At 37.5% G+C, this 121,896-nt stretch overlaps 3 protein-coding genes and 1 long non-coding RNA gene across 6 annotated transcripts; 1 reads left to right on the top strand and 3 right to left on the bottom strand.

Moving 5' to 3' along the window:
* Positions 1-8,096: 8,096 nt before the first annotated feature.
* On the bottom strand, positions 8,097-19,608 carry NANP (N-acetylneuraminic acid phosphatase). 3 transcript variants are annotated; one of them, XM_001382046.5, is made up of 2 exons: positions 19,360-19,608; positions 8,097-8,939 (listed from the first exon to the last, which is right to left on the bottom strand). In XM_001382046.5, the coding sequence occupies exons 1-2, from the start codon at positions 19,447-19,449 to the stop codon at positions 8,280-8,282; spliced, it is 750 nt and encodes a 249-aa protein (XP_001382083.1). In that variant the 5' UTR covers positions 19,450-19,608; the 3' UTR covers positions 8,097-8,279. The 3 variants fall into 3 exon arrangements, with proteins under 3 accessions (XP_001382083.1, XP_007476654.1, XP_056669767.1); XM_007476592.3 differs by having other exon boundaries at positions 19,384-19,583; XM_056813789.1 differs by lacking the exon at positions 19,360-19,608 and adding an exon at positions 18,996-19,348.
* Positions 19,609-23,989: 4,381 nt separating this feature from the next.
* On the top strand, positions 23,990-26,451 carry LOC130456552 (uncharacterized). The gene is made up of 2 exons (XR_008915596.1): positions 23,990-24,097; positions 25,900-26,451. It is a non-coding gene; the product is annotated as an uncharacterized LOC130456552 (long non-coding RNA).
* A 2,113-nt stretch (positions 26,452-28,564) lies between these two features.
* POLR1B (RNA polymerase I subunit B) lies at positions 28,565-50,190 on the bottom strand. Its single transcript, XM_001373856.3, has 15 exons — positions 49,915-50,190; positions 47,352-47,519; positions 46,941-47,087; positions 45,769-45,901; positions 44,382-44,518; positions 44,050-44,273; positions 43,210-43,381; positions 39,246-39,417; positions 37,816-38,097; positions 35,861-35,994; positions 34,627-34,797; positions 34,028-34,184; positions 31,978-32,174; positions 30,513-30,766; positions 28,565-29,614 (listed from the first exon to the last, which is right to left on the bottom strand). Exons 1-15 carry the CDS (start codon positions 50,089-50,091, stop codon positions 28,732-28,734), a joined length of 3,408 nt encoding a protein of 1,135 aa, XP_001373893.1. The 5' UTR covers positions 50,092-50,190; the 3' UTR covers positions 28,565-28,731.
* Positions 50,191-65,590: 15,400 nt separating this feature from the next.
* TTL (tubulin tyrosine ligase) lies at positions 65,591-114,825 on the bottom strand. Its single transcript, XM_001373839.4, has 7 exons — positions 114,041-114,825; positions 98,260-98,338; positions 93,645-93,886; positions 87,950-88,085; positions 85,404-85,673; positions 69,559-69,702; positions 65,591-67,445 (listed from the first exon to the last, which is right to left on the bottom strand). The coding sequence occupies exons 1-7, from the start codon at positions 114,195-114,197 to the stop codon at positions 67,331-67,333; spliced, it is 1,143 nt and encodes a 380-aa protein (XP_001373876.1). The 5' UTR covers positions 114,198-114,825; the 3' UTR covers positions 65,591-67,330.
* Positions 114,826-121,896: the final 7,071 nt, after the last annotated feature.

Here is a 121,896-nt window from a genome sequence, read left to right as displayed (position 1 = left end):
GCAGAAAATCGAAACATCAAAGTAGTGAGACAGAATGGAAAGGAAGAACCCAAGGTAGAGTGTCACCTGGTGGCTGACAGAAATATAAATCAATGAGTATTTATTTTAGGCAATGTACTGGGTGTTTGGAATATAAACATGAAAGTGAAATATTCTCTGCCCTCAAGCGCCTTACATTTTAGTAGGGAGAGAAAACATAAATAAATATGGAATACAAACACACGTATACATGTATATAAACTTTTAAAAATGCACAATAATTGTAAGAGCCTACCCCAACAACAGGAGAAATCAAGAAAGGGCTCTTGGAGATATTATTTGAGTTGAGCCTTTAAAAATAGTTTATTTGATCACCCTAGTGAGAATATCAGTAATATAGAAATAGGTCTTGATCAATGACACAGCTAAAATCCAGTGGAATTGTACATTGGCTATGGGAGGGGGGTGGGAGGAGGGGAAGGAAAGAACATGAATCATGAAACCATGGAAAAATTCTCTTAATTAAATCAAAATTTTAAAATAGTTTATTAAATATTTTTTAAATTAATCTGTCCTTAGTAACACTCCTTAAATCTCTGCCAGCCTCCCAAATAAAAAAAAACTAAAAAAAAATCCCTCAATATGTAGCTGCATAGAGTGGCAATACAAATTTCATATTAACCATATCTGAAAATGTATGTCTTTTTTCTACATTTTAAGGTCATTACCTCTCTAACAGAAGGCAAGTAGCATGTTTCATTTTTGATCCTTAGGAGGTATTGATTAGATTTCTACTGTGTTAGAAAGTTGTTTTTCCCTGCAATGTTATCATTATGCAAATTATTCTCCTACTGCTATTCTCACTTCACTGTGCATTTGCTCAGAAGGGTCTTCCCAGTTTGCTTTGATTTAATCATTTAATCATTTGTCATGATACAATAATATTCTGTTATTCATATACCACAATTTGTTTAGCCATTTGCCAAAAGGACACCTCTTTGGTTTTCACTGTTGGGCAACCATAAAAATTCTCTTGTAAATTTATTTGTATATATGTTTTTCTTCTTTCATTGATTTCTTTGTGGGTAGAGGCCTACTAGTGGTAGAGACAGGTTAAAAGGGCATGATAGTTTGGTAGCTTTCTGGGCAGTTCCAGATTGCTTTACAGAATGGCAAGACCAATTTATAACCCCACAATAATGTATCAGTATTCCTATATTCCCATAGTTCCTCTAATATTTTCTTCTTGTCATCTTTGCCAGTCTGATAGGTGTTAAATGGCTCAAAGTTGCTTTAATTTACATTTTGAAAATTATTAGTGATTCAGAGAATCTTTTTTATTTGGTATCAATAATTTGGATTATCTTCCGTTGAAAACTGCTTATTCATATTTTTTGACTATTTACTGACAACGAATTAATCTTATGAACTAAAACCAGTTGCCAATATAGTTTAGATATTAGGCTTTTATCAGAGGAAATTGCAGATGAAATTTTTTCCCCCAAATACCTGATTCCTTTCCAATTTTTACATTAGATTTGTTTTGGCAAAAGCTTTTAAATTTTATATAATTAAAACTGTTCTTTTATCTTGTTTGATCCAATTTATGACATCTTTAGACATGAACTCTTCCCTGATCAACAGATCAAAAGGTAATTTCTCTCTTATTTCTGTAATTTATGTGAACTTTCATATCTAGATCAATATCCATTTGGAGCTCATTTTTGTGGATAGTATGTGAAGTGTTGATCTGAACTAGTGCTCTTGGCAGCTTTTGTCAAATATTGAGTCCTTCTCCCAATAACTAGGATCTTTGGATTTATTAAACATCGCTACTGTGTTTGTTTACTGCTGTATGTTATATTCCTGATGTTATAATGATAAATCTCTTTTAAGAAATCTTTAATGATTGCTGCATTGTAATAGTTTGAAATCACTTACTGATACTCTCTTCTTTGACCCTGCTCACTTTTTTCATTATTATCCCTGAGATTCTTGACCTTTTGTTCCTCCATTTTAAGTCTGGTATTTTTTCCAAATCTATATTCTTCTAGGAGTCTAATTGGCACAAGTTGGAAGAAGTTAATTTGATAGAATTATCAGCTTTATTCTATTAGTGCAAAGTGCCCATGAAGAATTAATGTTTCTCTAATTATTTGTTTCTATTGCTGCGGTGTTTTATAGATTCATATAGTTCTTAAGTCAATGTCAGTAGTTAACAATTGTAAATATTTTATCACTTCTGTTGAATGGAATATCTCTTTGTAATTAAACTGGTTCTTAAAGGGAATTTGAAGGATTATGAGAAGTAGAAGCTGGCCAGTTTGACTCTCAAAAATACAAATATTGATGAAAAACCTCTTTGGTTGGTCCATCCAACTGCATTGTCTAATATATCATTGTCTGGACAATATGCACTCATCCATTTGGTGTTTCCTGTGTTAGACCAAACTGATTAGGCATCAAAAGAATTGGTCTGAATCTCTAGATCTGTTATTTGCTATTTGTTTAACCCTAGAAAACATCAAAAATACCCCTCCCCCAAAAATACCCTTTCACCTAAGTTAAAGCAATATTTTAAACTATCGCTAATATTTTAAATATACAGGTAGGTATTCAAAGTTATTGTATAAAAAGTTCAGAACAAAATGGCACCATAATTAAATAGAAATGACTCCTAAATATGTGACATAACCAGTCTACCACAGAAGATTTCTTTTTTTCATCCAAAGTAATAGCCACATTAGAAAAGCAGGGCTATTGTGGATTATTTCTTAGCATGAAATAATTTTGTTGTTCAGAACTAGATGTTATAATGGAATTAGGTTATGCTGTACACTTTTATATTCAAAAATTTTACTTAAAACTTTTATTTCCCAATATATCCCTTCCTACTCCTTCATCCAGATTTATTCCTTAGAACAAAAAAAAAAGGGAAAAAGCAGTATGGCATCTAACATACTAGCTTTGGGGCTCTGGAAAAGTCACTTCACTTCTCAGTACTCTGGGCAATTTTCAGATTCGAAGTCAGAATTGCTGATGTGCATCAAGATCACAAATCTAGGCTACAACCAACCCATTGTCCCCTAACCGAAAATGTGGAAGGCATTGTGCTAGGTTCTGGAAACACAAAGGTAAGATAATACTTTTGGCAGGGTAGAGGTCAAGGACAGGGAAAGGTTTCACTGGGGTAAGGTAGTTCAGTCTTGAATTTATTAATGACTTCCTTTGATTCTCATCTAAATTTATTAACAAGAATCATGTAAATTTACCATGTGATCATGTACATTTTTAGAAATATAAGTCAAAACAAATGACTTAGGTTTTCTGGACCAATTTTTTCCTTATTGAACTAGATTTCCAAGTTTCCTTCTAGTTCTAAAACTGCAAAAGTCTGTGGTAAATCCTCTATTTCTGTTAAGTAACACCACTAATACAATTCATGATGCTTACTTCCTAGCATAACAGACTTACAGAGGTAAAAGGGACCTTAAATTACTTCTAGTTGAACTCATTCATTTTACAGATAGGAGAAACTGAAGAGGTAAAAATATAATCATTTAGTTGCCTCCATCTGCACAATTAACAGGTGTAGAAGGGGGGTATGGAGAATGAATTGGGTCCTTATCTTAAATTCATTTTAAGGATAAGATGAGTTATCTGGAAAGTAGTAGCTGCACAGCAGCAGCTTCATCTTTCCAAAAGTTGCTACAAGGGAATAAAAGAGAAATAGCTTTGGTTGAGTTATAGCATGTACTTGTCTTGATTGTGAGTGTCCCTTCAATCCAAATTAAGTAAGATGCTTTTTCCAGTGAAGTTTAGATTTCCTGAAGTTGCAAGTTCACTCTGAATAGTTATGGGAAAAGGAGTGACTGTGTAAAAAATAGACTCGAATACAGGACTACAATCCCCACGAGCCTTTGCTCCACTTCCCCAGAATGCCTTGTAATCTCACCTGGGCCGAGATCGAGAAGATATTTAAGCAAAGGCTTTTGAAGGGTCTTGGCTCTTTTTGGACTTCCGTTTTGGAGCAGAGGCGTCTCTTCCATGATGTGAGGTTATTTTGTCTAGGCCTCTGGCCTAGGCACATGTTTCTTACTTGTATATTCTTAATCTTTAACCTTTAATAAACCTCTAAAAAATATAATACTCCTTGCAGAGAGAAACTAATTTCTACCTGCCTCAGTCTCCCCATTTCCCCTAAATTTTAATCTTGACAGTTGGCGACCTAATGGAAAAAAGAACTTTCAGTCTTCTGATTTCTTTTCTGATCTTAAATTCAGTTTTAATAGCTAGTACCTAGAAATTTTTTTTTGAGCCATATCTCTCTGGCCAAGGTTTTCTACCCTCGCAAAGCTGCTACAGACTCCGGACCTGCTGCCCACCCCACCTGGCTTGGCCCCGCCGCTTCCTGCCTCAGCCTGCAGCCCTGATTGTCCTCACCTGGTACCTGGTCCCGGCCTTGCCCACCCCCGCAGCCGCTCCAGCTCCTGGCCTCTCACCGGCCCGCTGCCTGCCTATTTCTGCGCCCCAGACCCAAGAGCGTGACCCCAGCCGGCTCATCACCCAGATCCTTGGAGCAGATCGCTGAGGACTCATTGCGACCAGCTGGTAACAGTGTTGGCCACGTGGGCGGAGGGGAGAGAAGAGAGGGAAAGGAGACCGGGAAATTTTCCCTTAGGCTAAGCCTCCACGTGGCTGGGGGTATTGGCCACAGGGGTATCAGAGGGGAAAGAGAGAAAAGACTAGAGAGAAGAAACAGATCTTTTCAAACAGAAACTTAATAGCAATGGGCTGTTTAAAAGGATTTTTGACTCTTCTGGCAATTTCATTGATTTTGCCTGCCTGTCAGGGAGCAGACTCAGCTCAAAGATTCAACTTTAACTTTGGGGAGGAAAATGGGTGGCCCAGCGAACTGGAAGCCAGGCCCAGAGACCGGAGGTCTCTAGTTAAAATCTGGCCTCCGATGCTTCCCAGCTATGGGGCCCTGGACGGATCCCTTGAACCCCATAGCCTAGCCTTTACTACTCTACCTTCGGACAATAGACATTTAAATGGATAATTAAAAACAAACAAAAAAAAAACCCCAAGGAACTTTGAAGAGACTAAAGGCTATATTCTAAGGCATTTCAGACTCCAATGGTTTATAAAAATCTCTGTATTCTATTGCATTGTTTGTTTAAAATATAACTTTGTGATTTTAAGTTCATATATTACTGGATTGAATATTATTCTGTGAACTGAAGGTTGATTGAATTTATTTTGAATGTACTGAGTTTTAAAATTCTGTTGTTTTTCCCCTATAACTGTGTTGAACAAATATTATTGTGAATAAGCCCATATATGAAAAAAAAACAGCTTTTTTCTATTTTGCTGAGGATAGATGGACTTCAGAACTGGTTATAATTGTATTAACAACCTTTGGAATTTTAATGTGCTAAATACCTCAAATGATTTGATTTTAAGGGTTTTTTAAATATGATTGTTGGAATTTTTTTTAACAATCTGGTTATTTTGCCTGCCCCTACCATGAGGTAAGGCCCATTCTAGTAGCTGAAGTGAAATGTATTTTATAAACCCCAACCTTCCCACATGTGAATGGAAGTTGGGCAGTTAATTTCAGGGCATTTGTACCCTTAAAAAGCCTCCAAAAGGAGCACCCCTTTATTTATACTCTTCAGCTCACTACTTTACTTGCACCAGAATGATATATAGATTCTTGATTATGTTCTAAACCCAAGATGAGTTTTACTTTGTTTAAAAAAATATATATGTTTATTACCAAGGTTGAAAGATTGCTGTGTTTGTAAAAATTGTGACAAATGTCCATCAATTCATAGTGTCATACAGCAACTTATGTGAAATATGAAAGTGTGTTTGTTTGCTATTGTAATTAATTGGGATATTGAGAATTTTGGGGATTTTGATATCTACATATTTGTACTACTGTATTTTTAAAGATGAAAAAATTGTTAACCTTGTTCAATTCATTTGCCTTCTACTCACAGTGATCATGGCCAGATACAAAGAGGAAATGGATCTCATTTTTTGGTGAGAAAGCCTTGCATTTTATTTTTCTTAACTGACACAGAGTGTCAATGGCTATAAGCTATATTTTTGAATTTTTAAAGCTCTTTTATTATTATATTTTTCTTGCATGTGCAATATACTTTTTCAGTTTTTTTATTATTTTTTCTCTCCTTTTTATATTTGAAGCACATGTCACCAGCATTAAGATTTTCTTTAACCTTTTGATTTTTCAGTACTACAAATATAAGATACATTTGTCAGAGCATGCCCTAAAAAGCTTGTGACTATAAAAATGACTCCACTAATTATTTAAATAAATTATGGGACTTTGCTTAATGATTCTGTCTGATTCCAGGACAAGAGCTACACACAAGAGCCATTTCATAGGGCCAAAGAAAGGCTAATCTAGGATGGATTGATGCACTTCTAGGCCAATACAAAAGTCTTGAACCTAGTGTGAAGACTCGAGGTTACTATGTTTAACATGTGTTAAGACATAGGCTTTCCTTGTATCTACACTCACCCTGAAGATACTCACAGACGAGTATCCCCGAAACCTTGGCTCCTATAATCTGGTCCCTATCTTTTCTGCCTCTCATAGTGTGGTGACTTTCTGTAGTCCTGGCAATGATTGGGTAAATGCATCATTACTTAGATCATTTTGATTGGGCCCTGATTGAAGGACCTGTTATAGATTTATTTTTCTTCTACTTGGAATTTTTACACATAAGACTTTGATAGTCTATATTTTCATCCAGAAATTTTTCTTTTGGATTTTCTGATGTCTTTTTAATATCTCTTGCCAATTGATTCATATACCTCATACCTCAGCCATGTATCCCTAACTGATTCTGAATCTTTCAATCACCCACAACACGGGGGAATGTAAAAAAAATCATTATTTAAATTGCAAAGTTTAAATTCCTTTTGAGAAGAATTTTAGGTAAAGAAGATGCTACTTCCCTGAATCCAGAAACTGAACTGTTGGAGAAGCCATCATGAAGAAGCCTCCAGACCAAGAACTGCACAAAATGAACTTTGGGTGTGGTTAATGAACATTTATTTGCATGCATACTTTCATGCCAAAGGGGACTGCCCCCTAACTGGCTTTCTGTCAACGCGTCCAGTAATTATTGGTTTTATTCTTTTCTTTCTCTTATCCTCAATTATTGTAATCTTTAAATTGATTATGTTTTCATGATCCTTTGAAAAAAAATTAATTTTTTTGCAAATGATCAAAGGGGGAATGTAAAAAATAGACTCGAATACAGGACTACAATCCCCACGAGCCTTTGCTCCACTTCCCCAGAATGCCTTGTAATCTCACCTGGGCCGAGATCGAGAAGATATTTAAGCAAAGGCTTTTGAAGGGTCTTGGCTCTTTTTGGACTTCCGTTTTGGAGCAGAGGCGTCTCTTCCATGATGTGAGGTTATTTTGTCTAGGCCTCTGGCCTAGGCACATGTTTCTTACTTGTATATTCTTAATCTTTAACCTTTAATAAACCTCTAAAAAATATAATACTCCTTGCAGAGAGAAACTAATTTCTACCTGCCTCAGTCTCCCCATTTCCCCTAAATTTTAATCTTTACAACTGGTGTTAAAAAGCTCTCTAACTGCAGAAATTAATGACAATATTTCATGATGTTTGTGAAAAACAAGGTTTTAGGGAAAGGACTAAAATGAGGAAGCTTTTTGTCAGCAGATTAACTTGAGAGGGGTTTAAAAATATTCATGTTAGAGAAATAAAAAGACAATGAGGAAAAACTAATAAGCACTTGAGCAAAACATAAATTTATTATTGGGCAAATGCCTTGATTTGTATAAGGCAAAGTACTTATGTAATTTGAACTAAAATTGCCTTGAAGAATGCTAGCTTATAGATACTATTCAGATCATTATTTCCTGACAAATATTTTCCCCAAATCAACATTTCAGTATCAATACCTATTTTTAAATCTACAGAGAAAGATCCCAGAAGAAAACTTTGGAGGGGAAAAAATGCTTTTGTGTAAAGAAGTTTTTCAAGTCACATACCCACCAAAAGTTTCCCCAAACCCGTAATAAGTTTCAAGCTTTTGGGTCCAAATTAAGAAAAAATAACTTTTATTTTTCTCAAAGAAAAAGTGATAATTGACTTTCTTATAAATTATTGAATTATATATGTTCCTGATTTGGAACTTACAAGACTAAAAGAAGATATGTACCTCTAACTCATTCCCAGCAGAAACTTAAGGCCTGACCATGAAATTCTTAATGAGTCTTATACTTATTAAGCTGACATAGTGGGAAGGTAATCTATTTTCTTTAAGATTCCATGTAACTCTAGCACAGAAGAAATAACATAGTGAGGTACTGGGGATTGCTTTGGGGGCACAATCCCATTTTTATTTATCCAAACTGTTGCTTTCAAGCCAGCATTAAGGCCTCCTTGGATATCTGTTTCTAGAGTATCCCCAACCATCACACAGTCTCCTGGCTGTACCTCAAGGAGATCACAGCAGTGATAAAATATAGATGGTGCTGGTTTCTCTTCCTCTTGCTCTCCACCTACAACAATAGCATCAAAATATGGCTCACAGCCACAAGCTTCAATCTTCTCCCTTTGTGTCTGTGTATCACCATTAGTCAACAGAAGGAGGCGGACCTCCTTTCGAAGTTCAGTCAGCATGCTTTTTATGTCTTCTGATAAAGTCATATGTTGAAGACGTGTAGATTTCCATAGGAGATAACATTCTTTAGCTAGTTCCCGGATGGGCTCATTCCCTCTTGTTTCTTGAATAGCCTTTTCCCAATGTGAAATCCTTAGATCAGTAATGGACAATTTCGACTTTCTGTAGCACTCCTGGCTGAACCTAACTTGGACTTTTTCACTGATGATACAGGCTTCTGATTCTTCATACTGGTATTTTGACATTAATAGTTTGGACACCTAATAAAAAGATACACATTTAAGACATCAATGAAATAATCCTACCATGTGTATCAGGCAAGTACTGGGGAACGACAGTCTGCCTCAAGGAGCTTACAATCCAAGGAGAGACAATATGCAAACAATTATAAAAAAGCAAACTGTACAGGATAAAAAGGAAACAATTAACAGAGGGAAGGCATCAGAATTAGGACTCATGGAAGGCTTACTGTAAAAGAAGGGAGAGAGTTCTAGGAGTCAGGAACAGCTAAGAAAATGCCCAGATCCCAGAGATGGAGTGTTTCTCCATGGATCAGTCAGGAGGCCAGCATCTCTGGACTGAAGAGTCTATGTCAGGGAGTAAGGTATAATATGACTGGAAAGGTAAGAGGCAGCTAGATTATGAAGGGCTTTGAATGCCAAACAGAATTTTGTATTTGATCCTAACATATATATAGGGAGCCACTGAAGTTTACTGAGTTGGAGAATGATATGGTCAGACCTGGATTTCAGGAAAATCAACTTGATGGCCAAATAGAGGATGGAGTGGGAAGAGCCTTGGGACTGGCAAACCCATCAATAGAGTATTGAAATAATCAAAGTGAAAGGTGATAATGGCCTGCACTAGGGTAGTGGCAGTGTTAGAGGGCAGAAGGGGAGATATCTGAGAGATATTGCAGAGGTTAAATTGACAGGCCTCCGAAACAGCTTAGATATCAGGGGTAAAAGACAGTGATGAATTGAAGATAACTCCTAAGTTGCAACTCTGAGTAACTGCGGGGATAAGGTTGCTCTCAGCAGTAACAGAAAAGATAGGAGGATGATAAAGTTTGGGGGAGAGACAATCAGTTCTGTTCTGGACCTATTTAAGATGTGTACTAGACATTTAGGTTGAGATGTCTGAAATGGATGTGAGACTGGAGGTTAGCAAGGAGGTTAAGGCAAAATAGGCAGATTTGAAAATTGTTAGCACAGAGATGCTAATGAAATCCAAAGTTGCTGATGAGATCACCAAGGGAAGTAGTGCAGTAGAAGAAAAGAAAACTCTGGATAGAACTCTAGGGGATGCCTATGATTAGAAAGTGTGATCTGGAAAGGATTCAGTAAAGGAGACTGATGAGTGGTCAGATAGGTAGGAGGAAAACCTAGAGAGTGGTGTCCTGAAAACCTTAAGAGAAGAGAGCATCAGAGAGGAGATGATTAACAGTTTCAAAAGCCTCATAAAGGTCATGAAAAACAAAGATTGAGAAAAGGCCATTGGATTTGACAGCAAAGAGATCAATGATAACTTTGGACATCATTTGTGTGACTTCCCATAAAAAAAATCTTTTTCATTCACTGCTCAGGTGATAACAGAATTTTAGCATCAAAAGGATGTTGAGAAATCATTTATTTTATACTTCTGCTTTCATACTATCCAGCCTTTCTGGGTAGTTTAACTAATATTCCAAAAATTCATTTTAAATCAATTGTTTGAAATGTTCAATGTATTTTCCTATAGACACAATAGTTCATTCTATATTGGGAAGTTATGCCTGACAAGCCCACAAAAACAAATTTATCCTAAAATGTTTTGGAAGCCAGAGCTGCTTTCCTCACATGTAGGGTAAAGGAACTAAGGATGTTCCTAGTTCCAAGTTCCTATAGCAATAAGTGATTCCTGCAGTTGGTTCAGTACTGAAGGGACATGAAGAGTGAGGGCTGCAGACTCCAGGAAGCCAAAGGAAAAGGAATTGTGACAAGTTAGGGTCTCCTGCTAGTATAAATCTTCAGGGATACTTTTTTTTTTTTTGGCGGGGGGGCTAGGGTGTGCTAAATAGCTCCATCTTATTTTTACTTTTCTTCCATAGGCACCAGAGATTATCTAGACATATTTTTTCTGTCTAGGATTTCATTCTTTCTCTATATAATTGTGGAAGGGTTGTATGGGTATTCAAGGAGGACAAGCACGTCTGAGGTGAGGGCTTGCCAAGACCTTTTTAGGGCTACTCATTCACCTTTGGTGTCCACTTTCACCCAAACCTCACTTGTGGCTCCAAAGAAGCTGTAGCATGTGTAGCAGCTACACCCCAAGAAAATCATATCAGTAGACAGGTTAAGCCAGGTTGAAGATAACCAAGAGGCCACAACTACTTCTTTGAGTTAGTGGGCTGTTTCCCTAGTGGAATGGGCAGATGAGAACAATGTTCTAAAAGTCATGAAGGCAGCTGAAGCAGGCACTATGGAATGCTTAGAGTCTAGTCAAACATCAAGATGCCATGGTCATCTGCTGCATCCTGGGACATCACCAGTTGTCCTGACTTTCTGACTTGCCACTGGGCATTGATGATTCTAGAAGAGAAAACGAGGCTGACCAATTTGTGTAACTCTGACTCATTTAAATCTAATTCATGTACAAGTCAAGATATTACCCTGTGATGTCACTGGTCCTCTTTGAAAATGAAGAACAACAGCAACAATATAATTGTGGAAGAAATTGAAACTTTACATATAGCTCTTCTGAGGTTTCCTAAAGTTTTTTTTTTTTTGCTAATAACAAATGGGAAATAGAATATAACCTACATAGGGCAACAAGGTAGCACAATGGATAGAATGTTTAGACTGGAGTCAGATAATTACTAGCTGTGTGACCCTGAGCAAGTCACTGAATCTTGTTTGCCTCAGCCTCATCTGTAAAGTGAGCTGAAGAAGGAAATGGCAAATCACTCTAGAAACTTTACCAAGAAAACTCCAGGGGGCAGCTGGGTGACTCAGTGGATTGGGAGCCAAGCCCAGAGATGGTCCTGGGTTCAAATATGCCTCAGACACTCCCTAGTTGTGTGACCCTGGGCAAGTCACTTGACCCCCATTGCCTAGCCCTTACCACTCTTCTGCCATGGAACCAATACCTAGTATTGATTCTAAGATGGAAGGTAAGGGTTTAAAAAAAAAAAAGAAAACTCCAAAGGGGTCACGAAGAATGGACATGACTGAAATGACTAAACAATACTCTTCTTTCTCAGAGATCTATAAAGAAAATAAGTTACCAATAGGGGCTGGTACAAAAAAAAAAGGCAAGAAAAAAATCTTGATGAAATAAAAGCTCTGAAGGAAAGCACTGAAAGGAGAATAACTAATTTGGAAGAGAAAATGGTAAACTGTATCTAAGAAATGGACACCTTGAAAACTAGAATAGAAAAAACAGAACTTAATGATTCCATGAAGTAGTAAGAACTATTAGAACAAAATAAAAAGACCGAAAAAGGGGAAAGAAAATGTAAGATGTCTAAAATAAAAAATAACTGGCCTGGAAAATAAGACAAAGAGGAATACTTAAAGAATCATTAGACTCCTTAAAATCATAATTTTATTTATTTTTTAAAAAATTTTTATTAAGAAAATTTTTCCATGGTTACACGATTCATGTTCTTTCTCTCCCCTCCTCCCAGGCCCCTCCCAAAGACAAATCGAAATTTCACTGGGTTTTATATGTGTCATTGATCAAGACCTATTTCCATATTATTGTACTAGGGTGATCGGAAAAACATTATTTAAAAAAAAAAGTTGAATACTACATTTTAAGAAATCATGAATGAAAATTCCAAGGCTATATTAGAATCAAAGGGCAAATGCTCTCTTTGTAGTGGCAAAAATTGGAAGATGAGGGAATGGCTGAACAAACTGGTATTTGTTGTGCTAAAAGGAATTCCATGTGAACTGGAACAACCTCAAGGAATTGAAGCAGAGTGAGAGGAGCAGAAACAGGAGAACATTAATACAAAGAGACAGATACACTGTGGCACAACAGAACATAATGGACTTCTCTATTAGCAGCAATGCAATGAACCCAGGACAATTCTGAGAGAATTATGAGAAAAAAACACTATCTACATTCAGAAAAAGAACTGTGGGAGTAGAAACACAGAAGAAAAACATTTCCTTGATCAGATGGTTTGATGGGGATATGATCAGGGATATAGATTCTAAGTGGTCACTCTAATGCAAATATTGATAATATGGAAATAGGTCTTGATCAATGATACATGTAAAACCCAGTTAAATTGCTCTTTGGCTATGGGAGCAGGGAGGAGGGGAGGGAAAGAATATGACTCATGTAACCATGGAAAAATATTCTAAATTAATTAATTTTTAAAAGCACAACAACAAAAAGGATCAAAGAGCAAGGCAAACCCAAAAAAGAAAATCCATCAATTAATACCTGAAAAAAATACCAAAAGAAAAAGTCCCAGGAATATAATAGCCAAAATCCAGAATTTTCACATTAAAGAAAAAATACTACAAGTATTGTTAGAAAGTTCAAATACCAAGGAATTATTGTCAGGATCACAAAAGATCTTGCAGCTTCTACTATAAAAAAGAGACTTTGTAATACAACATTCCAAAAACCAAAAAATGATAGGTTTACAAATGGGAGAAACACTTTGTAAAGTTGAATATAATCACACAAAGGAAAAAAATGGATCTTTAATGGGAAGAGAAAATTTTTAGTCACTTCTGGGGGAACGACAAAAGCCAAATATAAACTTTTAAATACGAATACAAGAGCCTAGAGATATCTAGAAAGAAATTTATTTGAGCATTAGAGAGCTCTAAGATTTTTTCATAATTGGGGTGTATGAGAAAGAATATACAAACACAGAGGAAAGGGTGGGGGAAGTGAGCATCAGGTAGGTAAACCTCACTTTTTTCTAAAATAGACAAAGGAGAGTGGAACACATATACAATTTGGTATAGAAATAGAACTTAACAAGGAAACAAGTTGGGATGGATGTGGTGGTGGTGGTGGGAGTGATTAAAGGGAGGATGACATCCAGGAAAGAATAGTTACTAACATAAAAAACTTCCTGACCTTCAGAAGGGGATATAAAGTGAGAGGAAAAAGAAAAGCAAAGTACTCTACTAGAATTTAAGAGGGTAACCTCAGATTGCCTCTTATTGGGGAGTAGCTGAATCGATTGTGGTACAAGAATTAAATGGATTATATTAAAGTATAAGAAAATGACAAAATATACAATTTCAAAGAATCTTGGGCAGTATGACTGATGCAGACTTGTAGAAAGGGAAGGTGCAAAGTGAACAGAACCAAGAAAACTATTTATACAAAGACAACAATACTGTAAAGAAAAATTTTGAAAGACTCAATAACTCTAATAATAGTACTGAACCAACATGCTTTCAGAAGCTCTATGATAAAGAATATGATCTATCTCCTGACAGTGACAGAGAGGTGATGAATGTTAGGTGTAGTGACAAACATTTCTGGACATGACCAGTGTCTAGATTCCTTTTGCTTGACTTTGCTTTTTTTTTCTCTTTCTTTTTTTTCAGTTGTTTGGGGAGAGAAGGGGTGTTGGGGAGGGGAAGTCTGCACAGTGATTAAAAAAAAAAGTCACTGTAGCTTTTTTAATGCACAAAAAGGAAAAATGTTCAGAAGGAGGCAGATGACTATAACAGTTTTGAAAACAATGGGTAAAATTTAACATATACATTTTGAAAAAGCAAGCAGTATGAAAGAGACTCAGGGTTTTATTTGGAATTATTTTTGTGTTTTCTGTGTATGGGAATGCTTTTATTTGAGTATTTAAATTCTGGGTAATTTTTTTCCCTAAAAAGAGATCCAAATTAAGTTATCATTTCACTGGCACTTATTAGTTAACTAATAAGTATTAATGAAGTGCCCATATACCAGGCATACTGCTAGGCACTGAGAATAGAGAAACAAAATTTAGACAGTCCCTGTTTATAAGGACCTTCTGATCTACTAAGGAGATAAGTATTCATTAAATATAAGATTTGTACAAAATAAATGGTTTGAGTGAGGGGAAGAACTTGTGAATGGAGGGAAAGAAATCAAGGCCTTATATGGAAGAGAGCACTTGGGCTGAGTTTTTGAAGAAAGTGAAAAGGAAGTTTTTTCTAGGCATGAGGGTTGGCCAGTGCAAAGCCATGGGGAAAGAAGGAATACACACTTTATTTATTTATTTATTCATTCATTTATTTGTTTGTTTATTTGTTCATTTATTTATTTATTTATTTTTAAACCCTTACCATCTGTCTTAGAATCAATACTAGGTATTGGTTCTAAGGCAGAAGAGTGGTAAGGGCTAGGCAATGGGGGTCAAGTGACTTGCCCAGGGTCACACAGCTAGGAAGTGTCTGAGGTCACATTTGAACCCAGGACCTCCCATTTCTGGGCCTGACTCTCAATCCACTCAGCCACCCAGCTGCCCCCAGAATACACACTTTAAAAGGAAAAGCTACAACACAAAGTACAAGAAGGAGAGTAATTTAACAATAGATCTAAAAAGGTAAGCCAAAGCAAGCTGGTCAAAGGCTTTAAGATGCCAGATTGGTTTCTATTTGATGCTTTGGGCAACGGGAAGCCTTTGGAGCTTTTAATGCAGGTAGACTTGAGCATTAGGAATATCACCATCACAGCTGTGGAAAGGCTAGGAGACCAAGGAGAATCCTACCATAGTCCAGGTAAAATGGAGGGGTTGGACTAGATGGCCTCTAAAATCTCTCACATTCTAACTTTAAGATCCTGAGGGGTTAAATATGAGAGACTTAATGATGTAGAATTGACAAGACTTGGTAAATGATTGGAAATGAGAGCCAGAGCTGGGGTAAGGAAGCCTGCTGAGTGGAGGAGGGCTCCAAGTTGTAAAACTTGGGAACTTAACAGAAGTAGGGAAATTAGGAAGAAGGGTGGAGAGAAGATCAGTTCTAGTTTATATACATAAACTCTGAGATGCTTGCAGAATCATACAATTTAAAATAGCCATTAAGCAGCTGGTTTGTCAGAGTGGAACTGAGGAGAGACCAGGACTGGATAGATATAGATCAGGAAACTATCTTCATAGAGATAATCTACAAGAGCTGATGAGACACCTCAGAGATGGTATATAAAGAAAAGAGGGCCCAGGTCAGAGCTTTGGGATGCACCACAATTAAGGGGCTAGACATATATGGTGATCCAGAAAAGAAATCCTGAGGAGTAGCCAGACTGCAGGAGAATCAAGAAAAATTACATGAAACAGTAGAAAGGAGAAAATATCCAGCAGGTGGTCAACAGTGTCAAAGGGCATAGAGATCGGGAAGGATGAGGGCTGGGCAATAAGATATCACTGATAACTTTGAAGAGAACAGTTTCAGATGATTTATGGATGGAATGAGAAAGATACAAAAAAATGGAAAATGTCTGTACAGATTTTTATAAAAGTTATCATCATCAATTGCAGTGGAACCACCACATTTGGCCCCTAGCATTAAATGGCATGAAAGGGGCACCCCTATCCCCCACCTCCCAAGATATGTCCTGTGTTGGACCTGGCAATTCTGAGTGAACTGACAGTTCAATTTCAATGTACCCGACAGTGGAGAGGAGAGCAAAAGCTTGGAAAAAATTTTGGCCTTTGCTACCCCTCCCCCCACCAAATGTCTGTGAAGGAATATTAGTGACTACAGACACACCTGCCTACCTTCCTCAACTCTATAAAATTTTTATAAGAATATACTTCACATACACCTAAGGTATCCTTGAGGAAGGTAGATGGGAACAGGTAGGCTTTCATATTTTACTACAGCTTTATAATCACATAATTTTATTGAAGGGTATCCAAGATGATACAATTCCATTATGCTTACTGTTTGTTAACTCTAAAAAGGCCATTGGTAGCTAAACCACCACTTTAAAGTTTCTTGTCAAATAAGATTATCTACCATGTATATGCTAAAATCTTTAAGAGTTCTTCAGACATAACTGTGCTCAGTACCTGGCACAGGAATTATGCTTAATACATACTTGCTGACTGTCATTTTATTGATGCATTTTCTTAAGCATTTAAATTTGGTCGAATTGAACTGATTTTGGAGATAGTCTTTCAAGAGTTGCTTTGACTGAAAGTCTTCACATTCAATGTTTGACTTGGAGATAAGTCCCTGGGCACAAGCTAGTCCATAATTAAGTCTATACTCCAAGTCTCCCAATCAGCATAAAAGAACCCTGGGTTACTGCCACAAAATGCTCTGTCAAGAATCATTTTTAGTTCTACCTTAATTCATTTTAATGCAGAAAACATTTATCAAGTAATGGGCTGATGGAAAAATATAATCTGATTTATGTCAGTATTTTTAGAACCTTGGTATAGGAAAAAAAAAAGTGAGATTCTCTTCTGCTGAGTCACCTCAAAGATTCATTCATTCAGCAAAGGTTTATTGGGGCTTACTATATATAAGGCACCATGCTAGACACTCAAAATACAACCTAAACCTTTATTAAGGGAGTTTACAATCTAGCAAGAGAAAAGGTAACATATATATAAAATAAAGACAAACACCAGTGTCAGAGGTACAACACAAACCTAGGCAAGGTTTTAGAGAAGTATGAGGAAGCAGAGATCACTTTCACTTGGGAATAAACTGGAAGAAGCAGGGAGAAGTCAATTTTATGTACTGACAAGGTGAGCAGGAAAAAATGATCAAATTTGGCTGACAAACAGAATGTGAAGAGCAGCAGTATGAAAGGTTTAAAGGTGGACTTGAGCCAGATTATGGAGGACCTTATAATAAATACGAGAACAAGGAATTTATACTTTATTTAGTAAGCAAAGGGTCTTCTTCCTAAGAAAATTCTTTGGTTCAAATTATAAGAACCCAGGTACAGAGAAAAGACTCAGTTTTCAGAACTTTGTTCTGGGATTCTGGTTGTGCAGGCTTTCACCACCCCCCCCACCCCCCAGGGTGTGGTATGACCTTTTGCCAGGTTGGCAGTTTTCAATTGAGGTCGTTTCCTGACCAGGAAATGGTGCAGCACACTCTAACAAGGCAGTTGTGTACTAAACAGATACTTTAAATCTAGTTTTTGCAGTCACAGAATCACAAAGCTGAAAGGGGAGTCAGAGGCCCATTCTAGATCTCTTTTATAATATATTCAGTGAACTCTGCTTGAAGATTCAATGATAGGGAAGTGAAAGAGAGACAACCAATGGTGCAGCAAGGTGTAGTGGACAGTGCTAGACCTGGATGAATTCAAAGACTTACTAGCTATGTGACCCTGAGCAAGTCATTTAACCTGTTTGCCTCAGTTTTCTCATCTATAAAATGAGGAAAGAAAGGAAATAAGCTTATTTATTATAGTCCCTACTATGTGCCAGACACTGAGCCAAGCACTTCACAAATATCATCTCTTTTGATCCTCACAGCCACCTTGGGAATTAAGTGCTTTTATTATCACTCCCATTTTACATTTGAGAAAAGGTCACACATCTAGTAAGTGTTGGGGATAAATTTGAATTCAGATCATCCTGACTCTAGGCCTACTGAGTGCTCTATCCACTGTGTCATCTAGCTACCCCCCCCCACACCCCCACACCCCTATAATTTAGCAAGTGGTCCTAGCACTGGGTTTGGAGTTGGAGGACTTGGGTTTTTAATCTCAGTTCTGCCACTTAGGAGAGGAACTTCTTTGAGGCTGTTCCTTCATCTGTAAAAGAAGAGTTGGCTTAGGTTCTTGCCAGCCCTATTCCTATGACCTTAGACACTTATATAAGTGAAAGGAGTAAGAATGCCATACAGATAGACTAGACGATAGGAACAAACTCTAGGCCAATACAAAGGAAACTGGAAGGGGACACAGTGCAAATTACCACACTACTGCTGCTGCTAGTAATTTTATTAAAAATTTTAAAATTAATTTCGCATTTGCCTAGAATCCTCTCTCTCTACATAGAGATTTCGCATTTATAAAATAGAGGCCCTTCACCATCTTGGTTCCCCCTCTTCCAGGCAGTATTCAGGGGAAGTTAAGTGGAGCAACAGGCCAGTCTTGGGAGTCAGGATGACCCGAGTTCAAACTCTGCCTTAGAATCTCTGTGACAAACTCTTTGCCTTGGTTTCCCCATGTGTAAACGGGGATAACAATAGCACCACGGCATTGTTGTGGGGATCAAATGCGAGCACACCTAGCAAACCTTAAAGCTTTTTCAAAATGCTCGGTAATATTTTTCAGTTCATCACAGTCCTGTCTTCCTTCCTCGACTGTGGTGCTGCAAGTGTGTCCTGACCTGGGTACGGTACCTGAGGACGGTCACATCCCCCAGTCCCCCGACTGTCTGAATGCGGCAGAGACTGTATCAGCTTTTCCCGGACAAGCCAGCCTCGTGGACTGCTCCTCCCTGGCCCATGTGCATGGTTGGGAGTCTTGGAGAGAAAGGAGTAAGTCTTTTCGGATGATGTGAGGTGGGGCCGCTGAGGAGAGGTCAGAAAGGTCCAAAGTGGTCTCGGTGCGAGGGGTAGAGCGCCAGGGTCGGGGTTGGGGTTGGGGGTCGGGGTGAGGATGGAATGACGGTTAAGGACCAGGCTTGAGACTGGGGGTGTGGGGAATAGGGGAGGTAGTGGTCAGCCGGTGGGGGCTGAGAGGCGTGGACGCCGTGACCGTTACCTCCAGCATGGCTCTCCTACTCGCCTCTGCCGTGTCGATCAGCGTGTTGTCCAGGTCCAGGAACACCGCCCTCACCCGGCCCAGAACCATCCTGCGCCCTTAGCAGCTCAACCTCCCAGTAGACTTCTGCTGTCCCCAAAGAGCTAGGAAGCTAAAGCAGAAGCCGTCCTCACGCGTGCGCAGAAAAGCCGGCGCGCGCACGAGGCTGCTGGAAGCTGGGGAGGCAGGGGGGAGGGGGAGGCGGAGAGAAGAGAAAAGGTCACCTGACCTGTGCGCCCCACCCTGCTCTGGAGAGATACTAACCAAACCAATTCTCTTCTTTCCCCACCACACCCCACCTCCCAGCCAAGTTTGAATTCCCTCGAGATTTCCGAGATCTCGTGAGAAATTGCAATTGTTGCCTTGAAAATACCGACGCTACCTAAATCTTTAAAAATTCTTAAGTCCCAAGTGGATGAAGTTAGAATTTCTTATGGTACCTGCGCAAGGATAGAACACTGAAATATAAAGCAGGGTGCTGTTTGTTGTTGGTTTTGTTAAATACAATACCAGTTATTTCTGTGCCAAGCAGTACTACTGGGCATAGTACCAGGGAAGAAAACAAAGGTGTGCGGTATTTTGTCTAGGGTTTAGCTATTTAGGTGTTAGGGCAGCAAGCACTCTATTTTTATTTTTAGGAAGTACTGTTATGTTTAGGGGAACTCAAAGGGAATAAGAACCTTTCTTGAATTCAACAAACTTCAGAGCATAGGTTCTTATCTCATTAATTTGTCTGTATCTTAACTTACTTTAGCCTTTGGTGACGCCTATGGACTTCCCAGAATAAGCAATATATGTTGCCTACATTCATAATTTTAAAAAAATGTAAGATTTCAGTCAGAGGTTAGTTCATGGACTCCCTGAAGTCAGCAGCTAGTTTGCCCAGTGGATGAAGCCCTAGACCTGAAGTACTTAAAGAAAATGTAACAATTACAATTCCACCTAGTAAATACTCTTCTGACTAAATTATGCTTTTCAGACTTTGAAGAATTCAAGAGAAAGTTAAGATCTGAATAGAACATTTGAAAAACTTATAATGGATTTTGGGTGATTATTGACTCTTAATTCAGCCTTTTTTCAGTTGTATTATCTAAGAGAATGACACATTCACCTTCTTCTGAATCCCCCCCCCCCCCCAAAGCCACAAACTATTTTTAAAAAACCTTCCATACAGAAGCTAGTTTATAGTAATTGGTAGAGACCCAATTTTAATTAATAATCCCACAACTACATTACACTTCCATTATCTTTACTGGCAGAAAAATGATGCTGCAAAAACCTCAGAAAGGTCTTTCTTCACTACTCTTGCTTAGTATGTGGACGATAAATCCTTTGCCTTTGAAGAAGGCTGTTCTAACTTCCAGTGAAACTAACCAGAAAGCAGATGAGCTTGACTAGCTACCATATCTAGTTTTCACAGCCCAATATGCTTCCAGCAATTAAATTTTTTGGTAATCTAAAAATTTCATTTACTCTTTCAACTCATTCTGTACAGGGGGCAGGTCATTCTTGCTGTTGCAATGGGAATTTGGAAAACAATACTAGTCTTAAGATGAAAAAAAATTTTTAATTTTTTTCAGTGGATGAAAATCTACCTTTTCTCTTTCCATCTTTCCTTCCCTTTTTTCATTAATTCATTTGATATTCTTGATCTTTTCTTCTATCAAATGAATTTTGTTAATATTTTTCTTGCTTAATATTTTTTTGATAATTTAGTTGGGGGGCATTTAATAAGTAGATTAGTTTATATAGGATTGTAATTTTTATTATATTGGTTCTGCTCACTCAGGAATGAATATTTCTCCAATTCTAAAAATCTGACATTACTTGTAAAAAAGTGTTTTATAATTATGTTCATATTGTTTCTGAGTTTGTTTTGTCAGGTATAATCCCCAGGTATTTTATTCTTCCTGTGGTTATTATAAATGGAGTATCTCTTTTTATCTCATCTTGAAGGTCCTTGTTAGGGCTATATAAAATGCTAATGATTTTTGTGAATTTACTATATATTCTGTTACTTTGCTAAAATTACTGATAGTTTCATCTAACTTTTTAATTTAATATATAGGGTTTTCCATATATATACCATTAAATTGTCTGCAAAAAGAGTTAGTTTCATTACTTCCTTGCTCATTCTGATTCCTTCAATTTCTTTTTCTTTCATTGCTATTGTTAGCATTTCTAATATTATATTAAATAATATTGGTAATAATGGGAACCCTTGATCTTATTGGAAAGGCTGCTAGCTTATCCTCATTACAAATAATATTTTCTGATGTTTTTAGATAGATGCTTTGTGTAATTTTAAGAAAAAATATGCTTATACTTTCCAGTATTTTTAGTAGGAATGAGTGTTTTCTCAGGAGCTTTTACTACATCTATTGATTTAAATTATTTGATTTCTCAGCTTTTCTTTTTAATATAATTAATTATGCTGTAGTTTTTCCTATATTAAATATCCCCTCCTTTCCTGGTATAAATCCTGTTTGGTCACAATGTATAATTTAAATGAAATTTTGTTGTAGTCTTCTAGATAGGATTTTATTTAGAATTTTTGCACCCATAATCATTAATGAAATGGTCTATAATTTTCTTTCTCTGTTTTTGCCCTTCCTGATTTAAGCACCAGCACCATATTTGTTTCATAAAAGGAGTTTGGTAAAATTATTTATTTACCTATTATTTCAAATAATACAAAACTGGTATTTTAATTGGCAAAATGAGAAATGGTAAACTTTCAAATTTCAGGAGAAAGCAGTTTTACAAATAATTTGAGATGTACTGTAAAATGTACCAATTTGCAAAAAAGATTGAATACAATAAAATGACTCTAGTTATGACAACAATTTGAAACTTGATTTAGGATCAGAGGTGTATGTGGTTAAGAAATAAACAATTCAACCATTTTGGAGAACAATTTGAAAGTATGCCCAAATAGCTATCAAACTATGCATAGCCTTTCACTCAGCAATACCACTGTATTCCAAAGAGACCAAAGAAAAAGGATAAGGATCTATATGTACAAAAATATTAATAGCAGCTCTTTTTTTGTGGTGGCTAAGAACTGGAATTTGAGGGGATGCCCAATAGTTGGGTAATTAATGGCTGAACAAGTTGTGGTATGTAATTGTGACAGATTATTGCGCAATAAGAAATGAGGAGGAGGATGCTTTAAGATTTATATAAACTATGTTTTGCATGATAATATATGTATAACCCATATTGAATTGCCTGACAGTGCCAGGAAGGGGAAGGGGAGAGAGACAAATTAGATCATATAACTTTGGGAAACTTATGTGGAAATTTGTTATTACATGTAATTGTTAAAAAATAAAACAAAATAAAAAAGACTTGCACAAACTGATACAAAGTGACAAGATTGGAACCAAGACATTGCACACAGTAACAGTAATATTATGATAATCAATTATGAAATATTTAGCTACTCTAATAAAGAACATTTCAGAGGACATATGATGAAAAAACACTATCTTCTTCCAGAAAGAGAACTGATGAACTTCAAGTGCAAACTTAAGTGTAATTTTTTCACTTTATTTATTTATTTTTATGGCAACATCGCTAACATGGGAATATTTGCATTACTTCACATGTATAATTGATATCATATTGCTTACCTTCTCAACAGATGGAAAAAAAAATTTGGAGCTGAAAATTGTAAAATGCATGTTAAAAAGAAAGAAAAAAAGTCACTTATGGCTTATTCAGTTTTTTCTAAGAGTTTAAGTACTCTATCTTCTGTTAATCTGGGCAATTTGTAATTTTGTAAATGTTTATCCATTTTACTTATTGTCAAATATTTGCGTAGAATAGTTTGTTTTAATTTCATCTTCATTGGTGATACACATACATTTTTCATTTTTAAAATGGGTAATTTGAGTTTTTCTTTAATTAAATTGGCCAATGATGTGCTTAATTGTTTTTAAATAAAATCAGATTCTAGTTTTATTAATTAGTTCAATGGATTTTCTACTTTCAATTTTATTCATTTCTACTTTGACATTTAGAATTTTTATTATCAATTAAAATTTTTTTTCCTAATTTTAAAAATTGCATGTTCAATTTGTTGATCTCCTAGTTCTTTTTTATTGATGTGTTTAGAGAGATAGAATTTTCCCCTAGTATGTCTTTGCCTGCATCTCATAAACTTTGGTGGGGAACCTCTTGGTTACCTGTCAGGATCCAAAAAGATCAAGTTAGAAACTTAAGCCAAGCCTTTTACAAGTTAAGCTAAGGTAAAAGTTTAATATAGCAGTCAGAAAAGCTAATGTGATTTTAAGCTTCATGTAGAGATGCAGCACCCAGAGCAAGGGAAATAATGCTTCCACTGTATTCTGCCCTGTTTAAACCACAGCTGGAGTGGCACCATTCTTCCCCTGATTATTCTGACTTCTTTATTGAACTGTTGTCATCTGTGTCCCTCCCCCTATTAGGATTAATTAAGCTATAGGGCTAATGAGAACCATTTGGAGTAATTGAGATCTTAGCAGATAAGCACAGGGTAACAAATAGTGGGTAAGGTTTCTTTAAGGCCAAACAGAATCTTGGGAAGGGTGCCTGTTGGAATTCTGGGTAGCTTGAGTCAATTGGATTTTCCAACTGCCAACTGTCTCCTGGAGGTTTTTTCCCTTGTAGGAGGCTGGTGTTTCTGTTCCCTGGACACTGAAAAATCCAGTGGCAGGTGAAGGAGGAGAATAGATTAGAGTTTCTGGAATAAGTTTGTGGAATAAGTTTCAATAGAAAAGAGAAAGAGAGACTGTTTTTCCTCTGTGTGACTGCTGAGAGAGCGAACCCATTTTGCAGCCTGCTTAGGCCAAAAAAACCTACCTAGGGCCAGAAGGGCTGCAAGTGGGCAGAGAGTGAAAAACTGAAATGATTTAAAGCTGAAAGAGATGTAAGGAGACAGCAAACTTACTTATATAACTGAGAGGATTAGTAATTAGCATCGCTTATTTAGTAAAGACCCTGGGTTAAAGGAGGCTCAAGTTCCTCCAGCAGAAAGCAAGCCTTTGCAGGCTAGTGGTGTGGGAAAAAGCTAGATAACTTTAAGACTAGGGAATCAATCCTAATCTTCAACCTTCGTTACCTTTCCTTATCTTTCCTCAAACTTTTTCCAATATTTATTAAATAGAGGGGTTTTTTTACATATGTCTCCAACAGTTGTCCTTGTATAGGCCTAACAGTTACATGGAGCTTCAGTAGCCACAAACTATTAGGCACCTGTCCAATCTACTTCCCCAGCCCCCCAGCCCCCCAATATTCCTATATTAACAGTCTTGTCTGTTCCTATTTGCAACATTCTTACTGGTGACATTCTTGGCGAGCTAAAGAGAGACAGAGCCCAAAGAATTGATACTAGTATCTATAACAGATAGTTGGGAATTTTAAAAGGGCATGTTTTTCTTCACTATCATCCTAGAGGGCGCTAAAGAGCCAACTAGCCACAGCCACAGCCACAGCTGCAGCCTAGAAGCCTGCATTTACAAGCTTCAGTGAGCAAGGTGTTTTCACACCATGTACCTGGGAGCTGTACCCAAATTCTTTTACTTGATTATTCCTTCTTATATTAAGGGAATAGCATGCTCTAACTGCATGATGGGACAGCTTACCATTACATTATTGGATTTTTTTTTTGAGCTATATACCATTAGTAGTGGGAGTAATACTGTTGTTACTGGTGAAGATGGTGCTCTCCTACATCTTCAACCAATTTAAAGAATTGAAACTACGGCAAACAAGATTTAACGAATTAATCCTAAAAGTGAATTACCTGGAGCCTATAATACAGAAATATGAGACAGAGAAAAATGGTACTGATAAACAAGAGGGTATGACTAAATTAGAGAAAGAAAGCAGAACTAGAGAAAAGTGTGGGCATTTTTTTCCCTTTGAGAGATTCCAATGATGACCTCTGACCACGAATTAGTTAATGTTAAACAGCATAAGGGCTTTACCCAAAGTGACATAGATAAGTTTTAAAAGGGAAATTCCATCTTTTGAAGAACAGTTATAAAGAAGTTCCCCAAAACAAACAATTTAATCCTGACTACAATGATTGACATTCTTTTAGATGAATTGCTTACTAAACAGGAAAAACAGAAAATTACTGCCAAGACCAATGAAAATGATAGCATCCCTGATTGGCCTTTAAGCCAAATTGGAATATTAATTCGGATTACAGATATCAACAATTGGTCAGGGTAAGACAGGCAGCAATCCAAATGATGAAAGACTGTTCCCAAAGACCAGGTACATGGACAAAATTTGAGAGAGTGAAGCAAGAAGTTGGGGAAACACCCTCTACTTTCCTAGATAGACAGATAGACCTGGGGGAACATTGGATTGGATTGGACATATGCAAGGAAAGGGATATAAATCATGAAGAGTGGATTTAGCTATCTCCTGATTATAACAATGAAGGTACTTAGCTCTTCCTTTATTGTGAAGATTGAACTGTAATCCAGTCTATTTTTTCCCCAAAAGGTAGTAACTCAGTATTTGAAGCATATCTACCCATTTTAACTACAAAAAGGTGTTAACTATAAAAGGTGATCTAACCAAAGAAGATGTGAACTAAAGAGTGGGCAGTCCTGGAGAGGAGTGTCTGATGTGATTGGTAGATGTGAAATTTAGGGGAGGTGTGACACAAGAGAAAAAGATCTTTAAAAAGAGGACCAGAGGCCAGAAGAAGAGGTATTCAAGATTCAATTGGAGTTAGATGGAAGAACTCTCACTCGGAGGAGAGACTGGAAGATGGACACTTCGACTTGGCTGTGGAACTGGACCCCTGGAGAAGCTCATGCAGGAGACCTCAGACTGCTTTTCTTTTAGACAGTCACCGTTGGTGAGTGAAAGGCTGACTCAGTAACCCCGTCTTTCTCGGAGGTGTAAAGCTCTAAGAAAGGCCCATTGTCTTGAGACTTTTTTCCCTGATTAGGGTCTTAGAATTTCTACCTGGCTCAAAGGAAGACGGAGTTTTCTCTCTCATTCCTTAATATCTTCCCTCTATTGTAAATAAAACTACTATAAATTACATTTTACTTTAGTAATTCATTTTGGGATTTAGAAATTAAATCCCTGGCAACCACCTAATTAATATATTTCAGTCTCAACCACAAATAAATTTAACAAAGTCAATTAAGGAAGCCATTTGTTAGAAACACCTGCCCTGTAGTACGTAGATATTTTAGAAGTCAATATCCAGATTGGGATCAAATGAAACTGGACAAATTGAGGAGAGTAGCTTCTTATGTGTTCCAAGCTGATAAAGACAAAACAGAAAGGACAAACAAAAAAAATTGAAGATTTAAGAAGGGAAATTAAAGATCTTAAACTAAAATTAAATAAGTCAGATCAACAAGAAAAAACAGTGGGAGAAGTATGGGAATATAGGGGCAGCTGGGTGGCTCAGTGGATTGAGAGCCAGGCCTAGGGATGGGAGGTCCTAGGTTCAAATCTGGCCTCAGACACTTCCTAGCTGTGTGACCCTGGGCAAGTCACTTAACCCCCATTGCCTAGCCCTTACCACTCTTCTGTCTTAGAACCAATACACAGTATTGACAGTATTGACTCCAAGACGGAAGGTAAGGTTTTAAAAAAAAAGTATGGGGAATATAGACCACCAAGACAGGTCTATTATCCACAAAGATAGTTTCACAATCAAACCTCGAGATGTTACATGTGTGGGAGACCAGGCCATTTAATATGTGATTGTCAATCATGGGGACAAATATTTAGGCAAAATGGCAAATATGATAATAATTACAGACAAAAATGGAAGAAATAACTTCAAGGGAAACCAAGGCAGGAATTACAGTGGATTAAGATAATGGTTTTAGAGGATACGGTTTTGACAATGATAATGGATATGGTTATCAAAACAGGACACTTAGCTATTCCAATGCATATAATGATAGATACTATCAAGGGATTGTCCAGGCTCCAGATATGGAGATAATACAAACCTATATAAAGAATGATGCAAGACCAAAATACTCCCAAGTGGCTAGTGGCAGTACCCAAAAACATGATTCTCAGAAGGGAGCACAGGGTGGAAATGCTTCATTAACAACCCTTGTCCTCAGATGCTGTCAGCTTTTTATCCTCTACACCTTCTACCTTCTCTCTTGGTGATGCCATTAGTTCCTGTGGGTTCAATGATCATCTCTCTCAGATGTGACCTTGCTTGGCAGGTTTTCTTTTTTATCTATTTGCCTGATTTCTCTACATGACAAAAAAGTATGAACCATGTGGGCAAACTTGCCTAGCCCATTTAACGAAAACAGATGTATCAGGTCACAGTCAGAGGAGACAATTAAAAAAAATAAAGGCCATATATGCTTTCTAGGAATGAGGGCAACAACATGAAGGGCAAACTGGGAATGGTCAGTTTAATTGGATTGGAAACCAGAGCTGAGATTTTAGACTTAAGAGCAATAGTTTGCTTTGGAGTTTTAAAAGCAGACATTTAAAATTTAATTTTCACTGTAAGAGTCTGAAAGAATTGATTGCAGACCCTACACAGGAGTAGCCTCACTAAATCTATTTATACATGTGCATGTTGTTCACCCCTTCGGAATGTAAACTCTGAGAGCAGAGTCTATTTCATCTGTTCCTCATTTTAGTATTGTGGCTTTATACAGACAGTTCTTGCTTTACATAAATTTACATTATACAAATTTGACTCCCCAAGTGGGAGGACCCCACAGGCCCAGGCTTCAGCTTTAGGATGTTGCAGGGATGGGGAGGTCTTCTGAACAGTCCACTTATGTTAAGTGAAAACTAGCTGTACTGCCTTTCTCTCAACTGTTCTGATATGGTGGAATAGGATGTAAACTTATCATGAAATAATGACTTAACAGCAAAACATTAAGGTTTTTGCATCAATTTGTTTAAAAGTAATAATTAGAAAATAAAAAATTTACCATAGGGATAATTGGATGTTGTGTAAGGAATGTGGTTCTGATAACAAAAACATAGATTGCTTTAGTTGTGATCTTGAGGTCTCAGACTAATCTACCCTGGAATAGTCACCCAAGGGTCTTCTCTAAGCCTTCCTCATCTGTACACAGAAATACCTCTCTGATACCAAGCCCAGTTCAGATATACAAAAATTCCAGGGAAATCCTTCAGAATAGAGAACACTGCATTTAGTCTATGTGCAAAATAGTATTTAATAACACACAAAATAACAGATTTGAATCATAATTCCCCTATCTTCCCCCAAAACTTATTTTTTATCAAAAATAATTTTAAGTGGAAAAAGTCCATCTGAAATAAAAATCTTAAGAGAGCACGCCGAGAGAAAGAGAATACTTAAACAACATCGAGTTTGACTTTGATGTTCATAGCTGCCAATTCAGCTACAAAGTAGCGGAAAACGTAAGGCACGGACACCGTGTCGATGGTGTCGCTCTGGTTGCACACGGTGCAGTTGTACTTCCTGTTGCGCATGGCAGACCAGGACGGCGGGGGCTTCTCCAGCAACGGTGAAAGCAGGCTGCCGCACTTCACGCACACATGGGCAACTGAGCGGTCCGAGCAGTTGAAGAGGCGGTCGTGAAGCAGGAAGGAGGTGCCGTGCGCCAGTAGGGCGTCCCGTTCCATCTCCCCAAACCGGATCCCACCCTGGACATTCCGGCCCCCGATGGGCTGGTTCGTGACTTTGTCTCGGGCGCCCGTCGTCCTCACCTGGAACTTGTCCGAGACCATGTGGCGCAAGCGCTGGTAGTAGACGACCCCGATGAAGATGTCCGCTTCCAGTTCCACCCCGCTGATGCCGCTGTACAGTCTCTCCGTGCCATAGAAGTTGTAGCCGGCCGCCTTCAGCATCTCCCCAAAGTAGCCCAATGCGGAGTTCTCCTCCGAAAAGGTGAAGGGGGTGGCATCGTGGCAGAGCCCATGCAGGGCCGCCGACTTCCCCGCCATGCTCTCGATCAGCATGCCGATGGTCATCCGGGACGGAAAGCCGTGCGGATTGAACAGAATGTCCGGGACCATCCCGCTCTCCGTAAAGGGCATGTCCTCGGCGGGCCACAGCCGACTCAGAATCCCCTTCTGGCCGTGACGACTGGCAAATTTGTCCCCGATCGTTGGGTTCCGGGGGATCCTCATGGTGATGCAGATGCTTTTGAATTTCCCATTCCCGGAGTCATTACTACAGACTTTGATGTTATCCACAAGACAGTTTTCTTTATTTCTTAAAAAAAAGAAGAGTTTATCCTTAATATTAGCTTTTTAAACCATCTTAATTTCTTCAAAATAATGTATCTAGGCTTTCCTCCAGGGAACATTAGATCAGAAATTCTCACTAGAACTATTAAATATATAGATGTGCATGGGTGCGTCTATATACAGGTTGACCAATGTATGCCAAGTACCCCAACGTAATACATATAACTATATCTACACATTTATTGCATTATAGAGAGAGTAGGGCCCCCTTATCTGCAGTTTTACTTTCTGCAGTCAAGCCAAAGTGCTGGAAGTGCCAGATGCCTGCCTGAAAGCACCGGAAATTCACATGCAGCATTGGTCTGCCCCTGACAGCCAGCCAGTACTTTTCTGCTTCCACTTTCACATAAAAAAAAATTATACATATATATATATTGGGAGGGAGGGTTGTAGGGGAAGGGTGTCGGGCACACAGAGCACCAAGCTGGGGGACAGATGTGAGAGAGAGCACATCTATATGGGGCTCAGCAGCTCTATCTACAGTTTCCTCCCCACCCCCTCACCAAAAGAGTTTAAGCTTTTGCTACTTCCAACTCAGCTTTCCCGAAGATTCTGAGGAAAGAGAACCAGTACACAAAAGCCTAAAAACCCTTCCCTACAGTAGCAGTTTGTTCACTTAAATCTTGCGTCTCCTAATTAAGGAAGTAGGCGCTAGACCAAATGATACCTGGGAGTGATCTTGGCTAAAGAAGTCAGCACTGACTGGCTGACCAAAGACCACACTGAGACTAGCTCAGATGTGCTCCTCACAATGATAGGTCTAACAATCACTTTATAACATGTGATTTTGGTGGAAGACAATACATTTCTCAGGAGTCTCTATAAAATGAATAATAAAAAAAAAAGGAGAGATCTAAACTCACTTATAGTATGTCACAAAACTTTCTCCCGTGTTGATATTTAGGTAACTATAAAAAGGGTCTCCATATTTCAGAAGAGATCCAATATGTGGCAAGCCATCACTGTCTAATTTCTGTAGAACACGTAGATCTCCAGGTTTGACTCCAAACACCAGACTGTCATCTCCTTGTTTGATTTTTTCAGAAAGATCTATGAGCTCTGTCTTATAGACACTTCCATGAGCAAAGCCTCTTTCCCAGGAAGCTTTATTCACAATCTATGAAAACAGAAAAATCATTAAATTAATTTGAAGCCTGCTTTTAGATCACTGTCAGATTAGTACATTAAAAAGTAATTCTACTTGGCTTTAAAATATTCCTTATTAGGATTAAATCTCTGAATATTATATCATTGTCATTTTCAATTAGAATTTCTAAATTGAAGAAACCTGTTTTTACTGGATGAATTTTGAGTGGGAGAAAATGACTCCCCCAAAACAAAGACATACTACTGTATCATTTCTTTAAAAAGGAAACACATATAGTTCTCCCAGCCTAGACAGGCTTGGAGTATGGGCCTGGTGATAGACTGTATTTTTTTATAGTCCAAGGAACAGGTTAGATGAATTTGGAGAAGTTCAGGTTGACTAGGGGAGGGGGAGAAATAAATGTTTTTGGTTATGATAATCCTTGGAATATCTTATAGGTTGTGGACAGATGGAGTATATATTGGAGGAGAGTGCTTACACTGCAAAAGTGAACAGATCCTTAAAACAATATCTGTTCTCACATTCATTCTCTAAGATACTGAAGAGAGTTCACTTAATTAGAATATTAACATATATGTAAAATGTATTTTAAATATGTCTTTCTGCTAAATATAATAAAATATATCTGCTTTTTATTAATAAAACATCTTTCTGCTACATATAAAAAATCCATTGTTCTGCTTACATATAGATTTCCTACTATGTATATGTAATAAATAAATATCTTTCTGCTATACACACACAAACAGATAAAATATTAAAAAATAATCAGAAAGATATTAGGTCCTTGTATATTTAAGGAACAAAGAATATATGTATGGTCTGTGTTCAAAGCCAGAAAACTGTCTATTTAAAAGCAAGACCATGAGCTAGACCCACATCAAAGATTCTTAGCTGGAAAAAACATACTGAAAAGTGTCCTACCCCAAAGAAGAGAATGAGAAAACCCTACTTCTGCATTATTATAAAGGCGGTAGTGGTGGGGTCTATGGATACAAAAAGCTATATATAATGCTAGACTTTTTCAATTTGTTAGTTTTGCCAGCGGCTGGTGTGTTTTCCTTCTTCTTATTCTTTTTTACTAGGACTTGCTCCAGAAATTGGGGAGGAGGAGGGGCAGAAATGCAGTGAACATAAAAACAAATGATCAATAAAAATGAATTTAAAAAAAAAGTGCTGTATTGCTCTCAGTTTTTTAAATTCGTTTTCCAATTACATACCATGGCATCTTCCATATCATAGCCTGTATAAGAAATGACAGCAACAATAGCATTTGTCCCAATGGGATAGTTATCCATATCATAGTAATCGTACATGTAAGGTCTGACTAATGGGCTTTGTGGTGTCTGAAGACGATATAGTTTATTATCTGACCGGTCCTGGTAAGTAAGAAGTGGAAATCCCATGGTTTGTTTACCTAGAGAAAAAAAAAAAACCCATCCAAATTGTGAATTCTCAAAATATTTTTAAAGGCTTATCATTTCACTAATCACTATATTTTTTCATACACTGGAAAAATACCATATGCAAAAGATAATGACTAACAACAGAAAATGTTGAGAAAAAAGAAATAACAAGAGATCTAGATTAATAACCTATTCAATGTTATTGTATTTTTTACATAACTGACATTTTCACAGCATTTTAAAGTTTGCAAAATGTTTTATATCCATGAACTTCTATAGGTAAGCAATGTAAGACTAAATATATGATCACTATTTTACAGATGAGGAAAAGGAGGCAAATAGAGCTTAAATGATTTGTCTAGGATCATACAATTAGCTCTCAGATAGAATTTGATCCCAGATTTTCCTTAGTCCAAGTTCAGAGCTTTATCTAGTACTCCATGCTGTTTCTTGGTGTGGAGGACATTTTTTTTTTAATCCTTACATTCCATCTTGGAATCAATACTGTGTATTGGTTCCAAGGCAGAAGAGTGGTAAGGGTTAGGCAATGGGGGTTAAGTGACTTGCCCAGGGTCACACAGCTAGGAAGTGTCTGAGGCCAGATTTGAACCTAGGACCTCCTGTCTTTAGGCTGGGTTCTCAATCCACTGAGCTACCCAGCTGCCCCTGTGGAGGACATTCTTAAAAAAATTATCAATTTTTTAATACAAGTTTCAGAAATCTGAAAGTTCTTAGGGGTGATTCTTGTTCTGGTGTATTTTCACTGATAAAACTCAAATGGCAGAAGAGTTTTTATAATTTTGCTGACACCAAATAAAGGGACTTAACTAGAAATATACTAGGGTAATTAAACAAAACTTGAATTCTATTTTCCAAATTTAAAAAAGATGTATAATTATTGTTGGAACAAGATGAAATTAAAGAGTTTAATCTCAAAACTACAAAAAAACAGGAGGAATGGTATAATTATGATTTAAAAATAATCAAATACATCCTTTTCAAATGAAATATAGATTTATAGTTTTCAAATTAAATACACATATTTGACACAATAATAAACTTCAAAAATTATTTTAAAATAAACTTTTTTTTGAAGTAAGATTTATGGAAACATTCCCATATGCTTTGAAAATAACTTGGTAGAAATCTTCAATATACACACACACTCACTCTCTCTCTTTCTCTCTGAAATAATTATCTTCAAAAAATGAGGGTGGCTAGGAAATACAGTCGCAAGTTCAAAGTACAGTCTTCTTTATCCTACACTAAATTTCCTGAGCCTTTTAAGGCTAATTCCCAAAGAAAGTTCTACATAGTCTCTATATTCCTATTAGGCTGTCATCTCCTGACTGCTCATTCATTTATTTTTGAAACTAGGTTTCCCTACTGTGACCAGGCTGGTTACCAACTGGCACAGGAACTCTGAGCTGCTCTATTTCCAACCTGGTTTGGTTTGCCCCTTGTTAGGAAGCCTGGAGGGCCTCTGCTTCTGGAGACTTATTATATTGCCAGACTTGGGGTGGACACCCCATCAGCTCAGTCCATTGTAGCTCAGAATTCCCAAACTCAAGCAATCTACCAGTCCTGGTTTCTCCCGATATCAGGCATTAGGTGTGCTCTACCACTCCTGCCATCTACTTTTACTTCTCAAGCCAACAAGTGAATGAGGAGCTAACGGCAACTAATGAAGCTGAAGAAAACAGACTGCTCTCTATCACCCAGTAACAAATTCGCTCCTAATTAAAGATTAGTTTCTGGAAATGTACACTTGACTTTGGATTATGGTTTGAAGGACCCACATTTCTTAATGAACATCTTATTTTAATTTTTAAAGCAACGCATAATGAATTAAGACAATAGTTACCCATCTGGCACTGATACATGTTTCGGGGACTCTGATTATGGTCAGAAAAAGGAATGAAATTGGCTACCACACTGAGCAGACTGTGAGGAAAGAGCTCCTGATGTGTGGTTATTCCAGGAACAATCTCATTCTCAAAGATAGCAATGTTCATAAAGATCTGAAACCAAAAAGAAAAAATTAAGTACAGATTTTAAGGAAATGAATGGCAGTCAATGGTGGATACTATAATATTTAGAGGCATGAGAAAAACAGGAGAAAATTTTAGTTAATTCAGTTGAAATTAGAGGAAAATGTGCACTGCGTAGACTACGGGAAATGAAGTTAAGTTACCAGTACCCTGTATCTCCCACTAGGATCTAAAGAAAGGCCTAACAATAGAAAGAGTTGGGTTTTTAAAAAATTATCATAATGAACTCCTTCTATATATTGATGTATTAAGATTAAGATGAGAAAAATTATTGAAAAAGTATCAACGTATAACTCTGTAGCGGCCAAGATTTGGTTTAAGTGACTCCAACTAATTTTATCAAATATATTTAACAGATGGCACAAATGGACTGAGCCCACACGAACAGTAACACAAGAAAGCACATCCTTACCTGTTCCAGAGTGCCAATCAGTTCTTCTTTACCCAGTTCCAAGTTTTGCACAGGTCGTATCATTCTACAAGGAGTAGTGAAAAGAAACAGTCCAGGGTACAAACTTGGTTTTCCAGTCTTTGGGATAAGGACTATTTCCGTCCAAGGAGGGATTTGTTTTTTTCCCAATACCTATTCGCAAGAGAATCAGAAAATATTACTTTCTTCCTTAATTCCATAAATGATAGCTCTATTTTTTGGCAGAAAGCAAACCACTATGTAGTCGGTGGCAAGTGACAAATCATCCTTGACAAGATACAGCTGAATAAAGCAAAACAAACAAACAAACAAAAAAAAAACCACTGAAATCACAACAGAAGAAATTTAATTCTAAATTCTTGTACCCTACCCAACTCTTCCCACTACAGAGATGTCAGGCCAAGGGGCAGACTAAAGCAGGAGTTAGACCACTGACTACCTCTCTATTCTCTGTTCCTCCAGAAATTTATTTCTGATAACTCAGTCTCTTGTTCCAGAACTAACTGAGGAACCAATTCTAAAATGCATGGTTAAGTTAAACATATGTAACAACTTACATCTCTCACACAAGCTTTGTAGAAAGTTAAAAAATTTCTTTAGTCTTACATAAATGTATGAATACTATGAGCAAAGAATAGGAAATTTTAGGGACTGCTACCATGCTAACTTATTCCCTAAATAGAGAGCCTTATAATCAAAGGGATACAATTCCTGGAATTAAATGAAGAGTAACAGGAAAATATAAAGGTGGCCCCCAAAGACCTGTTTTATTTCTCTTTTCAAGTCCCCGAGAGCAGCAAGTTGACCTGTTTGCATTGCATACAACCTACCATCTATTATGTGGCCAAATGAACTGATCTGGGTACTACTCACTTTTCAGAACCCAGTTACAGTCATTAATATTTAGTTTAACTTCTCAGCCAAACTTTTAAAGTTTGCCAACTACTTCCTCAGATTAGAGACCTAAAGAAGCACTGAACATAATGATCAGATAACATTCTCTAACTCAAACCAGAAAAGCTGGTGGTAGCCAGCCAGCCAATTACTTGTCTGAAAACATTTTTTCAACTTGATTCCAGAAGAAACTCTCTTCTGGCCATTCCTATGCCCTCATAGTTCTTCTAACTGACTACTTTCTCAGAATGAATAAAGAAAATAATAAAGAAAAACTCAAAAAGATCAAAGGAGAAGCCAATTCACAATTATCTAAGATCACCTTAAAATTCCGGAGAGAATCTGTAATGGCAGGAGCAAGGTCCTTTTCCACCCAGCCAACCATGATACCATTCAACATAACAGGGTAGCATTCACTATAAGGTTGACTTGGTGTTCCATCAAATGGGGTAACCCCTGGGGGACAGAAAGGAAAATAATATAGTAAAACCAACAATAACAAAACCCTTCTAGTCATTAAAACTACCTGTACAAGGGCTTCCAACAGTCTCTATTATCTCTGCAACACTTTTGATATTTTATATGAATACCCTTGCACTAATTTGAAGCTATAAGTTTTCCTTATTAATCAGAGTATCGTTACTTTGTGTGTGGCAAACTGAGTCACAGGAATGAAACTGTAGCTTTTTATTCATTTTCCTCACTGGCCAAGAGGCCCCATAAGCTAAATAGAGATGAAAAAGATCAGATGATATAAAAAGCAGGATGCTTATAGGTGTATAAAATTATATAGCCTATTTAAATGAAACATTCAACAAATGAACATAGAAAGAAGGGTCAGAGTCTAAGACCTCAGGGGATATCTGCTCCCAAATCTAGCCTTAGCTTGGAGACTCAAAAGAGAGGGAACCAACTACCATCCCACAGACAGCCCATTCTTTAGGGCCGCTATCATCATTAAAAAGTTTTCTTGGGGGCAGCTGGGTAGCTCAGTGGATTGAGAGCCAGGCCTAGAGATGGGAGGTCCTAGGTTCAAATCCGGCCTCAGCCACTTCCTAGCTGTGTGACCCTAGGCAAGTCACTTAACCCCCATTGCCTAGCCCTTACCACTCTTCTGCCTTGGAGCCAATATACAGTATTGACTCCAAGATGGAAGGTAAGGGTTTATAAAAAAAAAAAGTTTTCTCTTACTAAATGAACATCCTAGCGCAAATACCAACAACATGGAAATGGGTTCAGAACAAGGACACATGTGATACCCACTGGAATTGCGCTCGGCTATGGGAGGGGTGGCGGGAGGGGAGGGAGGAAAAGAAAATGATTTTTGTATTCAATGAATAATGTTTGAAACTGACCAAATAAAATAATGTTTAAATTAAAAAGTTTTCTCTTAGGCAAAGCAGATTTTAGAGTATATCAGATGTTACTGAAGGGTCCCTGAGCTCTTCACTGTTATTATGCACTATTCAAGGATCTATTATCTATTTTTTAAAAACTTCTGTACCCACTTCAGGATTCCTAAAAATTATTTCAGGTCTGAGGGCTCTGCAGAAATGAAATGTTACTCTGCAAACATTATAGATCAAGCTTTGGAACACGTAGATCTGGGCAACCTAGGCATGGCCCATGGACTACGCTTTGACATCACATCATTAGATGGAGTCAGAACAGGAGGTGATCTAACTGCCTTTATGAAGGAGGGAAGATGGGTAAAAAGACCATTAGGCATGAGAAGCTCTCACAAGGAAAAACAACCAAAAAAAGGCAACATGGTCAGGGAAAAGGGGGCCAGGAGTTGAATGAGAGTTGGTCGAGATGGTTGAATGTCAGGGATCCCAGGGGCAGAAGAGTGTAAAAGCCAATTCCACGAAAAATGGACTGTGATATAGTCTCGGCAGTCTATAGCATGAAATAAATACCAAGTGGGGTCACTAGGGAGACATAAAACGGGCCCTCGCTATTCTCATGACCCGTGTGCACGTATGTTTTGCATGATAATTCATGTATAACCCGGACCCCAAATCAGAAAGGCACCCACCCACTAGACATCGAATGCATGGGCTTTGAGCACTAAGGACGGCTGCTTTTAGATTTTCACGTTCGAAGGAGCCTTTCAGCATCTGTTGCTTTTGACTTTGGCAGAATAATTTTCAAAGTGTTTTCAACAGCTTTAAGTGAAAATGACTAAAAAGCAGTTCCTCCAAGGAAGCAGCATTCTCAATAACCTCCCGGAAATGGAATGACTGCGTGTCAGAGAAAAACTTTCACAAAACGCACCTAAGGAGCAAAGCAAAGGGGCGATGGAGGACGTGTAGACGGCCTGCGTGACCACCTCGCAGATGGCTGTCATGTGGTTCATCAGGCCGCAGGGCTCCCCGTCCGGCGTGTGCACGGGACAGAGGAAGCCCCAGGACTCCGGGAGCAGCTTGCGGACCGTGGTGGTCCTCATCTTGGCAAAGGCGGCCCCTCGATGCACGCAGCGGAAGTGGGACAGGTAACGGATGAAATTCAGCTTGTCGGCCACCACGCACAGCCCAGAGTCTTGAAGCATGCCGAGGCCTGAACGAACCGAAAATCAAAGTGGTTTAAAAAGGCCCAGATATAGGTTACTATGATAAAATTAATCCTATATTTGCTAATGGTTTATACATATTCACTACCCGCAACATGTTTCTGTCAACAGTTTTGATCTCTAGCACAATAAAATCTTGCACAAATCTTTCTAATTTCTATCAAGTAGCCAAACCTTGTTCTATCTAGATCTAGAGTTCTGCACCTTTTTGGGGGGGTAATCCCCAACACCTCTCCCTTCAGCTGCTTAGTGAAGCCTATGGTCCCTCAAATGATGGTTTTTGTTTTAAAAACTTACTTATGTCTTAGAATTGATATTAAGTATCAGTTCTAAGGCAGAAGAGCGGTAAGAGTCAGGCAATGGGGGTTAAGTGACATGCCCAGGGTCACATAGGTAGGAAGTGTCTGAGGCAGATTGGAACCCAAGACCTCCATCTCTAGCCTGAGCCACTTAGCTGCTCCTTAAATTAGGTTTTTAATAATGTCTCAGAATAGTGTTCCTAAATGCATAAAGTATATAGGAACACAAAGGAAACCAACTGTTTTGTTGGTTACCAAAACATCAAAAATCAAAATTCACTGGACTTTAAATGAAAATACTTGTTCTAGATAAAGAAATCATGGAATTTTCACTCCTTACCAAAACCCTTGGGGGAAATGCTAATACAATGGACAAAAGAAAAGGCAATTCCGGTGCCTGGATAACACAGAATTACATTAATTCATCCCTAAATAAGCAAGAATTTGTTGCGGTCACCCTCTCTGATTTTCATACATTTGGTTTTTTTTTTATTTGTTATGCCATAAGAAATGATATGAAGAAAACAAAAAGGAAAGCTTTATGAAGTGCTGTTGGATGAAAAAAGTAGAATAAGAATAGTCTAAATATACTATGTAAAAAAATGTTGTTTAGATAGTGATGCAGAAGCAAATAAGATAAAAAACCGTATCTTATTAAAGGTCACATGGCACTTAATTAAACTATAATGGACCTTAGTTTCATGTATGGAAAATTTTTATGTTATTTTAATATTTAATATTACTAAACATTTACACAAAAGTCTAGGATAGTTTTTAATTTAAAAAATTATAATTAAAATTTAGATTAAAAAAAAAAAAGGAAGTAATAATTTTACCTGTTTTTGATCGTAAGTTTCCAGTAGCAAGAAAATATTCAAATGGTCTTGTAAGGTCTAATCCCATACTAAATATCTTCATCAGATTTTCAGTGTTCATAGAGACATTGGTCTTTTGAGCCCTTTTATCCAAGGCTATTTTAACAGACACCAACCACGCTTCCATCTTTTCCTGAAATGAAAAAAAAAGGGGGAAAAAAAGGCAGCGGAGAGATTAGTGTTTTTAAAAAATTAACAATTGCTTTGTAGTGAATACCATGACCATGCCAGTACTGAATATTGAATTTGGGGGCTGGAAGGGATTTCAGAGAACATTTATTCTAACCCCCTCATTCTATGACTTATATCACTGAAAAATGAGCAGCAGAACTTAAGAACCTAGGTTCTAGGTCTTGTAAACCTTAAAATTTCTTAGACTTATAAATGTTGGAAATTTCACCATTGAGAAATTTCATACTTGGAAAATTTCTTACTGATAGTCTATTGGAATGTGAACCCCCTTGGCATGGGAGGTTCCTTCTCCTACCTTCTTAAGATTACCTTAGGACAGAAACCTTTTGCTGAACAATGGAAAGGGCTTTGACCTATGCTTAAGCACAGAACAGGAATTTCTTTGAGTCATGATTGATTTTAGAATTGATACAATAGAGATACTTGGAATGACAGAATCAGGTCTTGGAAAATACAATTTCCACCCCACTCAGTCCTAACAGGATTTAGGAAGGGCTGTAGCATAGATCAAAATTTAATTATTTGAGAATATGACCTCCAACAGACATGTGCAAAGCCACAGACCTCTGGGCGGTCCTGGGTTAAGCTAGAGCCACCATTGGCACAGGGAAATTGATGGACAGGGATTGGTAGATGTGAGAACTGAGGGGAGGCAACTTGGATGGTTTCCTTAAAGATAGGGGGGTTGAGGAGTTTGTCGGGGTGGTTGGAGAGTTTTGGCTCTGAGTGGTTGGAGTGTGCTCTGAGAAGCTTGCTCTGAAGGAAGCTGAAGGTGGGGGCTCTGAGACTGTTTCTCCATTTTGGTCACGTGAGTAATAGGGACTGATCTCCTTTCTTTGCCCCAGCTATCTAAGGGCTTGGGCCTTTTGGCCCAGCCGAAACAGAAGGGGTATTTAAGCCCTATTCCCTTCTCTCCCCTTTCTCTCTCTATCTCTAATTCCTTTCTTCCTCCTGTCTGTAATTAAACTCTACAAAAGGCTGACTGCTGACTTGAGTTTTCATTTAGGAATTACATAGCTGAATTCCTTGGTGACCTTAAATTAATATATATCAGTCTTTTAAAAGTGATTTCCTTGTCACAGTCTCCTGATTCTCAGTGCAGCGCTCTTTAATACTGAATCATGCTTGAAGAACTATATAAATTCTTTCAAATGCCACTTCCTCAGGGATAGCTAGGTAGCACAATGGCTAGAGCACCAGGCCTAGAGTGGAGAGAACCTGGGTTCAAAACTAACTGCAGACACGTCCTGGCTGTGTGACCCTGGGCAAGTCACTTATCCCCAATTGCCCAGCTCTTATTGCTCTTCTGTCTTAGAAAACTGATATAAGGGGACAACTAGGTGGTTTGGTGTATTGAGAGCTGAGCCTGGAGACAGGAGGTCCTGCACTCAATTATGACCTCAGACATTTCCTAGCTATGCGACCTGGGAAAGTCACTTAACTCTGTTTGCCCTTCTGCCTTGTAACTGATAGCCACTTCTTCCTTAAAACCTTGATCTCCTACCAGGAATAACCTCTTTCTGCAGATCACACATAGCAGTTTATTCAGTGACTTTCTAATGCATGTAACATTGAAGTAGTATTTATTTGCAATGCCATATCCCTATAGCACAATGTCGGGTCCATAAAGGGAGAAACTTTCTTTTATCTAACACTTGGTTTCTCCCTCAGGACGGTGTTTTATACGTAGAAGGGGCTTAATAAACGTTGTATGAATAAATCAATATTTTGGTTGTTTCCAAAGATACTTGTGGGCTAGTATGTTTCAGTGAAGAAAAACAATCATTTCTAGATTATGGATGTCACTGGGGGAAGAGGAAAGGCGAGAGCAGAGATGTGGCTAATAAAGGAGAATGCAGCTGGCCTTTGTTTCTACACTAAAAAGAAGGGCCTATAAACCTTTTGGATAATGAGAGACCAGCCCTCTCTGCACCCAGACACGCTTCTGTACTTCCCTGAACACGTATGAAATGCCAATCAAGGAAAAGAGCCACAAAAAAAGCGGCTTCCTGCACTCCAGGGCTCAGAGTGCTGCGATAGGCCTGGAAAGGGCCTGCCTCTCCCTCTAAACACTCTGCATACGCTTAGTCATGGTATAGCAGCTGGGGGAGCAGAGAAGGAAGGGGTCCTATAGGAATCAAGGAAAAATCCAACAGCTCCCACAGAACCACAGAATCAGAGTGAAGCAGTCTTTTCTTTTTGCAAAAAAGTCAGCTCTAGAACTCATTCCTTCCCATCTGGCGGCCTTGGTTACCCTTTCAAACCTTCCCGTCCCCTTTTCAATCTCATTCCTTACTCACTGGCCCTAATTCTAGTGCTTAGGGGCATGCTCAGAGCTCCTCACCCATAAAAATAAAACAACTTTCACTAAATCCTACCCTCCACACACTGCCACTCCTATCTTCTTCTACACTGCCAAACTCCTAGAAAAAACTAAAAAGCTACTTAAAGGGATTGCCCCAACTTGCTTACCTCCCACTCATTCTTCAACCCTTCATGGATTTCAAGCTTATCTTTTAACTCAAACTAGGGGTAACTAGATGGTTTGGTGCATAGAGTTCTTGGCTGGGAGCCAACCAAACCCCAGTATTACTGGTGTGACCTTGGGCAAGTCACTTAACCCCTGACTGCCTTAATCCACTGGAGAAGGGATCACAAGGGAAGAGTGGGCCACAACTGAACCACCATCTCTGCAGGTGCTGAGTCTGGCCATCTAGCCTTACCCTGCCTTCTTAGGTCTTTATAAAGACTGTTCTCTTGGGTAATTCTTTCTCAGTCCCCAGTCTCTATGCCCTGGGCTCTCTCCTTTCTTGTGGTAATCCCATTAGGTGCTGTGGGTTCACTGGAAGCTCTATGCAGATGAATCCCAGAGGGATAGCCAATCCCAATCTCCTGCGCTGCAGGGCCGCCTGCTGGATACCTGCAGTTGGATGTCCAAGAGGCATCTTGAACTCAACTCGTACAAGAAGTCAATTCTCCTCCCTGTCCCTCATTTTCCACTCTGTGTTGGAGGCTCCCTCCTCCTCCAGGAATGCAGCTCTGCCATTTCAAAGTCCCTCCCTCACACCCGAGGCGGTTCCTTACAGTACTCCAGTACTCCCAGGCTGCTTCCGCTCTCTGCGTGCCTCCCTTTCTAAGTGACTCCTCAGGCTCTTGTCCCCCCCTTTACACCCATACCCTCTCTCTTACGGTCCCTCCTGTGTATGGGTTCCAAGGCAGAAGCGTGGAAAGGGCTGGGCAATGGGGGTGAAGTGACCGGCCCAGGGTCATGCAGCTCAACTCGCTGAGTCACTGAAAAGTGTTTTTCTTAAATCCGTTCTCCAGATGCTAAACTGACATTCCTAAGTGTAGGTATGACGGCGTCATGACTGCTTAAGAAACCCGACGGGCTCCCTTTTCACCCCAGGATGAGGCACAACCCTCTGCTTGTGAGGCTCCCCACATGCTGCCTCCAGCCTACCTTTCTCCTTCGCCCACTCTACATTCTAGCCAGCTGTTCAGCACGGGTAACATGCTATGTCCTGCCTCTGTGTATGCTCTATGCCTCTAAAAAGCCAGGTGCGTCACTACCCGTTTCATAGGGGATCTTGGGAACTTTGCACAATGTGTATCTATCACTTGGGCCCAGAATCACATCCACTGAGAGTCAAATGTTAAAGAAAATGTGGCTTGGTGTAGTTTGCATTTGGAAGATAAGAGATAAGTGTCCAAAGTGTAGAAAGTGTCAATTTACCTTTAAAAACATAAGGATGAGTCTCCCTGGGGTGAGAACTTCCTGGTTCATTAAGCTATCAGGATTCTCCTCCATACATTCCTCTTTGGCAAAAGTAAACAACTTCCGAGTCATGAGACAAAGCACATAGAACTTTTCTTCATTGGATTTCAGATGGATACACACACACTGACTGTTAAATAAAAAGAAAAAGAATTCAGAGGAAATCAACCATGGATACCGCTTGGTCAAATCAAATTCATTAACATATACTAATGTATGTATATGTATGTGTGTGTGCATGTGTGCACATTTGTGTGAATCCATTTTGAAGGCTAAGCTGCCCCGAGAAATGGAAAAGAATAATGAATAAAAAAAATCATTCTCCAATACTACAGTTCTTTTCTCCAACATGACCTTATTCAGGGTGAAGTCCAATGAAAAACAAAAAGCTATCACTACTCCAAACATTTGCTCCAGTTTTTTTCTTGTTTTATTCTTTATTCTGTGGACCAGAAAATCCACTGGATCAGTTACCGATTCACATTCTGTGAAAACCAATTACAAACACATGCACACGCACGCATGCCAGATATGTAATGCCATTGGCACAGGGATCTCCTGGCTTCCACACTGGTTAGCGGAGGCCTGGCTAGAGCCCCATCAGGTGCAGTGAGTTGCCTGGGCTCACAGAGCCATCAAGTGTCAGAGGGAGGATTCAAACTCAGAATTTCCCATTCTGAAGCTGGGTGTTCAACACCACGACCATGTCTCCAAAATATAATCATCATAAAAATCCCACCCTGGAACCCCAAATATGCATCGAAGTACAGTAATAATATTTTGCAAGAAAATACATACTTTAACAGAAATTCTGCAGCTTGTACATTTGTGTACCAATCAGGAAGGCTGAGCTTTACCCTGAAACGTTCTCCCAAGTAGTTAAGGACCTGCTTTTGTGTAATACAACCTTCTTCCATTACAACTCTCAACATCTGAGAAACACAGTTCCTAAAAAATGAGTTCTCCTCTCTTCCTTTGATCAGCTCCTGAAAAATCTGGTAATCAGAAAAGGCAACCAGTGCCTAGAAAAGAAAAATAGTTTATCATGAGTGGCCTACTGAATCAAATATAGAATTCACTTTGCAGAGTCTGAATGAAGCTTTGGAATCTCATGAGAAAAATGCCCATACCTTGAGTACAAATCCCAGAGGAAGAAAAAATAACTCTTTATGATAAATAAAATTCACCATCACCGAGCCATTTTCCAAGTAATGAAGGTTCATGTTGATAGCTGTGTGCTCATCCCTAACACAATGCATTGATATTCCTGCCCAAATAAGCAAAACAAAGTCAGAAACTCAGAGCCCTGGCACCAAACTTGACCATAACTCAAAAGAAGTAAGTATATTATGGGGGGGGGGGGGGGAGATAGAGGGGATAGACAATTTGAGTTACCTGTTTCATAAAGACATGGAACAGTCTGATCGCTGATACATGTAAACTCACATTCCAAAAGAAAGAATGCCTGTTAACTTTTCTGTACAGTCCTGGGCTCTCTCTGTCCACTTCTGCCTCTCCACTAGGGGCTCCATGCGCCCCCCCCCCCAAACAACCACCACAAAACCAGTTGCTTTCACGTCCCCCCCTTGCCAAATGAGAGGGTTGGATGAGGAGGCGTCTGATGTGCCCACCAACTCTGTGATGCAAAATAAAGCATCTTGCCTTTGGAGGGGGGAACCACATTTACTACAGAGTATGTTCTATTATACAAAGAGTTGACTTTGTATTTTAATATAAGCAACCAAGATAACACAAGTGAATTCCAATAGAGCAAGGAAGGAAGTTGAAATTAGAACATGATTCATTTTATAGTAGACCAATGTGGCCTAAAACTTATAATGGAAAATAAATTAAATAGTGAATCTACTTTCTCTTAGGAGTGTTGCAGATGAGATTCCTGCATTAGATACTGGGAAACGCAGCAGAGGAAAAGGACCCCTGGACGAAGAGAAAAAAGATTAACTTCATCTCAACTGCATCACACCTAGAGAAATAGTCTTGGAACACTCAAAAGATAAAGGAGTTGGGCTACATTACAAGGTTCTTTGTTTGCCTGCCCTTCTTTCTTTCTCTCTCCCCATATGTATGTGTGTCTACATGCATACATGTACTCAGACCTACCTATCTGTAGACATATATAAGAATTATAAGCAGAGGAAATTTTGGGAAGTCAGAAAGTTCTTTCTTATACTGAGCTAAAATCGAACAACTAGCATTATATGACAAAGCACTGTGATGTCTCTGTCCATGAAGTGTTCAAGTACAGGCTTGATGACAATCTCTTAAGGATGGTGGATTATAAAAACATCTAGGACAAAAGTTGGAATCAATGAGTATCAAGGTCCCTCTTAACTTTTAATAATGAAATATTCAATAAAACGGAGTCACGAAATAAAAAACAAGAACCAATTTGGATAAACTTTCTCTCTATTTCATTTAATCATATTAACATTTAACTTGTAGTCATCTTTCACTAAGCTAACACCCCAGTATTTGTTACTATGATTTGTTACTCACCATAATGGGTATAGCCAGGGCCTCTGGTTTTCCATTTTGGTCTTATCATTGCAATGGGAAAATTTCTCCGAGGCATAATCAGCATCCTGATAATTTTTTCAATACCATTTATTATAAAATATCCTCCCATCTCCTATCAAAGAAACCAGAGAGGTTAATACCATGAGGCTACATAGACATATACATTCATATCGATATACAGATGCATATATGTAAAATCAAATATACTTCAAATAATTAGTAAGAGAAATGCACATCAAAATATATTTGAGGTTTTCACCTCACACCCAGTCAAATTAGCAAAGATGACAAGAGAAGGCAATAGTCAATGTTGGAAAGGTTGTGAAAAGAAAGGCAAACTAGTGCATTATTGGTGGGGCTGTGAATCAACACCATTCTGGAAAGGAAGAATTATGCAAATAAAGTGACTAAAATGTCCATTTCCCTTTCACATAGAGACTCAATTACTGGGCTTGAGAAAGCCATTGATGAGAGGAAAATCTGCAAATACACAAAATCTATAACAACTTGTTTTTGTGATAATAAGGAATCAGAAGCTAAGTGGATAACCATCAATTGGGGAATAGCTAAACAGATTTTTGTACATGAATGTAATACAACTGAACTGTGCAATAAAAAATGATGAAATGTGCTGAATACCAAGAAACATGGGAAGTTCTATGCGAACTGATGCAGAGTAAAGGAAATAAAAGCAAGGAAACAACACATAGGGACTATGACATTTAAACATGAAAAACACACCACCACAAACAAATGAAAAGGAAATGTGGCAAAGTCATAAAGAACACATAGGAATGTAAGAACAAGTAAGAATGTATATGAGGATATATGCCCAGCCCATCTCTTGTTGGAGGTGGTGAGGTCCACAAATGTTGCACATATTTTCAGACCTTTTTTTGATGTACTAATCAGTTATGCTTTTTTTACTCCTCTTCTTGTCTTTAAAAATATTATATTATATGAGATGGCCCTCTGGGAAGGGGGAAAGGATACTAGGAAAAACTATGTTGATGTAAAAAGTATTAATAAAAATTTATTTTAAAAAAAGTGAGTAATAAGTTAGATGGAAAATTGAGGAACACAAACTTTTCAGTAAGATTTTGAATGCATTAAATATTTCTCTTCATTCCAAATTATGTATCTTATTTTACCTCTGCCTCTTCATGGTGCTCAATAAGAGATTTTGGAGGAAGATTATATAAATTGCACAGCCTAGACTTCACCATAATAGGAATATAGCCAAGGGATTGTTTAATAATTCCCTTTGGGTTCCCATTCACAGACCAGCTGATATCAGCCTAATGAAAAACAGAAGGAAAAAAAATTAATTAGCCAAGATTAAAAATATGTGATCAAATAACTGAAATGACAAAAGTAACCAAGAGGCTTATTTCAAACCGTTAGCATAACACTTAATTCTACAGTGGGGGTGAGGGGTAATGAAGTTCTAATTTCTAAACACCAACTCCTAAATGATGTTAAGCAGCTCAGCTAAGTGAGAAATTTATATATATTAGGCACACGAGATATATAATTGCTCATTGTCATCGTCATTTACTTACTGTCAGCTTTCCCCGGTATGTACTTCTCCGACCCCGACATTCTGCTGGGTAGACTTTCAACTCTTTGCAGATGCTCCCCTTTGGGACCATAGGAGGACTAACAACAGCATCCACGATAGCAAGAGTGATCCGTTCATCTTTGAAGGCAAATTCCAAGGGTGGAATGGCCTGCAACAATATTATTTTTCTTTATTTTGCATTTTCAAAGATCTTTCCCTGAGATTTACCAAGTCCATCAGTCCAAAGTGCACTGATAGGTTCTTATTGTTTCCCAAAAAGGAGATAAGCTCATTTAGATTTGATATAATTCAGAACTTCATAACACTTAAAGCTAGCCAAAGAAGAATGGGCAGGCATTAGAGGCAATGTGTTTCCCTTTAATGGAGGTCTCATTCATAACCTTTTAAATGTGAAAAACATTCCTAACCATTCATATTCCTGAACCCTCAGAAGTAAAGATAATGACAAGGAGATGAGGTTTATACATGAAAGGGAGAATGAAGTTAGTTAGAATCCTCTCTTAGTGACTTCAGGGGACAGTTTAACAAAAATTCTTCCTTTATTTCATAATTTAAGACTTTTGTATTTTCATCCAGTTTCTCACTTTCCTTTTGTTTCTATAGAAGAGGTAAAGGAAAACTGAAATCATTCTTCTTCCCAAAGTTAACCCACTCACCTGGGCCCTTGATTCCATCCTCTACTTCTACAAGCATAAAGGCACCATACCAAAATTTCTTCCTCTTATTAGTAATGTAATAACTTTGTGTTACTTCCTCATTTTTATTGTTAACCTTTTTGGAAGTGTACCCTGTTGCTTTCATATACTTGTACTCCTTAATCTCATCTTTGAGATCATTACTCTATCTTGCATGTTGTGTGGTAAAATGAAACAAGCATCAAGGTTCAAATTCTGATGCTAGCTATGAGACTACATAGTTCTTTTGGGCCCAAGTTTGAGAAATGAATGAAATCCAAATAATTATAATTGTAAATACCCACCTCACCATTTCACTATGTGGCTTAAATGAGAAGCTAGAATATAATGTACTTTGGAAACTTTAAATATCAGCCTTTATTAGGTATTTTTGTCTTATTTTACCAGACTGTAAACTTCAAGGGGTCAAGACTTTTTTTTTTTTAAATCCTTACCTTCTATCATAGAATCAATATTGTGTGTTGCTTCCAAGGCAGAAAAGTGGTAAAACCTAGGCAATGGGGGTTAAATGACTTACTTAGGTTCACACAACTAAGACACATCAGAACCCAGGTCCTCTAATCTCTGGGTCAAGTTCTCAATCCACTGAGTCACCAAGCTGCCCCCCAGGGCTATCTATGTCTTCTTAAACTTTGTATATTCTCCTGAACATGAATTAAACAAACATTTACTAGGTGGAATGGCCTGCACACAAGGTGTTGATACTGATACAAAAGCAAAAAAAATAATAATAAAGTAATTCTTGTACTCCAGGAATTTACATGTTACTGGGAGCAAGAAAGGAAACAATGTAGACACATAATAAATATTGCTGAATGAATGCCAACCTGTAAATATTCCCTAGCTCAAAATATCCCTTAGCATTGTGTTAAAGGTAGATACAAGCACAGGTCCAACCATCTCTCTCAAATAAAACAAACCTACTTTTCAGTGGCTTAGGCTTAGACCTTAGGCTAAGACAAGTAAATAGTATTTATTCTGGCCTACCAGTCAGAGACGGTACTAATTACAGCTGATACAAAGAAAGGCAAAAGTGTTAACTTAAGGGAGTCATAGTTTAGGAGACAACATTCAAACAATTCTCTAAAAACAAGATAAATACGGGACAAAGTGTATATCGTCACAAAGGGAAAAAACTAAGATTAAGGAGGTCTGGGAAAAGGATACTTGCAGAAAGTGGGGCGTTAGCTGACTAGCATTATCCAGGATACAGAAATGAAGGAGAAAACTCCAGGGGGTGGGATGTAGTAAGAGCCGGACACAGCCAGAAGCAAGGGTCTGGAGGAGGGAAATGCAGTTTCTTTTGTTAAGTAGAAAAAGGCTGGGGTTATCTGACGGCAGAGTACGTAATAAAAACGGTAAGGTAGCACACAGACTCTTAAGCCTGATATTTGCAACCCTAACAATTTGGCTCCGGGCTCCCTAGGCAGACTTATTTCACATCTTTCCTCCATTCCAGCCAAAGTGGACTTTTAGCTGTTGGGTGAGGTGGAGAAAATAGCATTATATAACCAGTTAGAACTGAATCCCATCCTTATCTCCAGGTCTCAGAATTCCTATCTTCCTCTAGGTATCAGTTCCCAGCTTCTGTCTCTACCCTAGTCCAAGAGCCGGCACGCGGAAACTGTGCGAGACAAGCGCTTTAGCCCACCTACTGTGGCGAGAGGCTGAGGGTGGTGGTGATTGAAAGGGAAAGGTTTGGACGTAAGACCGGAGCAGTGAGGGGGGGGGGGCAAGATCTGGAGGGGAGAGCATGGGATAGTGGGGAGGGAGGTGATTGGGAAGGGGGAAAAGATCTGGACACAAAATCAGGTTACTAAGTTACGGAGTGGGGCGATCATCGCTCACCTGCACCGCGTGGCTGAGTCCCTCTCGCATAGCATAATTGAAGGACTCGATGTGCGCCCGCGTGAGTTCTTGCAAAGCGGGTAGCTGCTGCTCTTTGGGGAGCCCATAACCCGGTTCAGTCAAGTGTTTCAGGCTGGGCCCAGTGGGCAAATTCCGCCACTTACAACTTGGATCCATGCCGGAACCAGCATGGGAGAAATTAACTACAGCTGCTCGAGACCGGAAGGCAGTTCGTCACGAACTCCCGACCCCCTCCTGCGGAATTCTGGGAAATGTAGTCTTAAGGAGGAAGAAGCAAAGTGTCGGACCTGCACTCACCCCGCCCCCAAAAGCCAACCGGAAAACTACAAGTCCCAGGAGATCCTGTGCCCCGTACTTTCGGTTTTATTCATTTTTTTGAGTAGTTGATCCGGATCCGAACTTCCTGTCTTTAGAAGGGACGTTAAGTAGGTGTCTAAGCACCGGTTACTCTGTACCCCGCGGGGAACCTTAAGTAGAGTTCACCGGCCCCTATATTTATGTGAGTCTGACAGTTCAACTATGTCTTGGGGGTCCACGAGTGTGTATTGCTTTCTCCTGTTGTGAGCACTCTCACGTTCACTCAAACTTTTCCTGAATTGAGATTCGGGTTCTCGTCCCAGGCAGCAACGCCTTATCAAACTCAGTTTCTCACTTTGTAAAATGGGCATAATCCTGCCTGACTCAAAGGCGCTTTGTGTGGAATTAGGAAGGAAAGAAAAGGTTTTTTGGCTTTTTGGAGGGAATGTCAGTGAGTGACCAAAAATGCTTGTTGCTTGTGTCTACCATGCCTTTAGATTACATCATAGCAGACCACTTTTGGTTTAGAGATTTTCCAGTCCAACTCCTTCATTTAACAGATGAGGAAACGACTTCCAGAGAGTTGCTGAAAGTTACACAGCTTGAGGGTCAGGATTTGCACTCCTATCTTTAGACATCTAGATTTAAATATCTTTCTACAAGGGCAATTCTAGACCTTGTGACTCCTTCCTTTGAGTTAGACTTCCAGATCACTCTTCCGCACTCCTCTGGAAAGCCATAATTGAGAAGGTTTAAAAGATCCTCTCAATTTTTGCTTAAATAAAACAGCCACAATCTCTTTAGCTCTCCATATATATGAATCATATTTAAAATTTTTTTATTTTTATTGTCATGCCAAACACATTTCCATATTGTTCCTTGCTATAAGCACACTCATACATAACCAAAACCTCAAAATAAAACCATAACTACACTGATGTGAAAGACCACTCCCACAGTTCTTTCTCTAGAAGTGGATAGCATTTCCTGTCATGTCTTTCAGGATTGTTCTAGATCATTGCATTGCTGAAAGTAGCCAAGTTTTCACGGATAATCGTAGTCCAATATTGATGTTATTGTGTACATTGTTCTCCCAGTTCTGCTTTATCTGGCTCTATATCAGTTCATGAAGATCTTCCCAGCCTTTTCTGAAATCATCTTGCTTATTTCTTATAGCAGGATAGTATTCCATCCTGAACATGTACCACGATTTATTCAGTCATTCCCCAACTGATGGGCATCCCTCAATTTCCAATTCTTTGACACTACAAAAAGAGCAGCTATAAACATGACAGCAAAGGAAAGTAATAAATGTTGGAGGGGATATGGCAAAATTGGGACATTAATGCATTGCTGGTAGAGTTGTGAATTGATCCAACCATTCTGGAGGGCAATTTGGAACTATACCCAAAGGGTTTTAAAAGACTGTCTGCCCTTTGATCCAGTCATACCACTGCTGGATTATATCCCAAAGAGATCATGAGGAAAAATACTTGTACAAAAATATTTATAGCCACACTCTTTGTGGTGGCAAAAAATTGGAAAAGGGGATGCCCTTCAGTTGGGGAATGGCTGAACAAATTGGATCTGTTGGTGATGGAATACTATTGTGCTCAAAGGAATAATGAATTGGAGGAATCCCATGTGAACTGGAATGACCTCCAGGAATTGATGCAGAGTGAAAGGAGCAGAACAAGAAGAACATTGTACACAGAGACAGATACACTGTGGCACAATAAAATGTAATGAACCTCTCTACTAGCAGCAATGCAATGATCCAGGACAATTCTGAGGGACTTATGAGAAAGAACACTATCCATATTCAGAGGAAGAACTGTGGGAATAGAAACACAGAAGAAAAACTGCTTGATCACATGGGTCGATGGGGATATGATTGGGGATATAGACTCTAAACCATCACCCTAGTGCAAATAATAATATGGAAATAGGTCTTGCTCAAAAGTAAAACACAGTGTACGGGGGAGGAGAAGTAGGGGAGGGAAAGAACATGAATCATGTAACCATGGGAAAATGTTCAAAATTAATTAATTAAATAAAAAATTTCAACTTAAAAAAGAGCAGCTATAAATATTTTTGTACAAGTAGGTCTTTTCCCCTTTTATATTTTCTCTTTGGGATACAAAACCATTAGTAGTATTATTGGATCAAAGGGCTTGCATAGTTTTATAGCCCTTTGGGCATAGTTCCAAATTGCTTTCCAGATTGGTTACATCAGTTCACAACTCCACCAACAATGCATTAGTGTTCCAATTTTGCCACATCCCCTCCAACATTTACCACTTTCCTTTACTACCCTATTGGCCAATCTGATAGATATGAGTTGTGTGAAGATTGGATTTAGCTATTTCCTGATTGTAACAATGAAGATACTTAGTTTAACAAAATCAGGAATGTCTTGGGAACTCTAAATTACTCCACCCTACTTAGACTCTACTTTAGGGGAAGATAAAGTTGTAATCTCCTGATTGAACAATGAAGGTACTTAACTCTTACTTTATAGTGAAGCTTTTAAGTTAAGTCTATTTTAAAACCTTAGCACAAAAAGATGTTAAGTAACTATAAAGGTTAAATTAATCACAAAAAGGTCAAGTAACTAACAAAAGGTGAACTTAACAAAGAAGTGTTAAGTAACTCTAAAGATATAAACTAATCAAAGGAAATGAGAACTAAAGAATGGGCAATTAGAAGAGGGGACACAAGGGTGAAAGGTCTATATATTGGCTCATTTCCTCTCTCCTCTACCTTTTGCGGCAGAGAGTTGGCTGATAGCAGTGTGCTGGGCCTTTCAGCATCTTAGCATGGCTACAAACTATTGTTCAGTTCAGTGGTGAGTTTCTGGCTGAGTTTTCCTCCTTTACTTTCTAACTTTATCCTCTTAGAAACCTTTAATCTTCTTCAGAGACCTAGAGGTGGGGATTTTAAAACTCCCCTGGCACAGGCCAGGCAGGGGAAATCCTATATCCTCTTCCCTCCTTCTCCCTCTATATTAATTAAATTAGCATAAATTTCCAGACTGACTTGGGTATTTTATTTGGGATTTTCCCTGGCGACCAATTAAATCTAGATTTTAAGTCACAACCCTAAAATTATCTTGACAGTTGGCACCTCAGAGTTGTTTTAATTTGCATTTCTCTAATCAAGAGTGATTTAGAACATTTTTATATGATTATTGATGGCTTTGATTTCTTCATCTAAAAATTGCTTATTCATATCCTTTGACCACTTGTCAATTTACTTGTATTCTTAGAAATTTGACTTAGTTCTTTATAAACTTGAGAAATTAGACCTCTATCAGAGACATTTGTTATAAATTCCCCCCCACCCCCAGTTTGTTGTTTCCCTTCTAATCTTTTGTAAAGATAGGATTAACTCTCTCCAGTCTATTTTTAGCTAATCAAATCAAGACGTTAAAGTACCCCTACTGTAAGGGCAGGTTGCAAAAGGGGGAAAAATGGAACATTGAAAGAAGAGATTATTGACAGCAAAGACCATTGGTAGCAGAGGATGCTGGGAGAAAAGAAGGAACTTGCAAAGCTTTGGCTTTTGAGTGGAGACTTTGAACAGGCAGGCAGGAAGCACTTCCTTGCTGGGAATCTTGCCAAGAGCCAATAAAGTATTCACCTGTGTGTAGTCCTGAGATTACTCCTACCAAGTTATTTCAGCAACATAGTACCTCAAGGAACATCTCAACAGAGTGTCAAGACTCTTCAGACCCAGGAGGGTCGTGGACTCTCTGCCTGAGACCCCTGCTCTCTCCCTTTGCCCTTTGCAGCTACTCAGACTATTCCTTAGCTCAATAGTATTATAAATAGGATTGAGAGAATTAGTGGGAAAGGGAAGGAGAAACCCTGGTGGGCTTGACAGCTGCCAGGTTGTAGACCTTTAAGGGTAATAAATTAGGGACCCCGACTTCCTCATTCCAACTCCCCAATTTTCCTTATAGTCATCACTCATAAAATCTTTTTACATACATCTTTTTGTCTTTCAGACATTTCTTGTGGATTATTTCTAGGAATTTAAAGGGAAGGGTATCTGTTGTGGTTAGGTCAGCCATAACAGAGCACTAACCAAGTCCCTTCCCCTGCTGAGTAAAAGATTGGGGAGGCTTGTCTCTGTAACATCCTAGTGCCAGGGAAATCTAGGGTACCTCTTATATCACCTGATAGGGGAGACCTTCCTACCTTCCCATCACTCTCACACAACAGGGGAACCCCAATTTCCCAAGTAGCACCCCTTGACAGCATTACCCAGGAGGAATGAGTGAGAGAGAGTAGGAGTCATCCTATTAAGGCTTCTACCTTTCAATACCTTTCCTCCTTTACAATTAAGTGCAGCTATTTACTCGAGTAAGCTCACACCTCCAAAAGCCATTGCCTGGGCAGTGCTAGGCAAATTGAAAAACTGCCATTGGTTTCTATGAAGAAGGGGAGTGACAGGAAGTGATGTAGAAAAGAGGAGTATAAAAGAAGAGACCAGAATGTTCTAGGGGTCTTTCCTTCCTGGCCATTGGAGAGATTGGTTTCGGGAGATTTCCTTCCTGGTGTTTGGAGTGAGTGGCTGAGATCCCTGCCTTGACTTGGAGGAGACTTTCCCCCCCGGATCCTGTGTTGGCTTACTGGCTGAGTTGTTGAGATTCCTGCCTTGGCTTTGGAGAAGGCTGCACTGGTGGACACTGGGACTTCTGGTTGAGGATTATAGGGAAATCCATGTGGAGACAAGGGACTTGGGAAAGCCCTTGCATGGACTGAACTTGACTTCACTGGAAAAAGGCTAGTAGGCTTCTTAGAATCTGTCTCTCTTTATCTACATTTTTCCACTTTCACTCCACCTCTGTAAATAAAGCTGCTAAATGTCACTTTGACTTAAGATATAATTTAAAATCAGCGACCACAATATTACTTTATAACTGATATTTAGTATAAAACCAAAATTTAAATCTTACATTTGGTTAGATTAGTTTTGTTTGTACAAAAGCTTTTTAATTTATTATAATCAAAATTACTCATTTTATAATCTCTATCTCTTATTTGGTCATAAATCCTTCCCTTCTCCAAATATTTGCCAGGTAAACTATTCTGTGTTCCCCAAATTTAGTTAGGGCATCATTCTTTATAGCTAGATCATATACTGTTTTTTTACCTTATCTTGGGCATGAGATATTGTTCTACACATAGCTTCTGCCATATTATTTTCTGATTCTCCTAGTAGTTTTTGTTAAATAGTGAGTTCTTATTCCAAAAACTGGAATCTTTGGGTTTATCAAACACTAGATTGCTATAGTCATTTATCCCTCTATATTGTATATCTAATCTACTCCATTGATGTACCATTCTACTTAGACAGTACCAGATTGTTTTAAGTAGGCTTTTTCTGTCTCTATTGAAATAATTGTATGATTTCTGTTAGTTTGGTTATTGATATGGTCATTTATGCTGATAGTTTTTCTAATATTAAACCAACTCTGCATTTCTGTTGTAAATCTGACCTGGTCATAGGGCTTGTTTGCATTTATATACATTAACGAAATTGACCTATAATTTTTTTCTCTGTTTTTGCTCTTCCTGGCTTAGGTGACGGTACCATATTAGTTTTATAAAAAGAATTTGGTAGGATTCCTTCTCTATTTTCCCAAATAGTTTATATAATATTGAGAAGAATTGTTTTTTAAATGTTTAGTAGAATTCACTTGTGAATCCATCTGATCCTGGGGATTTTTTCTTAGGAAGTTCATTGATGGCTTGTTCAATTTCTTTTTTTGAGATGGGATTATTTAAGGATTATATTTCCTCTTTTGTTCATTTGGGCAACTTGTATTTTTTGTAAATATTCACCCATTTTACTTAGATTGTCAGATCTATTACACATAATTGGGCAAAATAGCTCCTAATGATTGCTTTAATTTCCTCTTCATTGAGGATAAGTTCCCCCTTTTCATTTTTGGGGTACTGATTATTTGATTTTCTTCTTTCCACTTTTTAATAAAATTAATCAATGCTGTCTATATGGAATTCCTCCCCCCCCCCCCGCATAACTCCTAGTCTTATTTATTATTAGTTCAATGGTTCTCTTTCAATTTTATCAATTTTTCCTTTAATTTTTAGGATTTCCAGTTTAGTCTTTAAATGTGGATTTTTAATTTATCCTTTTTCCAGTTTTTTTAAAATTATATGCCCAATTCATTGATCTGCATTTTCTCTATTTTATTGATGTAAGCATTTAGAGATATAAATTTTCTCTTAAGTACTGCTTTAGCTGTATCCCACAGATTTTGATATATTATCTCCTCATTGCCATTCTCATTAATAAAATTATTGATTGTTTCTATAATTTGTTCTTTAGCCCAACCCTTTTTAAACATTAGATTATTTAGTTTCCAATCAATTTTTGATTTGTCTTTCCATGGTGCTTTATTGATTATAATTTTTATTGTGTTATGATCAGAAAAGGATACACTTATTATTTCTGCTTTTCTGCATTTAGTTGTGAAGTTTTTATGCCCTGATACATGGTCAATTTTTGTATAGGAGTCATATAATGCTTATAAGAAGATTTATTCCTTTCTATTCCCATTTAGTTTTTTTTTTTCCAGAGATCTAACTTTTCTAGGATTTTCTTCACTTCCTTTACTTCTTTCTTGTTTTTTTTTTATTTGTCTAGATCTGAAAGGGTGAAGTTGAGGTCCCTCATTAGTTTTACTGTCTATTTCTTCCTGGAGTTCATCAGGCTATACCATTTGGTGCATATATGTTTAGAATTGATATTATTTCATTGTTTATAGTATGTTTTAGCAAAATGTAATTTCCTTCTGTATCTCTTTTAGTCAGACCTGTCTTTGTCTGAGATCATGATTGCTACTCATGCTTTTATTGTCTCAGTGGAAGCCCAATAGATTCTGCTCCAGCCTCTTACCTTAACTCTGTGTGTGTCTACCTGCTGCAAATGTGTTTCTTATAAATCACATATGGTAGGATTCTGTTTTTTAATCCAGTCTGCTATCCACTTCTATTTTATGGGTGAGTTCATCTCATTCACCTTCAAAGCTATGATTACCAACCATGTATTCCCCTCCATCTTATTTTCTTCTTTTGATGCTGCTCTTTTTCCTTTCACTCTGTGCCTCCTTACCAGTGTTTTGCTTTTTATCACCCCCCCACCATTTCTCTCTCCCTTCTATTACCACTTCCCTACCCTTGTCTTATTCCTCTCCTCCTTCTCTATAGTGTAAGTTAGGATTCTATACCCCAATGAGTATGATTGCTATTCCCTCTCTGAGTCAATTATAATGAGAGTAAGGTTTAAGTATTGTACATCATCACCTTCATACTCCCTTTTACTGAAATAGTTTTTCATGCTTCTTTAGGTGAGATAATTTACTCCATTCCATCTCTCTTCCCTTTTCTCTCAGTGCAATCCTGTTTTTCATCCCCTGATTTAAAAACATTTCCATATCATGTCATCCTAAGTGGCTTACTTCTACACCCTCTGCCTATGTATACTCCTTTTAACTGCTCTATTACTGATAAAAATTTTCAAAAATTACAAATATCCTCTTTCCATGTAGGAATACATAGTTTGCCTTATTGAGTCTCTTCAATTTTCCCTTTCTCATTTACCCTGTTAGGCTTCTCTTGGGTCTTATGTTTGAAATTCAGATTTTCTGTTGAGGTCTGGTATTTTCATCAGAAATGCTTGGAAATCTTCTATTTTATTGAATGACCATTTTCCTCCACTGAAAGAATATACAGTTTTGCTGGATAGGTAATTCTAGGTTGTAATCCTACATCTTTCACCTTCCAGAATAATTTGAAGGCTGCTAATCTCTGTGTAATCCTAACTGTAGTATTTGAATTGTTTCTTTCTGGTTGCTTAAAGTATTTTCTCCTTGTGTGCCCTTGAATTTAGCTATAATATTCCTAAGAGTTGCCATTTGGGGATTTCTATTTTATTCTCTTGTTCAGGAATATCAGGGCAGTTTTCTTTGATAATTTTTGTATTATTATGTCTAGGTTGTTGTTGTTTTTAAATCATGGCTTTCAAGTATTCTAATAATTCTTAAATTGTCTTTCATGGATCTATTTTCCAGGTCAGTTATTTTATTCAATGAGATATTTTATATTTTCTTCTGTTTTTTAAAAATTCTTTTGGTTTTGTATTATCATTTCTTGATTTCTCATGAAATAATTAGCTTCTAGTTGCCCAATTCTAATTTTTAAAAAATTATTTTCTTCTGTGAGCTTTTGAGCCACCTTTTTCATTTGGCCCATTTCTTCTTGTTTTGCTTTCATTTTTCTTCCCTGTTTTTTCTCTGCCTGTCTTAATTGATTTTTTAAATCACTTTTGAGCTTTTCCAGAATCTGAGATCAATTCATATTTTCCTTTCAAGTTTTGCATGTGTTTGCTTTTCTTTCATCGTTTCCTTCTGTGTCTGTGTCTTTCTCTTTGTTGTCATAAACATTTTTCTTTGGTTAGGTGTTTTTTGTTTGTTTTTAATTTTTGCTCATTTCCCAAGCCTTTTTCTTGACTTGCACTTTTATTTTAAAGGTAGGCTCTGTTCTCAGGGAGGATAGGACACTCTTTTAAACTTTAGTTCTTCATTTTTTTTTTAAACTTTACCTTCTGTCTTAGAACTAATACTGTACCCCTGCCTTTAGTTCTTTCTTGATGCTACCCTTAACTTTATTCCTATGTTCCTGCAAATTTCAGTTCTTCCAAGGTGATATGATGGTCTGTGGGCCAGGAGCTCTGAAAGCCACTTCCCACTGCTGATTCAATCACCCCATGAACCTTCTGATGGCTTAAAGTCTAGCCTCAGGCTTGGGAAGGGGCTTTTGGTCTCACTCTGGGCTTGATCAGGTCAGGTGCACTTTGTATTGTCTTGCCCTGGGGCTCCACCTTGAACTTTGGTAAGAACTAGCTAATTCTGGGCTCCAAATGCATTCAGCATATCACTATCTATATTTCCCACCTCAAATAAATGTCTAATTGCTTACAGCTACACCTTCTACAAACTTTCTATCTCTGTTAAAAATACCACAGTCCTCTGAATCACAGAGGTTTCTACCCTTAGGATCATGGTTGACTCTTTCCTATCCCCCACCTTTCATATCCAAATTAGTTGCCAAATCTTACTCAGTCTTTTTCATTTTAATCCTTATCATTCAAATCTCAGTTCAGGGAACAGTTTCTTCAATATATTCCTTTATTCCCCTTTCCTCTACCCTTAATTAATGCTTCTTTTCCTCTAGTCTATACTTTTATTATGTTTGACATCACAGTTTCCATTTGGCATCTTCCTCCCTCCTGCCCTCCATTAAGAGCTCCAGGAAGAATTTTTTTAACCTTATTTTTAATGATTGTTGGTGACAATGATTTGGATATAGATATCAGGGAACCATGTACTGCTTAGACACAAAGATCCTGTCTAATTCATATGCATATATTCATACTCTAGTATGTCAAATACAGGAGATCTCAGCACTCTGTATGTGAATATGAATACCAGTAATTGTTGAAGATGCTTGATTGCATGGTGCTTTTTCTACATGGGTAACAATGCTTGGAGATCAGCAGGAAATGCATTGAACATATACATGCATGAATATTACAAAGGTCTTGATTTTAATTTCAGCAGAGTAGCCTGGCCACAAATGAGGCTGGTTACATTTACTGAATACCATGTAATTTATTGCAGCAGTCAACCTCGGGGGCAGAAAACAAGTAAGGGTACAATAATGGTTTAAATGCATCAATTAAACTTTGTTCTAAAAATGGAATTTGTTTTCTAATGTGGATGACTGGCAATATATTGATGGAAAATTGGGACACATTATTATGCATACACTTTTCAATAAAGCTTATCTAAATGTGCTGAATCTGAAAGACCTCACTTGCTAATTTGGACATCAAGAAACAGGAGCTACATTAGACAAGAATACTCCGCAATTTGTTGAAAGATGTGTGTTCACACATCTCCTTTAAAACCAGCACTCATTCATACATAGAAGTACAGAACAATGAAACCCTTTCATAAACTCATGTTGGATAAGGTATTAGTCAAAAATTATAATTTTGTATTTTAATGATCATGGGAATACTTTAAATTTTACTTCATTACATATTTTAAATTAAATTCAAAATTGTCTACACATTTTGTTAATTTGGACAAAATGCTCTTCTGTGTGATAACATGCTAGTCCTCAAACTAACATTATAGGTTGGTTTTCTATAAATGTATTATCTGAGCTCAATAAATATTCTTGCTTAAGATGCCTTTATAGGAAAAAAAAGAATTGTTTAAGTAGGCTTACTTCGTTACTGGCACCCATTTTCTTTCAAGTCGTGTTAAAAGAGTCAATATGATTTGTTATGTGGGCTTTTGGAAGAGGACTAATGTGTGGCATACAGATTACAAAAGAAAAATTTTAGGTTTTAGTGAATGAAACCTCTATAGCTTGTGAACTAATTTCTAATACAAATGTATTGTTGGTTGCTGATTAATGGAATTAGCTGTTGTCAACCTTCTCTTTTGGCAGGGAGCTAATTTAAGTAGTCCACCTGGTTAAGAAACCCAGTCAGAAAGCTACAAAAGGAATTGAAAGCATTCTATCTTCTGTTGCGAAGTGAAAATAATAAATAGCCATTAAAGCAAGTGGAATCATAGCAAGCAAGCCAAGCAAATCTGTAATCATAAACTGCATAGTTGTTCCTATATTCTCTTGAATGTATTACTCTCAATGACAAAGAAAAGCATCAGAAACTTCTTTTCTCCTGCTTCAACATCATTAATAGATGTTATCTTACCCTGCTGCCAGCTACTGATCTTCTCTTGGTATTTTCTAATACCCCTATAAGTATTTATTTTCTAAAGTCACAGGAGAAATACAAGTTGTGGAAACTTGTAAAAAGTTTTCTGTAACCCCCTGTAAAAAGAATAGAAGGAAACTCTGTTGGTTAAAGATCATTCTAACAAGTGTCACCTTCCAAGTGCCCTGAATACATACATGGAATCATTCATCTCTAGGATATTCTGAAGAGATAGAAGAAGAGGCAGGCTGTGATCTTTTCACAGTAAAAGAAAAAAGACATAAAAGGTTCCTAATGGTTGGCAGTTAGAACTGATGACACATAAAATACTTCAGATGAACTCTGACTAGGACAGAGTAAAAGTGTGATCCTAGTCTTTACTCCTCCCTAGTCATACTATTTAGCCTAAGAAGGCATTAAAAACTTCTTAATGTTACTGAATCATACTGTTCAAGAGGTTATAGTCCACTAAAATCTCTATATCTTCAGATGATCTATCTCCTGTGACCCCAATATGATGATGAACACCCAAATTAAGATATAACCAAGAGTAGAAAACAGTAAATATCCATGAATTCCTTCCCTCCTCTATGAGTATCTCCTATCTTCATTCTCTTTATTGTTTTCTTTCCTCCAGTCTACAAACAAATCTATCTCCATTCTTAAAAATAAAAAAAAATCCAATCTCATTAGATCCCACAATCTTTTTTTGTCTCCTCCTTTTCTCAATTGAACTCCTTGAAAAAGCAGTCTAAGTCTACCTCAGTGCTGCTGTGTCTTCTTTCATTTTTAAAAATTCCTTACAATCTTGTTTTTGATCTCATCATATAAGTGAAACTACAGACTTTAAAGTTACCGATGATTTTTTATTATCAAATCTAATGACCTTTTTTTTTTCAATTTTTTTCCTTCTCAACCTCTTGGTAGCAGGAAATTATTGACCAGAGGTGTGAAACTGGCAACCCAGATCAAAATGTAATTGGGAAATGTTTAACAAAATTAATAAAGACACAATACAACATAGATAATATACGTTTGGGAGTTTTCTAAGTCAATAGGCAATCTGTAAGGAATATATTTCTATTTAAGTTGGAAGACTTTGCTGCTAGCTACACTATCCTCCTGGATACTTTCTTTTCTTTTAGTTTTAATGACACTGCTTTCTTTCTATCTGTCTGATTATCCATGTCATGACCACTAATTAATTGAACATGTTCTCCAATACTCTCTATTTAGCCCTCTCTCCACTTTCTTAATTGGTGACTTCAGCAGTCACCGAGATGACTTCCAGATCTCCAGTCTCACATCACCAAGTGCCTACAGCAATTAGGACAGTTCCTGGCACAGAGTAAGTGCTTAATAAATGCTTTTTCTCTTCTCTCCCCCTAAAGAATATTTTCAAACGTATGTCCTGTAGGAATCTCCAGCTCAACACCTCCAGAACTGAACTCACTCTCTTCTCCCTAGACTCATTTCTCTGCCTCTTACTAGAAAGGCTCCCACCATCCTTTCTGTCTCTTAGGTTTGTGATTTTGGTGTCATCCTTGATTCTTCACTCACATTCACCTTACATAGCCAATCAGTTACTAAATCTTGTCCTTTATATCCCACAACATCCCTTTCTCCTCACTCACGTAGACACCACCTTAATTCATTCCCTTGTTGCCTGGAGTATTGCAATAGCTTCTTCACTGGTTTCACTACCTCCAGCCTGTCCCCACTCTGATCTACCCTTCATATGGCTACCAGTAACCCAGTCTGACAAAGTTAGCCCTTTACTCATGAAACCCTGGGGATTTCCTATTACCCCCAGAATCAAATACAGCTCTTTTTTGGCATTTAAGTCTTTTGGCAACCTGGTCTATCCCTCCTTTCCCAGTATCCTTAGATATTCCTTCTAGTAGCACTAGCTTACTCATTGTTCTTCATATATGACACTGCAAATCCCACCTTTGTGTTTCTTCTTCCTACTCAATTCTACCTCTTGGATCCCTAGTTTTCTTCCCTCCAAGGTTTCAAGAGAAAATAATCAGTTAAAATCTACTTTACACATTATCTATGATTATTCTCTTTAAACTCTTTTTTGCCCAACTGTGATGAATGGAAACCAGAATCTTTTTTATGATAAATCCATTAGTGCTGGAGTCTCTTCATTCAGAGTGATTGAGAACTTTCCTGAAGGACATTTAGAATAGTTGATTAAAAAAAAATCTTTTGCCACTCCCCTGTTATTAAGTGGCTAGCAAAGTTGGCCACTGTGCCATTTAAATACTACCAGACGTGCTAAATGTGAATGTCATTCTTTTAAGGAAATAGTGACTTGCAATGCAATATTATTGTGGAGTAGATGTTGGTATAATATACTGGGAAAGAGGCACTTATAAGCATGGAAGATAATTCTAATTCATACATGATATCACCTTTGATTTATATATGCCATCACTACAGAGTAAATAATCAGTAATTTCACAAATTTGCATATTTATACTCATAATGGCTAATCATGTTTTTAATTAGTTATTCTGCCTTAAGGCCATTAGTTGCCATGAACAAATGAAAATAATTTTAATTTCCACAAATGTGTGAATTTCATAGTGGAGACTTATGCTCAAACTCTTTCCTATGATATTTGCATTCAAGGTACAAAGTTATACTTAAAACAATTAACTGTTCTCTATAATAAAGGCTTAAACAAGAGTCCTATGCAACATATTTGTCCATTGTTCTCTTCTTGTTAACATGTTTAAGCCCGCCTTCTTTATGAATAATTCAAGGCATTATTTTTCCTCAATAAATCTTCTTGAGGTAGACTGGGACAGGTAACAAGCTAATTCACAAGAAACTGAGAAACTAAGGCACAGAAAAACTGACTAATTCAGCATCATATAGATAAGCATAAAACCAGATCTGGAGACCAAGGCAATATTGATCCCCAATTTAGTGCTCTTTCTATTAGATGATATATATACTGCTGGGTTATTCAGAATAAGTTTTACAAAGATGGGTGGCTATGCCTTTATTCCACAACTAAGCCTTGGAATGCTTGTGAAATCTGAAATAGTTATCTTTATAAACTTAAAACCACCTACTGAACAAGGTGTGATTTAAAACAAAAACACAGAACCCAATTTATTTATTAGATATCCATGGTTTTGAATTAGAATCCCTGGGAAGCATCCAAGATGCACGAATGTCCTCAATTCATCTGCATTTTGAGTAAGGTCTGTATTATGTATAATGTAATTATACATTAAATGTATTATCAGGGCTAAAGCATTCTTAAGTGCCATGGAAACTTAGGTTCAAAGGAGTTTTTCAAATCACTGATAAGAGAATCTTGATAGGACTTCAAAAATATGCAGTGATTGTGATTCTAGAGGACCAGAGGTGTGCTGGAGCCAGCTCCAAGAGGCTTGAAAAGGCCATTGCTACATTTTCAGTGTGGGTATTTTCACCTAAGAAATCAGCACTTTCACAAATCAGGGCTTGAATTATTGTTCTGTGGATTGTTTAGACTTAAGAAAGTATTAATAATTTGGTTTAAATGCATTAAATCGCATGTTTTTAAAACTGGAGAGCCTGGTTGTTAAACATTTACCAGCATACCCCGGCATCACCCTATAATCATTGCTTGAGTGCAGCAAGAGTGAAGTAGAAGGCTCAGACAATAAAGTCAACACCAGACTTGACTGTAGGCTAATTAATAATAATAATTGTGACAGCCAGTTATGGTAACTGGCATTTATATAGGCTTAAGATTTGTAAAGTGTTTTATATTCATTATCTTGAGTCTCATAATATTCCTGCAGACCAATGACGAATCATGCTAACTATCAAAGGAATGAATTTGGTGCAGAATGAGACGTATGTTTTGGACATGGCCTATGAGAAAATTAGTTTTGCCTGACTGACATTTTCAAAGAGGAATTTAATTTATTTTTGGTTTTCCCCTCCAATGGAAATAGAGGGGAATGAATGTAAATGAATGTAAGAGAGAGAGAGAATTTGTTAATTAAAAACTCAAAGTTTAGAGAAATATACCAGTATGTGTTCTGGTTACTATTCTTGCTATGATAAGACAAGCTTAACCACTATTGTTGCTTCAAAGTGAGAAAAATTAAAGGTGACGTGTCAATTTAAGAATATACACGGATATCTTAGAAATTTCTGGCTCCATGATCTCAGGCCATGTTTCCTCCTCTCCTCAAAATGCCTGCTAGTTACCTCTGGTTCAAAACTTAATCGAACAGTTGCTCTCTGGCCTCCAAAATATACTTTTGTTAGTACTGATTTTGTTTCTCCCCAGAACATAAGTTCTTCATTATCTATAAAACCACAGGGTGCCTGGTTTCTGAATCCCAAATCTGCATGAGAAATGACACAATCAGGCCATATTCCAAGCAATTCAATAAACATGCCATTGCTGAGGGCCAGAATTTCTTCTGTTAAAATAACTTGTTCCTTTGGAATGCAACATTTTACTATCATGTGTTCAAATTCTGCTACTTAAAAAAAAAATCCAAAAAACTCCTCCTCATTGTACAGTCTGTTTTATTGTGCCAAGAATGAGAGATACAGCATGCCTCAGACCTAACATTGCACAATGGCTATGGAAAAAACATTTCATGTTTCTGTAAGAGGAGGGTCATTTTCTATCAGACCATTTGCAGAAGCCTGACTGTCATTTCCTAAATGCTATCAAAAAGTCTTTTTGCTAATCTTTATCCCTACTGACATTCTAAGTGCATGAATGACACATTAAAGACAAATATGATCTCAAAACTTCCAACCTGCTACTCATTTGGTCTCCTGATGTATCCTCCGAAGAGAGGAAACATAAAAAGGGACAGAGTCAGCTTTATAAGTCGAAAATACAACTAACTTAAAGGGGAAAAAATGAGGGGGGGATGCAGAGGAGAGACTGGCAGGGGAAAATCCTTTATGTGCCATGTGGACTTCTGAAAGCCACCCCTCCCTCCCTTTTTTCAAAGGAGACTGCTCCAGTCTCACCAATCTCTAAAAGCAGTTCCCACAGTGCTTTGCAGCACAGGTAGCTAGTCAGGACTGACAGAATAATACTTAGAGCCCAAGGAGGAAAAGGTAAAGGGAAAGTCATGGATAGTGGAGGTTACTGACCTGGAAATTCAGAGAAGTGTTGGAAGAGTAGGAACAAATTCATTGGGAATAAGGATGTCTACTTTTCAAAGTGCAGAAAACATTACTAAGAATGAAGAGTTTAAAAAAATTCAAAAGAAAATAATTAAAATGAGATTTTGACAATACTCTTCAATAAGTCGGTTTAAAGTAAGGATCTTATGTATGTTAATGAAAAAAAAAAAACAGATCTCAAGCCAATCTGGCAAGAAATGAAAAGATGCTATTTTTTATCTATTGGTATGGGTCAGGTAGAGGATGGAGAGAGAAGGGTAGATATTTAAAGACTTAGCATTAAGAGTTAAGTTAATTTTCCTTAAACCTATAGGTTAGCTTAAGATCTCAACACTTTTTCATCTCCCTGTGATGGAAATCTAACTGACAAGTGATCCCAGTTTTATTAGGAAACCCTCTTCATCTTTTAGCTTGGATCCTCATCCTGAGCTCAAGACTATTGGTGTTTGTTCCTTTCAGGTTTTCAACAGGTGCCAGGAAGACAGGACACATGGATAAGGGGTGGAGGAGGTACAGGGGGTCAGTAACCAAACATTAATGCTCTGAGGAGTTCTTGGTTCCCAGAACAAGATAGATTTTCTTAATGGAAAAGAAGAGAAGAGTTACCTATTGGGAACTGAGCTAAGGCACTAAGACTGCAGCAGGTGGAAATAACTTACACATTAACAAAAGGACCAAGCTTCACTGGGTCCCTGAGGAAGAGAGATGCTGTTCACAAAGTTGCCTTATTAGTAAAAATAAGATTTTTTTAAAAAAAGGATGAGAACATAAAATTATTGAATCCTTTTTTTAAAGTAATATTTTGCTGTCCTCCCAGAGAGATTTGCTTCAGTTTTCAAGAGTTGTATGAGCTGTGTTTAGAGCAAAGTCTGGTAAAACATTTTGAGCAGCTTTGGCTCATCCTGGATTCTCCTTGAAAGTGTTTATTTTTATTTTTATTTTCTTCTTCCCTTGCAGGTAAAAAAAATCCATTCTCTCCTATTTTTGGCATTATTTCAAACAATCCAATAATCTCTGTCTCCCCTGCCCACTTACCCTCCCTCCTGCCCCCCAAAAGCCCAATGTGCGGCAGTTCTCTTGTATGTATGCTTTGATCATCTCTTCATCATAGCTTGATAAATGCAGCCTGTTGATTCTGCTTTTGCACTGTGTCAGCAAGAGGAAAGACACTGGATATGGCTATATCCACTATACCTTGGCAAAGCTCTGCATAAAGTTTCCTAAAATCAGAGACAGACAGAGATAGACAAATAACATAGAAAAATAATCATTACATGTGTTCATAAGAAAAAAAAAGTATAATGTTTTTCTTATCCTTTTGTCCCCAGCCTGCTTATAAAAATCATTTTTTATCTCTCCTATGACAAAAACAAAACTGCATGGGGCACCTAGGTAGTAGAATGGATAGAGATCAAGATCTAGAGGCAGGGAATCCTGGTTCAAATGTGTCTCAGACATATCCTAGCTGTGTGAGGAGTCACTTACCCCCAATTGCCTGGCCCTTACCACCCTTCTGCCTTAGAATCAAGAGAGAAGGTAGGGATTAGAAAAGAAAAAAAGCAAAGTTGCAATGATACATATGAATTAGGGCATGGGAAAATCAGCATCTTTTGAATGTGCTCTGATTTGATTTTGGGTACCAGCTTCTAGAGAAAACTCAACAAATTATTTAACCATCTTCTTCATAAAGAACTTGGGAGATTGATGTTTATTCTGATCTGCCAAGTGAAGGACTGCTTAGTGTCCTAGACATTGAGTTCTTTTCATCCTTTCCCATGTGCCCAAGTGATCACCAGATCCCAGCTTTTGAGAGGAAGAGACTGAAGAGATTGGTTATCCAGTCTAATCTCTTCATTTACTCCTGTGAGTTGAGTGTGATAAAACAACCCAGAAAACTTCTGACTTGAGCCTGCATTAAGACAGGCATTCACTTTTCCACAAAATGACTAATATGGAAAAATATTTTACATGATTTCACATGTAAATCTATATCAGATTGCTTATTTTTTGGGGGGAGGAGGAAGGGTGAGAGGGAGGGAGAGAATTTGGAACTCAAAATTTAAAAAAATTAATGATAAAGATTGTTTCTACATGTAACTGTGAGGAAATTGCTGTTTTGTTTTGTTTTTGTTTTTTTTTTTAAACAAAGCAAAGCATGAAATGATGGTTTTGCTGTCCTCTGTCCTGCATAAACCTTATCTGAAGCATTGTGTTCAGTTCTGAAAATCCTATTTTGGAAGGACACCTGAAGCGTCCGGAGAAGATTACCTACGATGCTGGAAGGTTTGAAGTTCATGTTAGGAGAACATTGGTTGCAGGACATAGTTTGGTGAGAAGACAGAGGGGGAACATGAGAGAGGGCTCCAAGTATTTAAAGGGCTGGCATGTGGAAGGATCAGATTATTTTTTGGAAATGGCAGAATTGGGGGCAAGGTATAGAAATTACAAAGGGACAAACAGGTTTGATCTAAGTTAAAAATGACCAATTAGAACTAATGAAAGTCAAAACAGACTGCTTTGGGATATAGTAGAGTGCCCTTGTGGGATTTCCCTTCATAGAAATTCTTTAAGCAAAAACAATTGTTGTGGATGAGGGAGAAGGAATTTAGATTTGAGTTGAATTCCATAGATTCTGGGGAGCCTTCTAACCTTGCAAGTCTGTGATTCTGTTACTAAGGCCTGAAGATAATGACTTTTTCAGAGTTATGCAAACAGATGAGGGGTTGAGTTCTGGCTCTTATGAAATGGTTTACTTTAAAAAGTGCCTCGCTTTCCCCTTATGATCCTCTTCGGTTTTCTGAGACAAGTCTTATGTCCACAACTCCAGCCCATGGGCATCACTCCTTTCTCTGAACCCCTACAGCATTTACTGTCTGTACCACTTAATGGTGACATTGATCCCATGACTGCCATGTAGTTTTAACCGATTTTTTAATGTATTGTCTGCCTTTTCTTCCCAGCTAGATTATGTCATTGTCATTGGCCACACAGTAAAATAGAAGGAACATTGGACTTGGAATCTGCTAATTACTGAAGACATGACCTCTCTGAACCTCAAATTTCTTATCTGTAAGATAGGGACAATGATACTCTCACTACCTACCTTGCAGGGTTGGGATGGGGAGGTCATTTTGTAAACCTCAAAGGATTATACAAATAGGATCTATTATAATGATTATGTATTTCTTTTCTTATTCCCCAAAGCATGTATACAGTGTTGAGCACATTGTAGATGTTTACTAAATACCTGCTGAATGAGGGAGAAATTGTGCAATAAGAACCTATTATCAATTTGTACTAAAAGAAGAAAAAATATATTTGGGGCTGGCTTACTGTGCACATGCGGGAGCCCCATTGACTTCAATGAGCCAGACCTTTAGTTCCTCATCTACCATGAAGTCAAAGCCAAAGAGCTGGAAACTCTGGTAGTGAAGGTGTTTGGTGCTGATTGCAGGCTCTATACACATAAGGCAGCTTCTGTAAAATTGAAAAAAGAAAGGAATTTAGTAAGGAAGGAAAGAAGCATTTATTGAGTCTTCTATGTGCCACGATCATTTCATTTGATCCTTACAATAATCTTGGGAGGTAGGTGCCATTATTATCCCCATTTTATAGCTAAGGAAACTGAGGCTAATTGCAATGAAGTGACTTGCCCAGGGATATCTAGCTAGTAAGCTAGTAATGAAGCTGAAACTTATCAAGGTTAAATGACTTGGACACATGATCGTGGACAAGAACTAGTAGCCAGAATCAAAGCATAATCATCTTTTTCTGATGCTAAGGACAGTCTTCTGTCCACTTTGCCACCCTTCATCTCTATTTCCTTTTCCAGAGTTTGATACTATCAGAGAATTAGAGAGAACCAATCAATCAATAATTTTCTTCGAAGTTCTGAAATTACCAGTGTGTTCAACCATACTTAAAGTGTTATTTCTTTGCCAATAGTTATAAGAGAATTGGACAAACTAAACACTCAATTGAGCTTACTTCCAAAGGTTTATTTTTCAAGTACCTATAGATGTATATTGCTTTAACAAGGAGATGATTTTCTGTGTATTTTCAGTAGGAGAAGGGATGAATTGGAACAAAATCCTTTTTTGTAAAACAAAACTAAAACACTGCTCTTTACCAGTGAATGAACTATATGGAAAAAAGCAAAAGGAATCATTTTTTCCCCTACATCCCTCCTTCCCTCTCTCCCTTCTTTTCTTTGTCTCTCTGTTTCTGTATTTCTGTTTCAAATCTGGAACTGTGATTTCAATTGTTTAGAAAATTCTTGTTATGAAAACTCCATCAGTACAGATATATAACAATTGTTTCATTTATAATCTTAGAAAGCTGACTAAATAAGCTGACATATAAATAATAAATAAAATAAAAAAGCTGACAAATAAGAGGGACTTTAAAGTTGGCTTGAGGCCAACTTTCATTTCATTTCACCATGCTGCTTCCAGATTAAATGATGGTGATCAATTATCATTAATTCAAGGGTCATAGGATCTGGAGTTCATCTTGTCCAACATTCTCATATTTCAAAACCAAGGAAGAAAGATGAAGTGATCTACCAAAGGTCAAAGAGGTAGCAAAGAAGCAGAAGTGGGATTTGAACTCAGGTCTTATATCTTCAAAGTCAATGCTGCTTCTACTACATCACACTTCTTGACAAAGATACATTTTTCAGATTTCCTGAGACTGAGATCCCACTGCTTTGCTACACCAATACTGGACCAAGGAATGTAATAAAAAACAAACAAACAAACAACTAAGCATGATTGTTTAATCTAATTTGGAAAGTTGAATGAGTTGATTAAAAATGATCTTGAAAAAAGGAAAGAGTATCCATTGGTTGGATTGAAATGTATAGGATGGTGTGACCTCTGAGAATGAGGCTAGACAGAGACCTAGAAGTTCACTACAGCCTGAATCTTGGAGTCTACTAGAAGGATATATGTTAGAATATGAGTTTAAAAAGAAAAAGTAAAAGAATAACAGACTGAATCAACATTTTAAAATGGGCAATTAAAGAGCTTAGCACTTTAAAACATTCATTTCTATGATTATGATTCTTCTGATTACTTTGATTACATGACTAATTCCTTCTATTACCCTCTGCCAAAAAAGAAGATAAATGATTTCAAGTGTCTAGTCACAAAACAAAAGAAGATACTTGTTTTTTTAAAAGTATTGTTCTATAATTAAATACTAATATTCAGAGAAATGCTTCTCTAATTTTTTTCTTAAGTCTGAAATCCCTAGAATCATGAAGAGACAATAATATGATTTCCCCACCTAGATACAAGAAGCCTTGCTTATTCTACGATCATAACACCTTGCCCATCTGTTCTCTTCTCTCCCTGTACGTGGCTGTCACCCTAGTTCAGGCTACCATCATTTTCATCTGACTTACTGTAATAGGGCCCTTACTTATCCCCACTTTCAGTCTCCCTCTCTTTTCAAAACACCCTCCATATACCAAAAAACTCTTTCTAAGTCACCAATCTGCTAAAATATCTTAGTGGCTCCAAATTTTTATTATAAAATATTAAACACAGACTAGCATTAAAGCTCTTTTACAATCTGGTTCCAACTTACATTTCCAGATTATATAATACATCCTCCCTTTTATGTACTTTGTATTCCAACTAAACTGGACCACTAACTGCTCCATGAATTCATCATTCTGTGTCTCACCTCCATGCCCTTGCATAGGATACTCCCTATGCCTGGAGTTCTTTGTTTCACCTCCACCATCTCAAAATATTTAAGTTCCTTTAAAGTTCAGCTCAGATGCCACTATGTACATGAGGCTTTTCTTGATCCCTGCTAGAGCCCTCTCTTCCCCTCTCCAATTTACTTAATTTTTTTTTTTCAATTATCAGGCATTATTTTTTTCTCCTTCTCAAGTTACTTAAAAAAATTAGCTTCCCTCTTGAATATCAAGCATATGTTTGTTTTTTTTTCTACCTCTTAAGTCCTTCTACCCACTGGGGGTAAGGGTAAGCAAAAAAATTCAGAATCCTCCTAGTCATAAGCTTATTTATCTACATGTAATCCCCTGTGGATGCAAATTCCTTGAAGGCAGAGACTTAAATTTTCATATCCTCAGTGTTTTTCTTGGGATTGTGGTAGTTAACAGTTTTATGATTTGAATGAAGATATAGATGGAAAATTTATCAGATCTGAATATGACACAATGTGGGAAGGATACTTAACACACTGGCTAATAGAGCCAGAAACCAAAAATATCTCAACAAACAAAAACATTGGACCAAATCAAATAAGATGATAATTTAACAGGAATAAATAGAAACATCCTTGATTTTTTAAAATTTCTACCTCTACGAGGCCCAAGTTTTCTTCAAGAGGAAGCCTTTCATGATAAACTAGTTGCTAGTGTTTCCTCCCTACTCAAACTGCCTTTTATTTATGTATCTGTACACATGCTGCCTTCTTCCCTCCCATGCTTCCCTTCCATCTATCCCTTGAATATAAAGACTTATTTTGGCTTTACTCCCCAAAACCTAGCATAGCTCCCAGCAAGTTCACAAATGCATCTATGATCTCCTCCATTCATAATCCCACTAATGATGCAGAGAACAGTCCTTCCAGAAAGCCTGCTCATCCTGTGTGACTCTTGGCCATGTCCTCCCATAAACTGGCCACAGAGGAGTCTACTGCATTCACTGGAGGCCATCTTCTAGACACCTCAAGGGTACTCTTGAAGATCATGCCCCTTGAGGATATATTTTGATCCACTTCTTCAGTTCCTTACTGTTTATATGTTGCTGCCTGTTCATACTCACCATAAACTTCTTTGCAATGCCCTCTCTGGGATAATCAATCTTAATTCTTTGGAAACAGTTATAGTTCATGTCTATTCCATGTCATATAGCAATACTGGTAGAATGTTGGAATTAAAAATATGGGTATTTGCTTACCTGAGAAGCTTGTGAGTCAGTAAAGGAGCTTTGCCATATCCCAAAGGCAAACCAGCCTGCCCTCCCTAAGGCAAACCAGTTCTTGTCCTGTTCAACTCTGGACCCAATTCCTTGACCATCTGTATTGTCTGTCCCAAACATACATTCAACAAATATTTAGTAAGCACCTAATATATAACAGACAAGGAAAAGAGATAATAAGTGCTTAATAAATGTTTGCTGAATTTAAAGAAATAAAGGAAAGCTGGACCCATTTTAGAATTCAGTCTAGATGCCTGAGCATCTTAGTCTAATCACCCAGCTCTCTTGTGTGTGTGGGCAGATGGTGGTAAACCTTCTTTCTCCAAATTCCCATCATGTTCTTCAAAGACTTTGTACTCTCTATAAAACTGTAAAAGATATAAACAAGTAAGCTCTCTTCTTGTGTGTTTACTATGCAGTATTATGTTTTTGTTACCTGTATCTGTTATTTTGTAAGTTCCCTGAGAGCAGGAACTTCAATTTTTCTAAACTTTGTAGCCTTACTAGGGCATAGGTACCATGCTCTGCATATAGTAGCTACTAAAGAAATGTTTAAAAAAATTAAATTGATGTGGTTATGCTGCCCCTTAAGAACTAGTTCTCAGAACGTGAAACAGTAAAATTTATTTCTAGGCATACACTGTCTTCAGTTGTTGGAGAAGTGGAGGCTTGTAACTAACTAATTTTAGATCTTTTGCAAAGCCTTTAGGTAGAGGACTTCTCACTGACAGAAATGCTTATACATGTCTATGAGGATCCGGTCAGATTAGATCAAGAGAGCATGGCTACCCAAGCCATTTGTTCACAAGCAAGACTTGATGAGAGAAGCTGTCATTGTGTGTTTGTGGAAAAGACTCAGTGATCCATAATAGTAACTTACATGAACCTAATTTGGGCCCAGGGCCTTTAAATTTCAGAATCTCCATTCACACTGCTGAATTAGATAGTCTATAGTATGTTCTTCATACTCAGCAAATTAAAAAAAAATTCAACTAAAAGAAAGCTTGTGTTTAACTAATTGGAACATTGGATAGAGTGCCAGGCCTGAGTTCAAATCCATCTTCAGATACTTTCTATCTATGTGAACTTGGGCAGTCACTTAACCTTTTTTGCCTCAATTTCCTCATCTGTAAAATAAGCTGGAGAAGGAAATGGCAAACCACTCCAGTATCTCTGCCAAGACCCAAGATAGGGTCATGAAGAGTCAGACATGACTGAACAACAAATCAACTAATTGGTGTACCAATTTATATTTCTGCTAAATTATTATTTCTACCAAATTCCAAATTCTATTTCTACTATATTTCAAATTGCATTTCTACTAAAAATCTACATCTTAAATATTTTCCTTCTCATCAGTAGCTAACTGGCTTTATAACAAGCCTCTTGTATTTTACACCAAGTTAAAACCTCCTCCATTTTCTTCTCTAATACACATGACTTGATGAGATACTCTGAAGTTGCTTTACAGAATGCTGTTAGCTATTACTGTCAAAAGCTTAGTCTGAAGTCTCAACATAAACTCAAGTAACAACAACCCAAACCTATATTCAAAATCTTTGCTTCAACAACATGGAAATAGGTTCTGATCAAGGACACATGTAATACCCAGTGGAATTGCATGTTGGCTACAGGAAGGGTGGGGAAAGGGGAGGGAGGAATAGAATATGATTTTTGTAACCAAGGAAAAATGTTTGAAATTGACCAAATTAAAAAAAATAAATAAAAGGAAAAAAAACCCTTTGCTAACTAAGAAAAGCTTTACATCTATAAGCCAAGCTATATATAGTATGTTGTAGGAGAGGGATGGCTTCAAACACTGGATGATAGTCATGACCTAAAAAAACTGAAACTTGACAGGCCAGACATTTGGGCTGAATTGAGTGGGAGAAATTTTGTAGGGATAAAACTAAAGGCTTACACTTGGGTTAAAAAACAACAACAACTTTGCAAACATAAGATGGAGAGGCATGGTTAGAGAGGAGTTTATCTGAAAAAAAAATCTGGAAGCTTTAGGGAAAGTTAGGTAGCACAATGGATAGGGCACCAGATCTGGAGTTGGAAGGATCTGTTCATAGATTTGGTCTCAGAAACTTCCTATCTGTGTGACCCTCAGGCAAGTCACTTAACCCCATTTACCTAGCCTCTGTTGTTCTGTCTGAGAATTGATACTAAGACAGAAGGTAAAGATTAAAAAAAAATATCTGGAAGCTTTAGTAGGCTGATAGAAGCTTGATAGAATTCAATGCTGTGTTAGGGTGTTCACAAAGCTTAAGATGATCTTAAGCAGGAAGACAGGCAGAGTGTCCAGAAATAAGAAAGTGACCACCCTGTTGTATTTTGCCATTGTTGGGCCATGCTGGGAGTGGTTAATTGTTTTAGTGTAATAGTTTCTGCTAGTTAATTTTCTTTAGTTCTTATGGCCAATTGGCTTTGAGGGACACACAGTATATTGGAAAGAACTGAAATGCAGTTGGGAGGACCTATGTTCAATCCTGTCCCAGCCACTTTTTAGCTGTACAATCATGAGCAAATTGCATTAAACTTCTTTAGGCTTATTTCCTTCAAAACTGAGAAGTATTATCATACAATGAAAAGACTGCTGAACTTGGAGTAATAGGATGTGAATCTTAAAAATTCTCAGACCCTACTTCAGAACACTTGGTTAAGACCATTCCCCATTTTAAACAATGAAGGGACTTAGTCAGGAATGTGAGAACTCTACTCCACCCATACTTAAGCATACTTTAGGGGAAGATAAAGTTGTAAACTCCTTTACTGAACAATGAAAAAGCTGAATTGGAGCTCAGACTAGTTGGAGTAGCTGGGTCTCTCTGAACACTAGAATCTTGCTTGGGACAAATCTTGTGGTGAGTGGATTAAAGACTGACTGATCTCTCTCTTAAGGCTTTGGCCTAGGCTGGCCTACCCCTTTTCTCATTATTTCCTCTTACTCTCTCTCTCCCTTTCATAAATTCCTTTATTTGTATTAATTAAAATCTCCATATAAACCCAGCTGACTTGGGTATATTTCATATTTGGGAATTTTTCTCTGGCGACCACTTTATATTTGATTTAACTCAAGACAATGTCTTGAAACCATATTTCTGTGGTCACAGTTTATGCCAACCACTCTTTTAAATGTTACAAGGACTTAATCTGAATTCCAGCTGTTATAAACAGTGTAACCTTGGGAAAATCATTAAGCTTCTCTGAGTCTCAGTTTCCTAATTTGTAAAATTAGGAGTTTGGAATAGAGGACTTCTAGGGTCCTTTACAACAGGAGATCCGGGATCTCATTTTTACTATAACATTGTATTACAATCCAATTAGTCTTTTTTACTTACAATTAGACATTGAGAACTTATTTAATGATATTTGATATTTTTCATATGATTTTGAAAAGAACCAATTTTTTTCTTTTCTTTCCTTTTTCTCTTCTCTTCTTTTCTTTTCTAACCCTTACCTTCTATCTTAGAATTATGACAAGGAAATCACTTTAAAAGACTGATATATATTAATTTAAGGTCGCCAAGGAATTCAGCTATGTAATTCCTAAATGAAAACTCAAGTCAGCAGTCAACCTTTTATGGAGTTTAATTACAAACAGGAGGAAGAAAGGTATTAGAGATAGAGAGAGAGAGGGAGAGAGAGAGAGAGAAAGGGGAGAGAAGGGAATAGGGCTTAAATACCCCCTCTGTTTAGGCTGGGCCAAAAGGCCCAAGCCCTTAGATAGCTGAGGCAAAGGAAAGAGATCAGTCCCTATCACTCACGTGACCAAAATGGAGAAACAGTCTCAGGGGCCTCCACCTCCAGCTTCCTTTAGAGCAAGCTTCTCAGAGCACAACCTCTCCAACCAACTCTCCCAGTCCTCAGACCCCCTCTATCTTTAAGGAAAACATCCAAGTTCCCTCCCCTCAGTTCTCACATCTACCAATCACTGTCCATGTCTTCCCTGTGCCAATGGTGGCTCTAGCTTAACCCAGGACTGCCCAGAGGTCTGTGGCTTTGCACATGTCTGTTGAAGGTCATATTCTCAAATAATTAAATCTTGATCCTTTGCTGCAGCCCTTCCTAAATCCTGTTACCCTGAGTAGGGTGGATATTGGAATAATTAAATTTTGATCTATGCTGCAGCCCTTCCTAAATCCTGTTAGGACTGAGTAGGGTGGAGATTGTATCAATTCTAAAATCAATCATGACTCAAAGAACTTCCTGTTCTATGCTTAAGCATAGGTCAAAGCCCTTTCCATTGTTTAGCAAAAGGTTTCTGTCCTAAAGTAATCTTAAGAAGGGAGGAGGAGGAACCTCCCATGCCAATGGGGTTCACATTCCAATAGACTATCAGTAAGAAATTTTCCAAGTATGAAATTTCCCAATAGTGAAATTTCCAACATTTATAAGTCTAAGAAATTTTAAGGTTTACAGAATCAAGGCAGAAGAGCAGTTAAGGGGTAGGTAATGGGAATAAAGTGACTTGCTTAGGTTCACATACATGCAATTCATCATGCTTTCTTAGTAAATTTTAAGAACTATGATAACAAATCTGGAAAAGAAGTCATATTAAGGACAGATGGAACAGAGCAACAATGACAAAGTCACCATATCATTCAAGCCTGAACCCATTATACCAATCTATTTTTACATAATGCTGGTCAAGAATGCTCATTGGGACTCCCCTTCCTTAAATGAGAATAAAATATACTTTGTTCTAAGTGAACCCTTTAAATTTCACAGAAAATCTTATCCACTAGCTGGAACAAGATAATTTGTTTTGTTTGACCCCAAAGGGGTAAAACTAGGAGCCATGGGGGTAAGTGTCAATGAGAAAAATTTAGCTTTGAGGTAAGGAAAATGGTCCTAGTAATTAGAATTATCCCAAGGGGGAATGGACTACTTTAGGAAATAGTGGGCTTCCCTTCACTGGAGGATTTCAAGCAAAAGCGAATGGCCATTAGTAGATTAGGTTGTAAAGAGGATTATTTTTCAGGGAGGGAGTGAATTTGAAGGTCTTTTGAAGGCTTAACTTTTAAATTTTGTGAAGATCTGAATATTCGAAAATGCAAAGAAAATTCAGTTTCTAAAATACTGTATTACCTGTGACTGAGAGTTTAGGACATCGTTACAGGAAGAACTCAGACTCATGGCATCTATCCCCTCACAGGGATGTTTGGGATTCACATTCTGGCCAATAAATGATCATTTTAGTTCATGCACAAACCCTATCCTAGACTCAAACTAAAGCCTAATAAGGGTCATCTTCTTTGGTAAAATAACAGATGATTTTGAAGTCTAGAAACCAGGGACAGGGATAGGAGGGCCATGAAGACTTCTACAATATGGAGGCTCCAAAAGGAACTCACTAGGGAGAGAAATAGGGGATTGGAAAATACTGTAATGGCTAGTCCTTCCTTACTGTCTAAGTTGAGTAAATGAAAGTAATAATTTAAAAATTTTGTATCTCCACAGAACTTAGAACCAAATGGTGTATAGAACAGTTCTTTAATGAATATTTATTGAGAATAATGTAACATTGGAAAAGTATTTAAAAATACATATTTATTGAGTCTGGCAGCTAGGTGGTTCAGTGAATAGAATGCCAGGCCTAGAGATGGGAGGTCCTGGGTTCAAAACTGGCATCAGACACTTCCTAGCTATGTGACCCTGAGCAAGTCACTTAATCCCTGATTGCCTACCGTTCCTGCTCTTCTTCCTTAGAACCAATGCACAAAATTGATTCTAAGATGGAAGGCAAGACACCAAATGGGTGACATGGATCCAAAATATGTCTGATCATTAAATGTTCAGAATGAACCTTAGCAAAGTCATCAAACAGATCTATAATTCTAAATGGCACAAGGAAACTTAGGACTAACTTGGCTTTTCCTAAATAGGTACTAATTTGGAATACTTTGGCTTATACATAATCCTTTCAGTCCCTAGGAATATCATTTGCAATGGCTGGACACAACTATTTCAGACATGTATTTAAAAAAAAGATGCCAAGTATAATTTTGACCTTTTTCAGTTGTGTAAGCTATGAGGAACACAAAAACATAAATAAAACTTTAAAAAATACACAAATACAAAAACTAAAAATGCCATCAATTTAATTAGGCTGGAAATATACACTTTAAACTGCATGAAGGCTTTTTAGAAAACTATATATTGATATTACAGGCTAATTCTTATCTTTCTCAGTTGCTTGTACCTTATTAGAAATATTGCACACTCAAAATAACTATAGGGCAATAAGTGAAAAATTATAGAGAAAGCAATATGAATTCAATAAACTGTAAGTTTTCCACAAAGAGTGAACTAACTTGGGGGAAAGAAGAATGAAATCAAATCAAATCACATCAAAGCAGTTTGGCAGACATTGTCAAAGCAGAGGCCAAGGACTTCTGGGTCAAGATGGCTCTAGAGTAGAAGCAGAGCTCTTCTTCTCTTCTCCATCAATCGAGACAGTGCTTCAAAATGACAAAACCAGAATCAAACAAGTGAAGGAGTTCCAGGGTAGGGCACAGAATGGAAGGTAGGCAAAGTTAGAGCATTTCCATGCTAAAAGGGGGTGAAATTTCCCCTACCAAGGTGTGAGCTCATCACCCCTCCCCCACTTCGCCTACCTTTCCAGAGTTCCAGTGAGCATGGGACAAACATCTAAATTCTAGAAGGGAGGCTGGCTGAGGTAAACACAGACTTACCCCTAAGACAAACTAAAATTGGAATACTGGGAGGCTGAGGAAATGTTGAGATAGGGTGTGGAATTTGGGGAGAGGGAGCAGCTCATAGCAAAATGCCACAGAGAACTGAAAAAAGCCCTTGGGCTAAAACCTCTCCAGCTCTTAATACAGAGACTTGCCTATACTCCACACCCAGACCTCTTCACAGGCAATCTTTAAGTTCCTATAGGCTGGACCTGCCACTAAGAGCAGCTGGACACTGCTGAGTACTAGGAAAAATATACTCAGGGCAAAAACCTCTTCAGAGCCCAATACAAAGATCATCCACATTCCTCACTTAGACATCAGACAAGGAAGGAAAAAGGCAATGGTCACCAACTCCCAGGAACTAAAATCCACAAATACCAAAAAATCTAAGAAGAAAACATTGACCCTTGATAATTTTTATGCAGAAAAAAACCCAGACTAAAGAGGAGACAGTAGAAGATGACAAACACACCCAAACCTTCAAAAAAATGGAATTTGGTCACAAGTTCTTGAAGACTTTAAATTTGAGATTGTCAAAAAATGGAAGAGATGTGGCAAGAAAAGTTGGAAATAGTTCAAAAAGAAAATAACAGTTTAAAAGACAGGATCTCTCACTTGGAAATTGAAGCCCAGAAATCAAATGAAATAATAAGCAAATTGAAGACCAAAAATTACCTGCTGGAAGCCATGAAAAGCAGGATAGATCAAACCAAAAAGGAACCCCCAGGAATCTAACTGCCAAATTCAAGAGCTTCCAAGCTAAGGAGAAAATATTACAAGAAGCCAAAAAGAGACCAATCAGGATTACACAGGAGCTGGCAGCCTCCACAATAAAAGACTGCAAGGCTTGGAATACAATATTCAGAAAGGCAAGAGAATTGGGTCTACAACTAAGGATCACCTACCCATAAAAACTGACTATATACTTCCAGAGGAAAGTATGGGCATTCAACAAAATAGAAGACTTCCAAATATTTGTAAAGAAAAGACTAGAACTAAACAGAAAAATTGACATCGAAATACAATAACCAAGAGAAACATGAAAAGGTAAATAAGAAAGAGAGGGGTCTTATTTTTTTGTTCTCTAAGGGTCTCAATAAGGCCAAACTGTCTATGTTCCTATATGGAAAATGTTATTTGTAACTGTAAAAAATTATATTCACTATTATAGCAGTTAGAAGAATTATCCATAGGTAGAGATTGGGGTACCATGTGGTTTAAAATCATATATAAAAAAAGAAGAAGAAAGAAAGGGAGGGGAGAAGATGGCACCAAAAGAAACTTGAAGGAATAAGAAAATTAGGATAATCTATATTATGCAAAAAGGCAAATGGGAGTGGGAGGGGAAGAATATAACTATAAGAAGGAGAGGAAGAGAGTGCTAAAAAGAAACACTCAAACCTTACTCTCAGTGGAATTAACTTTGAGAGGGAAGAGCATCTAGATTCATTGGGGTATCGAATTATATCTTACCTTATAGCGAAGTTGAGAGGGGAAAACTAAAGGAGGGAGTGGGGGGAATTAAAAAATGGGAGGGAAAGTGAAGGGTGGGGAGGAAAGCAATACAAGCAGTGGAGAGTGTGTGGGGTAGCTTAAAAAGACCCCAAAAGAAAAAATAAAAAAAAAGAAAAAAGAAAAATAAGAGAGGAAAAAGAAGGGAGGGGGGAGAAAGGAAATTAAAGGAAGGGTGGGGATTGGGGGACTGATTAAAAACATAACACTAGTGTAGAAGGAAATAATGAAAGAGGAAAGGGCAAGACAAGGAAAGAAAATAAAAATGTTGGGGAATATACAGGTAGTAATCATAACTTTGAATGTGAATAGGATGAACACACTCGTAAAGTGGAAGTAAATAGCAGAGTGGATTAGAAACTAAAATCCTACCATATGTTGTCTAAAAGAAACACACATGAGGAAGGTAGATACACATAGGATAAAGGTAAGCAGATGGAGCCAACTGAGAAAAAGAAGACAGTAGTCACAATCATGATATCTGACAAAGCCAAAGTAAAAATAGATCTAGTTAAAAGGGATAGGGAAGGTAATTACATCCTGATAAAAGGCAGTATAAACAATGAGGAAATATAAGTATTCACCATGTGTGCACTAAATGGCATAGCATCCAAATTTCTAAAGGAGAAAGTAGTGGAGGTCAAGGATGAAATAGATAGAAAAACTATACTACGGAACTAAATAAATTGAACCAAAAAATAAATAAGAAAGAGGTAAGAGAAGTGAATGAAATCTTAGAAAAATTAGTTAGTAGATATGTGGAGAAAAATAAATAGGGACAAAAAGGAATACACCTTCTTTTCAGCAGTACATAGTACATTCACAAAGACTGACCATGTACTAGGGAATAAAAACATTGCAAATAAGTCCAAAAGAGCAGAAATAAATGCAACCTTTTCAGATCATAATGCAATAAAAATAATAATTAGTAAGGGTACATGGAGAGGTAAATAAAAAATTAATTGGAAATTAAATAATACAATTCTCCAAAATCAGTTAAAGAACAAATCATGGAAACAATCAATAATTTCATTGAAGAAAATGACAATGATGAGACATCCTTTCAAAATCTATGGGATGCAGCCAAAGTGGTACATAGGGGGAAATTTATATCCTTGAGTTCATATATTAACAAATTAGAGAGGGTCAATGAATTGGGCATGCAAATTAAAAAACTAGAAAGTGAACAAATTAAAATCCCCCAATGAAAACTAAATTAGAGATCCTAAAAATGGAAGGAGAAATTAATAAAATTAAAAGTAAAAGAACTATTAAATTAATAAACAAGACTAGAAGCCAGTACTTTGAAAAAACAAATAAAATAGACAAAGTGCTGGTCAATCTAATAAAAAAAGGAAAGAAGAAAACCACATTGACAGTATCCAAGATGAAAAGGGAGACCTCACCTCTAATGAAGAGGAAATTAAAACAATCATTAAAAATTATTTTGCCCAATTATATGGCAAGAAATATGGCAAACTAAATGATATGGGTGAATATTTACAAAAAATATAAATCAATGCAATCATTAAAAATTATTTTGCCCAATTATATGGCAAGAAATATGGCAAACTAAATGATATGGGTGAATATTTATAAAAATATAAATTGACTAGATTAACAGAAGAGGAAATAGAATACTTAAATAACCCCATCTCAGAAAAAGAAATTGAATAAGACATCAAAAAACTCCCTAAGAAAAAATCCCCGGGGCCTGATGGATTCACAATTGAATTCTATCAAACATTTAAAGAACAACTAATTCCAATACTATACAAAGTATTTGACATAATAAGCAAAGAAGGAGTTCTATCAAATTCCTTTTATGACACAAATATGGTACTGATTCCAAAGCCAGGTAGATCAAAAACAAAGAAAGAAAACTACAGACAAATCTCCTTAATGAACATAGATGCACAAATCTTAAATAGAACACTAGCAAAAAGGCTCTAGCAAGTGATCATGAGGGTTATTCATTATGATTAGGAATGGATTTATACCAGGAAAGCCAAGGATGGTTCAATATTAGGAAAACCATCCACATAACTGACCATATCAACAAGCAAACCAACAAAAATCACATGATTATCTCAATAGATGCAGGAAAAAGCTTTTGACAAAATACAATACTCATTCCTATCGAAAACACTAGAAAGCATAGGAATATATGGGCCATTTCTAAAAATAATAAACAGTATAGATTTTAAACCATTAGCAAGCATCATCTGCAATGGGGATAAATTTAGAAGCATTCCCAATAAGATCGGGAGTGAAACAAGGATGCCCATTATCACCTTTATTATTTAACATTGTACTAGGAACACTAGCAGTAGCAATTAGAGAAGAAAAAGAAATTGAAGGTATTAAAATAGGTATTGAAGAAACCAAGCTATCACTCTTTGCAGATGATATGAAGGTCTACTTAAAGAATCCTAGAGAATCAACTAAAAAACTAGTGGAAATAATCAACAACTTTAGCAAAGTTGCAGGATATAAAATAAACCCACATAAATCACCAGCACTTCTATATACTTCCAACTCATCCAAGCAGCAAGAGTTAGAAAGAGAAATTCCCTTTATAATCACCGTAGACAGTATAAATTACTTAGGTATCTATCTGCCAAGACAAGCACAGGAATTATATGAAGACAACTACGAAACACTCTCCACACAATTAAAACTAGATCTAAATAATTGGAAAAAGTTAATTGCTCATGGGTAGGATGACCTACCATAATAAAAATGACAATCCTAACCAAACTAATTTACTTATTTGGTGCCATACCCATCAAACTACCAAAAAACTATTTTTATAGAATCAGAAAAAACAATAACAAAGTCCATTTGGAAGAACAAAAGATCAAGAACATCAAGGGAAATAATGAAAAAAGAACATCAAGGAAGGTGGCCTAGTAGTACCACATCTTAAACTGTACTATAAAGCAGTGATCGTCAAAACCATATGGTTAAGAGACAGAAGGGAGGATCAGTGGAATAGACTTGGAGTAAGTGACCTCAGTAAGACAGTCTATGATAAACCCAAAGATCCCAGCTTTTGGGACAAAAATCCACTATTTGACAAAAACTGCTTGGAAAATTGGAAAACAGTATGGGAGAGATTACGTTTAAATCAACATCTCACATCCTACACCAATGTAAACTCAGAATGAGTGAATCACTTGAACATAAAGAAGGAAACAAGTAAATTTTGTGAACACAGAATGGTATACTTGTCAGATCTCTGGGAAAGAAAAGATTTTAAGACCAAGCAAGAGTAAAAAAAATACAAAATGCAAAATAAATAATTTTGATTACATTAAATTAAAAAGTTTTTGTACAAACAAAATCAATGCAATCAAAATTAGAAGGGAAGCAACAAATTGGGAAACAATCCTTATAACAAAAGTCTAATCACTCAAATTTATAAGGAACTGAATCCAGTGTACAAAAAATCAAACCATTCCCCAATTGATAAATGGGCAAGGGACATGAATAGGCAATGTTCAGATAAAGAAATCAAAAGTATTAATAAGCACATGAAAAAATGTTCTAAATCTCTTATAATCAGAGAAATGCAAATCAAAACAACTTTGAGGTATCTCCTCACACCTAGCAGATTGGCTAACATGACAGCGATGGAAAGTAATGAATGTTGGAGGGGATGTAGCAAAGTCAGGACATTAATGCATTGCTGGTGGAGTTGTGAATTGATCCAACCATTCTGGAAGGCAATTTGGAACTATGTCCAAAGAGCACTGTCTGCCCTTTGATCCAGCCATTGCACTGCTGGCCCATGTAAACCTGAATTTGTCATGTACATATAGCATATTATTGAGACCTTAACAATTGCCTTTCTTTAGCTTGACTCATCAAGTGAGTTCCATTCCCCACATTCTTGGGGAAGCGTGAGTGAAGGGGAATCCCTTCCATGTAGGGAAGCAAAGCCAAACCACTACTTGAAATTTCCAAAGATGACAGAAAGATACAAATAAATTACCTTATTATTTGTTTGATTTGTAATAAGATACTATTTTCCAGTGTGATGTTCAAAGCACTTATTAGATACTGATTGAATTCTTCAAAGAACATTTCATTCCCTTCTTCATATTTGCCATAGTTTTTTGAATATTCCTTTTGAATGCAGTGATTGGTCAAATGGCAAGTTTTGTCTTGGAAATTAGTAATATTGTATGGTTCTGAAGAGGTCCGAAGCACACCCTCTCTGTAGAGGTAGAGATTATACTGGTGATCCACAAGGACCCAGCTCCTGCCGAAAGAGGGGAACAGTCACTTGAGAGGCTCAGTTCTCAAACTAATATGGCTAGGTGAATTCTTTTCACAGTTTCCCAAAACTTTAGTAATTTAACCCAAATGTTTAACTAAATTCTTACAGAATGTTTATGTTAGTAACTTTAAGACTGTCCAATACTGAACAAAATGGTAACACATTTAGAACCTCTGATAGAAAACCATTCTGGAGTTGGTTTAACCTGGTGATGAGATCCAAGGAAGGACAGAGTAAAGCTGAAGCCAGACCCAGGGGTGGGCAAAGTGGGCAGCTCCAATAGGTAACATTTTTTACTCACACTTTTTATACATTTATATATTTCTAAAACCAGAAGATTTACTTCCCCCTGTTACATAGTTATTTACTTGAAAATGAGTTACATCTTCTGTATTACATCGAAACTCAAAGTCTACAATGGAAAAGGACATACAATTTTTGAATCTTTCCCAGGGTACAGAAATGTCTTGTTCTAGCTGCATTACAAAGTTACTAATGAGACAGTGTGATTATCCAAGGAGAAGATTCTATGAGAATGACAGCCCAAACTAAATGGTCATTTGTAAATTTGGTTCTTTTTCCTATGTCATCTTATGACAATAATCTGTTTCAGTGTAGTTTCTTTTCTTAAATTTTTTACCTTCTGTCTTAGAATCAATACTGATTATTGATTCCAAGGTAGAAGAACAGTAAGGGCTAGGCAACTGGAGTTAAATGATTTGCCTAGGGTCACATGGCTAGGAGGAATCTGAGGCTAGATTTGAATCCAGGACCTCCTGTTTCCAGGCCTGGCTCTCTATCCACTGAACCACCTCGCTGCCCCTCTCAATATGATTTCTCATATCTCTGAAATGAGGTAGACTGCATAGGGACCTACTGATTATAACATTAGGCTTAAAAGAAACTCCTACTAAAATTATTTGTTATACCCAGAAAAGAAACCATCCCACTCTTATTACTAGTGTTTTATTTTATTTTAAAATTTATTTATTTTTAAGTATTTCCCCCAGGTTACATGATTCATGCTCTCTCCCTCTCCTCTCTCTCCTCCCCTCCCCAGAGCTGACAAGTAATTCCACTTGGTTATTTTACATGTGTTATCACTCGATATCTATTTCCATATTATTCATTTGTGTAACAGAGTAATCTTTTAAACAAAAACCCCAAATCACATACTCATATAAACAAGTGATAGATCGTATGTTTAAGAAATCACTTTGGATTGATATTTTAAGAAATACAGCAAATAATTACTAACTCAAGACAGTAGCAGTTCAGCTTATTCATTAAATAACTTTTGTGCTCCATGATCAACAAGCCTTGGATAAATGAAATCCTGGTTGATGAGTAATAATCCATTTAGAGCACACATCCTCCAAGGGATGACTGAAATATCTGCTGTGAGCTAGAATTAAGCATATCCCAGAATATACACTGTTGTCTTATGGTGTCCTTGGATGACATTAGGGATGCTTTGATCAGAAAAGAATATCAAACCTCCTCTGCTCTTCTATCAGTCCTTTTGCCTGGCTACCTGAAGACTAGGACAAATGAGGTTCTGGTCAGTAAATCAATTTCTAAAGATAATCTCACACTCACAAAACTCATAGAGCTGGATGGAAAGAAGACACTGATGTAATTCACATAAATAAGGTAGATAGGAGCCTTCTCTTTCCACCTCATTTATTTATTTTGTGTAAAATTACTTGATGGTGTCTCAGCTTCTTTTCAAAATTATAATAAGGCCCCTAATTTTACCAGGTAAAATCATCTGCAATAACACAAAGATTTTGTTTTGTTTTGAAAACAAAAACCTGATTTTGAGAGAAAGATTTTTTTTTGGCTTGGATTTGTGATTTCATAACTCAAGGAAATTCTCAGTGAGAAAACTGCTTCTGCTGAAGTACACCTGCAATTTGATCAGGAATTAACTGTCATTTGCTTTTTTTCATATCCCCAGCATTTAGCAAAATATCTGGTGTTATATATTAGGTACCTCAGAAATGCTTATTGGCTGACTGATTCCTGATAGTCACTCAGTCAGTATGTCAGAGGCAGGACTGGAATCCAGGTCTCCTTTACTTCAAAGCCAGCATCCTACTCACTATACTATACAGAATTTCCTAAATACATAAAATCTAGTTGAATATGTTAATTATAATATGAAATGACTTAGCAAACATGCCCTGGACCATCATTACTTTAAAATAATTTCTTCAAGTAAGAAAAAAAGCAGAAATATCAATTAAAAATATTACCGAATATCAAATTTGCGGTGACCTGGCTCTAAAAGCATAGGCTTCTCAAGGTATTTCTGAATCACATGCACTTGTCCTTGGTTATCTATAAAATCCAAAAGTTCTGTAGCCTCTGAAGAAATAAGAATGCCTTCACCTAAAGGGAAAAGAAAGCAAGCCATTTCAATTCACCAAATAGGGAGAAGAATCTACACAAAACCAAAATGGGAGTTAATGTCTTCTGATAACACCAACCAGTAATCTATATATGCTTTCCTTATTCTTCCCATTCAAGAGTCTCACCATGAATGGATTTTATTAGAGCCTGAAAAGATCATTAAGATCTTTTTGGAACTTTATGTTTTCCTCAGCATAAATATAATACAAGAACATGAATATTTTCCTAGCAGGTTCCTTTTGGAGATGAAATGTCATTACCGATTCAGTATGAATAACATTAAATAAATGTTTTATATCAAGGAAAACTTAGCACATTAAAAGAAATAAGACTTTTAAAGGGACATTAGCCTTGAATTTATATTTTTTTAACTTTGCAGCTCCAGTGTTTAATTTTTTCAGATGAAATTATAGTAATCAAAAGAGGAATATAGGAATGATCACCTTAACTCTAAGTATCCACCAAGGTGCTGTTCTTATCTTTAGATTGGTTTGTTTGTAGATATTTAGTTACTTGGTGAGCTCATCCCACATGCAGCATTTCTGCACTCAGCCCCAGATTTTTAACTGACTGCAGTATTTCTTGTTGTCAGCTTAAATGAACAAGTACAAAACCAAAGTCATCATCTTTCTTCCCAAAGTCCTTTCCCATCTATTACAGTGATATAATAGAGATAGAGCAAATAATTTTTGGCTGATCAGGTCATGTGATCTTCTCTAGGTTATTTAGAACATTCTTCAAATTAGAAATTATTCAGATCTAAATCCTGGAAGAGATGAATAGATCATTTATGAAGTACTGGCTATATGCTAGGCACTATGCTAAGAACTGGGGATGTAAATCAAACAAGACAATCCTTGTTCTCAAGGAACTTATTACCTAATGGAGAAAGAGATTCTATTCAGGGGAGCTGGAAAGGAAGATGGAGATGGAAGGACATGGAGATGGCTGGAAAGTGTGGTGGAGACCTGGACCTGGGTGAGATAAAGTCAAATTTGGCCCACCAGAGCTCATGGTACTTACAGGGATGAAATCTAAGGTTCTGATGGGGAGAAGATGGAATACTCTTCTATTAGATAACATGACCATAAGTATATGACACAGAGAAGGAGTATGATATAGTGTAAGGAAAAGGATACAGTGCCGGGAGGTCTGGATTCAAATCCCAGACTTGAGTTAATCAAACTCTGTGTCATAGTTTTAAAATGTAAAGTAGAGGAAATATAAAGTCCTCTGCTCCAGATCACTAATAATAAGTTGAATGCAAATGAAAACAAATTTGATTTTCTGCCTCACATCCAGATTGTCAAAGAAGACAAAAGGGGGAAATGGTGATTGATGGAGGACAGATACATTAATAAAGTGTTTATGGAATTGTGAATTAGACCAACCCTGGAAAACAATTTACAACAATACTCCAAAGTTCACTAACTGTGTATGACTTTTGAGTCAATGATACCAAAATTAAGCATATAAAACCAAAGATATGGATAGCAGAGAGAAAGCCTGAACATATTTTGATATATAATTATGATGGAATACACCTGTACCATGAGAAGAGACAAAAGGAATCTATTAAGAGAAATTAGGGAAGATTTGTCAGAAGTGATCTTATAAGAGAGTGTAGTAAAGAGAATCAGAAGAATGATTTATATGATGATTACAATAATGTAATGGAAAACAGCTATGAAAAACTTAACTCTGATCAATGCAATGAGCAAGCAGGACTCCCCAAAATGACTGATGAATTATGCTTCCCACCTTTTGGTAAAGAGGTGGTGGATTAGTAGTGAAAATTAAGTCAAATTTCCAGAAACAATGGAGGAATCCATTTTGCTTGACTATACTTATGATTTACAAGAAAGGGCATTTATTTTTGTTAGGGGAAGAGATGTGGACAGAATTAGGTAATGACTGATGCAAAAAAGAAAAGAAAAGAAAAGAAAAGAGCATTAATAAAATGTTAAAAAATACACAGATGAGAGAAGTTCATAAGTGGATACATACAAGTAGGGCATGACAATATCTATTGTGTTATGCTTTTAGAAAACTGTCCAACAGTTATTTTTAGAAATACTATCTTTCCTATCTTGTAACACAACATGAAAATAAGATAACAAATATAAAAAACCTTAAGCTTAAATGTTTCATAAAGCTATGAGGGGTAGAGTGGAAAAGTGGATAGAGAGCTGGCCAGAGAACAAAGAAGAATTGGGATCAAGAGCTTCTTCTTACACATACTGGCCACAGGACCCTGGAAATCATTTAATTTCTAGGCAACTCTATAAGACAAAAGATATGGTGCCTGCATTGGTAGGGGAAGAAACACATTACATGAATGAAGTCATCAGGTCCAGGCTTCATCAAAGTCAAATGAACTCATAAGGTGGCTGTAATACTGTGCCACAATACAAAATTAAAAACAATTATGCAAAAGCCACTTTTTAAATTGAAAATCCAAAAAGCAGCTAAATGTTACTGAATATTTTATTATACATTTCAATGTTATTGAATATTTTATTGTATATTTCAAAATAAGGAAATCAAATTGATTAAAATGAATATGAAACAGTTTTTTTAAAAATTGACCTTGGATGCAGATACTTGAGGAAAAATGGCTACCTTAGAAAAGGACAAAGATGTATACATGATGCCTCTTTTAAGGACATGCTTGATAGTTTGTTTTTTTAATGAGTATTCACATGGGCACTCTCATATACTTATAAATATTCATAGTAAAATGAAAACTCAGAGCTTCAAGGACTTTCTTCTCAGGTGTCAAATGAAGGAATTAGAGAAGTGCTAGTATTGATACAGTAGGAAAAGTAATGAACATGGAATCAGGAGACCAAGATTCAAATAAAATCCCAAGTTGCTTCATTTCTTTGAAGAAAGATCTCTACAAACCTTAAAGCACAATTTAAGAATAAATTATTTTATATAAAGTCTCTTTAAAACTTATTGCTTATAGCTAGGTAGCACAGTCGTCTGGAGTCGGGAAGACCTGGGTTCAAATCTGGACTCAAATACTTCCTAGCTAGATGACCCTGGGCAAGTCACTTAACCCTGTTTGCTTAGCCCTTGCCCTTCTGTCTTAAGAGTTGTTTTTAAGACATACAGTAAGAGTTTAAAAAAAAAAAACAACAACAGGGGCACCTGGGTAGCTCTTGTGGATTGAGAGTCAGGCCTAGAGATGGGAGGTCCTAGATTCAAATCTGGCCTCAGACACTTTCTAGATGTGTGACCCTGGGCAAGTCACTTGACCCCCATTGCCTAGTCCTTACCACTCTTCTGCCTTGGAACCAATACACTGTATTGATTCCAAAATGGAAGGTAAGGGTTTTTTAGAAAAACAAAAACAACCAAACAAATGCTTTTTTTTTTTTTTTACAAAGGCATATCAGAGGGACAGCTAGGTGGCTCAGTGGATAGAGAGCTAGGCTTGGAGTAATGAGAAGAACTGAATTTAAATCCACCTCTGCTATTTATTTCTTCTGGGGATTTGGGCAAGCTACTGAGTCTCTCTAGACTTCAGTTTTCTCATCTGAAAGGTTTAATGACGTGTAACATACATTTCAGCAGGAAATCTGATGCTTTAACTTGTTCCATCTGCAGAGAATCCTAGAGTCTAAGGATTCTGGAATCTCAGTATAACATTCCCATATTACACATGAAGAAACTGAGGCTTGAAGACCAAGGAACTTGACCAAGGTAATACAGGTAATACGTTACAGAGCCGAGACACAAAGCCCAGAATCATAGGAATGTTAGAGCTGGAAGAGACTCTTACCAGATCGATTTCAGTGACCTCATTTAACAGATGAGGAAACTCAGACCCAGAAGAATGGCCATGTAGACGACCTGGAGAGATACAGACTGGATGATGGTACAGTTAGGTGGGTTCAGAAGTGGTTGGCAGATACCTGGTGGAATGTCACAGGACTGTATCACTGACAGAATGCTGTGTCCTGCTTAACATTTTAAAAATTCCTTGGGAACCAGACGTGGTGTAATTATCAAAATTTCACATTATATGAAGCAGAGAGATTTAGCTAGTGAATACCCTAGATGACAGAGTTGGGATCCAAAACTATCTTGACAGGCTCTTGAAATGAAGCCAATAGGTTAAATTTAATGGGGATAATTATAAATTCCTTCACTTGAATTGTAAAAATCAACTGTACAAGTACAGCACTGAGAATTAGAAAACAGTTCATATCAAAAAGACATGGGGATTCTAGTGGGTTGCAAACTCATTTGGAGTTGGCAGTATGATGTGGAAGCCACAAATTATAGTGACATCAGGCTGTATTAGTAGCAATATACTATCCAGAGTTAGGACGATATTAATCTCTCTGTGCTCCACCCTTGTCAGATCATATTTGGAACATTATGTCCAGTAAATTTTGAAAAGGACATTCATAAGGTGGAAATGTCTACGAGAGTAATCAGGATAGAAAGGGGAGCTGAAATCATGTAAGACAAGGGATACTTGAAAAAAAAAGGAGCATTTTTAAGCTAGAGAGAACATGATAAGAGGAGTGATCTTCAAAGAAATGGAAGAGAAATCATGTGGATGAAGAATCAGCTTCTTAGCAATTCTAGTTGTATTAGGGTCAGGGGAAGCAGCTAATAATCACTGTGCAGAGGTCTCAATGACCACTACTGGAGGTCTAATTTGGGGAGGAGCTAGACTAGGTGATCTCTGAAGTCCCTTCCAAATGATTAGTTCTACAAGTCTACAAAGCAACCTACCACAAATCATAGTTGGTCAGTGACAGAGCAAGGTCTAGAAGAGACCAAGTTTCCTGATTTCCAGGAACATGTATCCCATACTTTATGATCAATGCTACTAAGATCAGACACGACATTTTTTTTTTAGAATGATTGCATAGATCACTACTGCCCCAGTACTTAAGCTGCACTGACATCACTATGCCCAAGTCTAAAAAGCAATTTCCTTAAGCCCAAATATATTGGTGCCCTCTTCTATTAGACTGGTGGAAGAGATGCAAAATTACAAAGATGACCTGTGCTGTTCCCAAACAACCCAGAAAGGTAGGCTAAATAATAAGTTTCTCTTCTTTTAATATTACTAGCTGTAGTAGCAGTGTTATGGGAATTTGGCAGGTATATAACATAGGGATGCTTACAAATGGTTACCTTTTTGTCCCAGTTTCTACAGAAAAAGCAAGAACTGACAAGACTCCTATAATATTTAGTGTGTCATCATTCATTTGCAGAGGCAGGACCAACCAGCAATTCTGCTTTGATCTTAAGGACAGGAACCTTGATATGCTATCAGGAGAAGTGTAGGTTCTACTCCTACTTCTACAACTCTTGACTCTATTTTATAATTGGTCTCAGAAACAAACTGAATTTTACTACTCAGGCTAAGATGAGTCAGTACATCTTATTTCTAGGGAAGCAGAAAGCCATCAATGAAACACCAAAGCATCAATATCAAACACAAAGGCCAATGATAAAATGGAAGAAGAAAAGTATTCCTTCAAGTATAGTCATTGCCATGAAACTAACCTTTGGCACCTGCTGAGGATTTGGCTATCCATACGTTGCCCTCCCCACCCTCCTTCCTCCTGTTATAGGAGGCAAGGAAGACTTCCCTTTCATCTGTCCTTGAATTGTTTATCAAATTGCGGATTCCATTATGCGCTGGAGATGCTGGGGCCACAGGAGTCTTGAGATTAGTCGGATAAATCACATAGGATTCCGGGAACCATGTGCAGGATTCTGTCAATTCAGGACTTGTCTTGATTAACCTAATGGATAACAACAGATGGTCAGTGGCCCTTTTTAAATTCCAAAGTATACCTTCTAGGGCATGGAAGTGGGAGGTGGTAGAGAGTCCTATGGTCACACCATTCTGATCACTCTTTAATAAGACCTAAGATCTTTAACCTAGGTGACAAGAAGCCACAGGATGAACAGAGTAGCCAAAGACTGGACTCTTTTATGGCTCAACTCTTGTCCTTGGGCCCTATATAAGGGAAATGTGATATACCCTGAGGCCTGGGTCCATTTGCCAAGTGGAATGTTAAAAGCCTACTCCAGTTCATTCTGATATGGCACTTGGTCCAAAATAACTTTATAGTATCTGCAAAGAACTGAAGATATTTCCTGTTATTCTTCAGTGTACAGCTTCTCAAAAAAGTTTTTTTAAAAATAAGAATCCATTTCATGAAAAATTAAACCAGATCTACATTGGCAAGGCGTTGAAGAAGTTATTTGGATGAAAGAAGCTTAAAAAATATACTTTTGCCTCAAGTATCTGGATAATTTACTAAAAACAAAAAGCATCAGAGGTAGTGGTAAAAGGAATCTGAGTTATTCAAACGATTTGCTCAATTTTCCAGTTGTCTTTATTAGTGTAGAGCTATTCTCAGTTTCTAAAGGAAGAGAAAATACCTCTGATTCGAGAAAGGACTCCAGTAATTATAGTAAGAAGTCTGACTACTGAAACAGCCTCCTAGTCTCCTTGGCTTAAGGCTCAATCCTCTTTAATATATCCTCCACATAGATGCCAAAATTATATTCCCCAACTATAGGTTTGATCATACCCCTGACCTTTTTTTCTTTTCTTCTTTTTTTAAAGGTCTAGTGCTTCCTTATTGCATTTAAGATAAAATACAAACTTCCCTATTTGATATTTAAAGCCCTTCATAATCTGGCTCCAATCTACCTTTCCAAGCTGGCTTGATTCCATAGCTGTTCCACTATGCCTACAAAGCATTCCTTACTCATCTCTTCTTAGTATCCTTAACTTCCTTCAGACTCCACTCAAGCACTACCTTCTACTCAAGGCCTTTTCTCCTTCCCCTTCAAATAATTTTATTTGTTTTTTATGTGTTGCTTTTTAAATTTATTTACATTTACTTATATGTGTAGACATAGGCAACTAGTTGCCCCAATGAATAGTGTTAAATCTTAAGTTAGGAATCCCTGAGTTAAAATTTTGTTTCAGATACTAGTTGTGTGACCCTGGGCAAGTCACTTAACCACTCTGTGCCTCAGTCTCTTCATCTATAATATGGGGCTGTTAAGTGTACCCTACTATCTCAGAGTGCTGTTATATGGGTCAAATAAGGAAATGTATATAAAGCATGCTACAATCCTTAGTGTTACATAAATGCTGTCATTATGATTATGAAATATTTTCATCATTGGATCAAAAGCTCCCCCAAACTAGAGATTATTTCATTTTTTGTCTTTAAATCCCTAGCATCTAGGACAGTGTATGGAAGATAGTGGATGCTTAATAATTGCTTGTTGATGGATTCATGATATATTCAGACATCTAATCAACAAAGATTTATCAACTCATTATATTTGAGTGAACACTGCAAAACAGACTGATGACTCAGAGCTAATCTTAGATATCAAAGAAGATACTTAGTAAAGTTATCAATTTTCAGTCCCATCTGAATTCCCCCCCACAATCATTCCTCTTTGCCCCATATAGGAGGGAGGGGAGGGTTAGGAGATCTATAGACCTTTCTTTCTGTAGTTTGGTGAGGGGAGGCAGAGACTATTGATTTCTGGGATACCTGAACTGATGTTACCTCAGACCAGTTGAAGTTATAGAATATAAGGGGCATTTAGCCCAGACAACAAGCTATTAAATGAAGTATAAAGAAGGGCTCATACTTTGTTGCCCCTCCATGAGGTAGGAAGAAGTGTTTCAAATGAGCTTGATGGAATCAGAGGGAAGCAAGCTAGCCATTGGCTGGGACAAGCCAGACAGTTCTCAGAAGAGAAGGAAGAGAGGCAGAAGACAGCTTTGAGGAATGTGGGCACTTGTAGTCAAGAAAAGAGGCAGTGATGGAGGAAGAACCTAGTCTGAGAGAAGAAATCTCTTTTTGTCTTTTGGGAAAAGGGAAAGCTTCATAGCGAATTCTTTCAGGATACCATCTCAGTAAATGCCTTTGCTTTAAGCTAATTGTGTTCTAGCTATTAAAGGTAAATGAACCAATGGGTGCTCTTGAGCTATGCTTTTAGAGGAGTGTGATCTCAGAGTACCTTGGGGGTAGTTGTTCCTCCAGGGAATCCAAAATTTAAATTCAAATTAGTGGGGGAGGTCACCCACTACATAGAGGGTGCTACATTTAAATCTAAAATACAGTTAAAGAATACACACACACACACACACACACACACACACACACACACATATATGTTTGGTTGTTTCAGTTGTGTCTGACTCTTCATGATCTTATTTGGGGTTTTCTCAGCAAAGATAATGTAGTAGTTTGCCATTTCTTTCTCCAGCTCATTTTACAGATGAGATAACTGAGTCAAAGAGGATTAAGTGATTTGCTCAGGTTCCCAGAGCTAGTAAGTTTTCTGAGGCCAAATTTGAACTCAGGAAAATGAGTTTTCCTGACTCCAGGCTAAATACAGTGTCCACAGCACCATCTAACTGCCTCAGGAAACTATTCAAATGTAAATGAAAAGAGGACCACAGCAGAAGACCAGCCCCAAAACATCAACAGGTAGCTGAGAAGATGAATCAAAAAAAAGTTTGAAATTAGAGCCAAAAAGGAGTAAAAATACTCTAGGCAAGACAACCCAGTAGACATAATCAAGAAAGCCAGATAAGGAATATTTCGGGAAGGGTGATAAAGAAAGTAGCCACCAGGTTGTATAAAAATGGGCATATAGCATTTATATAATGCTTTAAGGTTTTCAAAGCTCTTTACAAATGTCATCTTGTTTGATCATCCCAACAACCTGACAAGTAAGTTCTATTACCATCCCCATTTTAGAGATGAGGAACAGAGGCAGGCAGAAATGAAATGACTTGTTCAGGACCACAATGCTTATAAGTGTCTGAGGCCAGATTTATATTCAGGCCTTCCTGATTCTAACTGTGCTACTTAGTTGCTTCTATAATCTGTTGATAGTGGAAATATAAACTGATATAATCTTTTTGCTGAACAATTGGCAGTATGCAATATTAGTTATATATATATAATTATGACACTTGATGCAATAATTGTATTGCTAGCAATTTATTCTGAAACTTGTTGAGAACAAAAAGATGGCCTTGTTCAAAGATTATTTTTTAGCAGCATTATAGTAATTATAAAAAATGGAAGCAACCTAAATGTCCAATAGTATGGGAATAATTAAAATACAGAATATTTATCTAATGGAGTCATTAAAGCTGACAAGTATGAAGAATACAAAGAATCTGGAAAGACTTTTATGAAATGATGCTAAGGGGAAAAAAGAAGCAGAACCAAGAGATATGGACCAGTTAAGAAGAAAAGTGAATGAGAATTCTGATACAGATTTAAAGAGATGCAAAAATACAATTAGGGATTTTCACTAAAACCTGTTCTCCAGGTCTGTGAGGAAAGGGTTATCTCTATATCTGTATGATTGCCTTATAGAGAGATTCCTTGAGTGACTAGGAAACTACCTTTTCTTTGTATAGGTTCACTGAAACAGGCTTTTCTTAATTTGAATTCTGCTTTTTACAAAACTAATATAATAGTAGCAATAATAATAATAACTAACATTTATGTAGTGCTTACTATGGACAGCTAGGTGGAGCAGTGGATAGAGTGTCAGCCTAGAAGTGGGGAAGGCTCTTCTTCCTGAGTTCAAATTTGACCTCTGATACTTCCTGAGTGACCCTGACCTTTAACCTTATTTGCCTCAGTTTCCTTATATGTAAAATGAGCTGGAGAAAGAAATGACAAACTATTCCAGTATCTTTGCCAAGAAATCCCCAAAAGGTGTTACAAAGAGTCAGACACAACTGAAAAATGAATAAACAAAGTGTTTACTATGTGCCAGGCACTACACTAAGTGCTTTACAATTATTATCTTGGTTGATCTTCAGATCTTCAGAACAATCCTGCAAGGTAAGTGCTATTATTATCATCTCCATTTTATAACAGGTTAAGTGACTCAACCAATCACACCACTAGTGTCAATGGTTGGATTTGAACTCATTTCTTCCAGACTCCTGGCCCAGCACTCTACCCACTGAACTATCTACCTGTTATAACAAAGTTCTAATGTGTTATCAAATAAGCATAAAGCAAATTTTTTTTTCTACTTAAAATTTTTTTCAATATGAAAAAGTGCACACTTAAAAACCAAACAAGTTTTAACATATACTTACTTAACCAAAGAAGCTTTGCGACAAAGTTTGTCAGCCCCTCTGTAATAATTTACCAACTGTATAAGCCCAGGTTCATGACCTAAAAAGGAAAACAAGCAGTTAAGGCATTAAATTTTCATGGTTCAGTAAGATGAGGAAAATGGGTTGGGCAAAAGGATACAAGAGAAATAACTGTATCATCATTATCAAACAATATTACACTGAAAAAAGGTGAATATGATGCTATGACCAGTTTATGCTTTGCCTACTTGAGAACGAGCCAATTCTTATGGATTAAGCACTTACTATGAGCCAGGAATAGAGCTGGTTAATGGCTTCAAAAATCTTAAAAAAAAAAAACAACCAAGCAGTCCCTCCCCTCAGCCTACATTGTAGTGAGGGAGACAACTTGTAAATAATAGGAACGTGTAAGAGATATACCAAATAGATTAAAGTAATTTGAAAGGGGAAGGTTATTAGAGGCTGAGTGGAAAAAGGGGGAGAGAAAGAAGGGAGGAGCAAGGTGATTAGGAAAGGCCTCCTGGAATAGGCAGGATTTGAACTGAGTCTCTATGGGAAGTCTGGGAAACCAGGAGGTGAAGGGAAGAGCATTCCTGGCAAGGAGATAGGAGAGATGGAAGAGTATCATGTTTGAGGAACTGCAAATGAGAGACACAGAGAAAAAGAGAATGAGAGACAGCCTGAAACAGAGAAAAAGAGATGAGGGGAGACAGAAAGAGACAGAGAAAGAGAGAAAGAGAGAGAGGGAGAGACAGAGAAAGAGGAAGGAAGTAAGGGAAGGAGGGAGGGAGAGGAGAGAGATATAGATTTATGCTTTGGAAAAATCAGCTTTGATGGCTGAGTGATGGCAGACTGGCACATAGAGAATTTATTAAGGCAGAGAGACAATAAGAAGCCAATTGGTGGGGGAAATTAGGTGGCTCTGTGGATAGATCCAGGCCTGGAAAAGAGAGGTTGTGAGTTCAAATCTGACCTCAGCTACTCCCTAGCTGTGTGATCTGGGTAAGTTACTTAATTCCCATTGCCTAGCTCTTACTGCTCCTCTGCCTTGCAGCCAATATACAGTATTTGCTGATTCTAAGACAAAAGGTAGAGTTTAAAAAAAATTTTTTAAAAGAAGTTAATTGTTGGGGTAGTTAGGTAGCACAGTAGAAAGATGTGAGGTCCTGAGTACAAATCTGACCTAAATATCTCCTAGCTGGGTGACCCTGGGCAAGTTGCTTAACTCTTATTGCCTAGCCCTTGTTGCTCTTCTGTTTTAGAATTGATACCAAGCCAGAAGGCAAAGGTTTTTTAAAAAATCAATTGCTCAGGATTAAGGCCCAAGTTATGTTGTGGCTATATGAATAAAGTAAAAGGGACATATTCAAGGAACCCTGAAGATAGGAAGAATAAGATTTGGTAATGAATTGGATAAGTGAGTTTAGAGTAAGTGTAGAGGATGACACCTTTGGGTACCTGGGAGGATTGACAATATCAGGGATGTTCAGGACGGAGAAGAGTTTTTCGGGAACAAGAAGGAGTTCTCTGTTGGACATCCAGTTTGAGATATCCAAAGAGCAGGTAAAGATATATGCCTGTAACTCAGTAGTCAGGTCATTGTGAGAATTACCTTCATAAAGATGATAATTTAATTCAGGGGAGTTGAAAAGAATATCAAAATAAGATAATATAGAGAAAGGGTTTTAAAATTAGGTTCTATGAACTTAAAAAAAATTAAATGACTTTATTTCAACATATAGTGATCCCTCACCTATCATGGGAGTTTACATTCCTCAAACCCCAGTGACAACTGAAAATATGTGAAGTAGTGATGTTATATTTATTTTTTATTTATATATATTTTAAGACTTTATAAACCCCACTCTCCTATAAACCTTTTCCACATTCTTATTAACTTATAGTCACTGAGACAATCAGTGCCCAGGATACAGAACACAGCACTGTGGTTGGTCACCTTTCATTCCATCAGCCAATAGTGTGCCATGATGAGTGTAATTCCACAATACAGAATTAGATATGTATTTTTAAAAAATCCGTGATACAGTGAAACCATGGTAAGTAATCCACAATATCATGATGGATGACTGTAATTCGTTTCCTTTAAAATTTTACATTTAAAAAAATTTATGCATTTAAAAACATTCTTCTGAGGAGTCCATATACTTTACGAGAAAACCAAAATGGTTCATGACACAAAAAAAGGTTAAGAGCTTTTGGCATAGAGGGAAAAGAGAAGGGGCTCAGGATACAGTTTTGGGTAACACTTATTCCTTCCTTCCTTCCTTCCTCTCTCTCTCTCTCTCTCTCTCTCTCTCTCTCTCTCTCTCTCTCTCTCTGTCTCTCTGTCTCTCTCTCTCTCTCTGTCTCTCTGTCTCTGTCTCTGTCTCTCTCTCTTTTTCTCTCTCTCTCTCTGAAATAGGGGTATATTTATAGGCCAGCAAGAAATAAGCCATTATATACAGAGAGACTGAAGATAAGAGAGGTGGAGGTGGCAAATAGAGTGATTTTCTGGAGAAGTATAGAGGGTATACAATCAAGTGTCAATAACTGCTATCTTATCCCAGGAGAGGGTTCCCTATTCAGAGAACTTTCCGTTAATCAGAAATTACCTGAAAGGCATCTTTTTTTTTTTTTAAACCCTTACCTTCTGTCTTGAAGTCAATACTATGTATCAGCTCCAAGGCAGAAGAATGGTAAGGGTTAGGCAATGGGGGTCAAGTGACTTGCCCAGGGTCACACAGCTGGGAAGTGTCTGAGGCCAGATTTGAACCTAGGACCTCCCATCTCTAGGCCTGGCTCTCAATCCACTGAGCTACCCAGCTGCCCCCCCTGAAAGGCATCTTAACAGATCAATGCTTATCTCCTCCCTTAACCCCATTAGGTATTTTTTTTTTCAGTTATATACTCCACTATGTGCAAAAAGTCCTGATGCAAAAAGAAGGTAGTGTTGTGTAGTAGATAGCATTGTATTTAGCAAACTGGAGTTCAGAGAGTCAATGATTTGGACCTGCTACTCCAGCCCCTTTTCCCTCTACCCACCCCCATTTTACAGATAAAGAACTAATTAAGGCCTTGAAAAATGATGTCACTAAATCAAGGCAGCATAGGTATAAGTAAGTAGTAGAGATGAAATTTGAACTCAAAAATATTTTTCAGCCCTGTCACAGATGGAAGTTTAGCAGGAGGGGGAGACAACTAGGTCACTTTTTAAACAGGAAATTACTGGCTCCCAAGGATCTAAATATGATAGAGTGCTGGCCCTGGATTTAGGAAGACTCATTTTTCTTGTGTTCAAATCTGGCCTCAGACACTTACTAGTTGTTTGACCCTGGGCAATTCATTTTGTTTGCCTCAGTACTTCATCTGTAAAATGAGCTGGAGAAGTATATGGCCAACTAGTCCTGAATCTTTGACAAGATACCTTCAAATGGGATCATGAAGAATCAGACACAATTGAAATGATGGAAACACAAGAACAACAACCTCTGATTTTATCTTCAGTCCTCTTTCCATGGTACACACAACCACATTCAACTCTCAAGTATTTCAACTCCCAAGTATTAGCTGAACAACATTCATAAGGTGGGGAAAGAAAGGTGCCATTTATGTCCTAAAAAAGGAATGCTATTTAAATCAGCTAATAGACCAAGAGTCATCAATATTTGTCCTGCCTATCTACCTGCCTCAAGTGCCCTTCTTCCAGGTTTAAGGTTTTGCTGAGCTGACCCCTAAAATTTTACCTCCAACAAATTTTCTCACTTTTTATGTTTCACTTAAAACCAATTATATAAGGGAAAGAGAATATAAGAAAAGGGAAGGAGAAAGGAAAAGGATTACATAGCAGAAATGAGCAAGAAACAAGATTCACAGAAAAGATGAATTTTTGAGTTGGGACGTCTAATTCATAGATTCTGAAAAAGAATACTCAGGCTATACTAAAATAACTCTGGCTAGGAAGTAACCAAGGTGGTTTATTCTAGTTTTGAATAAATGCTAATAATAATAATCATCATCATCATCAGAAAGTTTTTTTTTCCTGACATTAAGCCTATTTGACTCGTAGCTTCCACCCGGTATTCCCCCCCCCCCCTTAAAACCCTTACCTTCTGTGTTAGACTCAATTCCAAGGCAGAAGAGAAATAAGGGTGAAGTAAATGGGGTTAAAGTTGACTTGCCCAGGGCTATACAGCTAGGAAATGTCTGAAGTCACATTTGAACTCAGGGCCTCCCAAATCCAGACCTGGCTCTCCATTTACTGCTACCTAACTATTCCACACCCAATGCTTTTAATTCTGCCTTTCTCTAGAAGGTAAATAAGTCTAATTCCTTTTCTATATGGTAAACCTTCTAATACTTGAAGATCGATAAAGTCTCTTTCCCAACGTCTTTTCTCCAGGGTAATTCCCCCACATCATCTGGTTCCTTCAACCTAGCTTCATATAATATGGATTAGAGGTTCTATCAAGTGGACTTCTTGACTATCCACAGTTTATCAATACTTTTCCTAAAATGTGCTGCCCATAGCAGAACATAATTCTCTGGATGTGACCTAACCAAGGCAGAGAACAACAGTTAAGAGTACCTCCTTACTCTTGGACGTTTTCTCTTCTCTTAATGCAGTCTAAGATTCTATTAACTTTCTGAGCTGCCATACCAAACTTTTAAAAAGTTTTTAATCCAATCTAAATCTATAAATTGATTTCCTCACTTTCTTTCCTCCAGGAAGGCAATTCCTTTGCATGCATTTTTCTGAAGGAGCAATTTCCTATTATCTTAAGTCTTCTGGGGCAGCTAAGTGGCACAGTGTATAGAACACTGGGCCTGGAGCCAGGAAGACCTGAGTTCACATACAGCTTTAGACACTTCCTAGTTGTGTAATGATGTTGGGCAAGTCACTGAACCCTGTTTGATTCAGTTTTTTCATCTATAAAATGAGCAGGTGAAGGAAATGGCAAACTACTCTAGTATCTTTGCCAAGAAAAGTCCAAATGGGGTCATGAAGAGTCAGACACAATTGAAGTAATTGAAAAAAGATGACTTTTTAAATGAAACAAGTAAAAAACAAAAAACAAAAAACTATCTTCTGGTTTTTACAAATTTCTGAAAGTCAGAAATATCCATTTCTGTGGCATCACCATTTTAGGTTGTTAAACTTTTGCCCCCTCCGCAGTTTCTCAATATCAAAATATTCTCCTTACTATAAAGTTTTTAAAAAGCAGGATAATTTCATGTTGCTCTGACCTATTAGTATTTTGCTTCAACTGGAAAATTTTCTTCAAGTAGCAGAACACTAATGAATGAGAAGAGTGAGCTGTAGGCTACCTTCTACAAGGAAAAATGGTTTTCTTCTAGTACTATGTCTAGGGCCTACTTCAGAGGTGTACCCAGTAGATATTGAATAATACTGATAAAGAGTATGACAAGGTAAGGCAATGTCTTTGAAAGACATAAAGGATGGGATTAGAATAATGATAACTTATATCTTCAGGGGCTACACCTCAAAAGTGACAAAGCATACACATGTATATACAATCAAGTCACTTGACAAATTATTTTTGCTCCCCTAGGTCTCAATTTCTTCTTCTGTAAGATGAGGGAATAGAACTAGATCTGTAACAGGAATTCTTAATTTGTTTGGTGGCATACATGAATTTAGATGAAGATGGTATATGGTATCCTAGTGAGGTCTAGGGACCCTCTTTTCAGAAAAATGCTTTTCATGCTTAAAATAAAAGATTCATAGGATAACAAGACTAATTCTATTGAAATAGTTTTCAAAATATCAAACAATCTTATGGACTCTTTTCTAGCCTGTAAGGTTTAATGATAAAAATCTATGATCCTATAAAAGAAAAAATCAAGCTCTAAGAACAAAATGACCATGATAGGATTTGAGGTTAGAAGGGAACTTGAAAGAACATCTATCAGATACTTCTTAGCTATGTGATCCTGGGCTAGTCACTTAGTCAGAGGACTACCTAGTCCTTACTGCACTTTTGTCTTCAAAATAATACTAAGACAGAAGGTAAGGGTTTTAGGGGGGAAAAAAGATCACTTGCAACAAGCCTCATATTTTATACAGGAGGAAAATGAGCTCCCTCTCCTTAAATGTGAAATGACTTGCATAAGATTACACACAGATAGTAATGGAAAAATTCAGGGCTGCTTCTACTTCACTAAAGTTGCAAAGCACTTACTCAAAACATCAGTCAGCATCTTGAACTAGAAAGGCCAGGAAGATTACATAACATTATCATTATCATGGTCAGCAAGAGGATTGGGCATGTATGAAACCTGAAGCTATTAAGATAAAGGATCATTAAAATGCAGAGGAAGGAAAACAGATATAGGGATGGAGTAATTTCTTCCAGTTCATTCCAATAACAAAATTAAGCTCAGTCAACCATTTATTAAGTACCTACTAAGTGCTAGGTGCTATGTATATAAAAACAATTGTAAAACTACTTTCTGTCATTGATGAACTCATCAATGAATGCAGGGAGACAAGTGTATGTGCACACTACATATGTATGTATCCACAAAATACATACAAGATTTTGGGGCAAAGGCATTAATAGCTAGGGTCAGGAATCAAGAAAAGTTTCATGTAGAAGACAGTGCTGGAAGCCAGAAATTCTAAGAGGTAGAATTGAGGAGAAAATGAAATTTTCTGTTGCATGTTGCAAACAGAAAGGGAAGTCAGAGGACTGTATGAAGAATAGCAAGAAGATCAGTTTGAATGGAATGTAGAATGCTGGGAAGGAAGTAACATGTAAGAAATTGGAGAGGTGGGATGAGGGCAGTCATGAAGGGCTAAGAATGCCATACTAGAAAAATTTATGTTTTATTCTAAAGGCATAAGGGAACAACTCTTGACAGTCAGACTTGCATTTTCCCCCCCAGTATTCTCTTTCTTTCTTTCTTTCTTTTTTAAACAATATTTTATTTGGTCATTTCAAAACATTATTCACTGGAGACAAAGATCATTTTCTTTTCTTTTCCTCCCCCTGCCCCCATAGCCGACGCGTGATTCCACTGGGTTTCACATGTGTTCTTGATTCAAGTCAGACTTGCATTTAAGAAAGTCACTCAAGCGAATTAGCAGAGGATGGATCAGTTGAGGCACAGAGATAAAAGTAGATGCTACTGTAACAGTGTAGGTGAGAGAAAATGAGGATCTGAGCTGGGATGGAGGGACTGAGTAAATGGAGAGAAGCTGACATATACAATAGATGTTGATGTAGAAAGAACAAGATGTGGAAAAGGACTGGATCTGTGGAACAAGAGTGAGGCATCAAGGATGATGCTAATGTTACAGCAAAGAAAAAAGGAATATAAAATATTATATAGGATGCTGAATGTTTATTTATACTCTTGGATTTTTACTCTTCAAGTAAAGAACAAGAACTGGGTACCCATTATATTTGCCAAAAAGAACAGGGAAAGATTGGTGGAAGGGGAAGGACAGAGAAGGTAAAATATTGAAGGCAAATCCCTAAATGGAAAGAAGAACCATCACTTTAAAAGGATTTTGAAACCCAATGATGACTCTATTTCTTGGAAATTATGTTGAGAATCAAAATAGGTTACTCACATATATAGCAATATATAATATCTCTTTCTTGTTGTAAAATGAAAAGGACTTTATATTTGTATCCCTAGCACCTAGCATAGTGCCTGGCTTAAAGTAGGCACTTAATATAAATATTTGTTGATTGACTGACAACATGGGCATTATATAGAAATTTGAATACACAGAAGGATTACAGAGCTCTATTTCATTCAAATATTAGCGCTAGAAGAGACTTTAGGGGTCCTTTATTCCAAACCTCTCATTTTAAAAATGAGAGCACTGAGGAATGGATACGAAGTGACTTGTAAGTCACAAAGTGATTTAATAGCAGAGGTGGGGCTGGAGAACCCTAGGTCACACTCCTGCATCAGTGCTCTTTCCAGTACAATGACAATTAGATAAGGAAGGAAATTGATTTTGAGAGTATTGAGTACATATGCACTTAATTATGACACAGTGATATGCAGACAAGATGAATAATCACTCTATCACCAAGCTACCATTCATACATTTGCTGAGGAAAACAACTAATCTATTGGCTGAATATACATTACAGACCTGTTTATTTCACATTTCTCTACATCTCCCTACTTTTCTAAACTCTAACAACTGTTATTTGAATGCTTGCTAGACGAACCAATTCGAAGGTAGAAAATGAATGGGACTTTTTAACCCTGACCCCCTTCCTGGATGGCTGTAGTCTGCTTTAAGCCCAGGAATTCTGCAGTTGGTTCTCTAGCTGGCCAAAGGGATCTGGTACATTGGACACCTGTCAGATGAACAGTCAGATTATTTTCCACGAGCCAAAGGAGCAATGTGATTTGCAAGGCAGAACACATGGTGAAGCCCTTTAAGGCTGTTAATTGCTAAATTGCACACGTGCTACATTAAGCAGAAGAGCTTATTAACCAATATGTTCTACCACCAAAAGGCTTCTTGCTTGTCCTTAATCCAGGGCTGGGTTACAGGAATAATTATTTTGTTCATGTTACTGGCATAGTCATGACTTTTCAAAAAGTGATTAGTTTCGCCTTCTCCTCTCTGTAAATTCTCATTTGCTTCAGTCCTGGGGAAGGCTTAGAAGTTCAAGTCCAAGCTCTGATGCTTACTACCTTTTGGATCTTGGGTAAGTCATATCCCCTTGAAGGGTCAGGTTCTTCTTTTTTAAAAGGAGAGGGTTAGATTGGATGACTTCTTTGGTACCTTCTGGTTCTAAATCTAAAATCCAATGAATGAAGACAACTAGTCCCAATACTAGCCCCAATCAGAATAATCTTCAAGGTCAGAGGAATTCCACAGACTCTCCCACATGATGACATTTGAAAATATCTTTTGGATTGCTCTGTTACAAGAATGAATAATATGGAAATAGGTATCAAGTGATAACATGTATAACCCAGTGGAATTGCTTGTTGGCTCTGGTAGGGGAGAGGGAAGAGGGGAGAAAGAGAAAATGAATCATGTAACCATGGGAAAATATTTAAAAATAAAAAAAAAATCTTTTGATTTTGCTAACAAGCAGCAAGAAAATTGTGTAGTGGAAACAATCTCTCTTTCAGGGCTTTAGAGGCAGCAAGGTGGTATAGTGGATAGAGTGCTGAGCCTGCAGTCAGGAAGACTTGAGTTCGAATTTAGACTTAGATTCTTGGACAAGTCATTTAACTTTTTTTTTTTAAGTTTTGTTTAAGTTTTCACTTAACTTTTGTTTGCTTCAGTTTCTTCAACTGTAAGTGGAGATAAGAATCACATCTACCTCATAGGGTTGTTGTGAAGATCAAATGTCGGAATATTTGTAAAAAAAAAACAAACACTTGGCATAAGTGCCTAGCACATAGAAAGTACTATAGAGATTTGTAGTCTCTTCCTCCCTTTCCTCTCTTTCCCTTTACAGCAGAGGTGTCAAATTTGGGCCCATTCTCAAGTGTAGCCTAAAAGAGATTAAAATGTTAACAAGATAAATAAAAAATAAAATACAAAGTAACTTGTGGTGTTCTAAGTCAATATTCAGCCTTCACCCTATCCCTTTCTAACTGAGTTATATACCATTGTTTTACAAGACAGAAAGAATGAACCAGAATCCAAACAAAGCTTACTTTCCTCTTCTCACTTTCTTAATTCCATCTGAAAACAGTAACAAAGTTGGCACTGCCTTCCTTGTGTGTAATTTAAAAGAAAAGAAAAATAAACCTAGGAAAATATCCATATTATTTAAGATTAAATTTCTAGACAAACTGAAAAGGCAAAGGAAAGCAGAAACCAATGTAGACAATAGTCAGGCTAATACATCATTGATAATGTCTTGATTTGGAATTTAAATGAACATTCTTATATAAAACAACTTATCTTTGGCATAGTGGCTTAGGTGATGGACTTGGATTTAAAAGGCCTTGAATTAAAACCTGCCTCTGACCGTAACTATGATCTTGAAAAAGTCAGACTCTGAGCCTCAGTTTGTAAAAGAAAAATAAAAGCAGCACCTGTTTCCAATTGCTACTGTAAAGATCAAATAAAGAAGTGTATAGAATGCTTTGAAAGTCTAAAAGTACCATATAAATGGGAAATTTCTCATTTAAAATAATATTGGAAGCCTCCATAGAAAAGAAAAAAAAACCCCAATACCAATAATCCAATGGGATTACTGGATCATAGCTTTAGAGATGGTAGGGACATTAAAGTTTTTCTAACTTAACTCCCTCATTTTGCAATGAAGAAACTAGGTTCAAAAGTTGAAAGGCTTTACAGGTATCACTGGTAAGATCTTTGTTCACTGAATTTCTATTATTAATGAGTTATACTTATCCTATTAACCACAATCTTATCATTGTTTCTATTTCTCTCTGATTGCTATATAAACTCACCTTTCCCAAGTCTTCTTTATTAACATTCTCTTCCACCTCATTGTTTTGGGTGAACTTCAGAACTCATGTTTATAGTATGTGATATTCTGATGTCAATATTTTCTGTTGTTTAAGTTATCAAATTTTCTTTTTATTGTTCTATGCCATGCTGTTCTCAGTCCTTCAATTTCAATAATTTGCTATTTAGTTAAATAGCAAAAGCTATTTCCCCCAAGGTTAGTAGTACTGTCCCCCAGGTAGTACTGCCTAGCCGACTCTAAGTTCCTTGAGGACAGAGACTGTATTTTATCTGTTTTGCTTTGCACACACTGCATTCTTCTTTTTATTTTCATCATTGTTCTATGAGTATACACTCAAAGAAATTTGGTTGGCACTCTAAGGCATAAATCCAATTTGTCTAATGAAGGATTATAAGAATATCCTTGAGCTTCTTCACAAGGGGGAAAAATATTAGTTAAATTTCTTAATTAAGGAGGGACTAGTAAGCACTTTTAGGGAAGAGATGTCTAAGGAAGGGGGCACATAATTGCTGACTTTAAGTATCTGAAATGCTGTCATATGAAAGAGAAATCAGGGGCATGTAGGTGGCTCAGTGGATAGAGCCAAGTCTGGAACTGGGAGGTTCTGAGTTCAAATTTGGCCTCAGGCACTTCCTAGCTGTGTGTCTCTCAGGAAGTCACTTTATTCCAATTGCCTAGACCTTAATACCACTCTTATTGGAACTGATACTTAGTATTGATTCTAAGACAGAAGGTAGGGGCTTAAAAAAAAAAGAATCAGAATCAAGAGTAATAGGGAGAATTTGAAAAATGGAAAATTTAGGCATGACATGCAGAAAAATTTCTTAACAGTCAAAGCTATGGGCTATCTCAGGAAGTGGATTCCCTCTCACTGGAAATCTTCAAGCAAAGGCTGGTTGACCACCTATATGGTCCACCACAACATTGGAAGGAGGACTCTTTTTCAGGTATAAGTTGAACCAGATAGCTGCTAAGATTCTTTCTGACTCAGAAATTTCAAATTTTGTGAAATAATTATTGATTTCAGTTTCAATAATTGAAACATCAATTTTTGTTTCAAAATAAGCATTTGGGCAACACATCCTACTGGAATCATATCAATATCTCCTTGTTGGATTAAATGCATATTTTATTTTCCTCTTTTAGAGTGATAAGTCCAAGAGAAAAAAAAAGCCTTTTTTCCCCCTCCAAAATTCACAATCATGCTCTTCCCCCCAGAATAGCAATTACATACATGTGCAGTATGCTCAACATTTACAAAGTATTTCACAGTTTATTTCATTTGACCCATATAACTCTCTAAGGAGGTGAGGCAACAGCTATCAATCCCATAAGAATCAGAGGCTTTGTTCCTAAGGTCAGATGGTTAATATTCCCCAGTAGACTTTAAGCTTCTTGAGGATAGGGGCTGCTTTTCATCTGGCTTTGTACTCTTAGGACCTAGAAAGGTGCCTTGCATACACTGATGCTTAATCCAAAGAGTACTGGATTGGAGTGAAATAAATAGCACTGCCAGGACCCCTCAGTCTTGATCCTCTGGCTCCAAATTGGTTGCTATCCACTAGTCCATGCAGCTTCTATCAAGTGCTATGGGCCCAATGGATATTTAATAATCATTAAAAAGTGAAGCTAGTCCCCAAAACAGTAATTTTTCTAATTTGATGTAAAGTTTTCCCTTGTTTCCCATCAGCCTCTTATCTAATTGCATCCTGTTTACTTTTGCAGACATGAGGCCATCCAGCCCCCCCTGGGGATACTGAAAGAGCTGACTAGAAGAAGCTCTAACTTTTAGGAGGCAAACCCCTCAGTTTATTCTAGTCCAAGTACAGATTTATGTCATGATACACTGTTTAAAGCACCTGAATTAAAACCTACTTGTTAACTACCCCAGCTTTAGAATCACTTCCTCCAGGTTGTATTGACTTAAAATGGGTCTCTTAAAACTGCCCTGATGACTTCTCAGTTTCTATTAAGAAAAGCAACCTTCTTTATGGCTCTCAGTATTAACTCTGTTGGTGCCTAAAATGTTCCCTCAAAGGATTATGATATTTGTAGGAAATTATAAGATCATAGATTTAGAACTACCTGGGACTTTAGAAGTCACTTATTCCAACCCCTTCATTTTAAAGATGAACAAACTGAGGCCCAGAAATATTAAGTGACTTCCCCAAAGTCATATAAGTAGTTGGTGGCAGAGAATGGATTTGAAATAAGATGCGCTGACTCAATCCAAGTCTGTCCACTACAGTATGCTGCCATAGCCTTCTCTTTACTCCCACCGCTACCATCCTGGATAGGGTCTCATTTCTACCCACATGAATTACTTCAATAGCCTCTTAACAGATCTTCCTGCCTCCACTCTTCTCCCCTCCTCCAGTCCATCTGTCATACTTCTGCTGGACTTAAATTTATTAAGAAGACAGAAGTATTAGTTTCACTAGACTAGAGTACCAAGAAAATAAGTGAAAGATTGATTTTATTTTTATATTATATTATTTTATTTATATTTTATTAGCAGAAGGAATTGCCACACAATTCATGACTTAGTGTGTTGTTACCTTAAGTACATGGAAGTTAAGTGATTTGCCCAGCATCACATAGCTACTAGTTGTCTGTGGTTGGATTTGAACCTGGTTTTCACTAATTCCAAGTCCAGCACTATGGTCATGCTGCCTCTACAACTTCAATAGCACTGTAAACAAAATTAAATAAAAAATGTTGGAGTCCTATGAGTATCAAGTACATTTTGACTTGAAAATCATCTGAGAAGATATGGAAATGTCAAAGTTCTATACAAATTAACTCTCCATGGCTTGTTGCCATATACTGGGATAGGTAATAGGAAAATGTCTCAGCATCAATTCATTAAAAATTTTCTGGTCTAATCACTTGCTATTAAATCTGTAAATATGATATGATTTTATCAGTGGAAATGACATTAAAAAAGAGTCATTAACCTCCGCTTTTGCCCTGTACTCTAAGGACTCTGGGACATTTCTATCTGACTTGCAGCTGAAACCTTCTGTGCTTTCTCTCCCCAATTAGAATGTGAGCTCCTAGAGAAGAGATCATCTTACTTTTTTATTTGTATCCCCAGCACTTTGCATACAATAGAAGCCTAATACATTCTTCTTTCCTTCCTTCCTTCCTTCCCTTCAACTTGTTCTGGGTAATTTTTTGCCATGATCTTCCAAGATACTGGGAGATTAATCAGATGCCTTGCCCCATCTTTTCCATCCCCTGCCAAAGGTATCTGAGGCTGAAGGATTTGATAAAAGGATTTTTCTTTTGCTTTAGGCATGACCATTGTTGTAACATAGGTCAGCTAGATTTCTAAACTGAAAATGCATCTTTGCGGCTCCATGCTTTTTTATTGTTCAAGAGAAATCACAAAACAGACTGGAGTAGATCTAAGCAAAGAATGTGGATATGTTTCTATATGAGAGAAATACTTGCCTCCTTCCTCTTTTCACAGGAATACTGATAATAAAGAACAGACATAAGCTAAGAACAACATCCTTCCCACTCAGTCTTAAGTGACATCTGGCTTAGATCTGTCATTCTCCTCAGGTGTTAAACACATGATTATTCTACTTTCCCAAATTCTGTTAGTAACCACCTAGTACAATCTAAATTTTCTCTAGGAGCAAAATGTTGGTCATCAGGCTAACAAAGTCATCTTGGCCCATTCAAAAGCTAATTCATTCCCATTTGCCTACCAGAGAGAAGGTGACAATGAGCCAAATCAGAGGGAGAAGTTTTGCAATAAGAGTAATAACTCAGTTCTTTGGAACTTGGGCTAATTTTGAATATCCCAGAATGCAAAATTAAATGTCTATTCCTAAATTCTTTTCTCACCTAGATTTCCAAATTCTAAAAAGGTTTGAAGGTTTCCTTGTATTAGTTGCAAAAAGAAAAAAAAAGATATGACTTGTACTTTGAAGACTCCATTCTCCTTTCAAAGAATAATGATACAATTTCATTCTTCATAAAAGATTTGTAACATTTATACTTAAGGAATATACAAAGAATGCTTTGCAATCTGATCCTAAATCATGAGCTATTATCATCCTTAAAATTACCTTTCACTCACATGGGAGTGACCTGCTGTTTAATACTACAAGAAACTATGAACATCAAGAGAACTGAATTGTAGTCACAGAATATAAACATATAAAATACCAAAATCATTAACAGACGTACTAATACAATTGAAAAAAATTATAATAATTGATTATAGTTCAAGCCCAAATAGGCAGTAAAGATGACCCTCTGGATTAAACTGACTCAGGTAAAGCACTTGAAAGGAAGGAGCATATGTTATACAAGTTATATGACTACTTTGTTCAAAGTGTTCAGAGAACAATAAAAGGAAAAGATTAAGTACTAAGCCTACAGTAATGACTTTAGGTCTTGATGCATTTTGGAGTCAGATCTAACTTAACTTTATATAAAGAACTGCTTTCATTGAATAGTTTGGTAAATAGATATGTAAAAAAGAAAAAAATTAAATCTGATACCCTACCCAACTGTACATTCTTTTGACTAGATTGGTACATTGGTCTCAGTTTTTTGAGTCCAGCTGTTACTTTCATATCTTATTGGGATTTAACTAAGCCTTCTAATGTTAGATTTTTCAGCCTTGAAGAGGCAATCCTAGATAGTCCACTTTCCTCAGAAGTAAAGAAAAGGGAATCATTGGGCAGAATATTTCAAAGAGCTGAAGAATGAAATACCAGGTCCAAGTTCAAAGGTAGTTTGTCAGTGCTGCAGAATGACTGCCCAGTTTTGCTGCCAGATCTGAAGGATCCATTAGAACGGATTTTTTTTTTCTTTTAAACTCAAGAAAACTTTCTGTTTTTGAGGAATAAAGCCTAGAGACATAATTTATTGCCTTGGATACAGGGTAAAAGCCCCTGTTTCGGGATTTTTAACTGGTAAATACCAGATCTGAGTCCCTCCCTTGTTGCAGTAGGCAACACCCAAGCAAGGTTACCGTTGTCTGGGACCCTAGGTTGTGCCAATACTTCCCCTTTGGCAGCTCAATCAGGTCCTCTGCTACCCCACTATGCAGGGTTTCCCCAAACGTAAATTTATAAGTCGGCCCATTGTTCAGGATGGAGGAGGAAAAAATCATCAACTCAAAAACCACTCTAAGTCTGGTTTGGGTGAAGGGGTGAGGGATTAAACCTAAAGGACTCTAAGGGAGCGATCTGCGGGAAGAGATATATCGCTTTTATTTCCTCAGGATGGGAAGAGAACGTGCATTATAAAAGCAGTGGGGGTTGGGGGTGGGTGGGCACCAGGAGGAGTGGGAAGTCGCTCACCCAGTCTTCCAAAGGGCAGCCTGTTCCTCTCTCCTAGCATCAAGTTAAATCTGGGGTTGTCTCTCTTCAGCCGTTTCCATTGTCCAGTCGAAAGGAGCAGCTTGGAGACCTCGGCATAGACGCTGCTGTTCTCATCGCGTACCACGAAGGTGTACATGATGTCAGGGGAGGGCTGCCCCGGCCCAGGGCTCAGTGGCGGCGGCAGCTGCAAGGACAAGTCTGGCCCTGGCGGGCGACAGCGAAAGATGCGACTTGCAAGCTAATGGAGGGGCCGCCTTCCCGGCTCTGCATCGGATACCGCCCCAGCAGCCAGGCGCCCGGGCATCGGCGACCCTTGCCACGGTCCGACGGGGTCCGCACTCCCTAGCGCTGACCCTTAAGCTTCCCGCCTCGAGGCTCCCACCAGCCGCCGTCTTCCTCCCCTTCCTCCGGGCAATGTGGGGATTCTCCCGGGCAGCAGCGGCGTGCTCTGAGCCCAACCTCTTGGCAATCCCTCCCCACCCTTCAGTGGCGGCACCGCCTACCTGGTAGGGACCCCCTGCGCCCGCAGCCCACCTAGCCCTGAGTTCTGCTCGGCAGCCTTGCCTTCCATGAGCTCTTGGGGCGTCTGTAGTCCCCCGCCAGCCTTTAGCTCACAGGCAGCCTGGCTCCTGGGCGCCGGAGGCGCTAGCCACTTCTCCGGCTCTTTCTCAGGCCAGCCTCAGCCCCAGCCCAGGCTAACGCTAAAGCCTTTGCAGCTGCTCCTCCGCTTTCATACCGGCTCCTCCTCCTTCCCCTGTGATTCGGTGCTGAGCTCACGGGTCAAGGAGGAGGAGCTAAGCGGCCGTCGCCAGTCTTCTTCCACTTTTCTCCCCCGCTCTCCCTAATTTTCCTACTGTTAAGCCTCTTCACTTCTTCTGTCCCACCACATATTCTTCTGCAGAACCCCACCAATATAGCTTCACAGGGCTAGGGTAGAGGTCCCCAAGAGGATCTGCGTGGGTCTGCCTTCCTGAATTTGAGTAGTGGCAGCTGGAAAATGCAAGAGGGAAATGGAAAGAAGGGCAGAGAGAATCCTCTACCGAGATGAAGGGGGGCAGATGATGAGAAGGTGGGAGGGAAGAGGACCGAGGATCTGTTTTAGTATTGTCATAGTCTCTTTTTTGTTTAAATGGACAAAAAAAGTGGTAAGTGCTCACCTTGCATCCCAACTCCTCCCTTCTGAGGTATACTGCCTAGACTTTTTCCTATACCCAGATTTGAAGCTAACAAAAAAACTGTTGAATTGAGGGCAAAGAAAAAGTTTGGTGCTACATTACTACTTCCGAGATATCCCGACCCCCTAAAATGTAATATTTAGAGCAGTTGCCTTAATGAAGACTTTGGAGGAAACCTGTTTATACCGCTTGAGGTGAGAGTGGATAGAAGAGAAGAAAGGGAGAATAAAAGTAGAAAAAGACCAAGTCGGAGAGTAGTAGGTACAGACTGGAATGTTAACGATCACTCAAAGTTAGTTATGTGTTTGACTTAGTATTGGACACACCAGAATTCGTACTTCATGCTTCAAGTTTATGTAGTACTTCAAAGTTTGCAAAGAATTTCCCTAAAACATCCCTGTGAAGTAGATAGTGCTAGGGAGTATTATTCCCACTTTACAGATGAAAATCTGGAGCTTAGATGTTGTGACATGCTGTAATGGGTCAGCTTTCAAGTATCTGAAGTGGGACTTGAACTCCATGATATCCTGATGCTATTCCTTTTGACAATGTCCTTTTCGACATTTGTGGCCTTTATTCCCTTACTCTCTGTCTTATGTCTTACCTCCTTCCTCTTCCTTTCTGCTCTTGCTATATACTACACCCCTTAGATTTCCTATATTTTTAGCTCCTTCTTTGGCTAGGTTCATCACCTCATTTCCATTTATCTTTTCCAAGCCAAACTTTCCAGTTTCAATACTCCTAACTTTCCCATTGAGATAATTTCCCTTTCTACCAGGGATTCAATTTTAGACATATACCTCTTTTCCCCCCTGCATTACCATAGCTGAAATCTTTGACTGTTTTACACAACCGATTCTATAGTTATCCCCAAACTCACCATATTAAAAAAAATACTAAATTCACAACCTTCCTACCATCCCTTAAGACTCCTCCTCCAAAAATTTCTTTCTGAAATTCCTAGTTCTTTCTCTCTAGTTCCCCTTCCAAATGCTCAAATAAATGTTTCTTTCTTGGTTTCTATCACCTCTTAATTTTTGTATTTCAAAGTTCCTATTCAGCTCTGTCTTTTCATCAGAAATGCTCGAAAGTACTCCCTTCCATTAAAGATCTATTCCCCTGCCCCCAGATGATTATGCTCAGCTTTGCAGGATAAGTTACTCTTCATTGTAAGACTATATAATATTGTATTTCAGAATCTTCTCTTATTTATAGTAAAAGCTACCAGGTCTTCTATAATCCTGATTTTGGTTCCTTGATATTTGAATTCCTTTCTGGAGGTCTTGGTACTTGAACTCCTAGCCTAAATAATTGATACCACTTCAGTGACATTATGGTGAGAAGACTTGTAAGCTACATTACTAGAAAAGACATTCCCTAACCCCTCAGGGCTAACCCTAGAGTCCTCATAACTAGTAGCCATATTCTGGGAAGTGGGAGTTGGGATGTTGTTTAGTAACCTCTAATTAGTAACCTCTAAAACCCCATCTGGGATTTTCTTGGCAAAGATACTGGAGTGATTTGCCATTTACTTCTCCAGATAATTTTACAAACGAGGACACTGAGGCAAACAGGCTTAAATAACTTGCCCAGGATTACACAGCTAGTAAGTCTTTGAGGTTAAAGATTCAAACTTGGAAGATGACTCTTCCTGATTCCAGGTTGAGCACTATCCACTGTGGTACCTAGCTGCCCCATGATTTGGGATATGGATACCAGAGAGTCTTCGTATTATACTTATCTATAATTTGTACTTATCTGTATAAATAGCCTATCCCCTCCATGATCAGTAGACTCTAAATTTTTTGAGGTCATTTTTGACTTTGTGGTTCCAACACTTAAAACAATGCTTCCCAAGTAAGTCACTGAATAAGTGAAAATGGAATTAAATAGTACTAATAATTTATTTTTCCTTAGATAATAACACTTTGACTCCTCTTTCTGCTGTTTTTCATAACTAAGTAATCACCATGACCTGTCATTTCTTCAGTCCACATAGGTTTATTATTTCTTCTCTATACTTGACCTATCATTATCACTTCATAAATATCCCAGTGTAGACTTACAATTGTACCTACTTATAAACCTTTCTTCCCTTTAATCCATTCTGGACACACAACAACATTAATCTTCCAAAAAACGTGGCTTTATTAGATCAGATTTCTCCTTTACTCCAGTTAAAAAACCTATAGTTATTCCCTCTCAATCATGCTCAAATACCTTATTCTGGTATTCAGGGTCTTCTAATAAGTGTTCCCACCTTGTTTTCCTTGCCTACTCTCCCAGAGTTTCTAAATCAAAGCTTTTCTGTCCTCCTTCCTCTTCTTGCTACAACATTTTGTTGGTTTTTATTTCTTTGATCCTGCAGTCACCTGGGAGGCAGAAGGGTAGGTGTAGTGGAGAGACCAGTGGAGATTTGGAGTTAGACAGCTTAAAATTTGAATCCTGCTATGACACTTAGTATTTGTGATCTTGGGCAAATTCAGTAGAAAGACTACTTGCTCTAGGGTCAAAGGACCTGGATTCAGATCCCATCTCTGGAATTTACTACCTCTGTGATGTTAGGCAAGTTAACCTTTCTTAATTTTCCCATGCTTCAGTTTTCTTAAGTGCAAAATGAGATAGATGGATTAGTTGCTCTCTAAGCCCCTTTCCAGCTCTCATTCTAGGATTCTAGGAACCGAAATTTGTAGATTAGTTCTTTATTTGTAAAATGAGAGAGTCAGAGAGAATCATCTTTAAGTTCATTTTCAGTTATTCTATGGTCTCACCTTTGATTTTAGAAGTGAGAGAGGCCTTAGAGATCACATAGTTCAATCTTTATAACTTATAAGTGAGGAGGAATATTAGAGAGGTTAAGCAACCTGCCTAAACCCAATTAGTAAATATTTTTTTTATATTATATTTGATCATTTCCAAGCATTATTCATTAAAGACATAGATCATTTTCTTTTCCTCCCCCCCCCCCCATAGCCGACGCATAAATCCACTGGGCATTACATGTTTTCTTGATTTGAACCCATTGCTATGTTGATAATATTTGCATTAGAGTGTTCATTTAGAGTCTCTCCTCTGTCATGTCCCCTCAACCACTGTATTCAGGCAGTTGCTTTTCCTTGTGTTTCTGTGTTTCTACTCCCACAGTTTATCCTCTGCTTATGAATGGTGTTTATCCTCTGCTTATGAATGGTGTTTTTTTCTCCTAGATCCCTGCAATTTGTTCAGGGACATAACACTGCCACTAATGGAGAAGTCCATTACGTTCGATTATAGCACAGTGTATTAGTCTCTGTGAACAATGTTCTCCTGGTTCTGATCCTCTCACTCTGCATCACTTCCTGGAGGTTGTTCCAGTCTCCATGGAACTCCTCCAGTTTATTATTCCTTTGAGTACAATAGTATTCCATCACCAACATATACCACAATTTGCTCAGCCATTCCCCAATTGATGGGCATCCCCTCGTTTTCCAGCTTTTGGCCACCATGAAGAGCGCAGCTATAAATATTTTTGTACAAGTCTTTTTGTCCATTATCTCTTTGGGGTACAGACCCAGCAGTGCTATGGCTGGATCAAAGGGTAGATATTCTTTTGTCACCCTTTGGGCATAGTTCCAAATTGCCCTCTAGAATGGTTGGATCAGTTCACAACTCCACCAGCAATGAATTAATGTCTCTACTTTGCCACATCCCCTCCAGCATTCATTACTTTCCTTTGCTGTTATGTTAGCCAATCTGCTAGGTGTGAGGTGATACCTCAGAGTTGTTTTTATTTGCATCTCTCTGATTATAAGAGATTTAGAACACTTCTTCATGTGCTTATTAATAGTTTTGATTTCTTTATCTGAGAACTGCCTATCCATGTCCCTTGCCCATTTATCAATTGGAGAATGGCTTGATTTTTTGTACAGTTGATTTAGCTCTTTATAAATTTGAGTAATTAAACCTTTATCAGAGGTTTCTATAAAGATTTTTTCCCAATTTGTTGTTTCCCTTCTGATTTTAGTTACATTGATTTTGTTTGTGCAAAAGCTTTTTAATTTGATGTAGTCAAAATTATTTATTTTACATTTTGTGATTCTTTCTATGTCTTGCTTGGTTTTAAAGCCTTTTCCCTCCCAAAGGTCTGACATGTATACTATTCTGTGTTTACCCAATTTACTTATGGTTTCCTTCTTTATGTTTAAGTCATTCACCCATTTTGAATTTATCTTGGTGTAGGGTGTGAGGTGTTGATCTATTCCTAATCTCTCCCATACTGTCTTTCAATTTTCCTAGCAGTTTTTATCGAATAGTGGATTTTTGTCCCAAAAGCTGGGATCTTTGGTTTATCGTATACTGTCTTGCTGAGGTCGCTTTCCCCCAGTCTATTCCACTGATCTTCCTTTCTGTTTCTTAGCCAGTACCAAATAGTTTTGATGACTGCTGCTTTGTAATATAGTTTAAGGTCAGGGACTGCAAGGCCCCCATCATATGTGTTTTTTTTTTCATTATTTCTCTGGATATCCTTGATCTTTTGTTGTTCCAAATGAATTTTGTTATGTTTTTTTTTCCTAAATCAGTGAAGAAGTATTTTGGTAGTTCAATGGGTATGGCACTAAATAGATAAATAAGTTTGGGTAGGATGGTCATTTTTATTATATTGGCTCGTCCTATCCATGAGCAGTTAATGTTTTTCCAATTGCTCAAGTCTAGTTTTAATTGTGTGGAGAGTGTTTTAGAGTTGTGCTCATATAGTTCCTGTGTTTGTCTCGGGAGATAGATTCCTAGGTATTTTATTTTGTCTAAGGTGATTTTGAATGGGATTTCTCTTTCTAGTTTTTGCTGTTGAGCTGTGTTGGAGATATATAGAAAAGCTGATGACTTATGTGGGTTTATTTTGTATCCTGCAACTTTGCTAAAGTTGTTGATTATTTCAATTAGCTTTTGGTTGAATCTCTTGGATTCTTTAAGTAGACCATCATGTCATCTGCAAAGAGTGATAATTTGGTCTCCTCCTTGCCTATTTTAATGCCTTCAATTTCTTTTTCTTCTCTAATTGCTACTGCTAGTGTTTCTAGTACAATGTCAAATAATAGAGGTGATAATGGGCATCCTTGTTTCACTCCTGATCTTATTGGGAATGCATCTAGTTTGTCCCCATTGCAGATGATGTTAGCTGATGGTTTTAGATATATACTGTTTATTGTTTTTAGGAACGACCCTTCTATTCCTATGCTTTCTAGTGTTTTTAATAGGAATGGGTGTTGTATTTTATCAAAGGCTTTTTCTGCGTATATTGAGATAATCATGTTGTTCTTGTTGGTTTGCTTGTTGATGTGGTCAATTATGTGGATGGTTTTCCTAATATTGAACCAGCCCTGCATCCCTGGTATAAATCCTATTTGATCATGGTGGATAACCCTTGTGATGACTTGCTGGAGTCTTTTTGCTAGTATCCTATTTAAGATTTTTGCATCTATATTCATTAGGGAGATTGGTCTATAGTTTTCTTTCTCTGTTTTTGACCTGCCTGGTTTTGGAATCAGTACCATGTTTGTGTCGTAAAAGGAGTTTGGTAGAACTCCCTCTTTGCTTATTATGTCAAATAGTTTGTATAGTATTGGGATTAACTGTTCTCTGAATGTGTGATAGAATTCACTGGTGAATCCATCAGGCCCTGGGGATTTTTTCTTAGGAATTTCTTTGATGGCTTGTTGGATTTCATTTTCTGATATGGGATTATTTAAGAATTCTATTTCTTCTTCTGTTAGTCTAGGCAGTTTGTATTTTTGTATATATTCATCCATGTCACCTAAATTGGTGTATTTATTGCCATATAATTGGGCAAAGTAATTTCTAATGATTGCCTTAATTTCCTCTTCATTGGAGGTGCTGTCCCCCTTTTCATCTTTGATGCTGTTAACTTGCTTTTCTTCCTTCCTTTTTTTAATTAGATTGACCAGTACTTTGTCTATTTTGTTTGTTTTTTCAAAGTACCAGCTTCTTGTCTTATTTATTAAATCAATAGTTCTATCACTTTCGATTTTATTAATTTCTCCCTTAATATTTAGGATTACTAGTTTGGTTTTCTGCTGGGGGGTTTTAATTTGATTGCTGTCGAGTTTTTTCATTTGCATTTCCAATTGATTGATCTCTGCTCTCCCTAGTTTGTTAATATAAGCATTCAGGGATATGAATTTACCTCTGATTACTGCTTTGGCTGCATCCCAAAAGGTTTGAAAGGATGTCTCGCCATTGTCATTTTCCTCGATGAAATTATTAATTGTTTCTGTGATTTCTTCTTTAACTAAACGATTTTGGAGTATCATATTGTTTAATTTCCAATTAGTTTTTGATTTGGTTTTCCATGTACCATTACTAATCATTATTTTTATTGCCTTGTGATCTGAGAAGGCTGCATTCATTATTTCTGCTTTTCTGCATTTGTGTGCTATGTTTCTGTGACCTAATGTATGGTCAATTTTTGTGAATGTGTCATGTGGTGCTGAGAAGAAGGTGTATTCCTTTTTATCCCTATTTATTTTTCTCCATATGTCTATTAATTCTAATTTTTCTAAGATTTCATTCACTTCTTTTACCTCTTTCTTATTTATTTTTTGATTTGATTTATCTAAATTTGATAATGGTTGGTTTAAGTCTCTCACTAATATGGTTTTACTG

Source organism: Monodelphis domestica, chromosome 1 (assembly GCF_027887165.1).
Source record: "Monodelphis domestica isolate mMonDom1 chromosome 1, mMonDom1.pri, whole genome shotgun sequence".
Lineage (NCBI taxonomy): Eukaryota > Metazoa > Chordata > Mammalia > Didelphimorphia > Didelphidae > Monodelphis > Monodelphis domestica.
This window is presented reverse-complemented; position numbering and strand designations above follow the sequence as displayed.

Coding starts and splice junctions, on each gene's coding strand:
- NANP (XM_001382046.5), bottom strand. CDS start 19,449: ATGGTTCTGGGCCGGGTGAGGGCGGTGTTCCTGGACCTGGACAACACG. Junction 8,940..19,359: donor GTAGGAGAGCCATGCTGGAG/GTAACGGTCACG, acceptor TCTTTTTATTAG/GTGTCCAAACTATTAATGTC.
- POLR1B (XM_001373856.3), bottom strand. CDS start 50,091: ATGGATCCAAGTTGTAAGTGGCGGAATTTGCCCACTGGGCCCAGCCTG. Junction 47,088..47,351: donor CATACCGGGGAAAGCTGACA/GTAAGTAAATGA, acceptor GTTTTTCATTAG/GCTGATATCAGCTGGTCTGT. Junction 35,995..37,815: donor CCCTTTGCTTTGCTCCTTAG/GTGCGTTTTGTG, acceptor TCTGTCCCCCAG/GGGTTACCCCATTTGATGGA.
- TTL (XM_001373839.4), bottom strand. CDS start 114,197: ATGTACACCTTCGTGGTACGCGATGAGAACAGCAGCGTCTATGCCGAG. Junction 98,339..114,040: donor GCTGCCCTTTGGAAGACTGG/GTGAGCGACTTC, acceptor TTTCCTTTTTAG/GTCATGAACCTGGGCTTATA. Junction 93,887..98,259: donor CGCAAAGCTTCTTTGGTTAA/GTAAGTATATGT, acceptor GTTATCCATTAG/GTTAATCAAGACAAGTCCTG.